The sequence below is a fragment of the Astyanax mexicanus genome, chromosome 19 (genome assembly GCF_023375975.1).
Source record: "Astyanax mexicanus isolate ESR-SI-001 chromosome 19, AstMex3_surface, whole genome shotgun sequence".
Taxonomy (NCBI): domain Eukaryota; kingdom Metazoa; phylum Chordata; class Actinopteri; order Characiformes; family Acestrorhamphidae; genus Astyanax; species Astyanax mexicanus.
In genome coordinates, this window is record NC_064426.1 from 34507361 (window position 1) to 34617500 (window position 110140).

At 38.6% G+C, this 110140-nt stretch overlaps 6 protein-coding genes across 12 annotated transcripts; 3 read left to right on the forward strand and 3 right to left on the reverse strand.

The window, feature by feature from the left end:
• The first annotated feature begins 2296 nt into the window (after nucleotides 1–2296).
• Nucleotides 2297–16532, forward strand: lat (linker for activation of T cells). Of its 3 annotated transcripts, none has more exons than XM_007234707.4 (14): nucleotides 2297–2816; nucleotides 6979–7083; nucleotides 9291–9324; nucleotides 10215–10243; nucleotides 10435–10495; nucleotides 10913–10965; nucleotides 11241–11261; nucleotides 11433–11508; nucleotides 13133–13194; nucleotides 13860–13976; nucleotides 14075–14125; nucleotides 14253–14315; nucleotides 15422–15530; nucleotides 16174–16532. In XM_007234707.4, the coding sequence occupies exons 2-13, from the start codon at nucleotides 6981–6983 to the stop codon at nucleotides 15484–15486; spliced, it is 735 nt and encodes a 244-aa protein (XP_007234769.1). In that variant the 5' UTR covers nucleotides 2297–2816; nucleotides 6979–6980; the 3' UTR covers nucleotides 15487–15530; nucleotides 16174–16532. The 3 variants fall into 3 exon arrangements, with proteins under 3 accessions (XP_007234769.1, XP_007234768.1, XP_015457167.1); XM_007234706.4 differs by having other exon boundaries at nucleotides 15422–15507; XM_015601681.3 differs by lacking the exon at nucleotides 15422–15530 and having other exon boundaries at nucleotides 2298–2816.
• Nucleotides 16533–17157: 625 nt separating this feature from the next.
• Nucleotides 17158–29262, reverse strand: atxn2l (ataxin 2-like). 3 transcript variants are annotated; one of them, XM_049467928.1, is made up of 24 exons: nucleotides 28847–29262; nucleotides 28451–28557; nucleotides 26484–26523; nucleotides 26288–26344; nucleotides 26036–26107; nucleotides 25759–25933; nucleotides 25526–25647; nucleotides 25059–25150; nucleotides 24635–24856; nucleotides 23633–23994; nucleotides 23397–23480; nucleotides 23147–23278; nucleotides 22933–23001; nucleotides 22755–22819; nucleotides 22057–22406; nucleotides 21162–21231; nucleotides 20918–21064; nucleotides 20722–20785; nucleotides 20456–20616; nucleotides 20150–20282; nucleotides 19837–19946; nucleotides 18646–18828; nucleotides 18091–18280; nucleotides 17158–17660 (listed from the first exon to the last, which is right to left on the reverse strand). In XM_049467928.1, exons 1-24 carry the CDS (start codon nucleotides 28865–28867, stop codon nucleotides 17602–17604), a joined length of 3087 nt encoding a protein of 1028 aa, XP_049323885.1. In that variant the 5' UTR covers nucleotides 28868–29262; the 3' UTR covers nucleotides 17158–17601. The 3 variants fall into 3 exon arrangements, with proteins under 3 accessions (XP_049323885.1, XP_049323886.1, XP_049323887.1); XM_049467929.1 differs by having other exon boundaries at nucleotides 22755–22816; nucleotides 28847–29260; XM_049467930.1 differs by lacking the exons at nucleotides 28451–28557; nucleotides 28847–29262 and adding an exon at nucleotides 27959–28103.
• A 2453-nt stretch (nucleotides 29263–31715) lies between these two features.
• On the reverse strand, nucleotides 31716–46653 carry sh2b1 (SH2B adaptor protein 1). 3 transcript variants are annotated; one of them, XM_049467927.1, is made up of 11 exons: nucleotides 44928–45342; nucleotides 44500–44555; nucleotides 40413–42551; nucleotides 40018–40119; nucleotides 39742–39833; nucleotides 39346–39428; nucleotides 39011–39163; nucleotides 38666–38877; nucleotides 37335–37509; nucleotides 36158–36248; nucleotides 34607–34714 (listed from the first exon to the last, which is right to left on the reverse strand). In XM_049467927.1, exons 3-11 carry the CDS (start codon nucleotides 42132–42134, stop codon nucleotides 34693–34695), a joined length of 2652 nt encoding a protein of 883 aa, XP_049323884.1. In that variant the 5' UTR covers nucleotides 42135–42551; nucleotides 44500–44555; nucleotides 44928–45342; the 3' UTR covers nucleotides 34607–34692. The 3 variants fall into 3 exon arrangements, with proteins under 3 accessions (XP_049323883.1, XP_022524243.2, XP_049323884.1); XM_049467926.1 differs by lacking the exons at nucleotides 36158–36248; nucleotides 44928–45342 and adding an exon at nucleotides 46629–46653 and having other exon boundaries at nucleotides 31716–34714; XM_022668522.2 differs by lacking the exon at nucleotides 36158–36248 and having other exon boundaries at nucleotides 31716–34714; nucleotides 44928–45343.
• Nucleotides 46654–50038: 3385 nt separating this feature from the next.
• Nucleotides 50039–59694, forward strand: pitpnbl (phosphatidylinositol transfer protein, beta, like). Its single transcript, XM_007234697.4, has 11 exons — nucleotides 50039–50189; nucleotides 50839–50869; nucleotides 52044–52189; nucleotides 53226–53317; nucleotides 56200–56207; nucleotides 56357–56431; nucleotides 56537–56620; nucleotides 57606–57683; nucleotides 57824–57931; nucleotides 58143–58265; nucleotides 58646–59694. Exons 1-11 carry the CDS (start codon nucleotides 50170–50172, stop codon nucleotides 58691–58693), a joined length of 813 nt encoding a protein of 270 aa, XP_007234759.1. The 5' UTR covers nucleotides 50039–50169; the 3' UTR covers nucleotides 58694–59694.
• A 1741-nt stretch (nucleotides 59695–61435) lies between these two features.
• Nucleotides 61436–64068, reverse strand: LOC103028120 (serine/threonine-protein kinase pim-3). Its single transcript, XM_022668517.2, has 7 exons — nucleotides 63795–64068; nucleotides 63490–63584; nucleotides 63330–63380; nucleotides 62813–63188; nucleotides 62517–62693; nucleotides 62226–62338; nucleotides 61436–62004 (listed from the first exon to the last, which is right to left on the reverse strand). The coding sequence occupies exons 1-6, from the start codon at nucleotides 63958–63960 to the stop codon at nucleotides 62250–62252; spliced, it is 954 nt and encodes a 317-aa protein (XP_022524238.2). The 5' UTR covers nucleotides 63961–64068; the 3' UTR covers nucleotides 61436–62004; nucleotides 62226–62249.
• Nucleotides 64069–74245: 10177 nt separating this feature from the next.
• LOC125784531 (trichohyalin-like) lies at nucleotides 74246–76063 on the forward strand. The gene has a single exon (XM_049468282.1). It carries the CDS (start codon nucleotides 74270–74272, stop codon nucleotides 75947–75949), a length of 1680 nt encoding a protein of 559 aa, XP_049324239.1. The 5' UTR covers nucleotides 74246–74269; the 3' UTR covers nucleotides 75950–76063.
• Nucleotides 76064–110140: the final 34077 nt, after the last annotated feature.

Genomic DNA, 110140 nt, shown 5'->3' on the forward strand with positions numbered 1-110140 from the left:
TCCCTGAAACGCTTCACATGCGCACATTGATACGTGTATAAACGTGGCTTTCTTTACCAACAACAAAAGCCTCATATTTGATAGACGACTTGTAGCTTTATAAAGGGAAATGGATGGGTTAGCAACTCATGTGTGGAGCATCTTTTGCTGGAGTGGAGAGAAAACAGCTGGTCTGATGTACATCGAGGTCTAGGGGGTGAAAAGGGTCAGGCGGCTTGATTTTGCTGTTTTTTGCTGTTTTGACTGCTATAGCTGAACAGCTGCACCAAGAGATGTGTGGGTAAGTGAGAGATTAAGCAAAAAATCTGATTTGAGTCAATTCAGCCTGGTAATGTAAATGTAGCCTACTTTCTGAAGGGATTTTAGTATTCAACCCTTGGGAAAAGAGATGTAACTCTCCAACCCTTAGCTTTCACGTTCAACAACCAAAACTACTTCAAGTACAACTGAAACACCAGTAAGATTCACTGCATAGTGAGTGATCAGTGTAAACAGGATTAAAGTGATTTGGGTGATTGGATTAGTATCTGTTTTAAATGGTTTAGAAATTTTATTTTGTGTTTACACTTGCATTTTTATGTGGTTTGACCTTATCCAGCTATAATCTGGATTCTCAAGGTGCATGAAGTGAACAGGTGTAAACAGAGCTTAGCTTTCTGCTTAGCTTCGACAGCTTTTTTACAACTGTTTGCTGCCCAACTACTACTTCTGTTGTTATAACAATCCTTGCATTACTTTGGTTCTTAATCATCTCACTTAGTAATATTTTGTTTTTTCCCCTCTATCCTTAACTGTCACTCTCCGTCACTTTCTGTTATTTCCCATACTTATCTCTACCTCTCTCTGCCTCTCTTTACCTCTCTATCTTTCTCTCTTTCTAACTCCCTGACTGATGAGTGATGTCTTCAGTTGCTGTGGTTTCCTGTTTGTAGGTGGGAGAGACAGAATCGGTACATTTCTCACTATACTGCAAATCAGTCTCGCAACATGCAAAACTGAAAACAGCTCGACCGCCCAAAGGCGAAGTGCTGTACCCTCAGATGGCAGTGTGTGTGTGTGTGTATGTGTGTACATGTACATATTTCACAGCTAAATGCCATGTGCGTGGGAGGCGAGATGAAGGGGTCACAACTGAACTGCAGTCTGAGATTGCTGTTAACCCCAAACAGCCTTCCGATTGATTCTCGTCAGTGGATCTTCTTTTTCAACTCCGAAGCAGAAAAAGTTGGGACAGCATGGAAAATGCAGAACGATTTAAAAAGCTTCAATACGTCTTATGTTTACTTTGAATTTTATTTTATAGCAGACGATATGAATCCAAGATATTTTATGTTTGGTCTGCTTAACTTTATTCCATTTATTAATATCCATTCCTGAATTTCAGAAAAAAGTTAGGACGGTTGAAGGGCTTAAAACTGCAAAGTCTGGGAGAGATTTGCTTATTTCTGACATCATTAAATCATTCAAGGAATTGGGGAAAATGTCAATTTTTCTGTGCAAAACAGATACCAACTTCTCTGGGCTTGGAGGGACCTGTGATGGTCCATCACACAAATACAAATCAGTTTTTCAGATCTTTTTGATAAGAAATGGATGCTGTGTCATCTGGACCAAAGACAGAAAGAACCACCAAGACTGTAATCAACAACAGACGATATATTTTCCAGGGGCATCTACAGCCTTTTTTTTTAACATGACAGTGCAAAACTACATGCTGCACACATTACAGAGGCATGGCTATGGAACATTTGCTTCTTTTGCTTTTTTGCTATTGGAAATATTCATATAGCCTTTCCACCTTTAATGGGCCTGCCGTTACACCACAACTCTCTTAGCATTGTTTTGTCCGGGCATGAGTCACAAGCCACGTTCAACAGGGCTCTTCACAACTGAAATAAAAAATATGTATCTCCAAAACAGCAACTTTAAAGGAAAAAGAAAATCCTTCTTAACTTTAAAAAGTCAGTTATTACAGGGCATTTTGGAGACTTGCTATTGGTCCATTCATCAAGAAAATTTCACACAGTGTAAGGGAAAGTTTGTGTGTTCAAATTATGTAGTAAACTAAGAATTCCTCAAAATTTGATACGTTGGTTTTCATTGGACAGCAACGAAATATGGTCTGCATCTTACGGCGCTGACTTACACCAAGACTTGAGACCTTTACCAGGCAGGGTCACATATTAAATATCACTTCAAAAGGTACAAGATGTCTCAAAGGCCAAGGGAAGCAAGCAAAGGTGCAGAGTGTAGATAGAAGAGCAGAATCTCGGAATTGTAGGCAGGTCATGAGCGAGAAACCACAGAGAGGGAGAGATGAGCTTAGAGACTAGAGGGGGAGGCTGAGTCGACGCCATTCAGAACGGGCCTATGAGGAGAGAGAGAAAGAGAGAGAGAGGCTGAAAAGAGAGCGAGAGCAGGCACAGGAAAGATAAAGAAAGAAAAAGTTAGTGAGGGATGGCCTAGTTCCCTAAGGCTCTTATCTGGTCGGACAGCAGCTTTTGGCTAGACAATGACAATCATCCAGTGAGTTTGGATGATTTTGAGGCCTGAAGTGAAGGCAGATAGAGAGACAGAGAGAGAGAGAGAGGGAGGGAGGGCAGGGGCCTAGGTTTGGGTTTAGGGCAGAGACGACGGAAGACGGAGAGTGAGGGACTAGAGCTGTAGGTTATCCAAGATGGCGAAACCTAAGGTGGCGTGAGCAAGGTGTGATTTGGTCAGTGACGTGTGTGTGTGTGTTAGTGTGTATGAGTGTGTGTGGACTGGCCCACCACTTTGGATCTGAAACTTGACTGGCAGTCGCTGCTTTTGTGCAGGTATGTGTATTCTATATGTATTTTTCCTTATAAAGTCAATAATATCAATTGTTGCTATTTTACAATGTATAAAGGCAGATATCCACCATTTTTTATGATAAAAATAAAAAGATTTGCTCATCAGCTAAATGCTAATTTTTGGCAACATTATGCTGCATGTAAAAATGAGCTACTCCTCCAAGAACAAGATTTGTAGATGCCTGTAAGTTCATCCAGAAGCCAGAATTATAAACATTTATAAGCAATCATGAGTGTGATTTTGATTTGTTTCAGTTCTAACATAACAACTGTAACTTTTATTCCTTGTTAATATGTAGCGCTGCCAAAATATTAACCGATAGCATCCTTTACAGCTTTAAAATACAATAAATATTGTCAATATGGAGTCAAATTATCAAGCCTTCATATATTACAACAATGTGCAGAAATAACCATTATATTTCAGTTAACAAATAATTAAAAATGGGAAAAATCTTACATTACAGGTTTCTGTTCAAAAGCACAAGCCTTTCTTCTGTTCCAGGCTGTAGAGATGCTCAGCGGCAGCTTCTATTTGTAAAATTGTACAATCACAAAAAATATCATTAATCAAAATTAAGTCATACCAATGAACCAAATGAATTAAAGTAAAAATTGTCCAGCACAAAACCAAACCATGTCAAAATATATCTTGTCCTTGACGATTATGATCATCTCGCCATTTTCCTGCCCCTCTTCAGGCTCCATCTTGTTTTCGGCTGGCTTTATTTTAGCCCATGATGTTTGTGATGTTTGGGGTCCTAATGCTAAAGTACTTAGGCGCCCTCTTTACCCAGTGGTCAAATGGTCTCATAATGTAAACCACAGATTGGTCTCTAGAGGAAACCTCACATTCACACTTTCCTTCCTTCTTTGTCTTATCGTTCACTCTGAAAAAGAGAAGTGAAATCAAATGTATATATAAAGTGCTATATTTAAACCTGTATTTATAGGATTTTTATTAATTAGTTCATTGATTTATGCAGGCGTATGAACAGGTTGTATACACTTTTGCTTTTTGCTTGGTTTGTCACTATTCTTCATATGATGGCATGCTGACACCTCAGCATTAACCTTAATGTAGGTGCAGCTTTGGGTTTAGCTTCGGCTGGTATTTCATGTAGGTTGTAGTGTGTAGGTTTTGAGAGTTTGTGAGAAGGAGTGTGAGGATGCGCCGGCCTGTAACTGAGGTGTGTATGCTGTGGGCTTGGGAGATTAGGGTTTAGAGGGGATGGAGGTGGTGATTGAGAGAGAGTGTAGAGGTGTGAAGAGATGCCTAGGCCCACTTAGCCTCTTAAAATGTGACTTTTTCTCTCTCGCCTTTTTCTCATCTAACTGCAAAATACAGGAAATCCGTTTCCTGGCAGCAAATGCAACCACACAGACACACATATTCACATACACACACACACACACACACACACACACACACACACACACACACAGATAGACATACACAGCAGTAAAGGGTGTGAATATATGTTTTTGGTGTTTCTGTGCAGCCCTGCTGATGTCAAATGAGATGAATCAGTCAGATAAAGCATGAAGTGCTGAAGTGTAATTCGAAACATTTTCCTCTGAAAGACGGATGTTTTGTTTATTTCATGTTTTGTTCAATAAAAAGGGTCATAATAAGATATACGCAATCATGGGTTACCAGAATAGTTCAAACAAAATATGTTTCAGCACTTTATTATACAATATAATTTCTATACATTTATTTTTTTTATTTCGATCAATGCAATACAATTGAGATACCAATATGAACAATATGAATGCCACTAAATAAGATGACCAAGAATGCCCATAATAGATATCTGTACCTACAAAAAAACTTCAGAAAAATCAATGTGCCTCATTTATATCATTATTTTTCTATAGTGACATATAATGAAATATATATTGGCATACTAAATTGTTGTCCAGCCCTAGTTCAATCTTAGGGTTTTGTTTAAATATGAAAAAAAATAATAATTCCATGCAAATAAATTGTTAAATATTCAGATGGTTATTTAACGTGACGTACAATTCAATATAGTGAATATAGCTCTTTGTATTTCAAAATGATTTCGCTATTTGAGATTTTACGCTAAAATAAAATGCAGTAATCAGTCTTATTGCTAGTACAGTGATAACGAGTAACAGCATTTGTTAGGTTTTGGCTGTAGCTACAAGAATTTGATAGCCGATCTCAAAAGATCTGATAAATCTGATAAAAGACTGTATACAGTATGTGCCATACAGTTAGGCACACCTTAATTAAGAAAAATAACACGTAATTGATGTATGTATGTATGTTTACTTATTTTAATTATATGACTTTAATTTAGGTTTTTTTGAGGTTCAGGTTTAGACAACATGGCTGTTTTAATGTATCACACTTTTTAATAACTCGCCATGGGGCAAGCTGTATCTTTTACGCACACCTCATGTTCTGCTAAGTTGTGTTAATAAGCAGAATGAGCTAGAAACAAAGCTATAATAATGCTTATATACATTTACATTTTTAGAGGAATAATATTATGTTGAGAAATGTTGTAACAAAAAACTAATACTAATATTAAGCATCGATCAGCCATAACATTAGCACCCTACTGACAGGTGATATATTAGGCAATAAAAAGAACAGAACACCACAGTCTTATGCATGCGTATGGCAGCACAAGGCAAACAATATTACTAGTCATTATTAGGGAAATGGTGTTAATCTAATGGAATTGATAGGAAAAATACTATGGAATTAAGGGAATACATGAAACGTATATCATCACTGTTATACAAACCACCTTGTTTGTTTGTTTTTAAAGATAACTTTACAGGAGAAGTAAAAAAAAAACTTCTTAACCTATGTCAAACGTTTTATTCCAAGATATGATTTTTTGGTGTTTTATTGGTTTATTTGGAGTGAATGTTTAAAACAATGTAAAGAACATTTGCCAGAGTTGCAAAAGAGTTGCCAGAACAATGAGTGCAAAATCAAACAAATTAATTTTGCTAATTAAATTTAATTAAAAACTATTTGATCGATCGAGTTATGAGGATTGACATAGTATATATCCTTTTTTGCCAGTATAAAAGGGAGGGAACATTTCTAAAGCCCATCCTCATTATCTAACATCCTATATGTCTCCTCCTAAATCAAAGCTGTCCCTGACCAACTGGAAGTGATATTTAAAATAAATAAAAATTTTTGAAAAATAGTAGAAATTGAATTAACAGATACATGGCACCCCTAGCATTTGTCTATACAGCAAATGTGATGAGCCAGCTGAATAATCACATGCTAATTGCATGTTTCAAACTCCCAAAGTAATTTTTAAGACTAATAGAAAAAGTAACTATTTGCTGCTAGTTAACTATTATGACATGTTTTCTCCACTCTACAAAACTGAAGCTACAGAAAAGACACCCAAGAGTCACTCATAATACAATTAATGTTGCAGAAGAACATAATTATGGAAACATAAAAAAGCTACTAAGACAGAATTCTGATGCAAGAACTACCCCGGACATGTCTAAATCAGAATTAGTAATCCAGCTCTCAATTTTATTGGACAGAAATGCTAATGACTAATGAAAAATGAACACTCAAATCTAGCAGTGAACTGTAGAAAACAGATGTGGCAATGTCAGTACGTACTGCTGCCTTCATGATTCAACAATATATGTTACAGAGACCTTCATTACTACCTGCATTCTGGGACAGTGTAGACAGCAAGGCATCGAGTTAGCTAGCTACTTCCAGTTTTGGAGATGTCAGCAAAAACCTGCTCTCTAAAGCTAAAGACAGTATTTCCCAGCCAACATGATGTGGAACATGAGCTAGCTGGGCCCCATGTACATTGTTCAAACCAGATGGGGCCCATGTTTCACCTGATGAGCCTGATAGGGCCCAACATTGATATTCACATGTGAGGTACACATAAAACCCATGGACAAAACTGTCTGGTTCCTAGGAAGCCTCCCCAAACACGTCCCACATGAGTAATTTTAACTAATATAAAATAAGTGCCTAAACCTTTATCCTGAGGTAAAAACCCAATGTGTGTAATTTAGCAAGTCAGCCATATGTAGATCACATATAAAACTTGCTAACTTGCTAATGTTATCAAGCTAATTAAGTAAAACTGTCGTCACTTCTCAGGTATGGATTCCACTGCAATACTGAGTGTGGTGGGTGGACTCTTTCTTCTGTCAATCGTCATCCTGACCGGTCTGTGCCTACACTGCAAGGGAAACAGCCAAACAAGTAAGATAACATATCTCTTAGGCATGCATCCGCTTTCACTACTAAATGAAAAACTCTGATGTTATGTATGGTTCCACTCAAAATGTGGGATCAGTGTTTTTTGTTGCGTTGCGAAAACAGTTTTGGATGGTTCAGAATTTGGTTCCAGTTACAAGAAGTTGATGCTGGTGTTGTGCCAAAACACCACACAGCATTATGAGGGTGGCTGGTTACACTGATGATTCTTGTATCTACCGTAACTGTAGATTAACTCTTTATTTCTAAATAGAAATAAAATAATGTGATGGTAATCTATTACTCTCATTCTGCTGCATCATGAACATGTGCTTGAAAGGAGTCATATTCTGGCAGGAAGTTGGTATTCGACACAATACTTCCAACACTTGCAACTTGCTGAATTGACAAAATGCTAATGGCCAATGCATGATCTTCTTTAAACCAACTTATGTCAAGTGTAGTGAGACACAGCCAACATAGATGACTGTCACAGGTTGGAGCACTCGAGTGCTCCTAAACTAAACTGGTACCACTTTAAAATAAGACTACCTTGTTTATAAATGGTTTACAATTAGTTTATTAATGGTTACTAATTAGGTTGTAAATGACTTAAAATCATTAATAATCAGTTATAACACATACATAGAAAGGGCAACAATTGCCAAATAGTGAACCCACAGCCATCTCTATTGTTGCCCTTTCTACGTATGTGTTACAAATGATTAGAGTTTTAGGGCATTTACAACCTTATTAGTAATCATTAATAAACTAATTGTAAACCATTTATAAACCCTTTATAAAGGTACTCTTATTTTAAAGTTGTACCACTAAACTCTACTGGATCAAATGTAGGCTCTACAGTGTAAAACCCGTATTTTTGTGTATTTTCTAATTGAAATGAAGAGAAGTCACATGCCCCTTAGTGTTGCTCCCAACATCAAAAGATCCCTGACAATGTCGTAGCTATGTTTTGGCCAATATCCAACAAGAGCATAATGGCCACCCTTCCGCCTACCCCATCACTGGAGCTGTTAGTGGAGATGCATTCTCCTTCAAGTGTGTTCAAGCAAGTTAGCTGCACTCACATGTCTCAGAGGAAACCATGTGCCTGCTATCTCCCTCTCTGCACTGGTGGCATCATGTGAGAGGAAGAATTCTACACCTTTAACCACAAATGCTGGCTATCTACTAAATCTAGCCTCCAGACTTTTCAGGTAAAATCTATGAAGTGGTGTTACCGTAAGGGAATTTTCTAAGATAAAGTAGCACAAAGTATGTAATTCGTGATAATAGAATAAGGTGTATTTCTAAGTATTAGTAGATCTAAAAAATATCGTAGTTCTTTTATGACATTTTACATTTATTTACCATAATTTATACCACTTTTTATTGGTTAACTGAATTAGCATTAAATAAATAAAATAAATGAAAAAAATGGCATCTGTTAATAAAATAATATCTAGACTACATTATACAACACATTAGTGAATAATAACTGAAAATAACAATACATATGACAAAGTTTGGTGAATAAAAATGTTGGCTTTGTAGTGTAAACACACAGTGTGTACACAAATATTGGCACATCTGTTCATTCATTGTTTCTTCTGAAATGAACTGTTTAAAAAAAAAATCCTGCTTTTGCGGGAGTCTGGGGAGGGCTTTCAACTAGATTTTGGAGCATTGCTGTGAGGATTTGATTGCATTTAGCAACAAGAATGTTGATGAGGTCAGGTTCATCATTCCATGTTGAATGATCACCTACCAACCACCTTATCCCCAAATAAATAACCAACTCATCCTCAAAGTCCAAGAGTATTGGATGGAGTACCATCATTCCAGAGCAGTGTTTCTTAAACTAGGGGGCTGCTGTTTATATTGGGTTATATATTTTTAATATTTATGTTTCAGTTATCTTCTTTTATCATTATCTGGCTTGGCTGTATCTTAAAATACTGTGCCTGATAAAAAAAAATCACAGAGAAATTTTGACGAGCTGTTTATGTGCATTTGCATACATGTGTGAACAAAGGGTGCAACATAAAGAAGCTAAATGCACTTAGTAGAAGTCAAAGTCACTAATAATTAAAAAAAAATCATGATGAATGAAAAAATATACAAGGTGTTTTTATTTAACGGTGGCAACATTTTTAATTCTTTTAATCTGTTTTAACATTGTCTATCAATGTTTTTCCTCCTTATTTTCCTAGAGTACACGCAGCAGTATCAACAGTCCAGCCAACTGTAAGGAAATTAATTCATCCGATAACGATTTTATGCTTCTATTCATAGCTCATAGTTCTGCTTTTGCTGGCCTGCTATAGTTAACTGTTAAATGCTGTCATCCAGTTCATTTGTGCTTTTAGAGGCCACTGAATGCGTTTACATGCACTTCATAATCCGAATACTGCAGAAAGGATTAGAGTTTGTCAGTAATCAGATCAACATGTTTATATGAACTTGGGTAATGGGAACATGGGAAAACTTAGAGTTAACAGATTAATAATCTGATTTATGCTTTGCAACCAGCCAATAATCTCACAGAAAATTACATAATGTAAACATCACTTAAAACCCAATGGTGACACCATGTTTTTATAAAACGTCAAGTTATATAACTCAAGTGATGCCCCAGAAGTGTCACTGTCTCATAGGTGCTATATTATAAACACTGCTCATTTATATCCAGTACCAGGGTCTGTTTTTACCACATGTACAGACTTTGAAATACAATCACTGAGTTAAAACACAGCTCTCTTTATCTATTTTCTCGTTTAAGATTTTTATATCTTATTCTAATCTAAAATATCTGACTATGCTTTTTACATGACTACTTGAATAAAGTTCATAAATACAGTTATAATCAGATTGTGAAGTGTGTGTTAACGAATTCACTGTTATTCGTTTGTAGATAAAAAAAAATAAGCTGACATATGCTTCTAGTTTCCTGCCTTTTTTATTCTGTCTAATATTGCACAACATGATTTCTTTACTGAGATCTGTCAGCTCTGCTTATGGCCAGTGTGTGTGTGTGTGTGTGTGTGTGTGTGTGTGTGTGTGTGTGTGTGTGTGTGTTTGTGTGTGGTTTAGTATGGGTGTCATCTCTAAGATTGTATTTCTCTCTGATCTTACAGGAACCAAGGATTTACAGTCATTCGCCCACGTAAAGACAATATTTGCTCATTTAAAACAAGACACTCCTTTCTGTATTTACCACCTATAGAAACACAGTTTGTTAATTACTATGTTTTGCTGTTATTATCTCTGCTGTCATGATAAAAATAGTTGTAAAGAAATAAAAAAAGTTAATAATATTATGATAAGACTAGTAACATGTCTCCATTTCCTCTTTAGATGCAGAGAATCCTTTAACCACTACCCTCCCTACTCAGACTTCTCTACACCAGCTTGTGACGTGAGTCATGGACACACACAGACCCGCAGAAACACATACATAAACCTTAATGCTGAACACATGCATGAAATACTGGAGTGGATAAAACTAAATATACAAAAAAAACAAAAAAACAGCATTGTGCCTTGAGTAAACATTGAAATTTTGTTTCTGAATTAAAGCCTTCCCTACAACAAAAAGAGCCAATTAGCTTGCTGCTTGTGCCAAAAGTGGAGGAGGGTCAGTGTGGTAATGGAAGTCACCCCTTATGGAGATCTTTGCAAGCACATTGCATAGCAGGCTGAAAAAATCACTGTTTCTACTGTATCAAGTCAAACTCTGCAAACCTTACATTAAAAGCCAATTTTGTAAAATTGTAAATCTGTATTGTGCTGATGTTGGCCTGATATTGAGCATATTTATGTCTGTTTCTTTCAGTTCTCCATTGTTGCCTGATCCCAGGCGGCATTCTGCTTGCCCTTCCTCTAATGGTGAGTTTACTACAAACACCTTGAAGAAATTGGTCTGTAACACAACATAATTTTAACTTCTTTCACACATTAGTTTTAATTAAATGTTCTAAATGTTCAAAATGTTCAAGTAACCTGAGTGGCTTACTGCTCAAGTAAGGTTTTAAGGAGAGACACAAAATTTAAATGCAATGAAAATTAATCTTTTATTGACACAATTCAGGAGGTTTAGTTTATAATCTAATGTTGTGTGACATTTACCTGTGCCTAACTATTTTTTTTATTATTATTTTTAGGTAGCGATTATGTCAACCAAAGTAAGTACAATAAATGCTAAAAATCCATGAAAGATAGACAAAAATGTATATGTGTATATTTTCTAAAACAAGTAGCACTAGCCATCATAAAACAAATTCACTTTATCCACAACCAGTGTCATAAAACACATGATTGATTATGTTTAATTCTTTTATGTTTTATGTATATAGATGAAGACGATGATTTTGATGATGGACCTGGCTATGAGATTCCCCCTGAAAAGAACCAAGACGATCCTGAATATCTGTAAGTATTTTTTTCTGTATAGTCTTTAACACTAAAATATTAATTATATTTTGGTTTTGGGTGAAATCTAAAAAAAAAAAACATGGCCAAGACTTATTAAGGTGTGGGAATGAGATCCTAAGGCGTGGACACTACTTTTAAAAGCGTGGGAACGAGATCATAATGCACGGGAACAAAATATTTAATTTAATTTAATTTAAAAACAAATTAACAGAAAACCAATATTACTTAAGTCTTTAAACCTTTTCAAAATCATATTACTGCAGCAAAATATGTTAAATCAGCCCTAGTTTTTTATGTACAGCAATGGTTGATTTCTGAACAGATTTTTACATTTTTCTTTGAACAAATAAAAAAAACTAAGGCAAAAAATATATATTTTTATAAATAAATGAATAAATAATATCTCTCTGTGTGCCCTTCTCCTTTTCAAAATATTTTTTTTTTAAGCTAGTTAGCTAGCTGGATAAAATTTCCAGTCACTTCCAGACCCAATAAAGTATGACAACCGTTTTAACCTTATATTATAAAACACATTTTCTCCTTACCTCAGAAGCAGCAGGTTGTGACTATGACTGTTCAAGGACATGCTTGATGCCACTAAACAGTGTAGTGAGTGTATAAAGGTCTCTTTATCTTTATCCAAATTACAAAGAAAAAAAATATCCTAATGCTGCAAAAGTAAGTACAACTCACTGTTATATGTGAGTGTTCAGATGTGTTGCACAGGTGTCAGTTAACAAAATACAGATACTTTGTTAACCTATTAATTTTATTAGAAATTTTGGTTATCTAGACTTTACTGGAGTTATTTTTCAGACAACTTTTTACTTCCACTCCTTACATTTTCACACAATTATCTGAACTTTCTACTCCTTACATTTTAATATAAGCCTCTTTACTCCCTTTTTATCCAGACATGTTTTAAGTCTTAAGATGCTTAAGATGCTACTCCAACATCTACAGAAGTACATTTAAACCCTAATATCTATATTTCTACCTATAGAGTAATTTAATGAGAATATTAGGAACCAAATACTTTGGTCAATTATATTTTACTATTGGTCTAACATATTACTGATACTGCAATAAAATGTCATCCTCAACAAAAATTACAATTAAAAAAATAATAATTTTATTCATTATTCAATATCTTGGCCAAACAGGACAAGCTTTTTTAGCTTTGTAAAACTAAGTAGATTGTAATTAAACACCTTTAAATATTAAACAAAATATTAAATTAAACAAACTGATATATAATTAGAGTTATTTTCAAACACACATTGTGATTGGCTGTGAGGCATTCTATTGGTACTACTACCTCATGATAATGGCACTCTGAACAAATCTGAATGGCAATCTAATATCAGTCCACTTGAGAAATAGAAATTAATCTCAGGGAGGAGGTAGGGGTGCAAGAGGTAATATGTTTATACTATACTTAAAAATATTTTGGAAACTTATTTGGTAAAACTTTAAAATTTAATTTATTTTAGCATATAGATATGACTTTTGTAAAGTTCATTTTATCGAAATTTGAAAATGCTTAAATGTAAACATTGACTTATAAATTCTAAAATCACAAGACTAATATACTGCTTTTGTGTCTGTTTTGTTGTTTTAGGGATGTGTTACCAGATGACCCACACCAGTCACAGCACAGTCTGGCCTCTTCTGCAAATTCAGGTAAAAAATATATGAGAGACATATTATTAGTCAATATGTATCATAAAATGATGACCACATCCTTGTTTCTACACCCATTATTTATTTATTTTTTAGCTCCACTGAGGATATAGGGGCACTTTTTAGTTCTATAATTACACATTCTTTTTTAATGCTCAGGACCCCACAGGACCATCACAGGTGGGTGGTGGGCCATCTCAGCACTGCTGTGACACTGACACAGTGGGGGTTAGTGTGTTAGTGTGTGTTTTGTTGGTATGAGTGGATCAGACACAGCAGCACTGCTGGAGTTTTTAAAAACTCAGTTTACTCACTGTCCAATCTATTAGACACTAACAGAAAAAAAAATCTATTTTTGATCACTGAATTTGTTGCCAGGCACCTTGTTGTGCAGTGAAGTTGCACAGATCCATCCACTTCTACAGTCTATTAGTTACTCCCACCTAGTCAGAGACAGAAGCTCTGAATACAATACATTTTGTGTTGGTCCTCTAGTTGGTCATCCTTTGTATATGCATTTAGCTTAGAAATGTATTATTTCATCCTAGGAACATGAAATGTTCCCAAAAACATTGATTAGAGTGCCTGAAATTAGAACTGAATGAAGCTCTCCGGTGTCCTCCAGTGTTCATTATGTGTGCCTGTTTTTGGTGTTCCTTTTCCAGGTCAAAATTATGAGAACGTCACTGAGATTCACGTTTTACCTAGAGACGGCGATGTTTATGTTGTTGGTGATGAAGACGATGATGATGATAATGATGATGATGATGATGATGACGATGGTAGGATATAGCCAGACAATATAATAATACATTAATCTTTACATACTCTTAGAATGCAACACAAACACAAGCTAATATGTTTACTCTCGTGTTCACAGACCAACAGTACATCAATGTACACCAGCCGAACATAGACTTCCAAACCCCGGGTAAGTTTTTGTCTTAACAATTTTCCAGCATTTAAGTGTACATCTAACTTGTAGATCTAATCAGTTATTATTCCTACTGTATTCCTACTGTGTGTGTGTGTGTGTGTAATTGTTTCTTGCTTCTTAGTTGGATCCTATGGAAGCAGTGACGGACATGACAGCTCAGACTACGTAAACGCGCCTGTCCAAAGTAGGACCCCATTTCTTTTAACAGATTTTATTCATTATTCAGTGTTTTTACCCAGGCAAATGTATTCATTTTACATGTTCAAACCACATAACCCACAATAGATATGCGGAATTTATTATTACGTGCACGGTGAACTTCTATTTTCATACATAAGGTGCACTGGATTATAAGGTGCATTATGCGACACTAGTTTGGAACAGGGGTGTCGCCATGTTTTCCTTCTAATTCAGCAGGTCTCGCCGCTGGGTGGTGGTGGGGTTAACTAAGTTAAGTAAAGCTATCCTAAGTAAACAAAAACTGTAATTCTTAAAAAATATATATTTTAAAGTCGAACAAGCACTGAATGTTAATCTACATAAATTTCTCTCCTGAAAACAGTTTTTTTGGGTGAGTAAAGTGCTTCTGTTTATTTACAGTAAGCTTAGATTTCCAGATGCAGCAGCTATAGCACTAGCGGCCAACCACTAAGCCAGGGTAATATTGAGTAGCGGTTGGTCCCACATAGCTTGTTTTAACACGATAAACGTGCAGGCTACGTGAAAGAGCTAACGCTTAGCGCGGTTAGCGGGTAATGTTAATGCTGCTCCAGCAGTGCTAGCCAGGGTTAGCAGCAGGCTACAGGACGATAATACTCACCTCTGAACATCAAAAGAGCTAGCCCTGTGGAAAACGGCCAGTGCTATTACTGCTGCAGCCTCGGTGTTCAAGAACTAAACTGAAACTCCTGTATAATGCTGCACTTCAGCGGAGTGGCTTTACTGCTCCTTACAACATAAAATTCATACATAAGACGCACCGAATTATAAGGCACAGTGACAATTTTAAGGAAAATTAAAAGACTTTAAGTGGGCAAAAGAAAAGTTCAGCTTTGTTAAAAAGCAGTGAAAACACATTCAAACGCATATGTGCTTATAACCAGTATTAACCAGTATCTCACAGTAATGGCACTCTGAACACATCTTAGTCAGCATTGCTATACTGTAAACTAGCAATCTCCAGGAAACCATTAAAAAAGTACTACATGAGTATCAAGTTAAATAATGCTAAATAAAAAAATACTCTCAGACAACGAGATAAGCATTTGTTACATTATTTCTTTCTTTTAGTGGAAATGTCAAGATTCTGTCATGGTGACCTCATTTTCCCTGATGACGCGTCATTTCCGCAGTAACCGCATAAACACTGGTTTGCAGTAAGTGCTCTCTGAAGACTGTGGTGAGCAGGTGTTTGATCAGCTAGAAAGACAAAAATCTCACATTAATACCTACACCTAATTCATCACTAGGTTAGTGTGGTCGAAGAATATGTTTAATAAGGTAACTATTTAAAAAATGTACCTTATAAAGCAGAGGTAAAATATCAGATATTTTTTAACTTGAAGAACATGTAAAAAAAAAAAAGTAATTAGTAAGACTTTTATATACACTTTAATAAGAAATATTTAATACATTTTAAAAAATAAAATAATGAAAGCTCACATAATGAATGGGTAATTATTAAAATATTGTCCCTCATAATTTCACCAAAAAGACACATTTTCTTAAATTCGTTTGACTACTCATCATATTTATAAGACTTCATACTACACTGAGACCATATATTCCCAGTTTAAACACTTTATATTTGCATTTTTTTATGTCGTGCAAGCTGTTATGGCTGTGTAACTGTATTAAATGTGCTGTGCAATAATAGTTAACATTTCTCTATATTTGTAATTGTTAATTCAAAATACATTTTGAAAAATGTATCACAATATGTTTGTATGAAATTTAAACAGACTATTTTACAGAAACAAAAGGCACATTATATTGTTATTGATGCAAATGCTATGTATTGTTTTTTCTACTTTTCTGTTCAGTTACCATCAACCTGGGTCATTAAGGACATCAGAGAAAAAGCCTCAAGATGAGATATCCACCAGCATACATGCAGGAGAGTTTAAAACTGTCTGGAATAAACCGTCTGAAAAAAAAAAAGTCCTGTAAGGATAGCAAAATAGTTTGCATCTTCCATCCTGTGGACAGGATTCGCTGACATAACCTGAGAATATTATTTTATCAATTACTTAATTCATTTTCTGACTTCTATCATGTACAAATGTTTGTTTTTAATTCCATATTTACAGTAAAATCTGTTGATCATTGGCTTTCATGTAAAATAGTGCTTTCCTGCAGCTGTTTGTTTATATAATATTATAATAAATTGTGCACCAGCAAAGCTGTGCTTCTGTCAATTCATTAATATCAAGCAATTGTTTATATGAACTGCATAATCAGCTGTATGAATTTAAAATTGGGAGGGAATTGCCACGCGTTCAAATGGACATAATGCTAGGGGTGCACAATATGAACAAAAATTCAACGTGTGAAATGCAGCTAGATATCCCAACATCACATAATTTTTTACGCTAAATTACTGTTATTCACAATGTTATTACAGTTTTTACAAGAAAACTCAATGTTAAAACTCAAATTGCTATTAAAATTAAAGTATGATTAACTTAGTGTTACATAATGTTCTTAAGACCACAGAAAAAGATCCCAAAACTTTCTATCATGGAGTGCATTTTAGAAAAATCCCCATTTAGACCAAAAACAGCATAGCCAGATATGTATGGATGAGGCTGTAAATCACAGGAGAAAAAACTTCCATGCATAACATTTCTCAGTTCCAAGACAACCAAAAAGGATTTTACTACTCATATGAGCAAAAAAACAATCCTTTTTCATGAAAGTGTACTGTACAACAAAACCTGCACAAATCAGATAGCAAAGTTATAAGGAAGTTTTTATGTAATTAAACTTAGCTAAACTAATGAAAAGCAATACACAAACAGCACCTCTGAGAGTTTGAAATTTTATTTGTTTTTTGTACATTTTATTTTTTTTTTCCTTTTTTTAAAACTTATTTTATTATTTATTTAATTAAGGGGTCGAGGAGGAAGGGAGAAAATCATACTATCTTTATAAAATGTCTCACTCAGCTTGAGCCGTTTCATTCTGTTACACACACTTACCCACACTCACCCATTCATTCATCTATTCATTCATCAATCATTCACTCAATGTGTCAATTTTAGACACATACTGTGCCCCTGTCCATTCAGCTTAAACAAAACAAACAAAAAAATCTGTCCTTCCAACAGATAAGAATAAAAAAAAAATCTCTTGTCTGTAGAAGATGCATGTATGATTATTAGTGTGTCCACGCCTTGTCCAGGGTCAGCAAGAGGAACTCCCCTCCCTCCAAGGGCAGTTTGAGGTGCACTTCATCTCACTTGTATTTCTCAGTTTCCAGGGGGATGGAAGGGCATCTGCTGGGAAGGGTGGGGTTGGACCTGTACAGCTGAGAGACCAAAAATCAATGTTCAGTTGGACAAAAGTCATTTTTAAACAGGCAGTCCATGTATATCGCATTACTTTTTATAAGAAGAAAAAAGTATAACAGCAATATAAATATATATGTAAAACACATTGTACTGACTGCACTAAATTGATTATGCAAGATTACACTCAATTAAAATAATATGCCATGGGTTAGTTTTCCAATCAGCGAGAAGCTTGGGAACTCCCACACCTATTTTTTGTCAGCGTAAAATCCCCATAGAAATACATTTTCAAATTAAGTAGGAGACAACCAGGACCACGGTAAATCCTGTATTACCATAGCAATGATTCTTTACATATACAGTGAATTATAATTTGAACTACAGCATAATATTTCTAATAATAATAAAAAAAATGATTGTAACATCATATAAATCAAGACGCCTTACCCTGGGGGTGTCCGATGTAGGTGTAGTGCTGATGGGTTCCCTGCTGTGGTGGGGGTCCATGAGGTGGATGCTGGGGGCCTGGCCCAGAGCCAGGGCCCTGCTGAGGTGGAGGGGCATGAAGAAGCATCATATGTGGTGGGCCATGTCCTCCAGAGTGGTGAGGACCTGACAAAGCTCCCGAAACATGAGCCTACAATGAAAGAGTGGAAAAAATGAGACAGAGATTATAAGCGAGATTTAATGATGATTTAATAAGGCACAACTGGGTCCCTTGCAATGACAGTGTATATTTAAGTAAAAGTGCCACGAGAGAGAGCGCTGAGTAGTTTTTGAATTACTGTGTTGAGTGACTGAGTGAACCCATGTGGGCTGTTAAGTGTGAAATAAGCTATAAGAACTCTCAACGTTTGGAGTCAGACTGAGCTACTTTTTCATTTTCACATCCTCCTCTGCTTTTAATACTTTTCCTCCTCATCCTCATAAGAGATTATGATTAGAATATGTTCACTATATACACCAATGTAAAACTTAGGACAGAGTGTTATGATACAGTACCTGTGTGAGCTGGCTGATAGACTGGTAAGGATGGGGCAGTGGCTGATGTCCTGGCAGACTGTAGCCCTGAAGGGGATAGGTGGCCTGAGGTGAACTGTGGCCTGGAGGCATGTTAGGTGGTGTTGGTGCTGACAACGGTCCTGAATGGTACAGAGTCTGAGGCTGAGGACCCGATTGACCAGACTTGGAGAGAAAGGAGAAAGAAAGAGAGACGTTAATATAACCATAGAAACATTCACTGATGACCATTACCTTCTTAATTATACTTTTCTGAGCAAGAAGAGCCCATTAATATTGCATTTTTATATTTAAAAATGTATATTTTCATTCCAATGTCTAGATATTCTTTATTAACAGTTTGGTCCTCTTCCCTATTATTCAGATTACAGTATTTGTCCCTGAGGGTCAATTCAAATGGCAGAGAGACTAGCTCAGAGAAAGGCACACAAATAAAAAAAAAAAAATTCACATAATACACAAACACATTCACAGATGCACGTGCTATTAGACTAATGTACCAGCGTCAGTTATTTTGAACAGTCAGTTTTCTATAATATGCGATTACATCATTATTTCACTGGCTTAAAATCATCAAAATATGACCATGTTTATTACAATCATTTTTGGGACAGTCTATTGTACAAACAAAAATAACTATTGCGACTGTCCTAAATGTAATTAACCCTATAATAATAAGTAAATATATGCCCTATAGTAACCTTAAATGTATGGAGATCCTGGGCCAGTCAAGCCATATTTTAATTAATATATATTTATGCTACAGAATTGGTCAAAATAATTAAATTATTCAATTTTGCTAGTTGAATCAAGTGTGTTTGAGACTGTGAAGCACAAGGTTACTCTCCACAACCAAGACTGAAAATCATTCATTATTGAAAACTCTCCAAAAATTCTGTTGTGGACATGTTTTAAAAAAGGATAAATGTAAAAACCAGTGCTTAGTTAATACATATAAAATCTGTAATTTTGGGTCTTGTATAACAATACTACTTGTATTAAACCCGTGTTTCATTCCTTCCTCTTGGTGTCTTCTCTTACAGTATTCTCATGCAAGCATTGTGTTTTGAACATGGATGGAAACATTTAAAAGGGAGGATGTAGCCTTAGTCTAAACCAAAGTTGTACAAATGTTAAAAAAGGAACAAAATTGAATAAAATAAAATAAAGTACCTGTCCAGGGCTAGGGGCGGGGTGCTGTTGGGGTGGCTGACTGCCAGTAGGGGTGCTGGAGGGTTGAGGAGGATGCATAGAGCCTGAGTGATGAGAGAATGATTGAGGAGCTGGAAATGAAACAAAAAAGCAAAATGTCATTTATTTGTTATTTATGTAAAATGGAAAAACACAGATCTTTTATTTCTGTTGGACACCTTTTTAATATACATAAACAGCACCTTATACAAAATAAAGAACAGAAAAAAAGAACACTGGTGTAAATAAAAAAAGTGCGGACGTATGACTAATGCAAGCATTTTTGCATACACACCATACATGCCCTGCTGGGCTCCTGGGGGCCCCTCGGTCTGACCAGGATACTGAGGCCCTGGTGGGCCCAGGGTCTGTGGGTGACCTCCAGAACTTAGCATCCGTGCACCACTCTGCAGCATTGAGTATACCGGCTAACAGGTAAATAAGAAGAGAAAAAAGCAGAAAGTGAGACATTAGATTAGTGGAATTAATATGACATCAGTGAACATAAAATGTTGGCAGATTTACCAATTCAATTCAAGGTCTCTGTGTGCGCGTGTGTGTGTTTGTGTGTATGTGTGTGTGTTTTAGAATATCAGGGTACCTGTCCAGGGTAGTGGGGCATGGCAGGGATGACCTGACTGTACTGCAGGTAGGACGGGGGATAAGGAGAAGCCACGAGAGGAGGACCTGCTGCAGACGCTGCCTGCTGGATCATAGGTGGCGCTGATGAGCTGTGATCGGGGCGATTGGTCACAACTGAGCCTGCGGGAGAGATGATTGAATCAGACTTTTTTTCTAATCATGATGCACAAGGTGCATAACATGCACCATAGCAATGTAATGATAAAGTGTGACAGGTGTGTTTACCTTTAGCTCTGGGGAATTTGCCCTGGCTGACAGTCGACACAGCATACTGGTACATTGGAGGTGTCTAGTGGAGACAGATAAACCAGCATTAATTAACAAGCCTTTGTTAACAAATCTCTCTTAACTCTCTTTTTTTGTCTCTCCCTCTTATATTATACACTATATTTAACAAGATCATTGTTAAACGTGTGTATACCTGTACAGAATGGCCCTGCAAAATGGGTGAGACGTAGCTCAGGTACGGGGGGCTGTATATAGCTCCCTGGCCTGCAGGAGGCTGAAGCACCACAGAGGGGCTTGGAGCTGTAGGCCGAGGGGGCGTTGGTGCTGCCGAAGGCTTCACCTGAAAACCATGAAAATATATTTTAGAAACAGGACTACATCGTCATTTATTATTCTGGAAAAAAAAAAAAAAAAACGTATTAGCTGAATGCACTCACCATAGAGAGAGAGCCTTTGTTGGGATTGAACTCTTTGGCATTGGGATTTAGTGTAGACTTCTTTACTTGCCTGCAGAAGACGAAAAAGGGAGACAATACATTATAAAACTAAGGCCCTTGGCATCAACACATATTGAATTCCATATGTATCTAAAACACACTTTTATGCATTAATTCAACCCAGGGAGCACCCAGGGTGCTCAGGGACAAATATGAACTCTCCTTGTTTGCACCCTGCAAGATTTTTTTGCTCTAACATCTAAAAAAAAAAAAAAAACATTTCTTTGAAGATGATTTGATTTTACACGATCATAGTGCACAGTTCTCAGGCTGGGCAATTGCATTTTGTTGTTCATTAGGGTTTGAGGAAAAGACGACAAATGCATTTTTTATATACGCACAGCATTCTTTGCCCAAATAATCACAAAATTCAGACATAGGACACATAGAAAAGCAGGTCACACCTCTCACTGACCACTCGTTATTATCTGGTGTAAATGGGTAATAAAAAAAATAAAAAAAAGATATTAAACATCTGCTGGAGCATAGTCAATCAAGTCAATATACTAACCAATCATAACTTCATATTACCAAACTCTACAGCACAGAGAATTACACAAATCAGGGCACACAGCTCAGTCCACTGTTCCTAAACCCTGGTCCTGGAGGTATCCTCTCCAGAGATTTTTCCTGCTTACAACACACCTCAACTAACCAGCACTAACAACAAAAATGATCCAAACTAATCAGCTGATTAATTATTTAATTCATTTTTGAGTTTGAGATTGCAAGAGAAAGAAGAAGTACTCTACAGGACCATGTTTAAAAATCATTCCTCATGTTCTACGCTGTAGAAATGCCCATTCTCTCAAGTAATCAAAAGGTCTATACTCACTCAGTAACACCCTCCACTCGGTCTGTGGCCTCAGGTCTGCCATCCTCTCTGCCCGGGGTCCTTGCAGGCTGAGGTGGTACAGCTGTTTGACTATCTACAATGGAAGATGGGCCACTTGCAGGTGTGATAGCAGGTGTAGAAGAGGGCGTGACCTGTGGCGTGGTGGGTGCCACGGTACCCTCTGTTTCTCTTCCTGACTCATCTGACAAAAGCTCCTGAGCAGGTGCAGCAGATTTGGGGTCTGTCGGGGGAGTGGGGTCTGTCTGTGTGCTGTGAGCAGGGTTGGGTTGAGCTAGGTCGTTGGGTGTGACTGAAGTGCCGGGACTGGAGGGTGATGAGCTGGGCTGAAGCTATAACAGATTAAAATGTTAATCTCTAACATTCACACAAAGCAATACAGACTTTTTTTATAATGGGGGAACAAAGTAACTTCCACTACCAGATCAGGAGCATCCCTCACTACCTTTAAGAAACTCCTGATGACAGAGCTGTTCAAAGAGCACTTACTCTCCTAACACCCCTAACAAACTAACTACTTCTAATTCCTAATTTCCTAACTTTTATAAATGATAATTAAGGTGTGTGTTAAAATTAGTGTTTTGCGAATTTGTTTTATTTCCAGTTAATAGAAAGCATTTTACAGAAACAGAAAAGACTATAAGCATTATCAACTGTCAAAATTAACAAAGGAAACTCACCCTGAACTCCTTTCCAAACTTCCGAAGTTCCTCTAACTGTGACCTTTGCTGAACAGAGGTTGCTGCTGACCAGAAAAACACAATAATCATTTTTTTTTGCTTCAGTGAGACTGGGCTAAAATTAATAATGTAATGGAAAACAGTGAAATAATGACAAAAACAAAAAAAGTATTACTACCTTTGTTGCTCTTGCCATCCTGTGAACTGGCATGATTCTCCATCCTCTCTTTAGACAAGATCTCATTTACTGAGAAAGAAAGAGACACATAAAAATGAACGAACGGATGAGAGAGACAGAACCGTGGGGAAACAATATATATTTATTTTATTTTGCCACCCATCAAGTTAACACATGAATAACTGTATATATTATCATAATCAGTGCAGCTCACCATCTACAGGGAATAGAGGGGTGGGGCCAGAGGGCTTTGGGGTTGGCATGGTAACTGAAGAGGTGTCCAGATATGTAGGAGCACTCAGAGGAGGGTCCTGGGTGGGTGCATCAGGTTTGGGGGAATGTGAGACTGGAAAAAAAAAAAAAAGAAGAAGAGAAAGAAGGTGGTTGGACAGTGTTGACTACTGTTAGTAGATGAACTGTAAATGATGAAATGTGCGTCTGTGTGTGCATTCACATGTGCTCACCTGTGGGTGAGGAGTGGGAGTTGGATGTGCGTAAGTTTCTGGTTTGTGCTGGTCTCTGAGATTTGGGAGACATTCTTGATGATACTATTTAAAAAAAAAAAAATAAATAAAAAATAAATAAATAAATATATATATATATATATATATAAATTCACTTAACAAATATTACACCATTAGGACTTTGCAGTCAGAATTGTTAGAATAACAATCTCCAAAATTAATAAATATGATTTTACCTCCATTTACAGGTCGTGCAGAGTCAGCGAGAGACTGTGGGTGTGATAGCGAATGTGGGAGTGTGTGGGGGACAGGGGGACTGGCATGGCCAGGCTCAGAGGGCCTTGGCTGAGCAGGTGGACTACACTGCGATTGATGAGGAGAGTATCCTCCTCTGATGGACAATGGACAGTTCCTGTCAGACGGTGGAGGAGGCTGACTGCCTGAAGGAAGAGGGGGCCTGGGGGAGGAGCTTGAGGGGCCTGGTCTGTTTGTTCGATTAGGAAGCGTGGACGAGGCTCCACCTCTGTCTCTCTCTCCCCTGGATGAGCCCATTTCTCTCTCTCTTGCTCTCTGTGGTAGGGGAATGTACTTGCCCTCCCTAAAAGACAGAAAATGTACATTACATCTTACATCAAAAGACTTAAAAATGTGTTTTAGATTCATTTTAATATTACAAAATAAACAATGCTAGAATACCACCATATAAACTACAAAGCCAAAGTTAAATTACACTGGGTTTCTAATACAACATTGGTCATATAATGTTATATAATACATTACGTGGCATTACATTCGTAACGATCAATATGCATCATTAGGATGTTCAGATCTGATGTGTGGAAAACCAAAAAGCCAGATGTGCTGGTGTAGTTTAAGTTTGGAGGTCAAAAAATGACCTATTATGGTCCACGTTTGTGACCCTGCCTAAGCACAAATTTACAGAATGTCTTCAGCCTATATGGTAAGAAAGTTGATGCCCACTCTGCAAGGCAAAAATGACCTCTTATGGTCCACGTTTGTGACCCTGCCTGAGCACAAATTTACAGAATGTTTCAGCCTATATGGTAAGAAAGTTGATGCCCACTCTGCAAGGCATCATCTAATGTAGTTTTGTTTTCTAAATGCCTGATATTGCTCATCACTATAATACACATTGTCTTGCATTGCAATACACACTGTAATGTGCAGTCACACCCTTACAAACTACTCAGAAAACAGGCACAACAGGGCAGACTAACCTGCTCCCAGCACTGGAGAAGCCAGGGCTGTCTCTGCCCCTTTCTCTTTCTCCTTCATTCCGCACAACCGCACTGTATTTGTCCTCTTCAGTTCTCCCTTCATCGTTCTCCAATGACACCCGGTGGCGGTACTGTGAGCTTGCCTCGATCTCATTGGCCAATCGCGCAGCACGTGCCTCCCGCTGCCGGAAACCCTCTGAGCTACCCCGCTCTAGAGGAACCCTGAAAGTTTTAATAAAATAAAATAAAAAACAACTTTTGAATGTTATCCGGCAATGATACTAAAATAAATTATGTGAACAATAATGAGTCAGTGAGAGAGAGAGAGAGAGAGAGAGAGAGAGAGAGAGAGAGAGAGAGAGAGAGAGAGAGAGAGAGAGAGAGAGAGAGAGAGAGAGAGAGAGAGAGAGAGAGAGAGACTTACGTGTACATGGAAAGGCTGGAGTCATAGGTCGATTTTACCCCATACGCTTCTTCATTAAAGCGGAACATCTCACTGGCATCCCAACCATTAGACTGATACAGTGAGAGAGGAAGAAGCGAGAGTACAGTACTGAGCACAGTTCTTAAAAAAATACTTCTACATGCCCTTAAGATACCAATAAGACCCAAGACCGTTTACTTTATTAGGGATTATTGATATAATATCTATATTGTAAACTAGCAATTCAAAATATTTAATTAATTAAATAATCCCTGCATCAATATCATAGAAGTGAATATTCCGAACATAAGATAAGTCAAAATCTTGTGATTTGATGGCAAATATCTGCCACCAACAGTAGTCTCCAGGACTAGAGGGTTTGAGAAAGCCGGTCATAACACATTTTGATCCATCCCTAGTTTTCCTGTATGCTTATGATAGTGGACACTTATAAGACTGAAACTCACAGTGTCTGTCTCTAGATCAAAGTTTTCTCCATTGCTGTCTCCTCCATCCCACCTCTGGAGCACCTTCTCTCTGTGGTCACCATTCACTCTGGTTGAGGTGATTGCCCCATCTGTGAAGGTGTCTAAAACATACAAGATATAGGATTAGAAACATTCAATATCAAAACAATTGGCGATCAATATGTTGTAGCCACCTTAGAGGATTTTAATGACCAAACCACACTAATGCTCACCTCTTGTAGCAAAATTGAGGTCTACATCTCGACACGTCATGGTGATTAGATCAGTGGGACCGAAGATCATGGTGTCTGTGATCTCCTCTCTCCTGGGATGTGTGGACAAACCACCGCCACAGCCATCGGCCTCCTCAGTCCTCAATTTATGTACAGCATCCACGGCTAGTTCACACTGCGCGCACGCACAGATAAAAAAAAGTTTATGATAAACTGACTACTCCATTTACTGTGAAGTTGCTTGATTAGGATGACACTCAAATCTCTTAAAACTTACTCTTGAGCTTAATGTCTTAAAGATCCCCTCATACACACTGCCGTTCTTGACTCTCACATCACACCTGGAGCCCTGGAGAAAGAAAAAAATAGAGTGAATAACGGAGAAATTAATGAAAGGGCTGCATGGAGGAGCAAAAAATATAGAACAATTAAGAATTCTGCATGTCATGATGAACTTTAATGCAGGCATTGGTTGAGGAAGGAAACTGCTATTAAAGACTTCAGAGGTTTCCAGCACAAGAAAACTTACCACTACTGCTGTGAGAAAATGGAGCATCCGGGAGTTGTTGTAGACACCCTCAAATGCCTAAAAGGGATACAAAAGATTTACACACATACATTTACAGAACTTGCCAAATAGAAGAAAATATTCAGAAATAACAAAAGACTGGGCACGTGGTTGAAATGCATAACAGGGATTAAATAATGAAAGTTATGGTGCTTACAGGGGGAGACTGTGAGGGAGGCTTCACAGAGTTTCTGTTCCTGGAAATACAACAAAAGACAAACTGTCAGCAAAATATAGAGAAACAATCATCAAGTATGACAATAGTAAAAAGTGAATTTCAAATTAAAGTTTAGAAGTAAATTGTGCGTGTCCACCAAAAGATTTCATAAATTGTAAAGATTTGAGAAAGAAAGAGTTCTCAGCTCAAAGTCAGACATGTCCACTTGTCCACTGAGAAGAACTGAGTAGGGCTGAGCAAGATGTCAAACATTGATTATATTAAAATGAATCTGTATACAAAATACATTTAAAAAATGTATCACGCTAGACATTATGTTCTGTTTTTTGGAGTTGCAAATAAGTACTAATCTAAAGATGAGTCAAATATTCTAAATAAACAACATAATATGGCCAAAAAAAAGGACTTTCCAGAAAATACTGAATCATAACTTTTTTTGAGGATGCAATCAAATCTCAAACTAAAATGGATACTGAATATTTATTGTTTTTTTTTTTGTTTTTAAACAAGACAACAATAATTCAAACTATTTTTTATGGTTAAAACACATGTACAGTTTTATTTGGATTTTGCCACAAATTCTCATTTCAGTGAATCTCTAAAGGATACTTTTACATTAGGCATTATACTCTGAGATATTATAGGGTTTTCATATAAGATTTGTAGGCATATTACCAAGCCCTGAAGCTGAAGTAACTAGCGTTATATTCCTAATGGACAGTCTTTATTTTTGGAATTAAAGTAAAATAAGTTTAACTTAGCCAACTATAAACCTTACATTTTTAAATACTGTTACAATGTTAGGTTAGTGCTACACATCACTAATGTAACATAAACCAAATGATAGCTTACTAACTCTCTACCGCATGTATCTAAAAGCTAACTAGCTAATCTAAGAGAACGCCCATTTCACACAGCACCTTTTCTTTCTTTACAGAACAGCCCTTATGGGCTCTGACAGTGAGTGACTAATAAACATCGACATGGCCTGGCGGCTCCTGAAAGGCATTTCGGACCTTTAGCAACAAAACAGAGCATGTAACGTTAGCTGAAGTAAACAACCACCCATCACCGTCCTGCCACACTGCATTGTGTGTTATGACCAGCAAACCATTACCGATGCTAGCGACCAGCCCGCTAGCTAAGCTATATGATGATATACTCTGGCCACCCTTGGACAAAATCCTCCTGAACAATACTCAACATCTAGGTATTAAACACAGGCAGGAGCAGCGTGGGCTTTATCCCGCTGGTTAGCGCAAGCAAAGCCAATGCGTCAAGTTAAATAACGCCACATAACACGCTAGCAGGCTAGCTAGCTTTAGCGCAAGATGCGCAAATGACATCGTAACAATACAAGACACACAGACTACCGCACGGCTACAGCCCAAAACGCACAGTTTCGACCACAAGCCAAGTGACACGAGCTTAAAAGTGGAAATAAATGTCGGTACTTTTTTGTCACGTGCATTCCGTTTCTTCTGCGGCGTCAAATCACGCGAATCGAGAAGCGGTGCGCTGTTCTCTATCTAACTATCATATGGGTTAACCTAGCTAGAAAAACAACAACAAAACACGACTGATCTCTCGCTACCGTCCTCTTCCACCGCGCCCATTGGTCCGCTACAACGTCAATCCACATTTCTCACGCTCCTATTGGTTCAAAACTCACGTAGGGGCGGGCGTGTCGAGCTTTTCATAACACCATTTTTATGTCGTTGGTCACTTTAAATGTCAATCAAAAGCGCTCACCTCTAATTGGCCTTTCTCACTGATAATTCTCTGATCACTCAACAACACGCTGTCCAATTGGTCGTTTCCGATCCCCTCTATAAAGATTTACACCGGGCTATGTTGCAAAGGACACGCCCACTTTCACCGGTAGGCCTCATGCTGAAATGACAGTCCTCGGACTATAGTGTAAGGAGTGACCGGGTTGAGGTTACCTTCCTGGGTTTGATCTAGCGGCGCTGCTCCCGGGACCTGCGGATGACATGTTAGCCGATCCAGAAGTACCATTCGACGTTCTGCGGCCACTTGGTCCAGATTGTTGCTGCAAATAAATAAATAACAAATACACTAGTTTGTTAGCTAGCTAACTTACTAACATATACACGTACTGATTAGCTAGCTATCTAAGCTAATATTGTTGGGCTGGGTGACCGGCTACTGGAAAGCTAGCTACTTAGCAAAGTTAGCCTCGCTGGGTTAGCTACTTAGCCAGTTAGCGAGCTAGCTAGTAAACATACATACTGTAGACGTTTTACTTGACAAAAACATCTTAATATACGTTAAATATTGACTGTTTTATACAATAATAAAAACAAATACAATATACTCACATTCTGGCGGCGGAAAGACATGGCTCTTTGCTAGCTAACTAAGCTACCTAGCTTGTCACCGAGCCGAAGTCCCCCAGGTTTACGGCTCAGCAGCGAGGGGGTTTCTACGCTGTGGGCTAACCAGCTAGCAATCCTGGCTAGCTCAACCTTGGGATTTGTGTCAGAAAATTCCGGCCCTCCTCGAGAGTTTTCCGTCCAAGAGGCTCGAATCTGATTATGTCCTTATCGCTAAAACATGTCATGAGCACTCAGAAGCGAGTGTCTAACAGGAGTTGTTCATTTAAAAAAGCCGGTACCACGTTTTAGGATTTGCCTTAAACATAATGGCAACCCGTTTTTCAAGAAGCCCTCTTTTGATTGGTCCGCCAGCCGCTGAGGCTCGATTAATGACGCATTGACGTTTTGTAACCAAGAGTCCTCCGCCGTGCTTTTTCATTTCATTACCACGAAACTGACCGTGACGTTTTTATTTTCCGAAAAAAGAAAGTGTGGGATTAGATTAGGCTATGAATGAACACTAGCTAACACACACAGCCCAGCACAGACACGCTGCTGAAATGGTAGCTGAGTGTTGTTGACCTTCCTCCACAGGAATGTTTGACTTATGCCTAATTCACTTGTTTTGGGGTTTTCAGACAGAAAGCACGTTCTGTTCCGTTTTAAATATATTCTATGTCACGTATCAATTCCATTTAGTGTTTAAAGGTCTCTTCTGACACTCTTACAATTACTTTTTTCAATTAAGTAGCAGCATTTAAACTGATACATACATTGATTTTCCTTTAAAAAATGGTTTTAACACCTTCAGTGTTTTATAATGTCCCCTAACCAGTGCCTGGTTGCATAAAACACATTAAGTGAAACATTTCCCCTAAAAATCCTTTAAAGATAGGTAAGTGTGTTTCAGAAACAATACCTTTGGTGTTACATAAGCGCTTCCTTAAGGAAAATCCTCATAACCCCCTACATCTTCTGTATCAAAGTTACCTTAAGTGTTGCATAAAATCCCTTAACACTTTATTTCCTTAGAATTCCCTCCCCCCTAACTCCCCAAAAAATAAATTAAGTTTTTTTTTCTATATATTACATATATACATTTGCAGCTCTGGGGAAAAATAAGAGACCATGTCAGTTTCTGAATCAGTTTTTCTTATTTAGCTATTTATAGGTATATGTTTCAGTAAAATGAACATTGTCGTTTTATTCTATAAACTACAGACATTTCTCCCAAATTTTTAATTAAAAAATTGTCATTTAGAGCATTTATTTGCAGAAAATAAGAAATGGCTGAAATATCAAAAAAGATGTAGAGCTTTCAGACCTCAAATAATGCAAAGAAAACAGGTTAATATTCATGAAGTTATAGGAGTTTAGAAATCAATATTTGGTGGAATAACCCTGGTTTTTAATCAGTTTTCATCTTGACATGTTCTCCACCAGTCTTACACACTGCTTTTAGATAACTTTATACCACTCCTAGTGAAACATTTCAAGCAGTTCAGCTTGGTTTGATGGCTCGTGATCATTCATCTTCCTCTTAATTATGTTCCAGAGGTTTTCAATTTGGTAAAATTAAGGAACAATGCACAAAGAAACTTTTAATTTTTAAGTGGTCTCTTATTTTTCCCCAGAGCTGTATTTAGATATATATATTACAGTACATGCACTTATACATCAAGCAGGAGTGCAGAAACAGGAATAAACTCAATTTAACATTGGATTAAACAGCACTGTTTATTATTTGTGTGATATTTATTTCTATGGGAATTACTTGCTTTTTATATTTTATGGTAGACATTTCTTAAGTGATAATAACACTGGCTCTCTAACAGCAGAGTTCCTTGCACAGGTATTACTGCCAATAAATCGTTTTCCCTTAGTTAAGTGAATCGCCCGAGGGATTTTATGCAACAACCTTAAATTAATTTTTCCCTTAAGATTGCCCTTAACAATTCCTTAAAGTGTGTTGCAGAAAAAAAAGTGTTATCTAAGGGATTTCTTAAGGATTGCATAGTCACATAACAGTATATTCCCTTGGATGACTTTTAAGATTAATGAGCTATATAGCCTACATTTATTATAACTTCACATTTGATTTATTCACAGTGTCCATATCACTACGTGTGTGAGCCAATACTTCTAAAAGAAAAGGAACATTTTACACAAACTAGTATTAGTATTGGTACATCTTTATCATACCATCAAGTCACACTATTATGAGCTGTCCATCTCATTAGCTTCACCCGTCAAATGTAATTTTTCTGCATACTTTGTTAGCTTTATTTTACCTTGTTCAGGTGGTCAGGAGAACCACCACAGAACAGGTATTATTTGGGTGGTAAATCATTCACAGCACTTAAGTGACACTGGCATGGTGGGGTGTGTGTGTTAGTTTGTCAATAGTCATAGGACACAGTTGGCTAGTCTATTCTCAGTCCAGTAGTGACACTGATGTGTTTAAAAACTCCACCAGCTCTGAGACTGACCCACCAGCCAAATAATATCTGCTATGATTTGATCCTAACCATTGAAGAACAATGTAAAAATAGGATATTAAAACATGCAGAGAAACAGATTGATTATAGTCCATCATAGAACTACAAAGCACTTCTATATTGTCATTGAAGCTGCCAAGACGAAGAGTAAGCATAGTAAGCAGATTCTTTTTTTTTCACAACTTGCTTAAAAGTTGGTGACCTATTCCATATGACCTATTATAACACTATCTTTTACAACATCATAAAGCTGTAAATGTGATTTATTTGAGAAGCATACCTTTAATTTATGGAAGTCACCTGTCAACACTAAAAAATAAACAACTAAAAATAAACTTAGCACTAGTTACACAAAGAGACATGACTCCAGACACTTTGTTTCAGTATATTTATATTATATTGTATTATCATCATCATCATCATTATCATCACCACCATTATTATTATTATTATTATCATCATCATTATTATTTATTATTATTATTAAATTCAATGTAGTACCTGAAACTAATTACACAGAGTGGACAACACTGTCCACCTCAACACACGGTCCCAGCACAGAGAGAGAGAAAGAGAGAGAGAGAGTGAAAGAGAATAACAGAGAGAGAGAGAAAGAGAGAGAGAGAAAAGGCACAAATAGAAGTTCAAAAATAGGAGTAGGATAGGGTGTGGGGTAGAGAAGACAGAAAAAAAGTAATAGAGGGAAATACAGCGATATAACAAATAAAGATGACAGAGAAAGTTGGTGGGATATAATGATTGCATGAAGAAAAAGGGAGTAGGGAGGTAAAGGGCAGGCACTAAAACTGCTGGACATGGCGAAACAGACAGGCACAAAACCAAGACTGGCACAGAATGAAGGGAAATAATGTAACACAGAAAAGGCACGGGAGATAAGGGCTGTTTCATCCTTGTCTTCTTTTTTTTTGTAGTCTTTTTTTTTTTTTTACATTTTCTTTAAACGTGAGGAAACTGTAGTGGGACAGGCTGAGGGAGATTACAAGCTTACAAGCGATATAAAGGCACAAAAAATATTTAGAACTCAAAAAAATCTGGAGAACAAATATTATGCATACGTATAGTAAATGACATACAACAAAAGGCATTTTCTTAAAAAACAAACAAATAAAAAATAAAATTAATACTATTATTTAGAGAATTATTACTATCATAATTATTACCATCCTTGTCAGCATAATCAATAAGAAACTATTTCTCTTGTAAATGAAATGACATTCTCTCTCCCTCCTCTGGACTCCACCACTAAAACAAACTCACAAATAAAAGTAAAAACAGTGTATGTGTGTGTGAGTGTGTTTGTACAAGACAAGAGAGATGAGAGATTAAAAGGGGAACACGAGATACACGGAGAGTATTTAGAAAGAGGGACATGAAACAAATAAAAAAGCTAACATGACTATATAATTGAAGAAGTGCAGGTGTTGGATATAGACAGAGAGAAAGAGAGAGAGATACAGAGAGACAGAGAGAGGGACTGTATCCTGACATTAGAGATGGAGGTTCAGTATTTCCAACTCAAATCACGTTTTTCCATATCTGTGGTATGCTGCCATTGGGTTTTAGCACTCAGATTTAATGTGCTAATTTCCTTATGAATATGAAGTGAACACAAAGTGTACAAATTAGTACAAATACAGGTATCATTACACCTGTATGTGTAGATCTTCCAGGGGGGTGGGGGGGGGCTGAAGGACCAACTGATTGAGATTGAAGGGCCCTTTAAAATGTGCAGTGCAGAAAATTTGTTGCCTAAAGTTGCCATTTTGGAGATTGATTAAAATAATGGATTTTACATACATATCAGTGCCACTGAAATTAAATGGAATACACTTGTTCACTTGGGTTAATCTGAATACTGGCCTATTTCCTCAACTCCCCCTCTCAACACACTCTTTACAGACTTTTCAGCTCGATTTAAGAATAGTATCTGTGTAACCTGCTTGCTGATTTGTTGTTCAGTATCATTCAGCCCTGTTCTCCATGTTAACCGACATTCCAATGACCTGACCCAGACATATCCACGGAAAAAAGAGTGACTGGCACGAATGCCAGCATACCACAGATGAGCCACACAGCGGATTGGTTGAGAAAATGCTGATCCTATAGCTTAATGAGGTGCACCCTCCAGCAGGGGGCAGCGAATGAGAGCTCAAGGCTCACTTCAAAACACTTCAAACGTCTCTATGTAAGGCCACTGATCTGGGATCAGCCCCCTTTTCTCCAAGGGGAAAAGGGTCGCCCCAGATCAGATAGCTCGGGTTGCAGCCACACCGGAACACTACCACACTGAATACCAGTATGCCAAAACAGCAAACCAGCTATGTAGAAGTGCATTCATTAGTAGAATGTGGTAGTGTGTGGTTTTGGGTGCAGCATCAGTCTTGAGGAGTATGAGAGACGTATAACCACAGGACTGAGGTAATGACATCCACGGAGATGTTTAACATCTGTTTTGTCGTACCTTATCGTATCCACGGACACAGAGATGAGTTTGAGTTTGGGTTGTTTTGAAAAAAAAAACATGAAATACAAATGAAAGCACAAAACAACTTACCAAAAACCTATACCCCTAAGAGTGCTGCTGGATGAAGAAAAATATGAAAGGTTTATCTGTTTGTGTGTGTGTAAATGATAGCACCACGTGGTGGCAGAGTACCATCCAGTGTGATTGCACGAGGTGAAAGAACAGTACCGCTGCAGCAGCTGCTGCATCCCTATGCAACAGAACCAGGTGAGGAACGTTTAATACTGAGACACACTTAAAAAAATGAAAAGAAAAAAAAAGTAGTGTAACATTGACCAACATGTTTTTAGCTGAGCTCCAGTTAGTGTACCGTTTACTTTAGTGTTTTGTATGTCACCCTTTCAGTGGTCAGTGTGTTCATGTGTTTCTGTGTGTGTGTGCGTGTGTGTTTGAGTGTGTACATCTCCCTCCGTCTCTCTCTCGCTCTTTGCAAGCTTTTTTTTTTGTTGTTGTTTTTTTTAATTATATATAGTGTTAGTAACTCTGTTCCTCACCCGCCCCCTTGAGTTCGTCTCTTCCTACAAAGTGAAAAATACTGATTGTGACTGGCTCTCCTGTTCCACTCTCAGAAGAAGGAGTACTGGTTGTCGATGGCTCGCGCCCGGCCTCCCTCTCTCTCCTCGCCCTCCGCTCCTTCCAGCTGGCGGAGGGGCACGTCCCTCTCTCGGTCCTCACACTCGTCCGTCCCGCTGCCCGCTGCACCCCCTCCTCCTCCGGCAGGCTCTGGGTCGCTGCCCCGCTCCTGAGGGGGCGTGGGGGGCGGCGGGCGTCCGGGCGGGAGAGGGGGCGGAGGGGGTTGAGGGGGGCTACGGGGTCTGCTGCTCAAGTCTGTATGTGTAAGAGGGAGAGAGATAAAGAGAGAGAGAGAGAGAGAGAGAGATAGATTGAGAGAAATGGGAGATTGAAAGAGAGAGTGAGACACAGAGAGGTATACAGATACAGATTGAGAGACAGAGAGAGAGAGAGAGAAGAGGTCAAAAGATTGAGACAGATAGTGAGCAAGAGACAGGTATAGATTGAAAAAAATTGAGATTGAGAGAGAGAAAGAGATATTGTGATGGAGCAAGAGATAGACAAAGAAAGAGAAAGAGAGAAATACAGGTTGAGAGATTGAGAGAGAGACATTAAAGGAGGGATGCAGACCCAAAACAATGGACAGAGAAATAGAGAAAGAGTGTGAGAAAGAGAGATAGAAAGATGACAGACCAAGAGAGGGATAAAGAAAGATACAAGAAAAGAGAAGAGAAGAGAAGAGAAGCATAAAACCAAGTTGGGATTTAGAGATGAAAGTAATGTCCGATATATATATAAGGATAGGAAGTTTCATTAAAACGACAAGACAGAGAGAGAGAGCGTGAGAGAGAGAGAGAAAGCGAGAGAGAGAGAGAGAAAAAGAGAGAGAAACATAAATGAGGGATCAAGGGAAAACACATGCATGTTCCCCAATAATGAAATTGGTCAACACATAACACAGACTGCAAACACCCTGTCTCCACAAAGCACCTTTAGATATATTTAACACAACCTGAAATAAAACATATATATGCTAATGTAAAACTTTTTTTGTGGAGAAAGAGCTTGTCGTCTGTTAAATGTGTGACATAAGACGTGACATCATAGGTTTAAACATGGAAGGCAGTATTGAGCAGAACTGTCGTATGATAAACACAAGCTACAGTGAGCAATGTTCAATGTTATCTGGTGACGAAAGGTCACAAAAGGATGGATCTATGCAACTGAAATCCAGCTGTGAATGGAACGTTAGGCAGACAGATGTGCTCCGAGGTGAACAGATGAGCTGCTGCTCCACTCCCTCCCATCTCTCTATTACTCCACCTTTACTTCTCTTCCCTTTCCTGTTTTCTAAGCTGGATCTCCTTATTACCTATACACTATTTTGGAGTAGCCTCAGATTGGAAGGAACACTCATTTAACAGCACTGTTTGTTTTAAGGATCTGTCTAAATCTAGCATAGAGCCTATTACCATGAAGATGTTCAATGTCATGACATATAATATTTTCACAGGCCATTTTAATAAAATCGTAAAAATAAATGCAGCTTTAACAATAGCTCAAATTTTTTTTTTATCCAGACGAACTGACTGTACACTAAAATATTCTTTCAGTCTTTAAACTAGTTGGTTTTCTCAGTATCTGTATATATTCTGCTCCTTCAGTCCCTCTAGATCTTCACCACAGTGCTATTTTTAGTCTTTCTGTGTAATTCCCGCTACCTGCCTTTCTCTCTGTCTTAAATCTGGTCTCACTTACACACAGTCAGAGATGGGGGTTGATGGAGAGTCAGGGTGGCGCGTGGTGATGACATCACAGACTGTGGGCCGGCTGCCTGCCCTGTCCCGGCCTGCGAAGATGACCCAACGACAAACAACAACAGAGACAGCCATTTAGAGCTTTGGTCTGCGCTGGCAGGGCGAGGGGCCTGTGGCAAGGAGGTAGGATATTGGAAGGGGTGGAGCAGGGGTTGGTGCATGAGGCTTGGAGAGAGAGTAAGGTGAGTGGAATCCAGAAAAGTTGAGAAGTAGATCAAATAGGTCAAGAGCACAAGAGACAAAGAGTGTAGAAGATGATAGCATGATAGCAAAAAGCAGTGAGCAAAGACATGGCTATGAATTTAGGAGTGTGGGGGGATAGAGGAATAAAAGTGTAGGAATGAGTTTGGTTTGAATAAGTCATCTGTGGTTTGGAATAAAAATAAAATTAAATAGATTCAAATGCAAGTCACTATGGATAAGCAAAAATCATTTGAAAAAATGTAACTTGAATATTCTTAGAATTTTTTTTAGCAATTTTTAGATTAGATTTTTACAGTAATAAAAGAAAGAGAATGGGGGGACAAAAAAAGGATGAAGCAAGAAAAAAGTAATAAAAAAAAAAAAAAAAAAAAAAAAACAGTTTTAAAGGGAGAAAAGTGCAAGAAGACAACAGAATGGAAGCAGATTAATTTAGGGAGGTCAGGGGACTTCAGGAAAGAAAGAAGAGAAGAAAACAGGCCACACGTACTGAAAAAAATCCAGACATCAACATCACAATAAAAAAACAAGCCATGCACAGCCAGCAAACTGCAACATTTCCTCACATGAATGGAGCTGTATATGTATTTGCATGTGTGCGGTCAAACTGAACAGTTACACACAGTGCTGAAAAGCATGCCATGGCTTTGTGGCTGGAAGTGACTTTATATAATTTCAGCCAAATTACATTCTCATAACTCATGCAATAGCCAGCAGTACTTAGATACTGCAATTTTGCATCCATATAGTCATAAAAGCACATAAGCACAATGTAGAAAGCAAACACATTCTGACTTCTGCCAATATGTTGAATGGTTTTCAAAATACTACTCCTGCCTAAAGCACCCTTTGTGTGTTACCATACCCAAGCATCCAAGCCCTATAACCCCTTCAAGGCTGACCCCGGGTGTGGGTACCTGGCTGCCGGACAGCTGTTGCGCCCACAAAGCTGATGAGGGTGACGTCAGAGGCTCCCCCAGACTCCAAGGGGATGGGGTGCACCCGGAAGTGCTCCAGCATGTCAAAGATGGACTGGAACCAGAGATGCTGCACGCGACACTGGCCGTCCTCATTCAGAGAGAGACGTAAGTGCTGCAGAGGAGAGAGAAACTAACATATTAGCATAGATATTAAAGAATAGGGATTAAAAAATAAATAAAAACAGTAAAAAGAATCAACAGAAGTTATGACAAGAGATGGGATCCTAATTGACTATGTACCAGGTTCAGCCAATTTTCAGTCCAAATATTCAATCAGAAAAAAATTCTAACCAATTCTTAGAGCCAATTCCTTGTCCTGCACTGCCAGCATACTTTAAATTGGCTGATTACATGCAGAAAATTACATTTCAAATTAGGAAACAATGCACAGAAAGCTATAGAAGCCTGTATGAAACTGCATTACCAAGTTTGCCTGAAAAGTTATAAGTCAAAAGGCAGAAGTGTGCCAAAAATAATCGGGAATCGGTATTGGCCCTAAAACACTGATTGCTCCATGTTTAGTTACAATGCTATTATACATGCTTAAGGGAGTTTCACGCCGGAAACCAAGGTTTGTGTCTTTGTTACATTGTGTACATTTTGTCCAGTTAGTTTTGCTTTCACACTACAGTTTAGTAAGAGTTATTAGCTAAGTGGGCTGCGTCTCTCTATACTTTACATTAATTGGTCTGTAGAAGGTTGATTATGAAGTCGGTGTACTTCCTGTACTTGGTCCGAAAAGCCGAACCCTCAAAAAAGTGTTTTCATACTACAGATGAACAAGACCATGGTTGAGTAGATACGGATTGAGACCTCCTCTGGCGCTTTTCCACCAGTTTTAGTGGAACTGTCAAAACGTCACATCATACGTCATTAACAGAGGGTGTTGCACAATGGCGGTGAACAGAAGTGGTCAAGGTTCACAATGAAAAAAACCTAGTATTCTTTGGTTCCCACTGCGAACGAACATTTCTGGTTCCAGAACCTATTTTTTTGGTGAAAACTTGCCGAACCGAATGTGCCGAATGCACATTTTTAACTGAATGTAACCACAATTAATTATGCAACTTAATAAAAATATGTCATGATGCTAAAATAATGTAAACTGATCGTATAGCAACATGTCAATAGTAACTCCACACTCTATAACTATAGTTCTGCCCCATACAGCATTCTGAATGGAAATTACAGCACTTTACACACAAAGGCTTGTTTGTAAACCTTTTCTAGAAAAATGTTAGGTTATAAATGTGTTATTCCAAACTCACCTTAGCTTTGCCCTGGAAGTTGAAGGTGAGAACATACTCTCCACGCCGCGTCTCACTCTGCCGCACCAGGAAGACTCCGTGGCTTGCCAAACCACCGGCCAGTACCAACTGTGCAGCCTTTAGTCGGGAGAGCGTGCCATGGAACCACTGACATTCGCTCAGTGGGTGCTCCACTGGCTCTGCCACCGAGCCCTCTGAGAACAGGAAGGACCCTAACGAGGAAAAATAGCTCAATGAGGACATCCATGTTTTTTAGTACCTATTTGAGTGACTACACAGATACTGCTCTCAACACCTCAAAGTGGTTTTGACATCAAGTCCATTCCAGTGACAGTGTGTGAATACCTGTGGCATCAGGAGTCTCTGCAAACGGCGTACCGAGGCTAGCTCCGCCTCCACCCAGCAGTCGGCTATCAGTTTCATCGAGAGGGGCACGGGGTGGCAACTCAGGAGGCAGGGGCTCCAACAGAGGGGAACCACCAACACCTCCATAACACACTGCAGATAAAAATCAAACATCTTATGTTTAATTTCCAGTCTTAATCAGCACAATATAAACAAATATATAATTTAAGTTGTAATGGAAAAACTCAATGGCGATTTTATGCTATGAAAAAAAGTAATACACTGTGTACCTTTTGATTCTCTAAATGATGTGGTTGCACACATAACTCACTGACCTTGAGACAGGCGATCACTGAATTCAGGTGTTCCACTGAGGTCTGTCTGTGCTCCACACACACCCTCAATGTCGTCTTGCTCACTAGGAACAAAGGTCACGTTGTAATTCATGCACTATGACCAGCTCTACTAGTTATCACTGGTTATGACTGGTTAATTAAATCCTCCACCTACAAATGTGTTCTATTATTGTAACTGTGATGTTGGTCAGAATTATTTTGGACCTGAAGAGTGACTACACAATATGTATTTTATATTTAAAATAAAGTAAGCAACATTTTAAAGCTTACATTTCTCAATTTTCACTTGTCATAAAACAAGCATACACTATCAACAGTTTAGTATTTATTTGGTCAAAATATTGAATATTAATTGGAGGTATGTATCTATGTTACCTTAGACAGATGCCATTCCTGATGTCACTCAGCCAAGATCTCATCTGAACTGCATCTCGGGTCTCGATTACATACTGCACCTGTCCTTCCAACTGAAATTACACAGGACGAAAGGGAAAATAAACATTAAGTTAAATCATGGAAGGAGCAGGTTGCACAATGAATGGCTTTCACAGATTTTTAAACCTGGTTAGAAGAAATTCTAAGCAATCACACAAGCAGTGTGACAACAATAGAAACAAAAATAAAGTATAGGGTATGATTGTACAGATATACCTGCAGAAGGAAAGTGTTCTCCTTGTCTGGAACCTCAAGAGCTGTGGTGCTCCTTACATCAACAATGGAGCAGCATGGTATAGTCAGCCTGGGTTTGGATGACTGGAGAGTAAGATCAGAAAACATTTCATTTGCTGCGATTTCATATGATTCCAACTACAGTACCTGGATTTGTAGAATCACTAAACAAGCATGAGCTTTTACTCTCTTTAGAAATCAAACAGCCTCCATATGTTGCTGTTACATTAGTAATATCTAGATTTAAGAAAAGTTTTCAGCAAACTCATAGTATAACATGGTGTACTTTTTTTGTTGACAATAAAACATGACTTGTTTTTAATCAAACCTCATATTTATGAAATCGGGCACACTGTTCAGAATGTTGGTTCAATTACCTTGGGAGGGATGTAAAACTCCAGGAAGTACTCCTCCCCCCTCTCTCCTCCTTCCTTGTCTCTCTCTTTTAGAACCAGTCGACACTTGTGCCAGCGTGAGCCCCGTCCACCTATACCCCCCCCTGTGACCAGAGGCTGCACTCCACCTGTCTGCCCTGCACCTGTACCAGAGGCTGTGTTGTTGTCCGTACCGTGATGGAGCAGCCCAAAGGAAAAGCCTGGAAAACCGTGAGAGGCCGCAAACTCATCTGACGTTGAAAAGACAGTAACTCCTCCCTCTCGGACAAGCCTACCCGTCTTCCTTGGAGCTGACGCGCTGCTTGGGGGCAAGGCCGAGGGTAACAGCCCTGAAGAAGGTCCCAAGGTGGTTGGCAGGGTGGGTGGAGGAGATCGGGACAGACGTAGTTTCTCCAGTCTGTGACTCCACTTCTCCTTTTCACCTTCACCGTTACTTCTTCTCCGATCACGAGCTTCAGAAAGCGAGAGGGATGTGGCGCTGCTGGACGAAGAAGGGGGCAGGGAGGATGAGGAAGAGTGGGGCAGGGAGAGAGGAAGGGAAAGAGAAACAGGGAGAGAGGCCGGGACAGCCTGGGAGCCTGAGCTCCGCTTGCCGTCTTGCAGGCCTGTAGTGTAGCTGTAGCTGGTGGGCAGCTGTGCCGGGTTTGAGGGGCCACAGTTCTGGGGGGAATCACTGGAGGAGCTGCGCCAGTGCAGGATGCCTCGCACACTCCCCCGAACGCTCCGGCCCACGCTGCGCAAAGAGAAGCGCTTCTTCAGTTTGTTTTTGGAGTGACCCCCCATTGGTGTGCCATTGCCTTTAGAGTCAGAGTTCAACTGTACACCAGAGGTGGGGCTTAATGGAGTCTGGCTGCCATCAGCTCTGTCAGTTAGAGCCCCACCCTCTGCCTCTCCATCCTTTCCTGCTTGCTCGTCTGACTCCGCCTCCTCTCCAGTCACAGGTCCCACCCAACTGTTCTCCTCCTCTTCTACGTCTCCGTTCCCAGGCAAGTTGCTGGGACACTGCTTAACCGTCAATCTGTCTTCCCTCCGTCCATTGTTGCCACCCATCGATGAGGAGCAAGATGATGACGATGAAGGGGGAAGAATCTGTGTGTGAGCATATGAATCCTGAAAAGCTGCTGGGTTCTGGAAACGCTCACCACCTCGGATGTCCAATCCTGGTCGAACTGTCAGGGGCTTTGGCGGAGCCCGAATGTGAGTAGGCGGGCAGGGAGCTGCAGCCTCAGGTGGCAAAAGTGGCGGAGATGTTGCCTCCTCTTCCAATGACGTCGCATCTGACTGGGCAACCCAACTCCCAGTCCCATCCCTTCCAGCACCGCTTCCTTCCAGTTCACTCTCGAAATGTCGAACGAATCGATCTGTGAAGCGGCGACAGAAAGCAGCAGCAGAATCTGGGGAGTAATGCGGGTTCTCCAGCAAAAAGGCTCGAAAATGCCGGGCAAAATCACCAGCCGCTACCCGGGCATGAAGCTCACAGAACTCGGTCCAGCTAAGGCATGGAGAGGGCGAGGGAGTAGGCGTGTCTGAGAGAGAAGACAGAGGCTGGTTGGCAGGAGCTGGAGGGGGTAAAGGTGGAGGACGTGGAGAAAGAGGCAGCAGGGAGGGAGATGGAGGGGATGGAGAAGGAGATGGAGATGGGGGAAGAGGGGAGGAACTTGCTGTGGCCCTTGGGCTGGGCGGGGTTAAGAGCGAGCCGTTCATAACTGACTAACTGAGAGACTGATTTATGGTGATTTGGCGACTAATCACTGAAACCTTTTGATCAAGGATCAGGCAAATTGTCAAAACCTGACGGGTCAAGGGAGTGGCACGCTCTGTTCATCGGGTAATGTTTGAAACAGCTCGTAATTCCGGGAAATGCGATGGGCCAAGAAGTGAGAAATGATGATGGTCGACTTCCATTTAAAAAGTGATTGTACTAGATGTTTAAGCTGCTCTAGAACAGTTCCTGCACACTGCATGAAGCAACACGTGCTAATTTATACATAGGCATCAGCATGCTGAGTCTCTTCAGAAAACATCAGAAAGATGATGCAGGACTAGTCTTGATGCTTTTTATTCCTCTGGTGGTCTTGTTTTTCAAGGCCCTAAAAGCAACCAGTGGAACCGATCCATGGCCTGCAATAAGACGGAAAAAAAAAAATCATGATTTACCTACACAAAAACTGGACAAAAGGTTAAACAAGCAAACCAATTATTACGTATGCATGCACTGTGAGTCACTGTGTCTTACAGCTTACACATGGAAATGACAGAAAATCACCAGAAGGCAGAGATATTTTTTATCAGTTAAAACTAACTTAAAGACTATTAACAGTAGAACTACTAATAATGATAAGAAAAACATTAAAATTACCTGGTAAAAAGTGAAATATGATGGAAGTGAACAGTGGGCAAATTAGCTACTTTATGGTAATGATCAATTATCAATTAAAGTTCTTTAGTTCTCTTAGCTAACATTCCTGCTATTGCCAGCATTAGTATTTTACAGAGTCCAAAATTAATACCAGGCTATTATAAATATATTTAATTTTGTAAACAGAGCAAACTGATGGCTAAAATCTCTCTCAGATTAGAATGTTCACAATATGTATATTATGTCATCCATATTTGTATAAGAAAGTTCTCATATAAACCTGTCTCCCTTACCAGAAGACAGTGTGTGCTCTACATCATTCCCTAAGAACTGTCTGAATGAGTCAAATGTTAAAAACACCCAGTATATAAACACCACAAGGGCATGCCTCATCACTATTCTCAGAAAACCATCTGAAATGACAGCACAACATAAAATAAACAGCATGATGGGGCAGCTTTTACTTCCGACTAATCTTGTTTAACCTGGCTATATTTTTGATTACCATATATTAAAATGTAAAAAAGAACACAGATTAAATAAAAATAAATAATAGGTTTTTACAAATGATGCTGTCATGAAGTAGCTTCAAAAACTCTGTGTGATGATCAGAATGATAAAACTTTGCACAGAACATAAAGATCTTCATCAAAACTGGAGGAAGAAATAAGTCTCACAGAAGGAACTCCTCTGATTAGATCCTAATTGTAAATTATTGGAAAAAATAAATCACTGTATCACCACATGCATGTGTTTTACTGATAGGTCTTCAGGTGTACTGCTACAATAATAACAGTGGGGCAAAGAATATAATGAGTACAATGAAAGTAATGATGGTTAATGATAGTTTTTACTATTACTATAACAACAATGGCAGCAATATAGACATAATAGCTCATTAGGAGTCCATGTAAAGTTAAATATAGACGGCAGTGAATGGTGGGCAGCAATGATTTATACCATTTATTCATGTTTTTTGGCAGGTGACTGAGCGACGTGAAATCAGCAAGATACTTATCTTCACACCACTAAATATTTAGTTTATAAGGCAGCTAGCTAAGTTAACTAACATTAAATTACCCAGCTAATTAGAGAGCTAACCTAGCTACTTGTGTTTAGTGTAAGTCAGCTTGACAACAGATGAGATTTGCAAATGTAGTCTATAGGGCTGTAACGATTAGTCGATATAACGTTGATTATAGAGATTTGTTTACTCCCAATTATTATTGTCGACTAATCATTGATAAGTTGCACTGGGAATTAGTTGTATTCGAAAAGAAACGTAAAGGTAGAAGGACGAGGGGTAAAACAGATTTAATATTTCCTCACTAAATAGCAGCACTTTCTACATGTAAAGGACAATGTTAACATTCAGCTGTTTTTATAGTTTAAAAATAATAGAAAATAAACAGGAGCCGTACCCACAGCATGCAGAGATGAAGAGCATATCAGAAATAATTGTTGACTAATCGACTAATAAAAACTTATGTTAGATAAGTCGACTACAACACTAATCATTATCAATATCGAGAGAAGTCGCTTCTTTAAATGATATATAACTAGTAAGCTAGGGTATTAGACTAGGTTGCTAAGTTCGTCATGTAGACAGCCAAAAGCAAGGTTGTTGACACCAAAATAATAACTACAGCAAGTTCACCCCAAAAGCTGCTCTGCTAGCAAAACATCAGAAACGAGCCGGGCTTCACTCACCATTTTCGGCTCCGTGTGTAACTCGAGACCGCTGCTTTTCTTGTGCTGGGGCTCCGCTAACGTTGGATGGAGAAGAAAGCAGAAAAAACAGATCAGCCTCTCACACGGGCCTGGCTGCGATAACACATCTAACTACCACAGCTGTCATGTAATCAGTGGCTAACCTGAGAAATTAAGCTCCAGCTAGCTAAAGAGCAGCGCTGTGTTGTCACATTACTGCAGTAAAAGTACAGCGAGCTAACTAATGCTAGCTAGCCCAACAACCTGCTAATAATGTCAATATGCTAGCTATCTATGTTAGCTTACGTGCTAACTGAACAACTTTTGCTTTTAAAACAGCTAGGTTAGCTAGCTAGATTTGTGCTCTGTTAGCCAACTAGCTTGCTATTTAATCTTACAGCGCAAAACACGTCCCTACTTTCACCTACCTTGTTGGAGACAAACGGCATTCGCAATCCTCAAAAACTAGCTAGCTAGCCAGCCAGCTAACTAAGCTAGCTAGCTATCCACTATCCGCAAATTACCTAACTAAGCTAGCTATCTTGTAAATAGCTAACAAACGTTAGCCACACAGCTAACTAGCTACATAGCTCGCTAGCCGTATAAGCAACAAACCAGTGCTGCTGCCCTAAATATCACTCCTCATCCCACTCTACACCGCCTTATCTAATCAACGGTTCACATCGTTTAAGCGTGAACGTGTTCATTAACCTCATGGTAGCTGTTGCGGCTGTTTATGGCGTCTGTATATTGCTCTGTTGTTGTTTTAAGAATATGAATATTTCTCTGCCTCCAGCCCCAGCCTGTCTCTCGCGATATTGTGGGAGAGAGTGTTGTTGGTTGGGGGGCCAGGGAAAGTGAAGAGCAGGAGAAGGGGGATTTCAGTGAGAGAATTATGGAAGCAGTTTTAATAAAACTCAGATTTTACAGTAAAAACTCACACTTTAGTAATACATTATATTTCAGATGTCAGCAATATTTTTTACTTGTAATATCATCATCAGATCTATAGATCTATAAAGCCATTTCTACTAGATATTTACTGCCAGAATGTATTCTCAATAAACAATATTCTCAATAAAAATTTTTCACTAATTTACATGGAATTCCACTCACTTATCCAAAGTTACATTCTTACTAGCTACTTACTCTAGTTTTAGAAATCAACAATATCAGTTTATTAATTTATCAATATTCTGACCTTTAAGGCTAAAATTGAAAAAAAAAAAAAAACAGGATTTAACACCCCAATATTTTTCTGTTCTTTATATAGTGAATACAATTTTTAGATTTTCATTTCTGCCCATCCCATTTAGAATGTTAGGAAAAATGGGAAAAAGTTGATTGATTATCTAATTTATTTATTTATTTTGCATTTTGTAACAAAATTAGGCTGGATAATACCATCAGATTTTGTGACATGCAATGCTTGCAATGTTTGTTACATCCAAAAATGGCAAGAAAAAAATGTTTCTGAAATATTGATTGTGAGGGACAGAAATGAAAATTGCTTTGCTATACCATCCAGAAAAAAATAAATGATTGATTTATACTTTAAAATTGTATTTTTTTTTTTCGAATTTAGCCTTAAATGGCCACAAAACTTAACATAAAAGCTATTTAGACATGTTATTACTAGTCAACACACAAACTGTAAATATTTCTAATTATATTATACTTCCCAAATTGCATATATCTTAAATGCATATTTCTAGTAAATATCTAGCATTCATACTAGTTGGAATACATGTAGTTCGCAATTAGACTGAAGTCTGAAATCATCAAAACAAAATACAAACATAGTTTGATAATTAATACCCATTTTATTAAAACTGCATTGATTTTTAAATCATACTCGCTTTTCTACAAATTAGAAATGTTTCTGACAAAATATTGTTTTTGTTTCTTTTTTATTTTAATGTAGTAACAGTAACAGGAAGCTACAGTACACAAAATCACAACATCTTATTAACTCTCTTTGTAACAGACCGCATATCACCTCTGATTATGTAATTCTGGACAAATTGTGTAAGTTTTCAACAAATGTTAATAAAAGTCATTTTAAACAGTCCCTTGTAATTTATGTAACAAAGATGAACCATAATGCATTGCATGTTGAATTTACATACCATAATGTTCTGTATCTTCCCAACCTCCCAAGCTATAGATAGAAGTTGCTGGATCCAGTGTTGCAACTGCCCAATACAGCAAGCAGTGTGTTTGGACTTTTTACCCCTCAAAGTGCCCCAACCTCCCCCCATATACTTCCTCTAAAGGTAAATTGTGTGCATGTGTCTGTGTTTCTTTGTACACATGGAAATTTCACAGGGTAATGTCATTATCATCTTTAGTTCATGTTATTTACATCACAGAAGAAGGGCACCTTAGTCACCTATATGTTAAGTAGGCCAAACAAACAATCAGACTTTTAATTGGCTGTTCGAGGCTCTTTCTCCACTCCACACAGAAGTCTCCAGTCACTAAAAGACATATTTCACTAATAGAAAAATTAAGATGCTTTACAAGTGTATTATTACTTTACATAGATTTAGCTCCAAAAACATTATTTAAGGCAAATCAGTGTAGCAGCTTTTCAGTAGAAGTAATATTATGAGTAGAGAACAATAGGTAGTGTTATTTATAGGAATTATTAATAGTATACAATTAATTAATTCAGAAAACAAGTAGGGTCCAATCAGAAGATTGTAAAAAGTGACTTTGAATTTTCATCTATATCAAAATTGCATCTATAACTAAATAATATATATTGTTATGGTATAATATATAGGATCAGTAATATATCTCATTGTATTTTAAACATGTAGACTTTATATCACCAAGTAACTAAAATAAACCTATTATTGCCAAATCAAATTATTTTCAGTTATCTACATTGTATCAAACTTGATGCTAACTTTCATCTTTTATACACAGTCAGATTAGTTTAAATGCTTACATCAGAGATTACAGCACTTATGTTGCTAACTATCAAACACTGCACATGGACTGTTCCCTATCTCTTATTGCTGAATGCAGGTCTTAATCTAGGAAAAAACTTTATGAACCATATAACACGTTCATTTGGGGTACTTTTACACGTTTAAACAGTATTACATTCTATCGTGCTAATGTAAACATGGCTCTGGTGTCTACGGAGATTGATAGGATTGGTAAGTCTATCACTGATATAATTTCCACAATATGTATTTTTGTATAATTATGTAATGTTAAATATTGCCCTATCTGGATTATACACTGCACATGGAGCCTGGATGTGAGAACAACACTGTAGTATGCAGTATGCACCTGAAGTAAGACATCAATGGAATTTCTTATGCATTATTACTTGGCACAGCTTTCTATACTAGGGTGCCTTTTGGTAAGTGAATAGAAACTTACTCTCCACTACAATCAAATGAATAATAGTGTAATTTCCAAAGCAGCAACAGAACCACAAACAGGGAGACAGTGAAAAGAATGCTAAAGAAGATTCCTGTGAGTGTATTACTACAAGTGTATTACTTTACATAGATTTAGCTCCTAAAACATTATTTAAGGAAAATCAGTGTATTGCTCCATATTCCTGTAAGTGTATTACTACAATTGTATTACTTTGACACTTGTGTGTCCAGTGTGTTTATTTTTAGTGTAATCACACTCTCTTGTACAGTTGGGTCAGTGTTCTTTAAGCAGTGATGATATCCTTGATATGCAGTATGTATGTCTGTGGTGTTTTGGTAAATGTTTTGTAACAGGATGCTAACTCACTGCAAATCTAAGTTACCTGCCAAATTAAGACCAGTTCATGCATTCATGCACTAATATAATGAGAGCTAGAGTATGACCATAGTAAAAAACAATATGGTAAAAACAAATCTCACAATATTTATTTCAATGTTTTTGCAGTGGCCAACGGCATTTTAAATACTCCAGTAATGTTTCTTTTCCTATTTGTGCTGTTCATCGAACAAGTAAAGAGGTTTTTTTTACACTCTGTGATGAAGCACATAGAGGGGTCTGTGTTCTTAAAGCACTGATGATAATCTCAGTATGCTTAAAAAAAACAATGTTGTTGATATAGTAAAACATTTATTACAATACGATCGTAAACCATCATATTGCCCAGCTCTAATAAAAAGTCACAATACACTTCATTTACACATTTCTTTTTTTATAAACTTATAATTATTAGGAACTTTATACAGTGTTTTTTAAGCAGTGATGATGTCCACAATAGGCATATTGTCAATACATTAAGAAAATGTTTCACAGTAAGATAAAATATCAATATACTATCCAGTTCTAAATGCAACCAAAAAAAGGATGTTCATTTAATGTTCTTTTTTTGTCAGGATATGACCAAATGGACTAAATAGACCCGATCTTAGATCAGTGTTCTTCCTGAAAACAGTAGCTACAGTAGCTCATCACGCACTGATTGAAATGGATTTTTGGGCAAAATAATATATCACAATATCTTATGATGCACATCGTGTTTTGTCTAATTGGACTAATTAGACCTGATCTTAGATCAGTAGCTAGAGTAGCTATGTTTACAGGATTGCTCCATAGGTAGATGGAGTAGGTTGTTTCATTTTCCTTCTCTTTATGGCTAGTAGTCCAGACCCCAGTGTACAATTATACCATTGGTGTACGTAATCAAATACTGATAGAGCTGGGTAGTATGGCAAAATATTCCAATCACATTATTTAAATAATAATCATACAGCTCTGGAGAAAAATAAGAGACCACTTCAGTTTCTCTGATTTTGCTATTTATAGGTATATATTTGAGTAAAATGAGCATTGTTGTTTTATTCTATAAACTACGGACACATATAAACATTTCTTCCAAATTCCAAATATAAATATTGTCATACAGAGCACTTATTTGCAGAAAATGAGAAATGGATAAAAAAAAAACTACAAATGCAGAGCTTTCAGACGCCAAATAATGCAAATAATAAGTTTTAAGAGTTCAAAAATCAATATTTGGTGGCATAACCCTGTTTTTTATCACAGTTTTCAAGCATCTTGGCATATTCTTCTACAGCAGTCATACACACTGCTTTTGGACAACTTTATGACTTTACTACTAGTGCAAAAATTCAAGCAGTTCAGCTTGGTTTGTTGTCTTATGATCATCCAACTTCCTCTTGATTATATTCCAGAAGTTTTCAATTTGGTAAAATCAAAGAAACTTGTCATTTTTAAATGGTCCCTTATTTTGTTCAAGAGCTGTATTTATTTTAAACTCTATGTAATGAAATGTACAGTTGGGTCAGTGTGCTTCAAGCAGTGATAATATCCTCAATATTCATATTGTCGATATGTAAAAAAAAAAAAAAAAAACTTATCACAATACAATAAAATATAGATAATGTTCTTTGCTATCAGGGTATGACCAAATGGACTTAATTAGACCTGATCGTAGATCAGTGTTCTTCATTAAAGCAGAAGCTACAGCAGCTAGCTATATTCACAGGGTTGCTCTGTAGGTAGACTGACACTGTGTGGGCTGTTCCCATTCCCTTCCCATCATGGTTACCAGTGCAGACCCCAGTGTCCCTTTAAGCCCCCCACTTCCCTGATGACGCATCCCAGCGCGTTTGTCCAGTTTCCGCCGACCAGAATCTGTTTGTTGAATGTACCGTTCTGTGCAGGTTCGGGATGGTACTCGTCAAGGAATAGTGAGTAACCGTTTATTAAACGCCTGTTTCTGCCGGGTGAGCCGCGGGGTATATAATACATACAGACTGCGCTTTTCCGGCGGAGACATTTTTTGTTATTATTACATAAGAAATGATTAATGAGTGACAGTGATTGGGTTTCTCCGTGCTGAGTGTTGGAGGCTCGCTAGCGGCGGCTTATGCACTTTAGCCTGGTTGCTAAACTTAGCTAGCTAACAGCTGTAACGCTAGCTAACCTAACATAGCTAGCGGTGCGAGTCACAAATTAAAGAGCAGGGCAGGGATGGAGATTGCTATCTAGTTAGCTTGTTAGCTTGTTTTTTTGTAGAATATCGTACTGCCTGTTTTTAGTAAAAGCGTCTGAGATAAATGGGTTAACATTTTACAGAATTAAGTGGATTAATTATTAGGTTATATGCGTATAACGGAGAGCACAGTTGACTCACCGTTTACGCCCGTCTCTGAACTAGCTTAGCTTAATTTAGCTTAGCATAGTTTAGCTAACTTAAAGGCGCTGCCGGAGTGTGCGGTCTTTTAGCTAGCGGTAGGTTAGCTAGCCTGGGAGTGTTGATAATATCCAAGCACCCGCTATTCTGCGTCCAATAACATTTTAAACACCGTCTACTTTTCCTCATCTCTTCTCTTACAGTCAAGTGGTGTTGCCATGTTCAGTAGAAGAGGTAAGTCAGCGCTTTTATGCACGTAAATCCTCAATTTTTGACCCATGGTAACGTAGCTTTTGTGACAGGCGTTAGCTGGCAAGCTAAGTATTAAGAAGATTAGCTGGCTAGTAACAGCCACAACAGCGGCTTTAATCGTTTCTGTGGATAATATTTAGCTAGCTAGGTTAACTGACTAGCTATATGTTAACTAATAATGTAAGTAAATGAATAGCTAGGCTTAGCATGATAGTTATGTAGTCTCCTGGCATTACTGTACACTAAATAACTATTTGCCCCATTGTGTGGTTAGTAAATAGATAAATGGGTAAAGATAGATAGATAGATAGATAGATAGATAGATAGATAGATAGATAGATAGATAGATACACACACACACACACACACACACACAACCACACACATACATACATACTTTACTGATCCCAGAGGGAAATAATAGCCGGTATACATAACACACATACGTTACAGAACAAGGATAAGACAGAATACAGATAAAAAAAAACAATAATAAATAAAAAATAAATACAAAAGTAGAGTATTTTAGTGGGTGTATAATGGATGTAGTTTAGTAAAACAACAAGGAACACCAGTTGTTGTGCATATTAAGAAGATGACAGATGTCAACCATACAGAAAGTGCAATAATGCAGTTATATATTAGTTTAATAAAAAGAAATGGATTAACTAATGTGTTGTATTCGTATATCCACAGAGCTAGGCTTAGCTTGATAGCTATGAAGTCTCTTGTCATTACTTTACACTAAATAACTATTTGCCCCATTGTGTGGTTGGTAAGTAGATACATGAGTGAACATTTAACAAAATGAAGTGGATTAATTAATTGGTTATATCTGTATATCCGCATAGCTAGGCCTAGCTTCATAGCTATGTAGTTTCTTGGCATTACTGTACAATAAATAAGTGTTTACCCCATTGTGTGGTTGGTAAATAGATAAATGGGTGAACATATAACAAAATGATATGGAATAATTAATTGGTTATATATGTATATCCGCATAGCTAGGCTTAGTTTGATAGCAATGTAATCTCTTAGCATTTCTGTGCACTAAATAACTATTTTACCCCATTGTGTGGTTGGTGTGTTAGCGGTTAGTTGCCATTAGTTACTTATGTAATCCCCCCTCCTTCAACCCAATCCTCCACCCCTCCAGTACCAGGTTGGCCAACTGTACTCAGTTGCCGAGGCCAGTAAGAACAACACAGGAGGGGGAGAGGGGATTGAAGTGCTCCGAAATGAACCCTACGAAAAAGAAGGGGAGAAGGGCCAGTACACCCACAAAATCTATCACATACACAGGTAAGTATCTATGTACTTTAACTCCACTCCTTTACTTTAACTCGTAAGGTCCCTAAATGAGCAATTCTGAACATCCGTAGAGCATCACTACAGGACAGTGTGATTGAATGTGTGTTTGTTCAGCAGACATTATTTAAAGAAAGTAGGAGTGCTGGGTATAAAACTTGCTTCTTTTAAAAGTGTATTTTTGCTTCTACCGCCCTGTTCCAATCATTTAAATAATTCAAATGCTTTAAAAATGTTTTACATTCCATACAACTGCTTCTGACACAATGAAACAAAATGCAAGTTACAAAATTGTCGTTGCAAATTTGTTACATCAGGACTTAACCTTAAAATATTTACAGTCATGTGTCCACAATAAGACAAAACCAAGAAAGAGCTTGAATTTGGTATCAATATTTAAAAATGGGTCTTGACTCTTATACACCACTATTCAAATACTCCAGTGGTTTTTATTCACTTTTTGCTGCAGACCATCCAAGTAAACTGAGTTGTTTTTTTCACACTGTATAATGAAATGCATAGTGGGGTCTGTGTTCTTTAATAATTTGACTAATGGTAATTTTAATATGCTTAAAAAAGTATGTTGATGATAAAAAAGGATCATAATAATATATTATCACATTGCTCAGCTCTAATGAAATTACAGTTGCATAGTAATACATTTACACATTACTTTTATAGAACAATTACCTTTTAAAGTTCAAGATTCAGAATTTTCAGACATTGGACATTAAATTAAATGTTTTAAGAATTCTAAATGAACAATACATAAAAAAAACTCAAGTCGACATACTGGCACATACATGTTAATGGGCTCTTTTATATAAGAAAAGTCAATGGGTAATTCTGAGGTCAGCAAAAATAATTGAAGTCATGTGTATATGATGTATGGTAAGTCGACAATGATTTGTAGATTTGATTCTCAATCACAGTCCTCTGAAAAGTGCATATTTTTGTTACAAAAATGTAAGTGTTCTTTAATAACCCGTCTGCATACTTGTTTTGAAGAAAGCTGTTCTCTTCTTTATAGCAAGGTGCCCAGCTTCATTCAGATGTTTGCCCCAGAGGGAGCCCTGGTGTTTCACGAGAAAGCCTGGAATGCCTATCCCTATTGTCGCACCAGTCAGTACCTTATAATTTACCTCATGCCCTTAAATTATATGAGATGATTGTAAATTGATGCTATTGCATGTTTCTTAATTTATATAAGGTTACTGATGCATGCAATGTATGTTTATGTACAGTTGTGGTCGCAAGTTTGTATACATAATTTGGTGCACCACATTTTTGGGGTTTTCTACAATTAACACAGTGTCAAAATATGCTCACCTTCCCTTTGATTGTTTATCGGTGGTGCTGAAAGTTCCAAAATGTCTTATAACTGGTCAGCTGGTAGCTTTCCTCTGTTTACATAAAGATTGTTTGTTTAAAAGCACTCATTTAACTGACCAACACATAGTATAATTGGAAAGTGCAAGGAGCTCAGTGCCAAACTGATCTCTCTTGGAGCCATTTCTGAACATCTGAAGATTCCAAGATGTAGCCACTTTGTTAGCCATAATCTTCAGCTAAGAAGAATTTTAGGTTTGGTTAAAAGATCCCAAGAACCAAGAAAGACACAGACCTGCTATGACATGGGTGCTGCTGGAACGTCACTGTCTACAGTCAAGCTAGATTTACATCACTATAAACTGAGAGGCTGGTGTACAACAAGCTTCAGCTTAACTCAAGTTTGCAACATGAACCACATCGACAAAGAAATAGAGAGAAACATTTTATGGTCATATTAAAACAAAGATTAAGTTGTCTGGCTGAATTCACTACATATATGTTTGGAGGAATTAAGTTGACACATTCCATCATAAGGTTAACGTACCAATTGTTTAGCATGGTGATGGTAGCCACATGCTCTGAAGCTGTTTTTTGGCAGAGTGCATTGTACAGCGTGAAGAAGGAGGACCACCAGCCAGACATTGACCCCTTTACACAGTTCTGTGTTACAGCAAGACACACACACCATGGTTGTGAAATAGATAAGGCATGGTAAAATTAAGCTTTTGGAATGGTATTTCAAAAGTCCTGATCTCAGCAGTTTTCAAAATACGGTGACTGTGCTCTAAAGTTGGGTCTGTGCCAGGAAACCAACAAATTGATTTCAATTCTGCTGGTGTTCTTCCAAGAACAAAAATAATCAGAAAGATGCTAATGGATATTTACCCACACATTTAAATATGCTCTATGTGTATTTTTCTTTGATTTAGTGTGTTGATTTTAGAAACCCCCAAAATAAATAAAAAATGTGTTGTTCTTTTTTTTGTAGTGTTTCATATGTGTTCGGTACTTGTTGTGCCCTAGAAAAAAAAAACGATAAAAGAAAAGTTCAGTTCATGATTGGTTATTGTTGGATAATTTTTATTTATTTATTTTTCCCTCTCTCCTTTCTTTTTTTCATCTGTGTGTGCATTAGACATCAGGGGGTGTATTAATCATTGTATTTTATAAAGATTTCTTTCGGTATTTGATGTTTATATTCTGTCTTAAACATCTGGAAAAAATGCTTAAAATTGTTTATATTGACATTTTGTTTAAAACATGATAAGATAAGAATAATAACATACAAATCAAAACAGTAATACATAGGTCAAGTTCAACAAAAAGGATTATACATATTCATCTTATTGATATATGGAAATAATGTTTCATAAAATATAAAGAAATCAAGTTAAATAACATCTAATAGGATATATGTACAAAATAATTACTAAAGAAGGATATAGTGTATAAATTTGCACTTAATATGCAAAATATATAGCAAATATTTGTAACTTTCCAGAGAATATAGGTTTATATGTTCTTAGAATTCTAAGGCCTGTATGCACTGTATGTGCTAAGTGTACTACCATTCTGTAAAGTGCCAGGAATATATATATATATATATATATATATATATATATATATATATATATAAAGGAAATGATCAGGTCTTTTTCAAGACATGTCATTAAATAACACTGTTTAGGTATGCTGTAGCAATTCAAATAAAAAATGTGAAAAGGATTGCAAACAATTCAGATGTTTAAGCCTACAAACCCTCTGTCTAAGTAAAAGCTATGTTGCAGCAGACTGTGGTATTGCACAGTTTTTGGAAAGAAGGAGTAAGAGTTGGAGAGAGCACCAGATAAAGAAAGAACCACAGCACACTACTTTCTGTATGAAACATACATACATACTAACTGGACTAAAGGGTGTACGCATTAGATACCTTCCATCCTGGTCCCAGTGGTCCTCTGCCAGTTTTCTCAGAGTGAAAAAGGGCTGGATCCTCATCTGGCTTATAATCCTGAAATACACACGTTTTTAATGCATTAATAGTTAGTTTTAATAGAGCCAACACTAAACTTCCCTTGTTATATTCTGACAAACAGTTTCAAGCTAAGTAAAAAGTTTGAATTATGTCCAAATATGTCAAATGTTTGTGGAGACTGCAACAAATGCATTCAGCTGCTTTAAGTAGCACACACTGCTAACAACGATGTGCAAAATGCCCTCTACTTCCTGTAGGTAAGCATTATAATAGGACAGAATAGAATAGGATTCAGTCTGAAGCAGATACGCAAAAACCTTTTTGCACCCTTCCTAATGCCAAGAATTCACGTAATAAGATGTAATAAGCCCCCAAGCATTGAGCTGTGTGGCTTAGTGGGTAAAACACTTAGGATTATCATAATGGATAGAAAAGGCTGGCTTGGACAGATTGACCGTTATAATACTTAAAATGTCTTTGCTTTAAGAAGTTTGCTAATAAGTCAGCGTGGTGTTAAAAGTATAATTGCTTAAATGGCAAAGTAAGATACATTGGTGGCAGTTTTTTTTAGATACATAATAATTAGTTGACATGATCAAAGCTCTTTTTAATTTCTATATAGAATTCAGTATTTTTTTGTCATTTATTAATAAGTTTTCTTTTCCCTTCCATCTGCTGCTCCTGCATTGGAATGCTGCAGTTGTTACAGTAAGTGTATAATTATTATTTTTTTTGGGGGGGGAGGGGTTTATCATTTTTATATAATCTTCAAGTCATACACTTGAGAGAATATTTTTTAGAATAATTTTAACATCGCTCTGTTTATTACAATTTAGTGTGTCTGTTTCCCCCCCTAGAATGAGTACATGAAAGATGACTTTTTCATTAAGATTGAGACTTGGCATAAACCTGACTTGGGAACAACTGATAATGTAAGTCAGTGAAGTTCGGTTTATTTCCAATTTTTTCTTGGGATTTTCTTTAATTCAGTAATCTAATTTTCTTTTGTTTCTTCTTCTTCTTTAACCTCAATCCAGCCTCATGGACTCCCCCCTGAGGAGTGGGAGGAGACTGAGGTAGTGCCAATCGATATTGCTGATCGTTCTCAGGTGGATGATGTGGTAAGACAGAATAAATACTTACTGCTCTTCTGTTTCTTTTGTATTTGTCTTGTGTGGTACATTTCTGCACTGTGACATGCACCAGTTAAATAAAGAAGAAATGTGAGAGAAAGATAGTGATCCATATTTAATATACTTTGTGCATTCAAACCTATAACACAATTTTGCAGACTGAAGAACAACATCTATTTATTAATTGTGTTCCAAAATCATGAAAAATATATAATTAAAGGAGTTTGCCCTGATTTAGTTGGAGACTGTTTTTGCTGGTAAAAGTGGGGCCTTCTACTCAATTTTGCTGTGAGTATTTGATTGCAGTCAGAGACAAAAGTGTTTGTGAGATCAGGGTTGGATGAGCACCAATTCCACAACTCAGTCATTCAGGTAGTCAGTCAGTCAGTCACCATTTGTGTTGGACATGTATGGAATTTGACTTCTAGCTTTAGGTCTTTAAATACAATGAACACTATGCAAACACACACTAGTGAGCAAAAATACAGTAGTTGTGCTCAGTCTCTGCAGTTGCATCCAGGGAGCAGATAAGAGTTAAGGGCTTTGCTCTGCAGATAAGCAGCGGCATCTTGGGGAACCTGTGTATTGAACAGAGGACTAAGTGTTTTACCCACTAAGCCACACAGCTCAATGCTTGGGGGCTTATTACATCTTATTACGTGAATTCTTGGCATTAGGAAGGGTGCAAAAAGGTTTTTGCGTATCTGCTTCAGACTGAATCCTATTCTATTCTGTCCTATTATAATGCTTACCTACAGGAAGTAGAGGGCATTTTGCACATCGTTGTTAGCAGTGTGTGCTACTTAAAGCAGCTGAATGCATTTGTTGCAGTCTCCACAAACATTTGACATATTTGGACATAATTCAAACTTTTTACTTAGCTTGAAACTGTTTGTCAAAATATAACAAGGGAAGTTTAGTGTTGGCTCTATTAAAACTAACTATTAATGCATTAAAAACGTGTGTATTTCAGGATTATAAGCCAGATGAGGATCCAGCCCTTTTTCACTCTGAGAAAACTGGCAGAGGACCACTGGGACCAGGATGGAAGGTATCTAATGCGTACACCCTTTAGTCCAGTTAGTATGTATGTATGTTTCATACAGAAAGTAGTGTACTGTGGTTCTTTCTTTATCTGGTGCTCTCCAACTCTTACTCCTTCTTTCCTTTTTTATACTGTCTCATCTATAGAAGGAGCTTCATAACAGTAACTGTCCCTACATGACTGCATACAAGTTGGTGACTGTGCATTTCCGTTGGTGGGGTCTTCAGGGGCGTGTGGAGAGCTTCATTCACAAGGTACAAAGGTTTCTTAATTTGCTTCATCTTCTGGATATTTCCTGCATTATTTAAGTCACTGTTTTGGCTGTCATAATGACTTAAAGGCTTCAATTTCTATTCAAAACTCCTTCCTACGCTAAAGCTCCTGATATCATAATTACACATAATAATAAAAATGTGTAATAACACTTCCTTGTTTTATCTGCTGTCTTTCTTTTCTTCTAAACAGCAAGAGAAGAGGCTCTTCACTAATTTCCACCGTCAGCTGTTCTGCTGGCTGGACCGCTGGGTGGACCTCACCATGGATGACATCCGCAGGATGGAGGAGGAGACGCAGCGGGAACTGGATCAGGTATCTTTTGCATCAGTAATCATTTGTATTTTATTTTGATCAACTTAGAAACTACACCTTCTAAGCCTGTCAGACATTCATTAGGGAAAGGGTGGCCCAATGTTTATAATCAAAGTGTTGGGATATAAAGGGGATGGGCATGATATGACAGTTAGAGGGAGTCACTGCAATCATGCCCAAACGTGGCAAAAGGACAGACTGAGTTGGTTTTTGGGTTGGTTTACTGTGGACAGGATTGATCACAGGGTTGTGGGTTTTGATACCTTTGTTTGGTAGGCTGCCACTGTTTGGCTTCCTTTGCAAGTGTATAAGTGATTCTTTTATATATATTTATTTTATTTTAATAACATTTTAATGGCAAAAATCTGTTTCCTTTCCAGATGCGTAATGAAGGATCAGTTCGAGGAATGAAAGCAGGAGAAGACTAGAGCAGAAACAACTGAGGAATGACAAGAAAAACTGGGGCTACTTTTTGTTTTACCTCCTTCAGTCCTCACATGGCCAATCACAGTGTGCCGCTTCACCAAGCCCTTCCGAACTGTCATCTCTTACCCAGGAAGTGTCCATTATCATATGCGAGAGAGTATGTGTGTGTATGTGAGAGAGAGAAAGAGAGAGAGAGAGAGAGAGTGTATGTATGTATGTGTGTGTGTGCGTGCACAAGCATGTGCACATGTAAAAAAAAAAAAAAAAAAAAAAAAAAAGTGTGTGCATTTGTGGCGGTGCAGTTTGACTCTGAACCTCATCATTTGCTGCCAAATTCTTTGGGATTTTACTTAAAGCGTGTTAAGTAATGTCAGCGTTTCTTTTTATAATTAAGTATTATAACTGTTTTATGGTTTTTGGTTCATTTCGCAACCATCAGCTTTTTACTCAGTGTGCCAGTGGGGTCCTAAGGGCCAAGTTTTACAAAACAAAACGGTTTTGGGGACGCATTTCACTAAACATGTATTTCAACCATAAATAAAAGACTAAGCGATTTACTTATTGCAATTAAAATTCATTATGTTTATGAATTTCTCTGTGGGGGAACTTACTGTACGCTACAAGAGAAGGGCATGTGTAATAAAAACTACACAGGTAACTGAAAAAAAAACTATTATAACGATTGCTTGTTTTTTCCTCATATGAATCTCGAAAAGCACGATGGACAGAGCCTCTGTTGGGCTTTGTGTTTTTTTGGATTTCTCTCTGCACTGAAGGCTTGTTGCAGTGTAAGCGTCCTCGTTGCTGGGTGAGAGGAGCTGTGTGGATGAGACTGTTTTTAACTCAAGTGTAAGACCCTTGAAGCCTCTCACACTTTTGACTGACATGCAGCACGCCACGCCTCCCCACTGGGGTGAAGCGGGTCAGAACTTTTGGAACCAAGTCCGATTTACAAAAATGTAACGAAAAAAAAAATAAAAACAAACATCATTGACTGTCACAAGCTGTCTGTGTCTTCACATTCATTGGTATGGAGTTAAGCAATCTTTTGCAGTCTGTTAATGTCCAATATCTCTTATTAGCGGGTATTACCGTATACCTGTGCCTTGACCATATGCAGTTGTAAGTATGGTGTAGTTAAAACAAACAAAAAAAGAGGACAAATGAGGTCTAAAATTATAATGTTGCCTACTCGGACAGTAGTTGAAGGCTGGAAGGTAACATGTCTGAATGGAATATTAGGGTGCTTTCAACATGCCCATTTGAAAAGGCAGCATGGATGTATCATTTGCTGCCTTGTGTATTCTATGATCTTCAGGGCTAGTGTTGAATTATCTTCAGAGCAAAACAGAGACAGAAACTTCTCCTCATTTCTGTGTAAATTTATTTTGCATTACTTTTTCACTTTATATTATTTATACTTCTGATAAGACACTATTAGATTGATGAATTATGGCTTATTTTTAACGAAATCTCAATTAAAAATGCTGTGGAGACCAAAACTAGGATTAATTCCTGAATAGAAAACTTAGTTTGGTTTGCTGCTCAGTGTTTCCGAGCTCTCTGGGGATTTAAGTAGGACTGTTGAAGATGTGTATGAGGAGAAAGGTTTTAAAAGATCCAATTTCACTGACCTATAAGGATGTTCTGCCCAAGAGCAGAAAGCAAGATGTACAGCATCTACCATCAGAAAGAGACTGCAGTTTTATTTATTTCAAAGGTGTGGGGAAAGTATCAGCTGCTTTATAATGTAACAGGTGGTTTGCCAGCTGCTGTAAGATGTACCAGATGTTGTCTGCTTGTATTGTAGATGTGTTAAATAGTGTACTGGCTGCTTAAGTTGTACTGTTTGGTGTTCCAGCTGCAATTATTTGTGCCAGTCAATGTACTAGCTGATATAGGATGTGTTCGACTGTATGCCAGCTGCTAAAGCATGTGCCAGATGTTGTATCTTCTGGAATTCCAAATATGTCAGATAGTGTGCTGTCTGCTTTAAGTTGTACTGTTTGGTGTGCCAGCTGCTGTTATTTGTGCCAGTCAACGAACTAGCTGATTTAGGACGTCGGATAGTGTGCCAGCAGGTCGGCTGGTATTCCAGATGTGTCGAATGATGTGCTGGCAGCTTAAAGTTGTTCTGTTTGGTTTGCTAGATGCTTTTTTTATATACTTGTGCCAGTCAATGTACTTGCTGATAAAGGATGTGTCTGAGAGTATGCCGGCTGCTTTAAGATTTGCCAGGTGTTGTCACAGCTGATTTAGAATGTGCCCAATTCTGTGCCGGATATTTAAAATGTGACGTGTGGTAATCCAGTTGCTTTACAATTTACCGGTTGGTGTGCCCTCTGCTTTAGGATAGATTTGCCGGATGGTGTGCTGGCTGCTGTAGGATTTGCTGGTTGGTGTACCAGCTGCTTCAGAATGTGCCAATTCAAGTCCTGGCAGCTTTACAGTGTGCCAGATGCTGTGTCAACTGCTTCATGATGTACCAGTTGAAATGCCGGATGCTTTATGATGTGCTCCAAATTGCTGGCTTATTCAGGATAGGTCAGTTGATGTTTCAGCTGTTTTATAATGTGGTGGTTTGATCTCTGGTTGGATTTGTTGTGTGAAGGTCTTGCCAACACCCAGCAGCTGAGCAGTATGTCCAGCAGTATTGCACCCAGCAGAAATGGATCCAGCCCTTACTTGAGATCCTTACTAACTTGAGATTGAAAATGTTTTGCATGTAACACTCATAGTCCAGAAACATTTTCACTGTTTATTTTTTGTATTGTAAGTAAACAGTAAACGCCTTCTATGGAAACATCAGGTGCACTGCTGTACACCGCACTCCTATACACTACACTCCTATACACCTACATCACTCAAGTTCAGTATGGACCCCAGTACTCTTAAGATCCCAAGCACATATTTATCTCAACACAGCAATGTACACATAGCATTTCTTTTCCATAGTATCATTCAGATTAACTTTAAAAAAACGCTGTCATGAAGCAGCTTTACAGATATCCGGGTCCAAGCTTCCTTTGAGCAAGCAAAAGGCAACAGCGGCAAGGAAAAACTCCCTCAGATCAACAGGAAGAAACCTTGGGAGGAACCAGGACTCAAAAGAAGAACCCATCCTCCTCTGGGCGACACCGGATACCTCAACTAGCATGCACAATATGTGCTCAAATGAATATACTGCAAACACATATTTTGTGCATGTTCCTATTGAAAATAAATGTTATGTATACATTGCATTCCACATGTTGTCCTCTCTACTGATTGCATTTGACGTTTTTTTTTTAACAGCCTGTGCCTTCTCCATGACCTGAAACACAACGAAACACAAAGAGAGTAGAGACATAAGCACTTCTGGGCATTACAGCTCATGAGAATATGTCATACATCATTTCTACATTTTAACTTCTAGAGTATTTATATCTATTTAGTATCTTTTCTTTTGTTTTCTCTATAAAAGCTCTAGATAATTTAGGTTTTACTGCTTTTTCTCTTAGCATTATTCCTGGCTCCCTGTCCTTTCTGACTAACCTAATCCTAGGCTTGGACTCTCCACTAAAACCACGGGTGCCCGAAGATCTGCTGCAAACTAGGCCTCCAAGTCGGGTCATCCTGCAGACACCACCTAATCAGATCGCAGACCTCTGTGTAGAGTGATGGAATTGGATGGGAGAAAGATAAGACACTAAGGTTTGAAATGTATCTGCTATCTTTTTTACTCATGTTTTCTACATTTCAAAAAGACTATCATCAAAAATACATTATAAATTTTACACTTCAGAGCAGCTGGTTCGAACACCAGAATGTTCTTCTTCTTCTTACCATTGGACAGGTGGTCTCCGAAGCGAAGATCTCCAGCAATGATTTCATGCCTGGTTGTGAAGGGGTGGTATCCATGGACCATAGTGTACAAAAACACACCTAAAGACCACACCGTTGAAGGAGCGGCGTGATAGCTCCTCGACAGAAAGAACTCTGGAGGGCAGAATTCTTCAGTGCCTGTGAATGTAATAAAGAAGGAAGAAAAACAAGCAGAGCTTAGCAGAGAACTTTATTAAAACCTAAAAGCTACATGTTTGAATGTTGTAGTGGGTTGAGGGCCCAAGACTCAATCTTACCTATATAATGATTCAGTTCACGTTCTGTAAAGAAGTCACCACAGCCGAAGTCGACCAACTTGACCTCAAAAGTGTTTGTATTGATTAAGAAGTTCTCCAATTTTATGTCCCTGTGGAGGACACCTCGCTTGTGGCACTCAGTAACTGCCTTTATTGCCTGAACCATTATATGTCTGGCCTTCTTTTCTGTAAAGAAACCTCGCTTGCTGCACATGAAGTCAAGCAGGTCCATGCAAGGACGAAAGAGCTCCATGACCACAATATAGCGCTCTGGCTCATCGAACCACTGGATAAGTTGTATGATGCTTTTAACTGGTGGTTCACTCATCTTTTCAATCAGGGCCACTTCTATTGGAATTGACCTGGAATTAACAGACTGCAGAAATACTTGATTAGTTAAATAGTAAATTCAGAGAAAAACATATCAAAATTATGACTTTAGGACTATAATGCTCGACTGCTAATGTAATTTTTGGTCATGTTATGAAAATAACATCTGGGTAACAAGTGAACTTACGCTTTGGACATATCGATCGTTCTGCTGTTTTCGAACAAACTTTATGGCCACCTACAAACAAAGACAATAAAATGATTAAAGGTAATGAAGATTGAAAAGAAAGTATGTAAGATAATGAATGTAGTTGAGGGGTCACAGTTATAGAGACTTAGTCAAGAACCTGTAGGCCATCAGAAACACGTGTTCCGGCAAAGACCGTTCCAAAGCCTCCTTCACCGAGTTTTTCCCCAACGGTGTAGAGCGATTCAAAGGTCTCTGTGGAAAATAATGTTAAAACTCAATATTAGCTCTATTTGGATGATTAAGCGTACTGTAAGTTTACCTATTCATATTACTGGTTATAAAGGATGCAGTGGAATTAACTTTCTGTGAACATTCACCATTTGAATAATTCCAGTTTACTGTAGTTAATAAAATAATTTTAAATATTTGACCACTTCATTGGGGTCTGGATAATGAGCTGACCAGGCTTGATGACTGTTTTCTTCATGGGCCTCCTCTGTTTCCTGGGCCGCCGTTTTATTTCTCCCTTCTGTCTCTTTCTTTCCTGGGATTCTTTCCTTTGGAAATCCTCCTCCTCCTCATCTTCTCTCTTTCTCTTTCCTTGTCTGGGTGTAGAACCCTCCATCATCCTCTGCTGTATGATGATACAGTTGTCCACAGTTAAACTGCACTGAAAGGAACGACACTCTTCTGCTGCTTTCTCCTCAGTAAACTGACGAGAAATGATTCAATCTAAAGTTGGGAATGCTTATACTGTGGTGACGTCACGATTAGAATGCGCTGCTGGGTTGCCATGGCGATAACTGGACCTTGTGTTCGAATTTCAGCCACGTGTCTTTTGTTTACTTATAAAAAAAACAGATGTTTTTAGTAAAGGATTGTTTTTCCAAAATAAAAAAAAACAAGAGATAAGTCAGATTATTGACAGTGATACTCATTAACGTCATCTTCATCACTCTGATCTCATATTTAAAATGTGAGAGAAAGCCATGCATCATCACTTACCTGGTATAGTGTCCCTGAATTACAATTACTTGGTAGTTTTGTTCACCTGTCAAACCACAGCGTTTCCTCCAGACAATTTCAGATACAACTCGACATTTGGCATGAAACCACCCAATCTGGCAACAGTGCAAGCCGGTGTACGTGTGACGGATTCACGGCACCAGTGTGACGGACCCGTCAGCAGAACCAGCTTGTTTCACGACACCCCTCACCAATAGCACAGCAACACACGCACACCCTCGTTCATGCTTTCATCCACTTTTATTCTGGAAAACAACACGTAAATATTTTTTACTTCTGTCGTGGTGAAGTGGCTACTGCAGTTACTGCCAGCCGCAGCACAGAGAATCAGAGACTGCTGCTAAAACAGCACATATATTGCAAGAACATATTTAAGCGCCTAATATATGGCTTTACAATATTCTTTTAGAGAATATAAAACACAGCTTTGAAAAGTATTATGGACTGTCTCTGCGTTATCAGTAAAAACTTACAATAAAACATACATATTAAAATGGATGGAAATCTGCATTTTACAAGTTTTATAAAAAAATAAAAATAAAAAAAATAATAATACAATAACAGAACATTAACAGATAAAGATTCAAATATTAATAAAATACATACCTGGAAAACAACACGTAAATATTTTTTACTTCTGTCGTGGTGAAGTGGCTACTGCAGTTACTGCCAGCTGGTAAATAAATAAAAATATCTCTCATTAACAAAGAATAGAAAATGGAGGGAAAAACGGAGCCTCGTGTAAATCTCACCCAACTTTTAACAGAGGAGCGAGCAATAGACTCATAAACAGTTAACTACGACCTAAAACAATCAATTCTTCGCGAAAATAAGTTTTAATATGTTTTATTAACATAGTTAGAGCACAATTTTTAACCTAAAATATGTTTTTAATTATTATTTATTAAGAAAACTCGGAGCTCAGCACCTACCCGCAGCACAGAGAATCAGAGACTGCTGCTGAGGGATGGTGGCTCAGAAGGATCAAACAGCGTAACTGCAGTTCACCACTTACCAGTAGGGGCCGCCAAAACTCCATTTTAGAACATTAAACAGTCTAATTTTATGAAATTCATTTAAAACACAGGGATTTTCTTACTCTGTTACATACACCCCCTCTGAATTTCATGAAATTTTAGTATCACAGTAGCTATACCAGCTAAAAGTACAAAGAAACTTACACTTCAGAAACAACAATAGATCACCTACAAAAGGACTGCCAACGTAAAAGTATCCCAGAAGGATGAAGTGGTAAAAGAGCAGCGCTAAACTCTCACACCATCAACTGGCGATAGGATGCCTATATACACCCCACAAGATCTACAACCAAAATATATTTTAACAACAAAAAAAATTGAGCCCCTCATTGTTTACCAGGTATAAACTGAACATTTAAGAACATTTCATAAAACATTAACAAACTAGAGTTTTACAAATTCCCCCTAAACATGAATAAGAGTGCATTAAGAGCTATGACCAAATTTAGCGGTCTTTAAGTGCTTGAAACATTGACCTACAAACGGCCTGAACATTATGCTTTGCATCTTGAAGAAGACCTTGCCCTGACATAGTAAAGATTAATCTGTTCACAGGTTTAACCACACGACCAAAACGAGACCTAGCTTGTGTATGTGGTGCAGGGTTATGTGGCTCAGTAACAGTGTCACTACAATGAGCATCATTAGACTGTGACTGATCAGTACAGGGTTGGACTGTAACAGTGGACATTTCATTTGCGTCTGTATGACCTATAGGGCTATCAGGCTGAAGTTCAGGTTCTAAGCTTGAAGACATGACTGAAAAGTCATTAAGTGAAGCTTGCGAAGAGGAAGTCCTTAATTCCCTAACTTTGTTTGTCTCTGAAACGGGCTGTGAACATGTGTCTGGCAGTTGTTGAATCCAGTCAATGGTTCTACCTTCAGAGTCTGCTCCCGATGCAATTACTGAAGCTCTGTCATTCTCAAGATCATTGTCCAATGCCTCTTGTTCAAGTGACTCTGAATGGCTTCTTGATACTGTCGAAATAGCACCATCGCTAGCATCAGCTTCCATATTGCCATGACCAAGATTAGACATGCAATTAGATATTTGACCATCTTGTCCCATCAAGGAGGGCGACTGAGTTTCACTGCTACAGTTTGACAATGTCAAGACTGGATCAGAAAGAGTGCTTTTCACGTCAATTGGAAGGAAGTTTACCAGCATGAGCAGATTGCGATGGACAACTTTTTCCTGTCCAGTGGCAGTATTTTGGATCCTGTATGTGTGGGTGTCTGCATTCCGATCAAGCACTACATATACAGTTGATTCCCACTTGTCAGCCACTTTCTGTTTTCCTCTCCCTGACTTGTTTGGTAGAAGCACTCTGTCACCGATATCAATGTTGAGCCCCTTCCCTTTTCGGTCGTAAATTCTCTTATGTCTGCTCTGCTCTTTCATGGCATACTCTTGTGCTAAATGTAGTGCAGCTTTCAGGTCTTCGGTTAAAGACTCAACATACTTGTCATAGCTGGAAATGTTGGGGTCACAGAGAACTGAGCGAAAGAGAACATCCACAGGCAGACGCGGTACTCTCCCAAACATGAGATAAAAGGGCGCGTACCCTGTCGTCTCGTGTACAGTGCTGTTATATAGAAAGGTCAAAGTCTGTAGGTGCCTAGGCCAGTCTCTTTTGGCAGCTGGTGCCAAAGCACGAATCATACCGCCAAGAGTCCTATTGAATCTTTCAACACTCCCATTTCCCATTGGGTGGTAGGGGGTAGTGTGAGACTTTCTCACACCAGAGACTCTAAGAAGCTCACTGATTAACTGGCTCTCAAAACTGGCACCTTGGTCGCTGTGGATTCTTTCGGGGAAGCCATATATACAAAAATATTTATCCCAAAGAACTCTTGCGACTTGCTTGGCAGATTGGTCTCGACAAACAAATGCCTGCGACAGCCTGGTAAAGTGATCAGTCACCACTAAGACATCAACAGATCTGTTCTGTGCATCCTCAGCTGACCAGAAGTCTATGCAGACTAGTTCCAGTGGTCTGCTTGACACAATGTTTTCCAAGGGTGCTCTGCCCTCTGGATCAGCAGTTTTGCTCACTACACATCTCTGGCAGGTACGTACATATTCTCTCACATCCTTATCTTGGTTCAGCCAAAAGAAGCGTTGTCGGGCAAGACCAAGACTTCTAAACTGGCCCTGATGACCAGCATGATCGTAGACTCCTTTCAACACCTCAGAGATAAGGGATTGGGGGACTAGGAACTGGAATCTTTTGAATCTGGTTGCTGGATCTCGAGATACTCTGTAGAGAATCCCATTTCTCACTGTGAGCTTTTCCCAGTGCTTCAGATAACGAATAACAGCAGGTGGTTCTTTCACTCTCTCTCTCCTAGATGGTCTCCGATGTCTCTGCACATAGTATAAAACTCTAGACAACACTCCATCAGCACACTGTCTCTCATACAGCTCACGCTCCGAGTATGCTGGTAAGGAATCTTGGCCTGGAGGTACCAACTGAGGCAGATGGTGCATAAACATCATGCTTCGAGTTCTAGCACCAGTTTCCCACTCCATGTGTGAATCTAGCAGAGCTTGAACATCATCACTTGCCAAAGATGTTCTGTTCTTGTGTGACACAGAACATTTCTGTTGAGCAAAGAAGACACAACTAGAAGTCCTGTCAGCATCACTTGCCTGTCGAAAGGCATCTTGGATGGAAGCACCGGACACTACCCTAACCTCCGAGAGAAGAGAATCATATGGTTCCTTGAGCAATCTTTGACCAACTCCAGCCCCAACAAAAGGCACACGACTTAAGGCATCAGCAACCACATTCTGTGGTCCTGGGACATACTTGATATCAAAGTTGTAACTTGCTAGTTTAGCTACCCAACGTTGCTCACAGCAGTCAAGCTTGGGTTTGGTCATTATGTGAGCAAGAGGGTTGTTATCAGTCCAAACTGAAAAAACATGGCCTTTAAGCCAGTGACTGAATTTTTCACAGATTGACCACTTCAATGCCAAAAATTCCAGTCGATGTGCAGGATAATTACGCTGGGATTGTGAAAGGGACCGACTTGCAAAGGCAATAGGCCTGGCTCTTGTTTCTCCCTCTTGGACTTGTGACAATACAGCTCCGATACCATCAAGAAAAGCATCCGTGGATAGAATGAAAGGACGAGTGAAGTTGGGATGAGCTAGAACAACAGAGTTAACAAGTTCACTTTTGAGTCTTTCAAAGGCTTGTTGTTGTGCAGAGGACCAGTCACTGGGTGTCAGCTTCCTGTTCTGGGGGATCTGTGAAGACCTTCTACCAGTTTTTCCTTTTCTTTTGTGACCCTTCAGTAGGTCGAAGAGTGGCTTAGCAGTAGCTGAATAGCTAGGGATAAAGTGCTGGTAATAATTGACCATCCCCAGAAAGGATCTGATCCGCTTCTGCGAAGGTGTTAGTCCATCTGATTCCATCAGATCAGCAGCGCACATCTTAGAGATGCTTTCCACTTTACATGGGTCGGTGGATACCCCTGTCTCATCAACAATGTGGCCGAGAAACTTCACAGAGCGGCGCAAGAAGTGGCACTTTTTCTGTGCGAGTTTAAGGTTGTGAACTCGTAGCCGGCTGAAGATCATACTTAGGCGTGTCAAAGCAGTCTTTTCATCAGGCCCAAACACAATGAGATCATCTAAATAGCACAGCAAGCTCAAGAAGTTTTGATCACCAAATATGCTGGACATCATACGCATAAAACTACCCGGACTATTACAAAGGCCTTGCGGAAGGCGCGAGTACTCGAATAGGCCCATCGGAGTGGTAAATGCCGTGTACTTTCGGTCGTCCTCATGCAAGGGCATATTATAGAATCCAGACGTGAGGTCCATGGTGCTAAAAAGTGAGTTACCTCCAAGAGCTGCTAGACAGTCGGCCTGGTGTGGAAGAGGATGAGCGTCTTTCAATGTTCTTCTGTTTAGCCAACGAAAATCAGTGCATATGCGTAAATCTCCATTTTTCTTCCACACAAGCACCAATGGAGAAGCATACTCACTTGTGGATTTCCTAATAATTTCTCTCTCTTCCATCTCAGACAACACTTTGCGCAGCTGCTGATATTGACTTGGGGGCACTCTCCTGAATGGGAGCCTGAATGGTCTGGGATCAGAAAGATGAATTCGATGGACGAATCCCTTAGCTTCGCCGCAATCAAGATGGTTACGTGAGAAAACATCTTCGTACTGTACAATCAAGTCAGCCAACTCTTGTTTGCATTCCTCTGAAACATCACATGAAGCGATGTCTAGCTCATTTAGACCCACTGATTTCAGTTTCTCTTGAACTGAAGATACATCCTTTGCATTATCAGACACAGTTTGGGGACAGCTGACCAATGCAGGTGAACTTGTGTTGGCATCTTCCAACTCTTCAACTGCAATGCATGGAAACAAGTCAGCTAATTTGGCATTGCGTCTCAGTGTTACAGGACTGCCAGTGGTGTTTATTAGCTTCAGTGGCACCCACCTGTCTCCCCATAAGGAAATAACGAGCCTAGCTACCATGACACCTCTAGGTGCAGAATGGGATGAGGTTGGCTCAGCTATGACGGCACTGCCAGGGGAAACTTTAGCAGACTTAGGAAGTTTGCCCCACACTAGGTACTCACGACCTGGTTCCAAACACACAGCTGAATTGCATCTAACTGTCCCAATTTTGTCAGGTACTGTATCTCCTCTCCATCTGGTTAGACCTGCTAGCATGGATAAGAACTCTTCAGATTCTGAGCTGCCTGCAGTGGGGGTTGAGACGGCTTTCCAAAATGTCTCACATTGTTTAGACTGATGAAGGATGTGCTTAATGACGTTGGTACCAAGTATTAACTCGTCATGCTGCCCCGGAACCACCAGAGTAGGCACAGACATTTCAAATCCATACACTTCCATGATTAAGTTGAAAGCTGATGTTGGCTTAACTTGACGTCCTCCACAACCCACAAGTACGACATCTGTGGTAAACTTGCAGTGGTCATCAACCACACCAGCAGCCTTTAGTTTCAGCTCAGCAGCTTCACTGATGGTACACGCCATGGATCCACTGTCCAACATGGCATTCAACACCACTGTATTAGCGACTTTCACTGTTGTGTAAAATAGGCTATCACTTCCTCCAAAAATATGTGTGTTCTGATAGATAACAACTGTAGAATCATCATAATGAGTTTTGACTGAGTTGTAGATTGTCTCAGAATCTGACTGACTCACAGTAACTTGGGAGTTGCAGAAGAGACCTGTACTGCCTCCCTCCAAATACAGGTCTGTTAGTTTCCCTCAGGTTTTGGCTGTGCTGGGGAACGATTTGGACAATTTTGCTTTGTGTGTCCAGGAGAGAAACAGACAAAGCACAGCCGCTCGGACATACAGTGTGTGACAGTGGTATGTTTGTTGTCACTGCAGACCCGACAGACACTTCCACTGAAACTTCGCTGAGGCCTTGAGTTGTGCTTGGGAGCAGGAGCATCACGTTGGACTTTTTCCATCAGCTTTTCAAGCATCTCCATCATACGTGATAAGACTTGACCATCAGACTGCTGTGTATTCTGCACTACAGTTGACAAAGGTGAGAAATGAGGAGTGTGACATGGCTGACCAGGAGTAAGAGACGAATGAAGCTCAGACTGACATAACACTTGGCTGGTAGCTGGACAAGGGGAAGCACAGGGATTGCAGAATTGTTGACTCTGACCAGAGAAAGAGGTGAACTTAGGCTCTGACTGGCTGGGCACTTGACTGTTTGCTGGAGAGCATGAGGATGAAATTGGCATCATAGGCAGGTCTGGCTTAGACTGAAAACTTGTGTTGAGCTCTGTACCAAGAACAGTGGTGGCATGACTGTTTAGATGCTGATCGGCTCTTCCACAGATTCTATGCTCTCTCTGATAATCATCGATCCTAGCCTGTATATCTTTAGCACTCCATTCGTGAATGGGTTCACATTTAAAAATACTGGCCAGTTCAGGATCGGAGCAATGTTTCACATACATCCGAGCCACTTCCTCACTTATGTTCTCCATCCATCTGCCCTGTCTTTTGAGGCCCTCATCTGCAAGGTCGGCTGCCTTGTTTAATCTAATCCAGTAGTCAACTGGACTCTCTCTTTGCTTTGGAAGAGTGGCATAAAAATCAGCAAGTGGGAGGCAGGATGACGTTTCACTAAAGTACTGGAGCAGGACTGTGTAAATCAGCTCTGGGTGCTGCTTGACATCAAGTGTGTGATCGCTACGTAGACTAATCTTGACAACGTCCTTAGCCTTCCCTGCTAACCTGCTAATTATTTCATCAGCCTGTTCAGAAATGGGGCATTTTTGCTTTTTCATGTAAGCTCTGGTTTTGTCAATCCATTCCTGGATGGAGCACTTGTCCGAAGTATCACCTCGGAATGTATCACATTCTGACTTGAGGTGTACCGTCACTTGTGGCATGTTCTGTCTAGGCTGTTCTGTATGTGGGTGACTGTGTGTGCAGTTTTGAGGCTGGTTACTTGTGTTAACTACACCAGCTGACATTAGTTTAGCAACTATTGACTCACCAATCTGTGAACCTAACTGTCCTACCATGTCAGTAAGGTGGTGGAGTGCATCAGAATCACTACTAGGTGTAGAAGTATAAGGACCCTCTCTCATAAACTTCCCAACTGGAGTACTACCTGGGATAAGACCTCTCCCTGTACCCCTACCGCTGTCAGTAAATGACCAAGAGTGTCCAACTCTCCCTTTAACACCCTCACTGGTGACATCACCCTCATAATGATCGTTAAACCATCCACCCCTTCCTTTATGTACAACTGGGTAGTTTAAGTTTGACATGTCAGTACTTGCATTAGATTCAGATTGTTCAGCCATAATGAAAAAAAATAATAATAATAATTAAAAATAAAATAAAATAAAAATATCAAATCACAAATGCAGTAGAAAAACCACTGTGAAAAAAAGGGAAAAAAAAACAACAAAAAAAACTTAATCTCAACTTAAATAACACACTACCTTAAGTGTGTTCAGTTATTAGTATACTTAGTCCATATAATGTGTTTGAATGTGTACTCAGTCCATGTAATGTGTGGATACTTGCATGTTCAAATAATGAATGAGTGTGTACGTGTAGCGTAGAAGTGGACCTGACGACAATGGTGAACTTGACACTTGCAGCAACAGTCACGGCGGTCAGCGTTGAACCGACCAAGATGATCTCAGGAGTCACGGCACCAATGTGACGGATTCACGGCACCAGTGTGACGGACCCGTCAGCAGAACCAGCTTGTTTCACGACACCCCTCACCAATAGCACAGCAACACACGCACACCCTCGTTCATGCTTTCATCCACTTTTATTCTGGAAAACAACACGTAAATATTTTTTACTTCTGTCGTGGTGAAGTGGCTACTGCAGTTACTGCCAGCCGCAGCACAGAGAATCAGAGACTGCTGCTAAAACAGCACATATATTGCAAGAACATATTTAAGCGCCTAATATATGGCTTTACAATATTCTTTTAGAGAATATAAAACACAGCTTTGAAAAGTATTATGGACTGTCTCTGCGTTATCAGTAAAAACTTACAATAAAACATACATATTAAAATGGATGGAAATCAGCATTTTACAAGTTTTATAAAAAATAAAAATAAAATAATAATACAATAACAGAACATTAACAGATAAAGATTCAAATATTAATAAAATACATACCTGGAAAACAACACGTAAATATTTTTTTACTTCTGTCGTGGTGAAGTGGCTACTGCAGTTACTGCCAGCTGGTAAATAAATAAAAATATCTCTCATTAACAAAGAATAGAAAATGGAGGGAAAAACGGATCCTCGTGTAAATCTCACCCAACTTTTAACAGAGGAGCGAGCAATAGACTCATAAACAGTTAACTACGACCTAAAACAATCAATTCTTCGCGAAAATAAGTTTTAATATGTTTTATTAACATAGTTAGAGCACAATTTTTAACCTAAAATATGTTTTTAATTATTATTTATTAAGAAAACTCGGAGCTCAGCACCTACCCGCAGCACAGAGAATCAGAGACTGCTGCTGAGGGATGGTGGCTCAGAAGGATCAAACAGCGTAACTGCAGTTCACCACTTACCAGTAGGGGCCGCCAAAACTCCATTTTAGAACATTAAAGAGTCTAATTTTATGAAATTCATTTAAAACACAGGGATTTTCTTACTCTGTTACATACGCTGCTATTTTTAAGGTTTCCTTCATGTAGTTCAGTAATGTGAGGATCATATTTTAAACAGCGTAAATATAACAAACAGATAAATAACGTCATGATCAGCTCAGAGCTTCTCGAACTTTAATTCAGAGCTCAGTTCAGTGTGTTGATGGAGTTTTAAACAAGGCTCAACCCCTCTCTCACCTGTGTGTGTTTATGCGACCGGTGCTGGCGCATGATAAGGATGAGTTAGTGTCCGAATTCACTCCAGTTTTACCACTAATTAGTGAACTTATTAGTATCTCCCTACATAGCGCAACACTAATGAGGGAGTAGGGAGCCATTTTGGTCACAGCCATAGACTTTGTATTGAAGTATTTATCAGTAGACAGTACGTTCCCTAAATACATGTTTACAAGTGTTTAAATATCTGGTTAAAGTGGCTCATTCGTTCATATTGCTGGTGTTCAGAGTTGTTGCATGTGTTGCCATGGTAACAGCTGTAAGAGTATGGCTCCATATTCTTACACAGCGGAATCAGGCTAGAATTCTAAAAGTTATGACGTCACTCACTGGAGATTATAAATACAGGCTGCAGAGCAAAGTTCCATCACTTCACTTCAGCGGTTCAGCAGAGCAGTTCAGCAGAGAAGGTTCACTCATGGCTTACTCTGGAGTTAATTATTTGCTACCAGAACTGAACATGTTCAGAATGGTGCAGTATGGTTTAAGAAACATATCAACAGATATACAGTACATCAAGGAGATGATCTCTCAGCAAGGGCGAGAGCACCAGAGGCTCAGGGACCAAAAGCAGAAGCTGCAGGAAGAGCTTAAAGAGGAACGCAGAAAGGTGGAGAGTAGGGACATTGGGATGAAAAAATTGACAAACTATATTGTGAGAATGGAAGCAGAAGTCCAGTGCAAGTGGGCCGAGGCAAATGAGTGCATCCAGAAACTCAGGGAGTACAGACGGAAGCTGATGGATGAGCTGGCGTATAAGGATAAAGAGCTAGAGATGACCAGAGAGAAGCTGATGAAAGAACGGGTGGAGGTAGAGACCATGAGGAAGATATTGGATGAGCTCCGCTCCAAAACTCAGGAAGAAACTGACCAGTGTAGGGATAGGACGAAGCAGATGGGGCTGGAGCAGGAATATAAAATGCAGAAGGTGGAGGAGCAGGAAAATGAAATGCAGACATGGGAGGAGCTTGAGCAGGAATATAAAATGCCGACGTTGGAGGAAGAGGAGCAGGAATATGCAATGCAGAAGTTGGAGGAGCTGGAGCAGGAGCTGAAGCAGGAATATGCAAGGCAGAAGGCGGAGGAGCTGGAGCAGGAATTTAAAATGCCGACGTTGGAGGAAGAGGAGCAGGAATATGCAATGCAGAAGTTGGAGGAGCTGGAGCAGGAGCTGAAGCAGGAATATGCAAGGCAGAAGGCGGAGGAGCTGGAGCAGGAATTTAAAATGCCGACGTTGGAGGAAGAGGAGCAGGAATATGCAATGCAGAAGTTGGAGGAGCTGGAGCAGGAGCTGAAGCAGGAATATGCAAGGCAGAAGGCGGAGGAGCTGGAGCAGGAATTTAAAATGCCGACGTTGGAGGAAGAGGAGCAGGAATATGCAATGCAGAAGTTGGAGGAGCTGGAGCAGGAGCTGAAGCAGGAATATGCAAGGCAGAAGTCGGAGGAGCTGGAGCAGGAATTTAAAATGCCGACGTTGGAGGAAGAGGAGCAGGAATATGCAATGCAGAAGTTGGAGGAGCTGGAGCAGGAGCTGAAGCAGGAATATGCAAGGCAGAAGGCGGAGGAGCTGGAGCAGGAATTTAAAATGCCGACGTTGGAGGAAGAGGAGCAGGAATATGCAATGCAGAAGTTGGAGGAGCTGGAGCAGGAGCTGAAGCAGGAATATGCAAGGCAGAAGGCGGAGGAGCTGGAGCAGGAATTTAAAATGCCGACGTTGGAGGAAGAGGAGCAGGAATATGCAATGCAGAAGTTGGAGGAGCTGGAGCAGGAGCTGAAGCAGGAATATGCAAGGCAGAAGGCGGAGGAGCTGGAGCAGGAATTTAAAATGCCGACGTTGGAGGAAGAGGAGCAGGAATATGCAATGCAGAAGTTGGAGGAGCTGGAGCAGGAGCTGAAGCAGGAATATGCAAGGCAGAAGGCGGAGGAGCTGGAGCAGGAATTTAAAATGCCGACGTTGGAGGAACTGGAGCAGGAGCTGAAGCAGGAAAATGAAATACTGAGAGGTCCGCCAGAGAGACAGAAGAAGATGGAGACCATTAAGGATGAGAATGATAAGAGCACAAAGAAGAGAAGTTTCTGGAAAAGGCTGAGTAAGATGTTCAAAAGATTGGGAGGAGGTGGGTGCGAGACACGGAGGTAGAGAGGAAGTGACGGGAGGAGCGCGGGAGGAGTAAGGACGTGGATCAAGCTCCCAAAATTAGGTTATATACATAGCTCCCACTTACAGAGTTGAGCTGTTATAATCGAAACTTAGAGCGAGCATGACGCCCGCTCCCTCGCCCCAACGCGCGCGACCGCAGCGACGACACCTTCGCCCACACCCCCACTCCCATTCCCCATCCCAAAAAAATTACGGAGGAGGAGATCAATCCTCATTGCGAATCAGGACAAAGTGAGAGAATGTATAGAATTACAATAAATTCTTTTTGAATCAAAATGTTGGTCTCTCTTGCTTTCTTACAGTAGAGAACATGTATAATGCAATAAAATACTATAAAAACAGCTAAACTAAATAAATTTAAACCTACTTTGCTTATATGTGATCAGTTATCCCTAATTGATATTTGGAGACTTTTAAACCAAACAAAAAATATTACTCTTGGAGTAATTCATCCAGAACTGTTCAATCCAGATTTGACCTATTGCTTATTAGTCTAGGTTGTGTGCAGTTTGTTACAGAATGTTCCTATTGTTATGCTCCTGTTTCTGATCATCAGATGATACTTCTGAATCTGACAGGCCATAAAAAAAATAAAGCGTGGCTATTGGAAATTAAATTTAATATTAAATTCTTTATTAGAAAACTAATTTATTTTTAAAATTTTGTTAAATTGATTGCTTATCAACTATTTGGCCATAAACAAATGAATCATAACCAGAGATGGGAGGTTTAAGTTTAAAGTTAGGGATTGTGCTGTTCAGATCAATAAAACAAAAAAAAAACTCTATCAGGAAAAAATGATTATGGAACAATTGCATTATCTATTAGAAAAATAAAAACTTTCAGATGGAGAGAAAATTACAAAAGTGACAGGTACAATCTGAAATAGATCACACTGATATTAATATGGCAAAAAGAGCTTTTGTAGGACTAAGTGGATAGAAGAAGGGAAAATAATTACTAGTCACTTTTTTGGAATGGAAAAATGTAATCATAAACAACAACTTATCTCTTCCCTTAAAATAAATGATATGCTTACTAGTGATTCCATTAAAATAAATAACTATGTAAGAGGACAAATGTTTGGAATATATGGATAGTATCAGGCGGTGGGGTGGCATCCTTAAAAAACCTTTATTTAAAAGGTTTGTGGAATGCATAGAAAATGGAGAAATGTCATCTTCTATGAAGCAAGGAATTAAAACATTACTCCTCAAACCAAACAAAGATACTTTATTATTAAATAATTGGCATCCCATAGCTTTATTAAATATAGATTACAAGATCTTACCTCTTATATATTCCAATATATTCCAATCGTTTAAAAAACGGCTTAAATGAAATCATAAACGAATGTCAGACGGGGTTCATGACGAATAGGCATATAAATTGCAATATTAGATTGATACTGGTTATTTTAGATTACTGTGACTGTATAAAATCTGAGGCATTAACTATTTTTTTTATTAATATTTCTATAAAGCCTTCGATACTGTTAAGTACAAATTTATTTTAAATGCTCTAAGGCCATTCGGTTTTGGAAAAAAATGTATTCCTATTATAGAAATGTTTCATAGAGACATTAATAGCTCTGTTATTATGTACCTTAACACTTCCAAAAGATTTACGATCAACAGGGGGATACATCAAGGCTGTTCAATTTCCCCATCACGGTTTCTAATTGTAGTGAAATTACTCTCATTCAACATACTGAATTGTCCAGATATTCATGTTATATCCTATTTTTAATAAACAAATAAAAAATTCTCAATCAGCTGACGATACTGTTCTCTTTCTAAAGGATAAACAGATTCCCTCAGCTGTATCATTAATAAATGTTTTCTGAGGCATCTGGTTTGAAGTTAAACTTGTCAAAATGTGAAATTATGCCTTTATGATTGCCATGAAACTTCAATACTTAATATACCTGTCTATGAAAAAATGTTAAGTATCTTTGTATCACTATTTGGAAAAATGCTTCAGATAGAGGGGATTTAAATGTTTCTCCTAGGTTAACTAAAGCTAAAAAGATTTTTAATAATTGGCTTTTTATATTACGGAGGGCTCTTTTGACAAAAGCTGAAGGCTTAAAAAAAGACCGGCGTCAGCGCTGTTGTGGAACGAGGCGATCCCCGGGGGACATTTTCAGTAAAAAAAAAAAAAAAAAAAAAAGATTCAAGGTTTTTTTTTTCTTGTTTCATTACTGACCCAATCAAGTTGGATACTCTACAGATAGGTAATTCATTTAGAATCATGAAACTTATTTTGCTTCAATTTAATCTCCTTCTGCTTTTACCAAACACAATTCTGATTGTGTTTACATAAACATAATACTATCTCATGCAGTGTGAAAAAAGCACATCAATAATTTTGAGTATATGTATGTATAAGTGCTCTCAACTCACCCCCAAATTTGACATACAGTAACTGCTTAATTAAATGAATAGGGTAACCATGGGATGAGGGACATTAGTATTTAAATTATGTGAAACTGACACCAATAAATCCATAATTCCTGCTGTTTACTTACTTAGAAGTATTTTGTTTCTAAGTAGCATAGTCACTGTGAAGTATGGAGAATAGTTTTGCAATATATTGAATATGCCTGAATTGAATTTTTGGAAAATGGGCCTTAAAAGTTCTTGAATTTTACCTTGTAAAAGGTATATGAACCCTGAATATTGCATTTTGCTATACAAAAGAATCCATTTGATCAGGGCTCCCGGGAAAAAAACATTGCTTAGGGCCCCAGAACTTCCAAATCCGCCCCTGCAGGTGCCACTGGTGACGTGGACTCACAAAGGGGTGGGACAATTGGATAGCCAAATTGGGAGAAAATGGAGGAAAATCAGAAATAAAATTATAAAAAAAAGGAAAGGGATCTGGCTGCTTTCCTAGTCTTTCTGAACTCTGTCTCCCGTTGCAAGCTTGTCTTGAAGAAATAGCTGTGTGAAAACCTTGATCATTTGGCTAAAATTTTAACCTTCAAGGTGTAGGCCTGGAGGTGCCTATACTGCTTTATTCTCTTGGTAGAACAATAGAGAGGACTTGGTGTCTTGATGTTCTTGTTTCTTGTATCTCTGTTAAGCTATTTATTGGTGTACCTCATTATTTAAATTGAATAGAATGACAATAACATTTGGTGCAAGTGTGATACAATGTGATACAATAATCAATTTATGCCTAGACTTTGTAGAAAATGTATTATGTTATAATTAAAACTAGCTAACAGGAAGTGTATGTATTCTCCTCTACCCTCCTAATCTCAATTTAGTGTTACTCAATTTCATCACCTGCAAAGCAATGAGAGCCTCTATAATAAACCAACCCAATTTTATCAGGGCTGTTTACAGGGGGGCTTATGAGAGAGGAAACTTTATCTTGAAATCTGATTCTACAAAATTTGTAAATGCTCCTATAGGGTGTGATGAAGGACTAAGCCCCCCTTGATGAAGGATTAATTTCACGTTCAGGTACTAAAGGCTTTGAACTTTGCAATTAAATAATGTACACTGTAAAGCACATTTAAGAAGTAATGCAATTTTGCATATACTTGCAAAAGTATTTGTCTCCCCTTGAACTTTTCAACCTTTTGCCACATTTCAGGCTTCAAATATTAGACATGAAATTGTAAGTGTTTTGTAAAAAAATCAACAACATGTGGGACAATTGTGAAGTGGAATGAAATTTAATTTATTGGATATTTAATTTTTTTTTTTTTTTTTTTTTTTTTTTTAGAAAAAAAAAAAACTGAAAAGTAGGGCATGCAATATTTTTCAGCCCCCTTGCATTAATACTTTGTAGCGCCACCTTTTGCTGTGATTACAGCTGCAAGTCGCTTGGGGTTTGTCTCCATCAGTTTTGGACATGGAGAGACTGAAATTTTTGCTCGTTCTTCCTTGTAAAACAGCTGGAGCTCAGTGAGGTTGGATGGAGAGCGTCGGTTTTTGAACAGCAGTTTTTTTAAGCTCTTTCCACAGATTCTCCATTGGATTCAGTTCTGGACTTTGATTTGGCCATTCTAACACCTGGATACGTTTATTTGTGAACCGTTCCATAGATTGTAGATTTTGTAGATCGATGTAGATTTTGCTTCATGTTTTGGATCATTGTCTTGTTGGAAGATAAATCTCTGTCCCAGTCTCAGGTCTTTTGCAGACTCCAACAGGTTTTCTTCCAGAGTGGTCCTGTATTTGGCTCCATCCATCTTCTCATCAACTTTAAACATCTTCCCTGTCTATGCTGGGAAAAAAGCAGGCCCAAACTATGATGCTGCCACCACCATGTTTGACAGTGGGGATGGTGTGTTCAGGGTGATTATTCACAAAAAAAATTACAATTTCATATTAGTTTGAAGCCTGAAAGGTGGCAAAAGGTTAAAGTTCACTCAGAATACTTTTACAAGGCACTGTATTTGGTTGAACAATGTAAATCTAATCTAACTAATTGCATTAAAATTTGAATCAATAGAAATGTTGTAAAATAGAAACTTGTAAATCAACTAAGCTAAAACGAGAGACCCTTTTACAACCATAAATTTGCACATTTTACCCCCACATTTACTCACCGTGTGCAACTCCAAATTAAAAGCTCTGCACCTCAAAAAATGGTTTTGCGGATGTGGCCACCAAGACAGACATTGGAAACTTTTGGAGGCAGAAATCAGGAAGTACAGCCAACAGATACGTGCAGCAAGTGAATATAAATGTCCATAAGGAACAGTCTTCTTAAAATAATAATTCTATGCTTCTTTTGTGTTTCACTGTTTATTAACATCATTTTGAACAGAGTTCTCTCATTCAAACAGCTGTGTATTGAAGTTAAAATGTCTGTCTTAAAGCTTTACTTACTAAATAAACGTCTGGTTTAAATTGGGATCGGCCTCTGAATCACAATGAAACATGTACAGGTAGGATTGGTCTGGACTGTTTGGGCCCGATATAAGCTCTATTGAGAGTACTAGCAGTAGTGACTGGTTTTTCATGGCTTCATTAATATTGTTGTGGGTTTTTGAGGGTTACGGTCAACTAGAGTACTCAAACATATTTTGTATTGCATGAAGATTTTTCAGTGCCAAACGATAAAGAGGATTAGGTCCTTGCCATCTACCTGTCCATAATTATAAAAAAATAAAATAAAAAGAGATGTAGCCACTCTCCCTCTCTACTGTAGGACTATGGGTTGCTAAGCCCTCCTGTCTTGACACCACTTTCCTGTAGTCACTAGGGATGCAACGGTACAGTGTGGCCACAGTTCGGATCGCATCGCGGTTCCTGCCAGGAATGTCCGCTCAGACCATTTTTACTGGAACCCGTCCAACGTCACTGGATACGACTGGAGCAACTTGTCGTATGCAGCTTGGTCGCTTATGTAGGACGAGGAAACGGTAGCAGTGTCGTTACCCTGCTCATAACTAGAATTAGAGGAAATGAAAGAAATGATGAGTACAGAAAACAGAAAAAAATATATTAAAAAAAACATTGAAATATACCCATGCTAGACAATCCTAGTGAAAACATGAACAAAAACTTACTCTGAATCACTGCAGAGGCCCTTCAGTATCAGGCAAGCATCCACCGTTGAGCTAATCTCCTTCATTCAGTAGTGCTTCTCTGCAGTGACCTTTTCGGCATCAGACTGGTTCTTTGTGGCTGTCTCAGAAACGGGCCAAAGACTAAAAGCGGAGAAGGTGCGCATTTCTAGAGCAGAAAAATGGGCCAAAGAGTCTAAAAGCGAAGAGGGTACGCATTTTTAGTGCAGAAAAACGGGCCAAAGAGTCTAAAAGTTGCAGTAATTAAGGAGTTTAATATTAAGAGACATCATGAAATAAAACATCAATTAGAAAAATCTTAGTTTACACAACGCTGTCAAAGATAAAGTTAGTAAGTCAAGTAAAATGGTGTGTAAATGAAATAATCAGGAAAAAGTATTATTTAACGTGGTATATTTCATTATTTGTTTTATTACAGAGTGTGGCCCGAGACTTCAAATATATTTCTCCTTCTGGCCCCCAACAAAAAAGGTTTGGACACCCCTGGTCACAGTAATCTAAAAGGTTCAGTATCAATCTAATATTGCAAATTATATGCCTATTGGTCATGAACCCCATCTGTCACTCGTTTATAATTTCATTTAGGCATTTGTTTTTAATTGATTGGAATATACAAGAGATAAGATATTGTAATCTATATTTAATAAAGCTATGGGACACCAATTATCTAATAATAAAGGATCTTTGTTCGGTTTGAGGAGTAAAATGTTATAATTCTTTGCTTCATAGAAGCTGACATTTTTCAATTTTCTATGCATTCCACAAACATTTGAAAAAGGTTGCCTCCCCTCCAAAAAAAAAAAAAAAACCCCATAAAATTCTACAGAAAGGCCATCTGTGCCTGGAGACTTCTTTTTCATAGACCTAACGGCTGCTGTAATCTCGTTTCTTTCAAGCTCTTCCTCACATGCTTGTTTGAACTGAATTGAAGTAGATGTTACAGACCTAATACTATCCATATATTACAAACATTTGTCCTCTTATAGTTATTTATTTTAATGGAATCATTAGTAAGCATATCATTTATTTTAAGGTAAGAGATGTTTTTTGATTACATTTTTCCATTCCAAAAAAGTGACTAAGTGGATAGAGGAAGAGGAAAAAAATACTAGTCATTGAACGCACAAAAGCTCTTTTTGCCATATTAATATAAGTCTGATCTATTTCAGATTGTAACTTTGTCCGAGTAATTTTCTCTTCATCTGAAAGTTTTTATTTTTCTAATAGATGATGCAATTGTTCCATAATTAGAGGGTTTTTTATGTTTTATTGATCTGAACAGCACAATTCCTAACTTTAAACTTAAACTTCCCATCTCTGGTTATGATTCATTTGTTTATTATAAAAACATTATAAAAACCTGCGGGCCAACTTTCATTCTATTTCTAAAATACCTCGCGGGCCATAGTTTGGACACCCCTGGTCTAAGAGAAAATATTTTGATAAAAAAGTTAACTGAAATACTAACTGATTTATTTCCACATAAAACACTTTAAAAGTAGAAAAATAACTCAGAAGTTTACCATCACAAAATCCAGATGCAATTATTAATTTTTCTAGCATTTCCCATCGTGTCTTCACTCCACCCGACGGCACCTTTTTAAATGCAATGGGGAAAGAGCGCCATTCTACCCATCCGGAGGGAGAATAGTCCATTTTGCTTCCTCTGGGCGCCGGCAGCTGATTGCAGTAATTCCATTTTTGCTTCCAAAACACTTAAGATGGCACCAACGTTGAACATTCCCTTTCACACAGAAGCGTGGTCCTTTTCCAAGAGACTTTTAAAAATCTGTCTTGGAAATGGTGTTGTGAACTCTTGTGTGTTCTCCAAGCCATGGTGTGAATGCTGAGTATGTCAGCAGACTGGTGAAGGGTTTGGTGGCAGTGGTGTCTAATGGGAAATACTTTGACTAATTAATTGACTGAAATACTAATTTATTTCCTCAAACATATCAAAAATATCGAATCAAATTAAAATCAAATTAAAATCATCACAACTATTTATTTTTGTCATCTCCCATCGTGTCTTCACGTTTACTTGAATTTCTTCTGGACCAGCATTGGCAGTTTTGGACGCTTAAGAAGGTGTATTGCCAAATAGGTACAAAACTGGACAAAAAGTGAGATTCAGGCATTCAAATAAATAATAGTACCGTATTTTTCGGACTATAAGGCGCACTTAAAAACTTTTAATTTTCACAAAAATTGACAGTGCGTCTTATAATACGGTGCGCCTTTTGTATGGATTTTACTCGTCAGGTTGTAAGGAGCAGTAAACACACACTCCGTGCAGCGTTATAGAGAGTTTCAGTGCTATACAGAGTCCAGAGCCGTGCAGCTCCGAGGCTGAGCAGCAATAGCATTAGCTAGATGCTAACCGCTAAGCTAGCTAGCTTATTCACTGTTCAGAGATCAGTATTATCTAAATTTTACTCGTCAGGTTGTAAGGAGCAGTAAACACACACTCCGTGCAGCGTTATACAGAGTTTCAGTGCTATACAGAGTCCAGAGCCGTGCAGCTCCGAGGCTGGAGCAGCAAATAGCATTAGCTAGCTTATTCACTGTTCAGAGATCAGTATTATCTAAATTTTACCCGTCAGGTGTAAGGAGCAGTAAACACACACTCCGTGCAGAGCAGCAATAGCATTAGCTAGATGCTAACCGCTTAGCTAGCTAGCTTTTTCACTGTTCAGAGATCAGTATTTTCTAAATTTAGCACTTTTAATACTGCTGGAGCAGTATTATTAGAGTTAGATGCTAATCGCTAAGCGTTCACCGTTCACCGTTCGGCCTGTAAGTCTGTGCTGCTTTGCCTGGCTAGCATTAGCTAGATGCTAAGCGCTAACTCTCTCAGAGGTGAGTTTTATCAGCCTGTAATCTGCTTGTTTACCGTGTTAAAACAAGCTACGGGGGACGAATCGCTAGCTAATATCTCACTGTCTTACCAGAACACGCAGGATTACTCAGTGTAACGCTGTCGTTTAAGTTTGGGTTAACTTTACTAGTTTAGGTGACTAGCTAGCGTGCTAGCGGATAGCTATGCTAACGCTGGTGCAGCAAGCCTTAGTGGACATCTGGAAATCTAAGCTTACTGTAAATAAACTGAAGCACGTTACTCACCCAAATAAACAGTTTTCAGGAGAGGAATCTGTGTAGATTAATATCCAGCACTCGTTTGACTTTGAAAGAGCTAGATTTGTATACTGAGACGCTCCACCGGCAAGCGACCACCCCCGGTGGGGGAAGGGAAACATGGCGCCACCCCTGTTCACTTTGATATAGGCACCCTTTCTAGTGTCACTTAACACGCCTTATAATGCGATGCGCCCTATGTATGGAAAAATAGCAGAAAATAGGCGTTCTTTGATAGTGCGTCTTATAATACGGTGCGCCTTATAGTCCGAAAAATACGGTATGCCTTAAGTGCTTCAGGGTATAACTATGACTAACTAGTGCTGGACGATATGGCCAAAATTTATATCACGATATATTCCTTAATTTCGGTCGATACGATATAATTTCGATATCGATATAAATACTTTGAAGGCCTCAGAATACTGCTAAGAATCCCTGCAATGGAAATCTGTACACTAATGTCTGAAATTTTTAATTTAAAGCCTCCTCTCACAAAAACTGTATAATACTTTTTTTATATAAAAAAAAGATCAGAATGCTCACTTTTATTTGAATGTAGCAAAATAAAAACATGACATCTCTGTCACACACAAACCTATAACCTATATACATATTACCAATATAAATAACTTGTGTCCCAAAATGCATTGCATGTCTCGCTACTAAGCAACAAACAGCTGAAGAAACGGAGCGGACAGCGAGCCACCAGGGTTGCCAGATTAATACAGTGGGATTCAGATAAAACCAATTCACAGGGTAAAACGTGTTTTAAATCCACAAAATTACTGAGAAAACCACCCAAACAGCTGATGTTCGTCATATTAACAATATTACAGGGTTTATTCCAACATGATCTTAACTAAAATATCATAAATATCACTGATTACAAAAATTATATTTAAATGAGTTTATCTGCATATTTTGTGTGTTGTGCCTTGTATCAGTGGACACACGAAACAAAAACGTAAAAACAGTAGATAAAAACAACCTTACAAGCAATGAAAGAAAGATACTCACATATAATAACGAACATAAACACAGCTTCAAATTTCCATCAGCAGCACTAAAAGCTCTGTCTCTGCAGGGTTAGATATTTAACTATAACACCGCCGAGTTAAATTTCCAAACTCTTTACACTTGGTAGTTTTGTTCACCTGTCAAACCACAGCGTTTCCTCCAGACAATTTCAGATACAACTCGACATTTGGCATGAAACCACCCAATCTGGCAACAGTGCAAGCCGGTGTACGCTGCTATTTTTAAGGTTTCCTTCATGTAGTTCAGTAATGTGAGGATCATATTTTAAACAGCGTAAATATAACAAACAGATAAATAACGTCATGATCAGCTCAGAGCTTCAAGAACTTTAATTCAGAGCTCAGTTCAGTGTGTTGATGGAGTTTTAAACAAGGCTCAACCCCTCTCTCACCTGTGTGTGTTTATGCGACCGGTGCTGGCGCATGATAAGGATGAGTTAGTGTCCGAATTCACTCCAGTTTTACCACTAATTAGTGAACTTATTAGTATCTCCCTACATAGCGAAACACTAATGAGGGAGTAGGGAGCCATTTTGGTCACAGCCATAGACTTTGTATTGAAGTATTTATCAGTAGACAGTACGTTCCCTAAATACATGTTTACAAGTGTTTAAATATCTGGTTAAAGTGGCTCATTCGTTCATATTGCTGGTGTTCAGAGTTGTTGCATGTGTTGCCATGGTAACAGCTGTAAGAGTACGGCTCCATATTCTTACACAGCGGAATCAGGCTAGAATTCTAAAAGTTATGACGTCACTCACTGGAGATTATAAATACAGGCTGCAGAGCAAAGTTCCATCACTTCACTTCAGCGGTTCAGCAGAGCAGTTCAGCAGAGAAGGTTCACTCATGGCTTACTCTGGAGTTAATTATTTGCTACCAGAACTGAACATGTTCAGAATGGTGCAGTATGGTTTAAGAAACATATCAACAGATATACAGTACATCAAGGAGATGATCTCTCAGCAAGGGCGAGAGCACCAGAGGCTCAGGGACCAAAAGCAGAAGCTGCAGGAAGAGCTTAAAGAGGAACGCAGAAAGGTGGAGAGTAGGGACATTGGGATGAAAAAATTGACAAACTATATTGTGAGAATGGAAGCAGAAGTCCAGTGCAAGTGGGCCGAGGCAAATGAGTGCATCCAGAAACTCAGGGAGGACAGACGGAAGCTGAAGGATGAGCTGGCGTATAAGGATAAAGAGCTAGAGATGACCAGAGAGAAGCTGATGAAAGAACGGGTGGAGGTAGAGACCATGAGGAAGATATTGGATGAGCTCCGCTCCAAAACTCAGGAAGAACCTGACCAGTGTAGGGATAGGACGAAGCAGATGGGGCTGGAGCAGGGATATAAAATGCAGACATGGGAGGAGCTTGAGCAGGAATATAAAATGCCGACGTTGGAGGAAGAGGAGCAGGAATATGCAATGCAGAAGTTGGAGGAGCTGGAGCAGGAGCTGAAGCAGGAATATGCAAGGCAGAAGGCGGAGGAGCTGGAGCAGGAATTTAAAATGCCGACGTTGGAGGAAGAGGAGCAGGAATATGCAATGCAGAAGTTGGAGGAGCTGGAGCAGGAGCTGAAGCAGGAATATGCAAGGCAGAAGGCGGAGGAGCTGGAGCAGGAATTTAAAATGCCGACGTTGGAGGAACTGGAGCAGGAGCTGAAGCAGGAAAATGAAATACTGAGAGGTCCGCCAGAGAGACAGAAGAAGATGGAGACCATTAAGGATGAGAATGATAAGAGCACAAAGAAGAGAAGTTTCTGGAAAAGGCTGAGTAAGATGTTCAAAAGATTGGGAGGAGGTGGGTGCGAGACACGGAGGTAGAGAGGAAGTGACGGGAGGAGCGCGGGAGGAGTAAGGACGTGGATCAAGCTCCCAAAATTAGGTTATATACATAGCTCCCACTTACAGAGTTGAGCTGTTATAATCGAAACTTAGAGCGAGCATGACGCCCGCTCCCTCGCCCCAACGCGCGCGACCGCAGCGACGACGCCTCCGCCCACACCCCCACTCCCATTCCCCATCCCAAAAAAATTACGGAGGAGGAGATAAATCCTCATTGCGAATCAGGACAAAGTCAGAGAATGTATAGAATTACAATAAATTCTTTTTTAATCAAAATGTTGGTCTCTCTTGCTTTCTTACAGTAGAGAACATGTATAATGCAATAAAATACTATAAAAACAGCTAAACTAAATAAATTTAAACCTACTTTGCTTATATGTGATCAGTTATCCCTAATTGATATTTGGAGACTTTTAAACCAAACAAAAAAATATTACTCTTGGAGTAATTCATCCAGAACTGTTCAATCCAGATTTGACCTATTGCTTATTAGTCTAGGTTGTGTGCAGTTTGTTACAGAATGTTCCTATTGTTATGCTCCTGTTTCTGATCATCAGATGATACTTCTGAATCTGACAGGCCATAAAAAAAATAAAGCGTGGCTATTGGAAATTAAATTTAATATTAAATTCTTTATTAGAAAACTAATTTATTTTTAAAAATTGTGTTAAATTGATTGCTTATCAACTATTTGGCCATAAACAAATGAATCATAACCAGAGATGGGAGGTTTAAGTTTAAAGTTAGGGATTGTGCTGTTCAGATCAATAAAACAAAAAAAAAACTCTATCAGGAAAAAATGATTATGGAACAATTGCATTATCTATTAGAAAAATAAAAACTTTCAGATGGAGAGAAAATTACAAAAGTGACAGGTACAATCTGAAATAGATCACACTGATATTAATATGGCAAAAAGAGCTTTTGTAGGACTAAGTGGATAGAAGAAGGGGAAATAATTACTAGTCACTTTTTTGGAATGGAAAAATGTAATCAGAAACAACAACTTATCTCTTCCCTTAAAATAAATGATATGCTTACTAGTGATTCAATTAAAATAAATAACTATGTAAGAGGACAAATGTTTGGAATATATGGATAGTATCAGGCGGTGGGGTGGCATCCTTAAAAAACCTTTATTTAAAAGGTTTGTGGAATGCATAGAAAATGGAGAAATGTCATCTTCTATGAAGCAAGGAATTAAAACATTACTCCTCAAACCAAACAAAGATACTTTATTATTAAATAATTGGCATCCCATAGCTTTATTAAATATAGATTACAAGATCTTACCTCTTATATATTCCAATATATTCCAATCGTTTAAAAAACGGCTTAAATGAAATCATAAACGAATGTCAGACGGGGTTCATGACGAATAGGCATATAAATTGCAATATTAGATTGATACTGGTTATTTTAGATTACTGTGACTGTATAAAATCTGAGGCATTAACTATTTTTTTTATTAATATTTCTATAAAGCCTTCGATACTGTTAAGTACAAATTTATTTTAAATGCTCTAAGGCCATTCGGTTTTGGAAAAAAATGTATTCCTATTATAGAAATGTTTCATAGAGACATTAATAGCTCTGTTATTATGTACCTTAACACTTCCAAAAGATTTACGATCAACAGGGGGATACATCAAGGCTGTTCAATTTCCCCATCACGGTTTCTAATTGTAGTGAAATTACTCTCATTCAACATACTGAATTGTCCAGATATTCATGTTATATCCTATTTTTAATAAACAAATAAAAAATTCTCAATCAGCTGACGATACTGTTCTCTTTCTAAAGGATAAACAGATTCCCTCAGCTGTATCATTAATAAATGTTTTCTGAGGCATCTGGTTTGAAGTTAAACTTGTCAAAATGTGAAATTATGCCTTTATGATTGCCATGAAACTTCAATACTTAATATACCTGTCTAAGAAAAAATGTTAAGTATCTTTGTATCACTATTTGGAAAAATGCTTCAGATAGAGGGGATTTAAATGTTTCTCCTAGGTTAACTAAAGCTAAAAAGATTTTTAATAATTGGCTTTTTATATTACGGAGGGCTCTTTTGACAAAAGCTGAAGGCAGCTCTAAATTTGTTTACCCTGCTTTATCCCTTCATGTTCCTGACTCTACATGTACACTTATTAATGATTTATTTGTTCGATTTGTTTGGAAGAATAAGCAACACCAGCTTAAAAAAAGACCGGCGTCAGCGCTGTTGTGGAACGAGGCGATCCCCGGGGGACATTTACAGTAAAAAAAAAAAAAAAGATTCAAGGTTTTTTTTTTTTCTTGTTTCATTACTGACCCAATCAAGTTGGATACTCTACAGATAGGTAATTCATTTAGAATCATTAAACTTATTTTGCTTCAATTTAATCTCCTTCTGCTTTTACCAAACACAATTCTGATTGTGTTTACATAAACATAATACTATCTCATGCAGTGTGAAAAAAGCACATCAATAATTTTGAGTATATGTATGTATAAGTGCTCTCAACTCACCCCCAAATTTGACATACAGTAACAGCTTAATTAAATGAATAGGGTAACCATGGGATGAGGGACATTAGTATTTAAATTATGTGAAACTGACACCAATAAATCCATAATTCCTGCTGTTTACTTACTTAGAAGTATTTTGTTTCTAAGTAGCATAGTCACTGTGAAGTATGGAGAATAGTTTTGCAATATATTGAATATGCCTGAATTGAATTTTTGGAAAATGGGCCTTAAAAGTTCTTGAAATTTACCTTGTAAAAGGTATATGAACCCTGAATATTGCATTTTGCTATACAAAAGAATCCATTTGATCAGGGCCCCCGGGAAAAAAACATTGCTTAGGGCCCCAGAACTTCCAAATCCGCCCCTGCAGGTGCCACTGGTGACGTGGACTCACAAAGGGGTGGGACAATTGGATAGCCAAATTGGGAAAAAATGGAGGAAAATCAGAAATAAAATTATAAAAAAAAGGAAAGGGATCTGGCTGCTTTCCTAGTCTTTCTGAACTCTGTCTCCCGTTGCAAGCTTGTCTTGAAGAAATAGCTGTGTGAAAACCTTGATCATTTGGCTAAAATTTTAACCTTCAAGGTGTAGGCCTGGAGGTGCCTATACTGCTTTATTCTCTTGGTAGAACAATAGAGAGGACTTGGTGTCTTGATGTTCTTGTTTCTTGTATCTCTGTTAAGCTATTTATTGGTGTACCTCATTATTTAAATTGAATAGAATGACAATAACATTTGGTGCAAGTGTGATACAATGTGATACAATAATCAATTTATGCCTAGACTTTGTAGAAAATGTATTATGTTATAATTAAAACTAGCTAACAAGAAGTGTATGTATTCTCCTCTACCCTCCTAATCTCAATTTAGTGTTACTCAATTTCATCACCTGCAAAGCAATGAGAGCCTCTATAATAAACCAACCCAATTTTATCAGGGCTGTTTACAGGGGGGCTTATGAGAGAGGAAACTTTATCTTGAAATCTGATTCTACAAAATTTGTAAATGCTCCTATAGGGTGTGATGAAGGACTAAGCCCCCCTTGATGAAGGATTAATTTCACGTTCAGGTACTAAAGGCTTTGAACTTTGCAATTAAATAATGTACACTGTAAAGCACATTTAAGAAGTAATGCAATTTTGCATATACTTGCAAAAGTATTTGTCTCCCCTTGAACTTTTCAACCTTTTGCCACATTTCAGGCTTCAAATATTAGACATGAAATTGTAAGTGTTTTGTAAAAAAATCAACAACATGTGGGACAATTGTGAAGTGGAATGAAATTTAATTTATTGGATATTTAAATTTTTTTTTTTTTTTTTTTTTTTTTTAGAAAAAAAAAAAACTGAAAAGTAGGGCATGCAATATTTTTCAGCCCCCTTGCATTAATACTTTGTAGCGCCACCTTTTGCTGTGATTACAGCTGCAAGTCGCTTGGGGTTTGTCTCCATCAGTTTTGGACATGGAGAGACTGAAATTTTTGCTCGTTCTTCCTTGTAAAACAGCTGGAGCTCAGTGAGGTTGGATGGAGAGCGTCGGTTTTTGAACAGCAGTTTTTTTAAGCTCTTTCCACAGATTCTCCATTGGATTCAGTTCTGGACTTTGATTTGGCCTAACACCTGGATACGTTTATTTGTGAACCGTTCCATAGATTGTAGATTTTGTAGATCGATGTACATTTTGCTTCATGTTTTGGATCATTGTCTTGTTGGAAGATAAATCTCTGTCCCAGTCTCAGGTCTTTTGCAGACTCCAACAGGTTTTCTTCCAGAGTGGTCCTGTATTTGGCTCCATCCATCTTCTCATCAACTTTAAACATCTTCCCTGTCTATGCTGGGAAAAAAGCAGGCCCAAACTATGATGCTGCCACCACCATGTTTGACAGTGGGGATGGTGTGTTCAGGGTGATTATTCACAAAAAAAATTACAATTTCATATTAGTTTGAAGCCTGAAAGGTGGCAAAAGGTTAAAGTTCACTCAGAATACTTTTACAAGGCACTGTATTTGGTTGAACAATGTAAATCTAATCTAACTAATTGCATTAAAATTTGAATCAATAGAAATGTTGTAAAATAGAAACTTGTAAATCAACTAAGCTAAAACGAGAGACCCTTTTACAACCATAAATTTGCACATTTTACCCCCACATTTACTCACCGTGTGCAACTCCAAATTAAAAGCTCTGCACCTCAAAAAATGGTTTTGCGGATGTGGCCACCAAGACAGACATTGGAAACTTTTGGAGGCAGAAATCAGGAAGTACAGCCAACAGATACGTGCAGCAAGTGAATATAAATGTCCATAAGGAACAGTCTTCTTAAAATAATAATTCTATGCTTCTTTTGTGTTTCACTGTTTATTAACATCATTTTGAACAGAGTTCTCTCATTCAAACAGCTGTGTATTGAAGTTAAAATGTCTGTCTTAAAGCTTTACTTACTAAATAAACGTCTGGTCTAAATTGGGATCGGCCTCTGAATCACAATGAAACATGTACAGGTAGGATTGGTCTGGACTGTTTGGGCCCGATATAAGCTCTATTGAGAGTACTAGCAGTAGTGACTGGTTTTTATGGCTTCATTAATATTGTTGTGGGTTTTTGAGGGTTACGGTCAACTAGAGTACTCAAACATATTTTGTATTGCATGAAGATTTTTCAGTGCCAAACGATAAAGAGGATTAGGTCCTTGCCATCTACCTGTCCATAATTATAAAAAAATAAAATAAAAAGAGATGTAGCCACTCTCCCTCTCTACTGTAGGACTATGGGTTGCTAAGCCCTCCTGTCTTGACACCACTTTACTGTACTGGGATGCAACGGTACAGTGTGGCCAAAGTTCGGATCGCATCGCGGTACCTGCCAGGAATGTCCGCTCAGACCATTTTTACTGGAACCCGTCCAACGTCACTGGATACGACTGGAGCAACTTGTCGTATGCAGCTTGGTCGCTTATGTAGGACGAGGAAACGGTAGCAGTGTCGTTACCCTGCTCATAACTAGAATTAGAGGAAATGAAAGAAATGATGAGTACAGAAAACAGAAAAAAATATATTAAAAAAAACATTGAAATATACCCATGCTAGACAATCCTAGTGAAAACATGAACAAAAACTTACTCTGAATCACTGCAGAGGCTCTTCAGTATCAGGCAAGCATCCACCGTTGAGCTAATCTCCTTCATTCAGTAGTGCTTCTCTGCAGTGACCTTTTCGGCATCAGACCGGTTCTTTGTGGCTGTCTCAGAAACGGGCCAAAGACTAAAAGCGGAGAAGGTGCGCATTTCTAGAGCAGAAAAATGGGCCAAAGAGTCTAAAAGCGAAGAGGGTACGCATTTTTAGTGCAGAAAAACAGGCCAAAGAGTCTAAAAGTTGCAGTAATTAAGGAGTTTAATATTAAGAGACATCATGAAATAAAACATCAATTAGAAAAATCTTAGTTTACACAACGCTGTCAAAGATAAAGTTAGTAAGTCAAGTAAAATGGTGTGTAAATGAAATAATCAGGAAAAAGTATTATTTAACGTGGTATATTTCATTATTTGTTTTATTACAGAGTGTGGCCCGAGACTTCAAATATATTTCTCCTTCTGGCCCCCAACAAAAAAGGTTTGGACACCCCTTGTCACAGTAATCTAAAAGGTTCAGTATTAATCTAATATTGCAAATTATATGCCTATTGGTCATGAACCCCATCTGTCACTCGTTTATAATTTCATTTAGGCATTTGTTTTTAATTGATTGGAATATACAAGAGATAAGATATTGTAATCTATATTTAATAAAGCTATGGGACACCAATTATCTAATAATAAAGGATCTTTGTTCGGTTTGAGGAGTAAAATGTTATAATTCTTTGCTTCATAGAAGCTGACATTTTTCAATTTTCTATGCATTCCACAAACATTTGAAAAAGGTTGCCTCCCCTCCAAAAAAAAAAAAAAAAAACCCATAAAATTCTACAGAAAGGCCATCTGTGCCTGGAGACTTCTTTTTCATAGACCTAACGGCTGCTGTAATCTAGTTTCTTTCAAGCTCTTCCTCACATGCTTGTTTGAACTGAATTGAAGTAGATGTTACAGACCTAATACTATCCATATATTACAAACATTTGTCCTCTTATAGTTATTTATTTTAATGGAATCATTAGTAAGCATATCATTTATTTTAAGGTAAGAGATGTTTTTTGATTACATTTTTCCATTCCAAAAAAGTGACTAAGTGGATAGAGGAAGAGGAAAAAAATACTAGTCATTGAACGCACAAAAGCTCTTTTTGCCATATTAATATAAGTCTGATCTATTTCAGATTGTAACTTTGTCCGAGTAATTTTCTCTTCATCTGAAAGTTTTTATTTTTCTAATAGATGATGCAATTGTTCCATAATTAGAGGGTTTTTTATGTTTTATTGATCTGAACAGCACAATTCCTAACTTTAAACTTAAACTTCCCATCTCTGGTTATGATTCATTTGTTTATGGCCAAATAGTTGATAAGCAATAAATTTAACACAACTTGTAAAAAAAATAGTTTTCTAATAAAGTAATATTTAATTTCCAATAGCCACGCTTTATTTTTTTTTATACCCTGTCAGATTCAGAAGTATCATCTGATGATCAGAAACAGGAGCATAACAATAGGAACATTCTGTAACAAACTGCACACAACCTAGACTAATAAGCAATAGGTCAAATCTGGATTGAACAGTTCTGGATGAATTACTCCAAGAGTAATATTTTTTTGTTTGGTTTAAAAGTCTCCAAATATCAATTAGGGATAACTGATCACATATAAGCAAAGTAGGTTTAAATTTATTTAGTTTAGCTGTTTTTATAGTATTTTATTGCATTATACATGTTCTCTACTGTAAGAAAGCAAGAGAGACCAACATTTTGATTCAAAAAGAATTTATTGTAATTCTATACATTCTCTCACTTTGTCCTGATTCGCAATGAGGATTTATCTCCTCCTCCGTAATTTTTTTGGGATGGGGAATGGGAGTGGGGGTGTGGGCGAAGGCGTCGTCGCTGCGGTCGCGCGCGTTTCGATTATAACAGCTCAACTCTGTAAGTGGGAGCTATGTATATAACCTAATTTTGGGAGCTTGATCCACGTCCTTACTCCTCCCGCGCTCCTCCCGTCACTTCCTCTCTACCTCCGTGTCTCGCACCCACCTCCTCCCAATCTTTTGAACATCTTACTCAGCCTTTTCCAGAAACTTCTCTTCTTTGTGCTCTTATCATTCTCATCCTTAATGGTCTCCATCTTCTTCTGTCTCTCTGGCGGACCTCTCAGTATTTCATTTTCCTGCTCCAGCTCCTCCGCCTTCTGCAATTCAGTTTCCAGCTACAGCTCCTCCGCCTTCTGCCTTGCATATTCCTGCTTCAGCTCCTGCTCCAGCTCCTCCAACTTCTGCATTGCATATTCCTGCTCCTCTTCCTCCAACGTCGGCATTTTAAATTCCTGCTCCAGCTCCTCCGCCTTCTGCCTTGCATGTTCCTGCTTCAGCTCCTGCTCCTCCAACTTCTGCATTGCATATTCCTGCTCCTCTTCCTCCAACGTCGGCATTTTAAATTCCTTCTCCAGCTCCTCCGCCTTCTGCCTTGCATATTCCTGCTTCAGCTCCTGCTCCAGCTCCTCCAACTTCTGCGTTGCATATTCCTGCTCCTCTTCCTCCAACGTCGGCATTTTATATTCCTGCTCCAGCCCCATCTGCTTCGTCCTATCCCTACACTGGTCAGTTTCTTCCTGAGTTTTGGAGCGGAGCTCATCCAATATCTTCCTCATGGTCTCTACCTCCACCCGTTCTTTCATCAGCTTCTCTCTGGTCATCTCTAGCTCTATTTATACTCTCCAGTGATTGACGTCATAACTTTTAGAATTCTAGCCTGATTCCGCTGTGTAAGAATATGGAGCCGTACTCTTACAGCTGTTACCATGGCTCTGAACACCAGCAATATGAACGAATGAGCCACTTTAACCAGATATTTAAACACTTGTAAACATGTATTTAGGGAACGTACTGTCTACTGATAAATACTTCAATACAAAGTCTATGGCTGTGACCAAAATGGCTCCCTACTCCCTCATTAGTGTTTCGCTATGTAGGGAGATACTAATAAGTTCACTAATTAGTGGTAAAACTGGAGTGAATTCGGACACTAACTCATCCTTATCATGCGCCAGCACCGGTCGCATAAACACACACAGGTGAGAGAGGGGTTGAGCCGTGTTTAAAACTCCATCAACACACTGAACTGAGCTCTGAATTAAAGTTAGAGAAGCTCTGAGCTGATCATGACGTTATTTATCTGTTTGCTATATTTACGCTGTTTAAAAGATCTTTTTCCCCCAAAAGTGGACTTAATTTGGCTCTCTACTCCAATGCCCCCTAAATACACGAGCACACTTCAAACCTTTTAATTTAGACATATTTTTATTCATTATAAGTTTGTTGTGAATCTGTTGCGGTCCTTATTTGTTCGTCTGTTGCTCCCCACTGTTAACATAAATTTGATATAAATGTGTTACTCAAACTTCCTACATCTGTGATGTGACTTCATTGTCTGTCTCTGTTGCTCACCTCAGTTGTCTGTTGCTTTGTTCCATTGTCTCTGTTGCTGCCCTCCATTGTCTGTCTCTGATGTTGCTGTCCTTTATTGTCTCTCTCTCTCTACTATTGACATAAATAGATAAGAATTACTTCATAAGGTACACTATCGGTATGGTCATTACAACTTAAACATAAATTAATAATAATATAAATTGAAGTGTTCTGTCTTATTCAAATCTTCCTACAACTGTGCTGGGACTTCGTTGCTATAAGTAGTCATAAACACAGACAGATATTAAATATGATATTTTCCTGGCCTGTTAAGAGGTTAACCCCCTTTTTACACCTCTATACTGTATTTTATATATGGCCTTAGGAGCAACAGGCATCTTGAGAGTAAAATACACCCTAGCTTGATCGTCAGCATTGCAAAGTGAGTGACTGAATGTTATTGTTACTTAACCTACATTTCTTAAAAATCAACTAAAATCCAGACTGGAGTTATCGCAATAATAGTAATAATCCGGTGTTACATGTACAATATACTATTGGGCTAAGCCGAGCCCGGCACTTTTAACGCAGGGGAGATGTAAAGAAATAGAAGCCCTGCACTCAGCAACTTACCAATTTTGGGCCTTTTTTTGAACAAGTCACCAATGTTTTGGGACAATGTTACCGCCGATTCTTCCGTTTTCGCTCCTTGTCTTCTTTTTTACCCATTTTCTCAAGTAACTTTCCCCTGATTCTTATTCTTTCCACAAGCTAAGAACAGAAATGGGGGAATTACCGCCACATACTGGATTGGTGTAAAACAGTCTGAACAAAATGTGTAAAGAGAAACATTAACAATTTTTCTTACTCGTCACTACTGGGGAGGGGGTTGGGGGTGGTTCTGGGGGGGTCGAACGAACCCTTCGATCCCCCCTGGCTATGGGCCTGATGAAGGAAACCTTAAAAAATAGCAGCGTACACCGGCTCGCACTGTTGCCAGATTGGGTGGTTTCATGCCAAATGTCGAGTTGTGTCTGAAATTGTCTGGAGGACAAAAACGCTGTGATTTGACAGGTGAACAAAACTACCAAGTGTAAAGAGTTTGGAAATGTAACTTGGCGGTGTTGGTTAGATATCTAACCCTGCAGAGACAGAGCTTTTAGTCCTGCTGATGGAAATTTGAAGCTGTGTTTATGTCCGTTATTATATGTGAGTAAGTTATTTCTTTCTTTCATTGCTTGCAAGGTTGTTTTTACGTTTTTGTTTTGTGTGTCCAATGATACAAGGCACAAAACACAAAATATGCAGATAAACTCATTTAAATATAATTTTTGTAATCAGTGATATTTAAGATATTTATGATATTTGAGTTAAGATCATGTTGGAATAAACCCTGTCATATTATTAATATGACGAACATCAGCTGTTTGGGTGGTTTTCTCAGTAATTTTGTGGATTTTAAACATGTTTTACCCTGTGTATTGGTTTTATCTGAATCCCACTGTAACAATCTGGCAACCCCGGTGGACTTTTTAGTGCCCTCAAAATCACGTTCGACTCCCCCCTTATGACACTCAAAGAAAAATGGCTGACATACTCAATACCCATTTCGGTCACAGCCTATAATAAAAAAATCTAATTCTTGTAAAAAATGACAAAGTACCAGTCCAAAGTAGTTTGCACACCCCTTCTCAATCAATGTTTTTATTTTGTCCTCAACATTGTAAATTAATACATTATATCTAAAATTATATATATATAAATTAATTCCATCTCTCTGCACTAATTCCATCTCTGTACTAATTCCATCTCTCTGCCTTCCTCCGAGTTACTGACTGCCCACCTGTCTGACCTGATACCGATGTTGGACCCTCAGGCTCTCGCGTCTCCTGTCCGGCCAGACTGATGGAAGTTTCTGAAGTCAGCTCTTCTCCACCACCACCACAGATCAGCTGCTCATCGTCCATCTTATTCTCCACTACAGTTTACATCCAAGCCATTAGTGGCGCGCTATTATAGTCCTGAATATATAAAACCTATGGATATATAAAAGACTTTTTACATTTTAATTTAAAAGCCATTTGACCAGTGGTAGGATAGTCCCCCCTTAAATGTGAGTCTTGGTCCTCCCAAGGTTTCTTCCTCCTCCTGCAGCTCTGAGGGAGTTTTTCCTTGCCAGAGTGGTCCTGTATTTGGCTCCATCCATCTTCTCATCAACTTTAAACATCTTCCCTGTCTATGCTGGGAAAAAAGCAGGCCCAAACTATGATGCTGCCACCACCATGTTTGACAGTGGGGATGGTGTGTTCAGGGTGATTATTCACAAAAAAAATTACAATTTCATATTAGTTTGAAGCCTGAAAGGTGGCAAAAGGTTAAAGTTCACTCAGAATACTTTTACAAGGCACTGTATTTGGTTGAACAATGTAAATCTAATCTAACTAATTGCATTAAAATTTGAATCAATAGAAATGTTGTAAAATAGAAACTTGTAAATCAACTAAGCTAAAACGAGAGACCCTTTTACAACCATAAATTTGCACATTTTACCCCCACATTTACTCACCGTGTGCAACTCCAAATTAAAAGCTCTGCACCTCAAAAAATGGTTTTGCGGATGTGGCCACCAAGACAGACAATGGAAACTTTTGGAGGCAGAAATCAGGAAGTACAGCCAACAGATACGTGCAGCAAGTGAATATAAATGTCCATAAGGAACAGTCTTCTTAAAATAATAATTCTATGCTTCTTTTGTGTTTCACTGTTTATTAACATCATTTTGAACAGAGTTCTCTCATTCAAACAGCTGTGTATTGAAGTTAAAATGTCTGTCTTAAAGCTTTACTTACTAAATAAACGTCTGGTCTAAATTGGGATCGGCCTCTGAATCACAATGAAACATGTACAGGTAGGATTGGTCTGGACTGTTTGGGCCCGATATAAGCTCTATTGAGAGTACTAGCAGTAGTGACTGGTTTTTATGGCTTCATTAATATTGTTGTGGGTTTTTGAGGGTTACGGTCAACTAGAGTACTCAAACATATTTTGTATTGCATGAAGATTTTTCAGTGCCAAACGATAAAGAGGATTAGGTCCTTGCCATCTACCTGTCCATAATTATAAAAAAATAAAATAAAAAGAGATGTAGCCACTCTCCCTCTCTACTGTAGGACTATGGGTTGCTAAGCCCTCCTGTCTTGACACCACTTTACTGTACTGGGATGCAACGGTACAGTGTGGCCAAAGTTCGGATCGCATCGCGGTTCCTGCCAGGAATGTCCGCTCAGACCATTTTTACTGGAACCCGTCCAACGTCACTGGATACGACTGGAGCAACTTGTCGTATGCAGCTTGGTCGCTTATGTAGGACGAGGAAACGGTAGCAGTGTCGTTACCCTGCTCATAACTAGAATTAGAGGAAATGAAAGAAATGATGAGTACAGAAAACAGAAAAAAATATATTAAAAAAAACATTGAAATATACCCATGCTAGACAATCCTAGTGAAAACATGAACAAAAACTTACTCTGAATCACTGCAGAGGCTCTTCAGTATCAGGCAAGCATCCACCGTTGAGCTAATCTCCTTCATTCAGTAGTGCTTCTCTGCAGTGACCTTTTCGGCATCAGACCGGTTCTTTGTGGCTGTCTCAGAAACGGGCCAAAGACTAAAAGCGGAGAAGGTGCGCATTTCTAGAGCAGAAAAATGGGCCAAAGAGTCTAAAAGCGAAGAGGGTACGCATTTTTAGTGCAGAAAAACAGGCCAAAGAGTCTAAAAGTTGCAGTAATTAAGGAGTTTAATATTAAGAGACATCATGAAATAAAACATCAATTAGAAAAATCTTAGTTTACACAACGCTGTCAAAGATAAAGTTAGTAAGTCAAGTAAAATGGTGTGTAAATGAAATAATCAGGAAAAAGTATTATTTAACGTGGTATATTTCATTATTTGTTTTATTACAGAGTGTGGCCCGAGACTTCAAATATATTTCTCCTTCTGGCCCCCAACAAAAAAGGTTTGGACACCCCTTGTCACAGTAATCTAAAAGGTTCAGTATTAATCTAATATTGCAAATTATATGCCTATTGGTCATTAACCCCATCTGTCACTCGTTTATAATTTCATTTAGGCATTTGTTTTTAATTGATTGGAATATACAAGAGATAAGATATTGTAATCTATATTTAATAAAGCTATGGGACACCAATTATCTAATAATAAAGGATCTTTGTTCGGTTTGAGGAGTAAAATGTTATAATTCTTTGCTTCATAGAAGCTGACATTTTTCAATTTTCTATGCATTCCACAAACATTTGAAAAAGGTTGCCTCCCCTCCAAAAAAAAAAAAAAAAAACCCATAAAATTCTACAGAAAGGCCATCTGTGCCTGGAGACTTCTTTTTCATAGACCTAACGGCTGCTGTAATCTAGTTTCTTTCAAGCTCTTCCTCACATGCTTGTTTGAACTGAATTGAAGTAGATGTTACAGACCTAATACTATCCATATATTACAAACATTTGTCCTCTTATAGTTATTTATTTTAATGGAATCATTAGTAAGCATATCATTTATTTTAAGGTAAGAGATGTTTTTTGATTACATTTTTCCATTCCAAAAAAGTGACTAAGTGGATAGAGGAAGAGGAAAAAAATACTAGTCATTGAACGCACAAAAGCTCTTTTTGCCATATTAATATAAGTCTGATCTATTTCAGATTGTAACTTTGTCCGAGTAATTTTCTCTTCATCTGAAAGTTTTTATTTTTCTAATAGATGATGCAATTGTTCCATAATTAGAGGGTTTTTTATGTTTTATTGATCTGAACAGCACAATTCCTAACTTTAAACTTAAACTTCCCATCTCTGGTTATGATTCATTTGTTTATGGCCAAATAGTTGATAAGCAATAAATTTAACACAACTTGTAAATCAAATCAAATCAAATCAAATCAAATTTATTTGTATAGCGCTTTTTACAACAGGTGTTGGCACAAAGCAGCTTTACAGAAACATGATTACAGGACAAAGAATCAGGCAAAACATTACACATAGAAAATACAGAATACAGAACCCCCAGTGAGCGCGGAGGCAAGGAAAAACTCCCTCAGAGCTGCAGGAGGAGGAAGAAACCTTGGGAGGACCAAGACTCACATTAAAGGGGGGACCATCCTACCACTGGTCAAACGGCTTTTAAATAGAAATTTAAAAAGTCTTTTATACATCTATATAGGTTTTATGTACTCAGGAGTGTAATAGCGCCACTAATGGCTTGGATGTAATCTGTAGTGGAGAGTAAGATGGATGATGAGCAGCTGATCTGTGGTGGTGGTGGAGAAGAGCTGACTTCAGAAACTTCCATCAGTCTGGCCGGACAGGAGACGCGAGAGCCTGAGGGTCCAACATCGGTATCGGGTCAGACAGGTGGGCAGTCAGTAACTCGGAGGAAGGCAGAGAGATGGAATTAGTTTTGACTGGATTTATGCAAAACTGAGAATATTAAAACATTATCAGAGTGTGGCAAATGACTCCGGCAGAACTGAATAAAACAGCCTAACTAAAGGCAGAGAGCCAGAAGGTAACATAGACATGGAGGCACCCTGAAACACCAGCATCCACCCACTCCACCGTCCACAAACCTGAGTGACCGTGTGCAGTGGGAGAACAACAGCACCAGCATCTCAGTTTACCACAATTTCCTCTGTCCATGAACCCCTGAATCTGCAGCCTTATCTAAAGGGAAAAACATTAATTACCAAAAGCTAAACTAAACAAGTAAGTTTTCAGTCTAGACTTAAAGATTGAGACTGTGTCTGAGTCCCGAACATATTCGGGGAGATTATTCCAGAGTTGAGGCGCTTTATAAGAGAAAGCTCTTCCTCCTGCAGAGCTCCTCTGAATTTTAGGCACTACTAATAAACCAGCACCCTGAGATCTGAGTAATCGCGGTGGTTCATAACAGGAGATGAGGTCTTGTAAATACTCAGGAGCGAGCCCGTGTAGGGCTTTATACGTTAACAGGAGAATTTTATAGTCTATGCGGAATTTGACTGGAAGCCAGTGCAGTGCTGATAGTACTGGACTAATATGGTCAAATTTTCTAGTTTTAGTAAGGACCCTGGCTGCAGCATTTTGAACTAGCTGAAGTTTATTTAAGTTACTGCCGGAACATCCAGACAGTAGCGCATTACAATAATCTAGCCTTGAGGTAATAAAGGCATGTACTAATTTTTCTGCGTCATGCAGTGATAGGGCATTTCTTAGCTTGGCGATGTTACGGAGGTGTAGAAAAGCTGTTCTAGTAACATTAGATATGTGTTTATCGAATGCTAGATCTGAATCTATGATAACTCCAAGGTTTTTAGCTGCTGAACCAGGGGTGGCTGAGAAGTCAGCCAGATTTAGCATTAAGTCTGATAATTTATTTCTAGCAGCTTTGGGGCCTAATAGGAGAACTTCTGTTTTATCACTATTTAATAGGAGGAAGTTGTGCGACATCCATGATTTTACATCTTCTACACAATCCTCGATTTTCTTTAATCTCACTCTGTCATCAGGTTTGGCTGATATGAAGAGCTGCGTGTCATCCGCATAACAATGAAAATTCACATTGTGTTTTCTAATAACTTTGCCCAGTGGGAGCATATATAATGTAAATAATAACGGTCCTAATATAGAGCCTTGTGGAATTCCATATCTTACCTTGGTATAACTGGAAGACATATCATTTATCCTCACAAACTGATAGCGATCGGTTAAGTACGATTTAAACCATGCTAAGGCAGTTCCGGTTACACCGACCATGTTCTCTAGTCTTTCTAAAAGGATAGTATGATCTATTGTATCAAAGGCTGCGCTCAGATCGAGAAGTACGAGTAAGGAAACACAGCCTTGGTCGGCGGCTATAAGTAGATCGTTTGTTATTCTAACTAAAGCTGTCTCAGTGCTATGATAAGGCCTAAATCCAGATTGAAATTTTTCATAGATCTGGTTTCTTTGCAGGTAAGAGCAAAGTTGTTGGGCTACAGCTTTTTCTAAAATCTTAGAAATAAACGGTAAGTTTGAAATAGGTCTATAGTTAGACAGTACACTAGGATCAAGATTTGGTTTCTTGATCAGAGGTTTAATTACAGCTGTTTTAAAGGCTTTGGGTACATGGCCCAGGGCGAGCGATGAGTTTACTATCATTAACAGAGGTTTAATTATATCTGGCAGTACCTGTTTTAGTAATTTTGTGGGGACTGCATCAAGTGTGCAGGTTGTGCTGTTTGAAGAGGAGATAATTTTCTCTAGTTCTAGCTGTGGAAGTGGGTTAAAGACTTCCAACCTAACTTCAGTAACAGAGTTTTGTTCTAGATCAGCCAGACCAGATGATAGAGAAGATGTAATATTTATCTGTTTAATTTTATCCCGAATGTTTTCAATTTTACTATTGAAGAAGTCCATAAAATCATTGCTGGTGTAAATGGCTGGAATCTGAGGTTCAGTACCTGCCTGGTTTTTAGTTAATTTGGAAATAACACTAAAGAGAACTCTAGGATTATTTTTATTTATCTCGATCTGTGAGGCCAGATATGCTGAGCGGGCTTTATTAAGTTCTTTTCTATATTTTACAAGACTGTCTTTCCACGCAGAGTGAAACACTTCCAGTTTAGTTGATCGATATTTACGCTCTAAATTTCGTACTAACTGCTTTAAGGTACGAGTTTGATCATTGTACCACGGTGCGAGCTTTTTCTGTCTCTCTATTTTGTGTTTAAGGGGTGCTACAACATCTAAGGTAGAGCGAAAGGTATTTTCTAAACCTTCGGTTAGTTTGTCTAGTTCTACTGGGTCTACAGGAGAGTACATTAGAGTTGATAAGTCTGGAAGCTTATCTGTAAATTGTTGGGCTGTAAAAGGCGTAATTGAACGTTTTACAGAGTAGCAAGGGGATGTACGTATATTATGACTAAGATGTAATTTAAATGAAATAAGGTAATGATCTGAAATTGCGGAGGTTTGAGAACGAATATTCGGGTTATCTATGCTCACACCCAGGGTCAAAACTAAATCCAGAGTATGATTACAGTAATGAGTAGGTCCTGTTATATTTTGAATAATACCAACTGAGTCTAAAATCGATGTGAATGCCTTTTTTAATGGATCATCCAATTTTTCGAAATGAATGTTGAAGTCTCCAACTATAATCACTTTATCATTACTTACTGCTAAATCTGTGACAAAATCACTAAATTCTTTTAAAAATTCTAAATAGGGCCCTGGTGGTCTGTAGATGTTAATTAAAGAAAATGCATTCTTTTTTGTAACTGGATTAATTATACTGGTGTAAAGAAGCTCAAAAGAAGTAAAATTTTCATAGTGTTTCTGATTGCTAACTAAGGTACTTTGGAAAAATATGCAGACCCCACCTCCTCTACCGGACAATCTCGGATTGTGTATATAATTATAGCCTGCAGGGGTGGCTTCATTTAATGCTACATATTCATTTGGCCTAATCCAGGTTTCTGTCAGACACAGAATATCGAATTTCTGATCAGTTATCATTTCATTCACCAGAACTGCTTTTGAATTTAGAGATCTAATATTAAGTAAACCAATCTTTAGGCTTGAAATGTTAGTACTACAGTCTGGATATGATTGTTTAATATAAGTTAAGTTATTTGGATTTACTGTTTTAGTTTTTTGATGTTTTTGTTTGACTCGGGGGACAGACACAGTCTGAATACATTGGTATCTAGGTAACGTCTCTTTGCAGCTCGCAGACGGTCGGTTAAGCCTCTCTGTCTGCGGCCTGGTCCCGGCTCTGGATTGTCAGCAGCTTCTAATACTACTCTGCCGACTAACTAAAAGACTATGAGCTATGCTGCATGAAAGTAAGGCAGCACCCTCCCGCGTGGGGTGGACACCATCCCTACCTAAAAGACCAGGCTTGCCCTCAAAGTGTAGCCAGTTATCTATAAAGCCCACATGATTTTCTGCACACCACTTGGACATCCAGCGGTTCAGCGAAGAAAGCCTGCTGTAAGCTTCATCACCACGCCTCATTGGGATGGGGCCAGAGCAGATTACCTCCTCGGACAGCGTCTGGGCCTGTTTAATCACCTCTTTAATATTAGCCTTAGTTACTTCAGACTGCCGCAGACGAATATCATTGGCCCCTACATGAATTACTACCCTCGAATATCTCCTATTCCCTAACCTAAGGTTGCCACTAATGTCCGGTGCTCTGGCTCCCGGTAAACAAGTAACTGTTGCCGCTGGTGCCCCTAAAGGAGTAGCTAATTTCACGTGTCGGACAATAGAGTCTCCTATCACCAGAGTACCTTTAACAGGCTCCTCAGTTGGTGCTTCACTGAGCGGGGCAAACCTGTTTGACACGTGAACTGGGGGAGCGTGGTGTTCAGGTGGGCTGGCTGTGGCCTTTGCGGTAGCATTAGCCTTAGCCTTTCGACTATGCCGCCGAGACGTTACCCATTCGCCCCGCTGTGAGGGCTCTAAGGCCGGAGTCGAGGGGGTACTAACTCTCCCTGAGACACCCGGGGCTGCTAACAGTGAATCCTGCTGTCTATCCCTTATTAAACCCCGGACGTGCAGCTCTAACTTATTCACCTTATCCACCAAGGAGCTAACTATCTCACACTTAGTACAAATACCACTATTGTTACCAGTATCGGTGGATAAGGGATCTAAGCTATACATGCCACACTCTAAACAGGTGTAAACCTGAGCAGAAGCCATGGAGAAAAAAACTCACCTTGTTTCAGCTGAAATTAGAAACTTACACAAACAAACTGCAGCAGCAAACAGCTAATCCAGCAAACCTGAGGAAAAAGTCTATAAAAGTAGACTGAGAGTGGATTAATAGGTGTGTAGAGCAAAGAGGAAGCAGACTAAAAGTGGATTAGTAAGTGTGAAGAGAGTAAAAGAGAAGAAAACAGAGAAAAGTGTAGAAGCTGAAGATTAAAGCAAGCTTTCAGCAGCAGAGCAGCACAGCAGCAAACCAGCACAGCAGCAAACCAGAAAACTATTTTTTTGTAAAAAAAATAGTTTTCTAATAAAGTAATATTTAATTTCCAATAGCCACGCTTTATTTTTTTTTATACCCTGTCAGATTCAGAAGTATCATCTGATGATCAGAAACAGGAGCATAACAATAGGAACATTCTGTAACAAACTGCACACAACCTAGACTAATAAGCAATAGGTCAAATCTGGATTGAACAGTTCTGGATGAATTACTCCAAGAGTAATATTTTTTTGTTTGGTTTAAAAGTCTCCAAATATCAATTAGGGATAACTGATCACATATAAGCAAAGTAGGTTTAAATTTATTTAGTTTAGCTGTTTTTATAGTATTTTATTGCATTATACATGTTCTCTACTGTAAGAAAGCAAGAGAGACCAACATTTTGATTCAAAAAGAATTTATTGTAATTCTATACATTCTCTCACTTTGTCCTGATTCGCAATGAGGATTTATCTCCTCCTCCGTAATTTTTTTGGGATGGGGAATGGGAGTGGGGGTGTGGGCGAAGGCGTCGTCGCTGCGGTCGCGCGCGTTTCGATTATAACAGCTCAACTCTGTAAGTGGGAGCTATGTATATAACCTAATTTTGGGAGCTTGATCCACGTCCTTACTCCTCCCGCGCTCCTCCCGTCACTTCCTCTCTACCTCCGTGTCTCGCACCCACCTCCTCCCAATCTTTTGAACATCTTACTCAGCCTTTTCCAGAAACTTCTCTTCTTTGTGCTCTTATCATTCTCATCCTTAATGGTCTCCATCTTCTTCTGTCTCTCTGGCGGACCTCTCAGTATTTCATTTTCCTGCTCCAGCTCCTCCGCCTTCTGCAATTCAGTTTCCAGCTACAGCTCCTCCGCCTTCTGCCTTGCATATTCCTGCTTCAGCTCCTGCTCCAGCTCCTCCAACTTCTGCATTGCATATTCCTGCTCCTCTTCCTCCAACGTCGGCATTTTAAATTCCTGCTCCAGCTCCTCCGCCTTCTGCCTTGCATGTTCCTGCTTCAGCTCCTGCTCCTCCAACTTCTGCATTGCATATTCCTGCTCCTCTTCCTCCAACGTCGGCATTTTAAATTCCTTCTCCAGCTCCTCCGCCTTCTGCCTTGCATATTCCTGCTTCAGCTCCTGCTCCAGCTCCTCCAACTTCTGCGTTGCATATTCCTGCTCCTCTTCCTCCAACGTCGGCATTTTATATTCCTGCTCCAGCCCCATCTGCTTCGTCCTATCCCTACACTGGTCAGTTTCTTCCTGAGTTTTGGAGCGGAGCTCATCCAATATCTTCCTCATGGTCTCTACCTCCACCCGTTCTTTCATCAGCTTCTCTCTGGTCATCTCTAGCTCTATTTATACTCTCCAGTGATTGACGTCATAACTTTTAGAATTCTAGCCTGATTCCGCTGTGTAAGAATATGGAGCCGTACTCTTACAGCTGTTACCATGGCTCTGAACACCAGCAATATGAACGAATGAGCCACTTTAACCAGATATTTAAACACTTGTAAACATGTATTTAGGGAACGTACTGTCTACTGATAAATACTTCAATACAAAGTCTATGGCTGTGACCAAAATGGCTCCCTACTCCCTCATTAGTGTTTCGCTATACTAATAAGTTCACTAATTAGTGGTAAAACTGGAGTGAATTCGGACACTAACTCATCCTTATCATGCGCCAGCACCGGTCGCATAAACACACACAGGTGAGAGAGGGGTTGAGCCGTGTTTAAAACTCCATCAACACACTGAACTGAGCTCTGAATTAAAGTTAGAGAAGCTCTGAGCTGATCATGACGTTATTTATCTGTTTGCTATATTTACGCTGTTTAAAAGATCTTTTCCCCCCAAAAGTGGACTTAATTTGGCTCTCTACTCCAATGCCCCCTAAATACACGAGCACACTTCAAACCTTTTAATTTAGACATATTTTTATTCATTATAAGTTTGTTGTGAATCTGTTGCGGTCCTTATTTGTTCGTCTGTTGCTCCCCACTGTTAACATAAATTTGATATAAATGTGTTACTCAAACTTCCTACATCTGTGATGTGACTTCATTGTCTGTCTCTGTTGCTCACCTCAGTTGTCTGTTGCTTTGTTCCATTGTCTCTGTTGCTGCCCTCCATTGTCTGTCTCTGATGTTGCTGTCCTTTATTGTCTCTCTCTCTCTACTATTGTGACAGGGAAATAATTTGTATATTTAGTTCATTATAAGTTAGTGTTTATTTTATAGTTTAAAAATAGTAGTTAAAATAAGTTAAAATGTGAGGTGATACAATGTCCAACTGTTATAATAATTCCTGTAGCATAATATTACAACTGTGATGTTTAGTTCCTAAGGCCAGACTTTTCAGGGGGGACTAATTAAGGGACACACCCACACACACACACTCACCCACACACACATACCCTCAGAGCGAGACCTACAGACACACACAGAGGAAGAGGGAGAAAAAGAGTGTTAGCTGGCTTATGCTAATGTTACTGTCCAGAGCCGTACGGTGTGAAATAAACAGAGTTTTCCTTTAACTTTGTAACCCGACCCTTTTTCCACCCCTCAGAAGAAGAGACTTGGAGTTATAAGGAATAACACACGAACTTTGAGGGTTACACTATTGACATAAATAGATAAGAATTACTTCATAAGGTACACTATCGGTATGGTCATTACAACTTAAACATAAATTAATAATAATATAAATTGAAGTGTTCTGTCTTATTCAAATCTTCCTACAACTGTGCTGGGACTTCGTTGCTATAAGTAGTCATAAACACAGACAGATATTAAATATGATATTTTCCTGGCCTGTTAAGAGGTTAACCCCCTTTTTACACCTCTATACTGTATTTTATATATGGCCTTAGGAGCAACAGGCATCTTGAGAGTAAAATACACCCTAGCTTGATCGTCAGCATTGCAAAGTGAGTGACTGAATGTTATTGTTACTTAACCTACATTTCTTAAAAATCAACTAAAATCCAGACTGGAGTTATCGCAATAATAGTAATAATCCGGTGTTACATGTACAATATACTATTGGGCTAAGCCGAGCCCGGCACTTTTAACGCAGGGGAGATGTAAAGAAATAGAAGCCCTGCACTCAGCAACTTACCAATTTTGGGCCTTTTTTTGAACAAGTCACCAATGTTTTGGGACAATGTTACCGCCGATTCTTCCGTTTTCGCTCCTTGTCTTCTTTTTTACCCATTTTCTCAAGTAACTTTCCCCTGATTCTTATTCTTTCCACAAGCTAAGAACAGAAATGGGGGAATTACCGCCACCTACTGGATTGGTGTAAAACAGTCTGAACAAAATGTGTAAAGAGAAACATTAACAATTTTTCTTACTCGTCACTACTGGGGAGGGGGTTGGGGGTGGTTCTGGGGGGGTCGAACGAACCCTTCGATCCCCCTGGCTATGGGCCTGATGAAGGAAACCTTAAAAAATAGCAGCGTTCCCCCGGCTCGCACTGTTGCCAGATTGGGTGGTTTCATGCCAAATGTCGAGTTGTGTCTGAAATTGTCTGGAGGACAAAAACGCT

Bases quoted from the DNA above. Each gene is read 5' to 3' on its own strand.
- atxn2l (XM_049467928.1), bottom strand. From the start codon at position 28,867: ATGTCTTTCCGCCGCCAGAAT. The intron at 28,558-28,846 runs GTGAGTATATTG...ATTTATTTGCAG, and splicing joins TGTCTTTCCGCCGCCAGAAT to CAACAATCTGGACCAAGTGG. The intron at 26,345-26,483 runs GTAAGCACCATA...TATCCCTTTTAG, and splicing joins CTCCCTCACAGTCTCCCCCT to GCATTTGAGGGTGTCTACAA.
- LOC125784531 (XM_049468282.1), top strand. From the start codon at position 74,270: ATGTTCAGAATGGTGCAGTATGGTTTAAGAAACATATCAACAGATATA.
- lat (XM_007234707.4), top strand. From the start codon at position 6,981: ATGGATTCCACTGCAATACTGAGTGTGGTGGGTGGACTCTTTCTTCTG. The intron at 10,966-11,240 runs GTGAGTTTACTA...TATTATTTTTAG, and splicing joins TGCTTGCCCTTCCTCTAATG to GTAGCGATTATGTCAACCAA. The intron at 13,195-13,859 runs GTAAAAAATATA...TTCCTTTTCCAG, and splicing joins GGCCTCTTCTGCAAATTCAG to GTCAAAATTATGAGAACGTC.
- pitpnbl (XM_007234697.4), top strand. From the start codon at position 50,170: ATGGTACTCGTCAAGGAATA. The intron at 50,190-50,838 runs GTGAGTAACCGT...CTTCTCTTACAG, and splicing joins ATGGTACTCGTCAAGGAATA to TCAAGTGGTGTTGCCATGTT. The intron at 50,870-52,043 runs GTAAGTCAGCGC...CCACCCCTCCAG, and splicing joins TGCCATGTTCAGTAGAAGAG to TACCAGGTTGGCCAACTGTA.
- sh2b1 (XM_049467926.1), bottom strand. From the start codon at position 42,134: ATGAACGGCTCGCTCTTAACCCCGCCCAGCCCAAGGGCCACAGCAAGT. The intron at 39,429-39,741 runs GTAACATAGATA...CTTTGTTCCTAG, and splicing joins AGGAATGGCATCTGTCTAAG to TGAGCAAGACGACATTGAGG. The intron at 34,715-37,334 runs GTACCCACACCC...TTACACATACAG, and splicing joins AACAGCTGTCCGGCAGCCAG to ACTTGAGCAGCAGACCCCGT.
- LOC103028120 (XM_022668517.2), bottom strand. From the start codon at position 63,960: ATGATGGAGGGTTCTACACCCAGACAAGGAAAGAGAAAGAGAGAAGAT. The intron at 63,189-63,329 runs GTAAGTTCACTT...GTATTTCTGCAG, and splicing joins ACGATCGATATGTCCAAAGC to TCTGTTAATTCCAGGTCAAT. The intron at 62,339-62,516 runs GTAAGAAGAAGA...CACTCTACACAG, and splicing joins CGGAGACCACCTGTCCAATG to AGGTCTGCGATCTGATTAGG.